The sequence below is a fragment of the Delphinapterus leucas genome, chromosome 19, assembly GCF_059928025.1.
Source record: "Delphinapterus leucas isolate spDelLeu-1000000601 "Yukka" chromosome 19, BTC_Dleu_Yukka2, whole genome shotgun sequence".
In the NCBI taxonomy this organism is placed as follows: Eukaryota; Metazoa; Chordata; class Mammalia; order Artiodactyla; family Monodontidae; genus Delphinapterus; species Delphinapterus leucas.
In genome coordinates, this window is record NC_143147.1 from 44,566,309 (window position 1) to 44,703,085 (window position 136,777).

General features: G+C 43.1%; 3 protein-coding genes across 11 annotated transcripts; all 3 read right to left on the bottom strand.

Moving 5' to 3' along the window:
* Positions 1–18,087: 18,087 nt before the first annotated feature.
* Positions 18,088–75,442, bottom strand: HEATR6 (HEAT repeat containing 6). Of its 8 annotated transcripts, none has more exons than XR_016388978.1 (23): positions 75,209–75,442; positions 72,976–73,083; positions 70,647–70,787; positions 70,060–70,175; positions 69,087–69,201; positions 67,521–67,622; positions 66,098–66,235; positions 63,948–64,246; positions 62,981–63,158; positions 57,130–57,336; positions 56,640–56,739; positions 45,934–46,289; positions 44,942–45,064; positions 44,299–44,385; positions 40,894–41,028; positions 39,952–40,074; positions 39,088–39,212; positions 38,327–38,423; positions 34,807–35,011; positions 32,569–33,136; positions 30,907–30,961; positions 28,598–28,735; positions 18,088–20,535 (listed from the first exon to the last, which is right to left on the bottom strand). XR_016388978.1 is itself a non-coding variant. In XM_089901041.1 (22 exons), exons 1-21 carry the CDS (start codon positions 75,425–75,427, stop codon positions 30,946–30,948), a joined length of 3,558 nt encoding a protein of 1,185 aa, XP_089757167.1. In that variant the 5' UTR covers positions 75,428–75,442; the 3' UTR covers positions 18,088–28,735; positions 30,907–30,945. The 8 variants fall into 8 exon arrangements, 6 of the variants coding, with proteins under 6 accessions (XP_089757167.1, XP_089757168.1, XP_089757171.1 ...); XR_016388979.1 differs by having other exon boundaries at positions 18,088–19,184; positions 20,356–28,735; XM_089901041.1 differs by having other exon boundaries at positions 18,088–28,735.
* Positions 75,443–95,023: 19,581 nt separating this feature from the next.
* On the bottom strand, positions 95,024–115,081 carry LOC111163728 (uncharacterized). 2 transcript variants are annotated; one of them, XM_022552672.2, is made up of 7 exons: positions 114,953–115,081; positions 112,893–112,994; positions 104,767–104,868; positions 98,912–99,016; positions 97,582–97,683; positions 95,399–95,547; positions 95,024–95,219 (listed from the first exon to the last, which is right to left on the bottom strand). In XM_022552672.2, the coding sequence occupies exons 1-6, from the start codon at positions 115,035–115,037 to the stop codon at positions 95,402–95,404; spliced, it is 642 nt and encodes a 213-aa protein (XP_022408380.1). In that variant the 5' UTR covers positions 115,038–115,081; the 3' UTR covers positions 95,024–95,219; positions 95,399–95,401. The 2 variants fall into 2 exon arrangements, with proteins under 2 accessions (XP_022408380.1, XP_089757175.1); XM_089901049.1 differs by lacking the exon at positions 104,767–104,868.
* Positions 115,082–126,126: 11,045 nt separating this feature from the next.
* LOC111163732 (C-C motif chemokine 4) lies at positions 126,127–128,023 on the bottom strand. The gene is made up of 3 exons (XM_030763159.2): positions 127,715–128,023; positions 127,094–127,208; positions 126,127–126,518 (listed from the first exon to the last, which is right to left on the bottom strand). Exons 1-3 carry the CDS (start codon positions 127,788–127,790, stop codon positions 126,431–126,433), a joined length of 279 nt encoding a protein of 92 aa, XP_030619019.1. The 5' UTR covers positions 127,791–128,023; the 3' UTR covers positions 126,127–126,430.
* Between the last annotated feature and the right edge of the window lie 8,754 nt (positions 128,024–136,777).

Here is a 136,777-nt window from a genome sequence, read left to right on the forward strand (position 1 = left end):
AACATACTAAGTAAACCAGAGAAAGACAAATATCATATGATATCACTTATATGTAGTAGAAATACTTCAGTCTACTTGGAAGGAATGGTTCAATGTGAAGGCTCTTAAGTCAGACATGGAAAAGTGCAGCATTCGGTTTAAATTCCGGCCATGTGATCTTGGGCAAGTTACTTAAGCTCTCCAAACCTCAGTTTTCTCATCTCTATAATGGGGATAATAATAGTTCCTAATTCAAAGGGTTGCTATTCTCTCATTGATTAATACATTCAATGCAATTCCAATCAGAATTCCAGCCAGCATTTTAAAATGGAAATTGATAAGCAGAGTGAGTCTGAAATATATATGGAATACAAAGAGCCAAGAATAGCTAAGACAATCTTGAAGAAGAACAGAGCAGGAAGGATCACACTACCCTGTAACATGCCCGATTGTAAATCTACAGTAACTCAGACAGTGTGGTATTTTGGCCCAAGGATAGACAAATAGACTAATATAATAGAATAGTCTAAAACCAGACCAACACATATAGGTCATTTAATTTATTAATTTATGACAAAGATAATATTACAGAGCAGTGGGGAGAGGATTTTATTTTTTAGTAACAATATTTGCTCTTTTGTTATCTTCATTCCTTCTTAAGGCTGAATAATAATATTCCATTGTGTGTATTACCACATTTTGTTTATCCATTCATCTGTTGATGGATACTGGGTTGTTTCCACCTTTTGGGTATTATGAATAATGCTGCTTTGAACTTCAGTGTACAAATATCTGTTCAAGTTCCAGCTTTCAATTCTTTTGAGTGTATACTCTGAAGTGGCCTTGCTGGATCATATGCTAATTTTATGTTTGATTTTTTGAGGAACTGCCATCCATTTTCCACAGTAGCTACACCATTTCACATTCCCATCAGCACTGCACAAGGTTTACAATTTCTCCATATCCTTGCCAACACTTATCTTCTAGCTTTGTTTGTATTTGCTTTTGATTATGGCTATCTTAATGGGTATGGCCCATTTTTTTTTAATTTACTTTTTGTACTGCTAAATGAGTGTCTCACTTTGATTCATCATGGTCACTGGTCGCTATTTATACTATGAAATTTAACAATTAACATTTAATGGGTGGGGACTTCCCTGGTGGCGCAGTGGTTAGAATCCGTCTGCCAATGCAGGGGACACGGGTTCGATTCCTGGTCCAGGAAGATCCTACGTGCCGTGGAGCAACTAAGCCCATGCGCCACAACTACTGAGCCTGAGCTCTAGAGCCCATGAGCCACTACTACTGAGCCCATGCACCACAACTACTGAAGCCCGTGTGCCTATAGCCCATGCTCTGCAACAAGAGAAGCCACCGCAATGAGAAGCCCGCGCACCGCAGCCAAGAGTAGCCCCTGCTCACTGCAACTAGAGAAAGCGAGCGCACAGCAACGAAGACCCAACACAGCCAAAATAAATAAATAAATAGATTACTGCTAATTAAAAAAAAAAATTAACGGGTGCATGTCATAGGCACTGAACTGAGTTCTTTAATTTATTATCTTATCTAATCCCTACAACAATTCTTTAGCAAAGTTTTAATTGAAATATAACATATACAGAGGAAACTGAACAAATCATAAATGTACAGATTGGTGAATTTTTACAAAGTGAATACAGCTATGTCACCAGCACCTAGATCAAAAGCTAAAACATTACCAGCATCCCAGGAATCCCCTCGGTGCCCTCTCCCAGTTTTATCCAGTCCCTTACTATCCACCCACCCCAATAGAAAGCAATGATAACTAATATATTGACTTTTAAAAACCTATAGATTAGTTTTGCCTGTTTTTGAATTTTTTATAAAGGGAATCATAGAATATAAAATCTTTGGTGTATTGCTTCTTTTACTAAGTATATGTTTAAGAGGTTCATTCATGTTTCAGACATAACAATAGTTCATTTATTCTCTGTTAACGTAAAACAATAAAACAGCTAGTTATTTTACCAGCAAAACAGGTTTATTCAAGAGCAGCAAAGAATTGCAATTTGGGACATGTAACTATGGCAAACCACATGCAAGTCCAATAAAGCAGAGGAAACTCTTTTATAGAGGAAAAGGGGGAAGCTGGGAGGTGTCTGTTATAAACAAAAAGTCCATTGGAGGAAACTGGGAGTTCAAAGTATAATGGCTTTTCATTGGCTGGGCTGTGACAATCTCTCACTGGCAGAGCTATTGCCAGTCAAGGAGAAAATCTTTCCTTCTCCTGCTGGTGGTAGTAAATTAGTGTCAACTTCCTGCTGAAGATGCAAAATACACCCCTTCCTGTTGGGATCTGTATTGACGTGGAGAGGTATGTAGGTGAAGCCTCCCCTTCTGGCTTCCTGACTCCACTTTTGTGAGGTTTCCCTTTATTAATTTTCACGTTTTATTGCTAAATAGTATTCCATTTTATGACTATGTTACAGTTTATTTATCCATTCTACTGTTGAGGGATATTTTGGTAGTTTCCCATTTTAGGCTATTACTAATAGTTCTGCTGTGAGCATTCTTTTGGTAAATGTCTTTTGATGAACATCGTCAAAAGAACATATATACACAATTCCCCTGGGTATTTACCCAGGAGTGAAATTGCTAAGTCAAAGGATATGCATATGCTTAGCTTTAGTGGCTATTTACAAAGGGGTTGATAAGTATACATAACCACCACAGACTATGAGAGCCTGAGAAACTCCAAACACTTGCCCACATTTGGTATCATTTCTCTTTTCCATTTTAGCCATTTTGGTAAGTGCTATGGTCTGAATGTTTGTGTCTCCCCAAAATTCATATGTTGAAACCTAATCCCCCAGTGTGATGGTGTTTAGAGGTGGGGCCGTTAGGAGGTGATTAGGTCATGGGGGCAGAGTGCTCATGAATGGGATTAGTGCCCTTATAAAAGAGGCCCCAGAGATATTCTTCTTCTCTTCCATCGTGTGAGGTTATAGCTGGAAAGCACAGTCCATGGACCAAATCTGTGCCTACATTGTGGGACTTCCCAGCCTCCAGAACTGTGAGAAAAACACTTCTGTGGTTTATTAGCCACTCAGTCTACGGTATTTTGTTACAGCAGCCCAAACAGACTAAGACTGAATGCATAGTCGTACTGCATTATGTTTTAGTTTGCATTTCTTTGATGAATAGTGAAATTGAGCATTATTTTCATGTTTATTGGCCACGTGGGTAACTTCTTTAGTGCAGTGCCTGTTCAAGCCTTTTGCCCATTTTTCTATTGAGTTGTCTTCCTTTTTTCTTATTAAATGTGAAAGTTCTTTGTACATCCTAAAGATGAGTCCTTTGTGTATTGTATATCGCAAATATCTTTTCTCACTTGCCTTTTCACTCTCTTAATGGTGTCTTTTAATGAACAGAAGTTTTAAATTTTAATCTAGTCCAGTTTATTGTTTTATTTTAATGGATAGTACTTTTTGTGTCCTGTTTAAGAATCCTCCAAGGGACTTCCCTGGTGGTGTAGTGGTTAAGAATCCACCTACCAAAGCAGGGGACATGGGTTAGAGCCCTGGTCCGGGAAGATCCCACATGCCGCAGAGCAACTAAGCCCGTGCACCACAACTACTGAGCCTGTGCTCTAGAGCCTGTGAGCCACAACTACTGAGCACTCGTGCCACAGCTACTGAAGCCCGTGCGCCTAGAACCCGTGCTCCACAACAAGAGAAGCCACCACAGTGAGAAGACCACGCACCGCAACAAAGAGTAGCATAGCCCCTGCTCACCGCAACTAGAGAAAGCCCACACTCAGCAACGAAGACCCAACACAGACAAAAATAAAAATATAATTAAAAAAAAAAAAAGAATCCTCCAAGGCCATGAAGACAGTTTGTTTTATTCTAGAATATTTATCAGTTTTTCTTTTATATTTAGATTTATAAGCCACCTGAATAAGTTTTTCTGTATTGTATGAGGTAGGACTTAGAGATTCATTTTTTTCCCATATACATAGCCAACTGAAAATGAATTAGATTGCAAATGTGGCCTAGTCCAAACACTTAGCTCCTTTCTAAAATATTCCCACAGAATCCTAGTTAGAATCAACTAATTAATTAATCATTTTAAATTAATTTGATAAATCTGTTTTGCACATCTAGTATTTGCTAGTTTAGCTAGGTTTGTAAGGGAAGGCCTCTCAGAGCTGACATTTGAGATCAGACCTGATTAATGAAGTGATGCCAGCCATGAGCAGAGTTAGGGAGAAAATTCCAGGAAGAGGGAACAAGTCATAGGTGGCTTGATATGTGCAAGGAACGACAAGAAGGCCGGTAGAGCTGAAGTATAATGCTCAAGAGGATGAGAAGCACAAGCTCACTCTTTCGAATGTGAGATCAAAGGAAAGAAACAGACTGCAATCATCACGAGACAGTGGAGCAATGCCTGAAAGTTCTGAGGGAAATTCTCTCTATCAAGAGTGAGGGCGCGGGCTTCCCTGGCGGCGCAGTGGTTGAGAATCCGCCTGCCAGTGCAGGGGACACAGGTTCGAGCCCTGGTCTGGGAGGATCCCACATGCCGCGGAGCAACTGGGCCCTTGAGCCACAACTACTGAGCCTGCGTGTCTGGAGCCCGTGCTCTGCAACAAGAGAGGCCACGACAGTGAGAGGCCGCACACCGCGATGAAGAGTGGCCCCCGCTTGCTGCAACTAGAGAAAGCCCTCGCACAGAAACGAAGACCCAACACAGCCAAAAATAAACAAATAAATAAATAAAATTTTTAAAAAAACAAAAAAAGAGTGAGGGCACAATAAAGACATTTCGAACTCACAAGAACTCAGAAATTTTACCTATAAAGCAAGTTTTCTTAGGATTTTTACACAGCAGTCTACTCCAACAAGGTGAGGACAAGAAGAGGACGACAGGAGCCGACCCAGGAAGACCATGGAGGGACACCCCACCGTGAGAGCAGTGCGACTTCCCTGGAGAACACTCTGCAGACCCCAGCAGCTTTGAAAAAGGTTTGTGAGTATTTGTAGCTTCTGCCTGTGCCCCTTCCAATCTGTGATCCACAATGTTGCCCAAGTAAACTTGGTACAGTTCTAGATTCCCTCCCCACCTCAGTTTAAAACCCTCCAATGGTTTCCCATAAGTTTCAGAATAAAATCCAACTTTCGGTGTGATAGGAAAGTCCCTTTGTTATTGACCCCTGCCCATCACTCACCAAGCTGGATGGCTGCTCATACCCTCTGCTCCAATCATTGACTGTTTACAGACTTCTTACAGCTGCCAATATTTGCCACTTTGGAGCCCTTGCATCTGCTGCTCTCTCTCTGCAAGGAAACCCTTCTTCCCCTCCTTTCCCTGGTAGATTCGTCCTTGTTTCTCAAACCTCATTATCTTGGGGGGAACTTCCTTGACCACCTTGTGTTCCCCTCCTCCCACCACTGGTTTAAGTCCCCTCGGTTTTACCCCAGGGTTTCTCTGTGTTACTCACCTGTGGTACAAATCTGTGTCTATTTAATTTTTTGTTTATTTACTGTTCTCCTCACTATAGTCTCCTTGAGAGTAGGAGATTATTTTAATCATTGCACTTTAATCGTTGTTGAAGTTTCTGTAATGGCTTCCCTGTAGTCAGCTTGCTTCTGTTAAAATTTCTGCTGCATCACTTGCTATGTTGTCTTGGGAACTCGAGTCTCAGTTTCCTCACTTGCCAAGCGATATGGTATTTTTATTTGTAGCACCTGGCACACAGAAGGTGCTCAGTAAGGTGTGTGGAATGAATCCAGGAAGATGGGCAGAGTTCCGGGGTCGGAGGAGCCTCTCAGCAGGGGAGTAAGGGTGACTCACTCCAGTCAATCTTGACTCCTCCTTTCCCCTCCCCCGGAGGAGTGCTCAGCTTCCTCTCCAGGACCCTTATGCCCTGAGGGTTGTGAAGAAAATCTGAAAAATGCAGGCTCTTTTCCTGTTCACCCTTATCCATGTGTTGACCTAAGGAATTCAGGATATCTCCCATACGTGTCACTGTCTGACCATTCCCATGAGGCTGTTTAAATATGGTGTTACTTTAGGACCCAAATTTCACTAGATGTGGATGTCTTAATGAGGGGCTGCTGGGAGGAAGCAAAGGGATCATGTACCCGTTCTGCAGATGGAAAACCTCATGGTCTTCTCCAAACTTCTCAGAGCCCATGAGCTCACATAAGTTGTCAGGAATCTACCAAGAAGAGGTTCCTGGCCCCCGGGGGTCCCCTCTCCTCCAGCTAAATGAATAATCTCTTTTTGTTCTTATGGTGGAGGCAACATCTCCATGGGACTGCTCTACTTTGAATGAGTTTCTAGAAACAAGAGAGAGTTGACCCTTCTCAATGTTTCACAAGATCTGGAGCAGAGTCAAGAATGGATTGTGAACTGGTACATGAAGGGTCACAGCAGCATTATTCACAATAGCCCCAAAGTGGAAACAACCTGAATGCCCATCAATGGATGAATGGATAAATAAAATAAAAGCAGAAAAAGGAATGAAGTACTAACACATGCTACAACATGGAGGAACCTTGAGGACACTATGCTAAGTGAAAGAAACCAACACAAAAAACCACACATTATATGACTCCCCTTATATGAAATTTGTAGAGACAGAAAGTAGATTAATGGTTGCTTAGGGCTGGGGGTGGGAAGTGGGAGCAGTGGTGAGAGACTGCTAATGGGTAGGGGGTTTCTTTCTGGGGTGATGAGAATATTCTAATAGTGATTGTGATGATGGTTATACAACTTTGTGAATATATTAAATACCATTGAATTGTACACTTTAAATATGTGAATTGTATCTCAATAAAGCTGTTCAAAGGAAATAGATCTAGGGAAGTGTTGGGGGGGGTGATGGGAAAAAAAGGATGGCTTGTGTCACCTATATGCTCTCCCATGTATCTACTCCTGCAAGCAATCCTCTTGCAAGGGAAGAAACTAGATCCTAAGAGTGGGTGTGAGACAGATTTCTGACCATCAGCTCTTCTTCTCCCCCTCAGCAGAGAGCAGTCAGATATCGGAGTGGGCTGGAGCTGGGGAGCCTTTAAGGTTCACTTTTGCAAACTCGAACTTCTCCATTTCCTTCCTTCTTTCTTCTTTGCAGGCACCCAATTGCTGTGCAGGGAGACCGGGTGGACCACAGCTTGGATTACACAACTGGGACAACCAGTCTGTCTGGAAAGTGCATTGAGTGCAACAGTGATTCAGGGGACTTCAAGTGCATGTGTATTCAAGGTTGCCCTTCAGCTTTTCTCTATGCAGGATGCTATAAAGATGGTCCCTGCCTGTAGAAAGCTTGTGGTCAAGCAGGGAGATTGGCCAATTTGTGTCAAGAAAGAACTCAGAATGCAGGTAAAGTGCCTGCTTTCTTCGCGATGAGGCATCAAACTTGAGGCTGGCCAAGGGAGGTCTGCTATGGGCACTAAACTTTTCATGTTTGCCACCAAATTGTTCAACTTGTAAAACTTGCTTTTCTTACAAATGACAAACACCATTCTCTGTCAAATTGAACACTGAGATTGTGTGCCTCAAAGTAATGTAGGTCCAACTTAATTTAAAAGCTAGGAGGCATAGGGTAAGGCTGCATTCAAGCCAAAGAAAGCAACGGACTTTGCTGGAGTATTCCAGAAGTTTGCCTTGATTACATGAGAGGTGTGACAGGGCAGGAACAGCTGGATGCATACAATGACATGGGGCAAGTCAGGGAGCTGAGGGTTAACCATTAGGGCTTTGGACCCTGAAGACAGTGTCACACTATAGGTGTTGAGATTGTGTTGTAATAATTGCTGGCTTGTTTCATGTTGCTTTGAGTCTCTTGATCCCTTCAGGTATGCCACCAAAAATTCTAGTATCTGACGAAGCTGAGAGCCACAGATTATCTACTTACTCCCTGAAGTCCCTTCTGATTAAGATGGCCAGGTAAAATACAGGCAATCCAGTTAAATTTCAATTTCAGAGAAACAACGAATAATTTTTTAGTGTAAGTGTGTCCCATGCAATATTTGTTTACTTGAAATTCAAGTTTAACTGGGAGTCTTCTATTTTTATTTGCTAAATCTGGCAACCTTGCCTCTGATTCCCTTCTGGTCACTGCAAAAATGATAAATGCAGCCCTGCTTCCAGGCTAATATTTTGTAATGTGCACCATCTAGTGGTTACATGAACAAAGAGGAAACCCAGAACCGTCCCCAAGAAACAACTTGAAAACAGCAATCCAGAAAGCTGAAAAGAAACAACTAGGCTTTAATTTTAAAAATTCTTAAAAAAAATTTTTTGACTTACTTCTTTGGATGTGGTGTCTGTGATCAGGTCAACAGCTTAGAGTGTCCAGTGAATATCTGAAATCCCTGGTAGATCAGCCAGTGTTTAAATGGCAGCCCTCACTGGGCTGAGGCCTTGGGCTCCTCCATTAACACCTAAAGGCGAATACACAGCCTTGTCCTTGATCTGTTGTGGCTCCCAGCGTTCCTAGTGATGCTTCACAATAAGCATGTGGCATCCAGCCATATCTATCAAGTACAATAAATGTCAGGCTGGTGCAATTTTATTAAACCCAACCAGGCCTGTACGGAGACTTGAGGAAGCAAGTATTTCCTGTTTACTATTTTACCAAGAGGGTATAGGGTAAGTGCCAAAGGGAATTGGCCCCATCCAATGGGCCTCTGGCTGCACATTGCAATCACCTGGGGTGTTTTTAAAAGCACCAATGCCTGTCCTTTCCCCCTTCCTCCTCTTTCTCTCCCTCCCCCTCCCCCTCCCCCTTCTCTTTTTCTCCTGTTTAAATCATGTGAGTTTATACAACCACATGGTATTACTTTAAAGGAGTGCAATAGGCAATGCTGAAGACAATAAGAGATGGTCACTGAAATCAGATTTCACCTTAAAACTTGAGATATTTTATGGACAAAACCTCTCATCCTCAGCATATCCACTGAGGCTGTGTTTGTGTTTTTGTTTTACAGGCAAGGCTAAAAGGCAGAGGAGCTTCCCTGTCTCCAATTCAGTGTCTGTGGTTCTGTAATTTCATCATAAATACTCACTATGAAACGGTATAGAAACTCCATTGGCAGTTTAGCCCAGGAGAAAATTCCAGAGCTCAGTCTGTTCTTTGAATAGGTTTTAGAATAAACTGGAAGGTGAGAGGGAGTTTGGGGATGGAAATTTTTCAAATACCCTCCAAATTGACAAGGTGTCTCTATATAACATAATTGTATAAACAATGAAAAATAATACCTGCAATTTGTTGAGGGACTTTTATTGACCAGGGTGCTTTGCAAACACTATCCTTTTTAACTCTCAGAGCAACCCAAGGTGGCTGGGGACTATATCGCCGTATTACACACGAGCAAACTGAGCTCAGGATTTGTACTAGGTTGGCCAAAAAGTTCACTCGGGTTTTTCCTAAGAGGACACAGCTGGTGAGCGGCACGGCTGTTTTTCACACCCAGCTTTGTCTGACTGCAAATCCTGTGCTCCTCCGGCTCTGATATTCTGCCAAGGCTACAGTGCATAGTTCTGCAGATTTCCTTCCCCGCTGGTCAGGCCTGTGACGGAGAGCTGTCTGCCAAGTCACTCACATGTCAATGACACTCCACTGCCAGCCTCAGCCGCCCAGTATTAAGGCACTTGAAACCAGACTTTCAAAAATATTCACTTCCTTCTGGCTGGCTCAAGAAAGTCAAAAGGCAGTTTTCATTTTTTATGGCACTTACCTTTGGGTAGCTGAGTCACGTTGGGGGTCTTATGGGGGCTTTGGTGATGATATTAAAGGCTATCTCTAAGGATCTATGAAGCCCTCCTTGGAAGGAGGAACAGGAAAACAAACAACCATTTGTGAAAGGTAGAGTGGAGATATACCGACCCAGAAACCACGTTTCAGAATCAATCCATTCCTCGTGTTTCAAGGCTCCTCATGCTGAAATGTCACCTCCTCTGGGAAGCCTTTGGGGACCTGCCTCTGCCCCAGGCTCATGAACTGCTCCCCCTACTGCCATTGGCACTGGCCTCTGTTCTCCTTCTCAGCACACAGCAATCAGAAGCGGAGTGTGTGCATATACACCTCTTTCTCTAAACTGTGAGCTCCTTGAGCAGAGCAGAGCTGGTCTAGACCGGTTCAGGCTTCTGCAAGTCTGTGGTATCCAGAGGAAGGGGTCCCAGGGAGAAGGAGTAGGCAGTGGGCTGGAAGGAGGCACCTTTGTCAGACTTTGCTTGGTGAGTCAGGGTCACATGGATTAGTCACAGGGGAGGGCTTTGAAAATCTTTATGGTGTCCTGGGACGGTCAACCTTGTCCACGTCACAGCCTGTGGATTTTCTGAGCACCCTGGATTTTTCTGAGCACCTTTAGCGTCTCCTCTGTGACCTTGTAACCGTCGTAGGACTTCACACACTCAATCTTTCATTCAGTAAGTACTTCTTGAGAGCCTGTTAGGGGCCAGGCACTGTGCTGGGTGCTGGGATCAGTAGTAAACAAAACTATCACAGCTCCTGTCCCGTGCAGCTTATAGACAAGGGGAAAGGCTTACATTTGCCTGGACCGAAACAGTGTCCCCCAGCACACCGGGAGCTCCTTGAAGGAAGAGACTAAGTTGTATTGACTTTTTAACATTTTCATTTTATGTTTTAGTTTATTATGTAATTCACACCATAAAATTCACCCTTTTAAAGGGGACAGTTCAGTGGTTTTAGTATATTTGCAAGGTTGTGCAGCCATCACCACCATCTAATCGCAGATCATTTTCATCAGCCCCGCAATAAACTCCTTGCCTATTAGCAGTCATTTGCCACCTCCCCTGCCCCCAATCCCTGGAAACCACTAGTCTACTTTCTGTCCTGCGGTTTTGCCTTTTCTAGACATTTCACACAAATGGGATCACGCAGTAACGTGGCCTCTTCTGTGTCTGGCTTTTTTCACTTAGCGTGATATTTCCAAGGTGCATCCACAGTGTAGCAATGATCAGGGCTCCATTCGTTTTTATGGCCAATAATACTCCACTCTGAATGTACCACCTTCTGTGTGTGCAGTCATTGGTGGCTGGATGGTTACAGTTACTTTTGTAGTTTGTACCTTGATGTCTTCCTCCTCCGTGTCACCTTGTCTTCTTGCTCTGTCTCTCCTCTGTCCATCCCTCCCTCCCTGTTCCTGCTTTCCTCTCTCAGATGCTTGTTATTCCACACCTACCACGTTATGGGCACTGTGATTAAACATCTCATAAATGTTCCAGTCTGAGGTAAATCAAAAGGCACTATTTAAAAATTTTTAAATAAATGCCTTATTTTAAAAGTTTTAGATGTATAGAAAAGTTGCTGAGATAGTAGAGAATTCCCATACGTCCATCCCCCAGTTTCCCCCATTGTTAACATCTTACCTACTGTAGTACATTTGTTCCAACTAAGGAGCCAGCACTGTTACCTTCCTATTAACTAAACTCTACACTTTATTCAGATTTCACTACTTTTTCCCTAACGTCCTTTTCCTGTCCCAGGATCCCATCCAGGACACTTCATTGCATTCAATTATCATTGTCTCCTTAGGCCCCTCCGACCTGTGATGGTGTCTCAGGCTTCCCCTGTTTCTGATGACCTTGACAGTTTGGAGGACTGGTCAGGTTCTTGATAGAATGGCCCTAAGTTGGGGTTTGTCTGATGTTTTTCTCATGGTTAGACGGGGATTATGGGTTTTCTGGGGATGACCACTGAGGTGAATAAAGCCATCATTTTTAAATTGCTGAAAAGCCCTGGAACTAAGAAGTGAGACCAGATTTTTCAGGATTATTCAGAAAAACCAGGGAAACTTTACTTTGGAGACCTTCAAATGGTACAAGTGGTGTATGGAAGGATTCCCTGGTCTTTTCTCCAAAGAGAGTGGTATGCTGCCTATCCTCACGGTGGCGAAGAAATGAGCCTTTATCTGACAAACAAGCACAGCTTGACATGTGTTCTTTCTCTCCTGTTGGCTCTAAAGTGGGACCTTTGGTGAGTCAAGCCCTCTCTCTTGGTGTCTGTAGGATTAGGAAGTTGCGACTGATGACCTCCAGGGCCTCTTCCCACTGTGACGGTTTATACTCTAAGAGGTGACCCGTAAGTTCCCTGAACATCCATCAAATCCCTACGTTTGGCTCCCCATTCTTCCATATCAGTCCCAGCCTGTTGTATTCAGGTGGCATTTGTCTCCAGAGGATATACCCACCCCAACGCCATTTTAAAAACCTTCCTTGCAGACAAACATACTGGACAAACAAACCCCAGCCCTTTGCTGTGCGGATCTCCACTTTGAGGGGCTGGGGGAGCGTTCCAGAGCAGCAGTGCCCAGAGTGGGACGCTGGCCTCCCTGTTCCCCTGCTGACACAGCACAAGGCCCAGAGTGAGGAGGGTCACAGGCAGAGCTACACACCGCACGACGCTGGACACTCTTCACCCCAAGAGGCTGTTTTGGTTCAGCAGCTCCTGTGGCTCGAGTAAGTTAATCACTGATGCCGAGAGATTAATTTGTAACTGGACAGCAGACAAGATAGTTCAGGCTCCGGTGGGGCGGCACTGAACTGTGGCGTGGGCATTTCTCAGAAGACGCCTGCTCCACAGCTTGGCGCGGACGCTGAGAACTTCAGATCCACACCGGTTCCTACGGGCCACCTCCCTTTCCCTCCAAAGTGGGGGGAAATGTGCCCAGGACTCTCCCTTCCTCTCTGCAGCATATTCGCTGGTCTTAGAAAACCTGTCCAGGCAACAGCCAGCCTCAGTAGAAAAGTCCAGTCTAAAAAGTCCACTTAAGGGGGAGCACGTGCCTGCCAGCCCAGCCGAGGCCTGTGGACCAAACCGTGCAGGAGGGGAGAAGAGGACGGAACGAGCGAGAAGAGAGGAGGCAGTGGAAAGATGTGGAAGGATGGATGGGAGCCCAGGGTGGGGGTGAGAGATGCTTCCTACAGCCTGAGGCCCCCCGCTCATGGATTGCGGCCACTCCAGGAAGGGCAGGTCATTGAGGGTCTGCCCTCCCATCCCATGTGCATCCCCTCCGTCATTTCCAGTCTTAGCCCACCGCCCCCATTCTGGGTCCAGGAAAGACAGGTGAATCATGATGTGCAGGTCCTCCTGCGGCCTGACCCTCATGCTCCAGTCATCACTTCTTTATCAAGTAAAATGACCCTTTGTTGCCATACTGGACACCCATGGCCATAGCTGTTGGCTGCGGATGCCGCCATTTTGTCAGCTTCAGCAATCTCATATTTCTAGCCAGGACAACTTGGAGTTCTTAAGTCAAGCCTATTTATCAAGGAAGGCCCTGGCAATACTGCCCTCATGGCACTGGGCTCAGAAGGCTATTCTATAAGGCCACAGTCTCCATAGAGAAAGAAGATAAGAAAACAAGGTAAATGGAACCAAAAATAGGAATGGGGCCTGCATTAAAAGAGGGTGCAGGGCTTCCCTGGTGGTGCAGTGGTTGAGAGTCTGCCTGCTGATGCAGGGAACACGGGTTCGTGCCCCGGTCCGGGAAGATTCCACATGCCGCGGAGCGGCTGGGCCTGTGAGCCATGGCCGCTGAGCCTGCGCGTCCGGGGCCTGTGCTGCGCAACGGGAGAGGCCACAACAGTGAGAGGCCCGCGTACCACAAAAAAAAAAAAAAAAGGGGGTGCAGAAGAACTTCTCTGTGGGTTGCTGAAATGTGGGCTCCCCACCCAGAAGTTTCTGGGAGCCCAGTTAAGTAGTGGGTGATTTGTGCTTGGTTTTCTACCAGGAGCCCGAATTCTTGTCATTTTGGTTCAATCCCACTGCCCTTACCCATGAGCGTGCCTCACGCAGTCTCCGGTCTCTGTTTTTGTTCATGCTGTTCCTTTGACCCAGAAGCCTTTCTCTCCTTTCTCCATGTCACTCACTTTGATCAAGACCTGGCTGAGGTGTCATTTCCACCAGAAAACCTTCCGTGAGCCTTCAGGTGGGCCCTCGGCTCCTGCGCTTTGGTATCTTCGGTTCCTTACACCTATTGGCAACAACACCTGTGGATTCTCAACCCTAATAGGCAGCTTGGCATCACCTGGGGCACCTTGTTAAACATACAAATCCTAGATGCCCAAGTCTCTTGGGGTGAACTTGTAAAGCTGTATTTTTATTGGTCTTCATGTGTGTTTTGGATGCCAGGCCAGGGTTGGGTGTATCTTCTCTAGTCTCTGGCCCCTAGGCCTGGGCACAGGGCTTAGGTCACGGAGATTGCATGTCTCTGAGCCCAAACAGGAAGGGCTGCAAAAGTGCAAGACCCCTGCCCTTTCATTCACACAATTTCCATCCTTTTTCTGTTCCTGCTTTGTGCCCCGGACGCTGTGCTGGCGATCCAAGAGCAAAGCCCAACACAATCTGCCTCGTACAGCTGACGGCCTGGCCGGGGAGACAGAGGTGAATCAAATCACTTACACACATCTTATTGCAAAGTGCCACATGAACCTTATAGAGGAAAAACAAAGCTGTTCTGAGAACTTACAACAGGGGCTCTGGCATCAGCTGGGAGGCCAGGGAAGCCTGGGCTGAGCCCTAAATGAGGGTTAGTGGAGGACAGGGGTAGTGGGGAGCAGTCTCACTGGGTTCTTTCAAGTGCTCTTTTGGAAGCCGACTGTGAGGCATTGGGGGTCCATGCCCCTCCGGACACTAAGGTGGTCTCCAGAAGGAGCTTCTCCTCACACCCACCCCAGGATCCCACCTTCACTTCCGCTTTTCTGCTGTCTCCTCTTGCCATGAGCCTCTGGAAGATGATGTATTCTAAGCAGAGGAAAGGCCTATTTCTCCAGGCTGGGGGCTGTCTGCTAGCATCAACGCTGCCATTGCTGAATTCCCAAGAGGTGCGCCTCCCTTTGACCTGACATAATCTCATACTGGGCACGTGGCTTGGCTAGTGGAGGGCAGGCTCCCCTCCAACGTCCCTCCCCTCTCAACAGTGGAGCACCTTGTGCAGTGAACAATGTGGACAACCTTCTGTGGTGGCCTTGCTGCCGTCTCGAGCAGGACGTTCTGGCTTCTTGGTTCTCCCTCGTAGCTGGAAGATTCCTTTATCCCACAAGGAGATAATTACATCTTCTGTGGCCATAACTCTGTTTGGACATTTAGACAAAAATTTATATGTATTTTCTGGAGGACCGGGTGTTTCTCTTACCTAAATTGAAAAGAGGCTTCTTTTAAATAGGATCCAAGAGAGTTCTTTCATATGGTAATTCACATACACTTTGGCTGATAAGCCCTAGACTTGGCAGAAGGTTCAAAGTAGAAATTGTGTTCAGATGAGGCACATGGATGCTTTTTGATCTGATTTGCTTTTAGCCGCTGACGTTGGGATAATTTTGGCCTCAAAAACCTGGTAAAATGAGATCTTTTTTAAACAAAGTCTGAACCACCTAGAGTGAGTGGAGGCGTCCTTTATACATTGGGAGCTGGGAAAAGAAGCATCTTCTGGTGGAAGATAACCCTCATCACATGAAGGCCACGCTGAAGTGGCCCTGGAGGGGCACCTCATCCAGATCCTTCCTTTTACCAGTGGGGAAACTGAGGCTCAGAGAGAGAATGTGGACTGGCTTAGGTCACACAGTGAGTGGCAGAGCCAGGCTGACCCCTGACAGGCACTTCTTTCTGCACCTGAACCTTGTTGATGGCCAGCAGTGACCAGTGTGAGGATGGAAGGAGCTATGTGGGTGACCGTGTGTATGGGAAAGTGAGAAGGGGACATGTGGGCTGGAAGACAGGGTGTCTCACCAAGTCCAGTGCGGTCCCTCCTCTTTCAGATATGGGAAGCTGCTTTTCCTACGTAAGAAGGGTTAGGGCTAAGCATCACCTACAGGAGAGAGCGCTAGGAATACAGTGGGAACTGGGAAGGAAAAGAGAAAGAGGGAAGTTCATCTTACAGACACCAGAGAATATACAAGTGAACCACGTGCCATGCCACTGTTTCACAAATGACCGTAATACTGGTTTGGGTTGGGGGAGGGTTGGGTGTCAAAGTGACATCCTACCTCGGGTACCATATCTCTCCATGTCTGACATGTGTGAAAACACTTTCAGTTGTAAAGATAAGTTGAACTTACTGAGCACCCACTAGCTGAGCAACCTAGTGGGTGCTCAGTAAATGGTAGCATCTCTCAGTAGAGATCCTGCTAAGGAAAGGGACAGAGGAAGGGAACATGTTTTCTCCTTCAATTCCCTTAACGATGCCTTCAGGAGGTATGATTCTCCCCACCTAACAGATGAGGAAACAGAAAGGATAAGTTTCCTGCCCAAGTCACACAGCTCAAGAGCAGTGAAACTCGGCTCCCCTGGTTGTGAGCTATTTCCACCAGCGTAACTCCCATCAGCTTCAGCTGACAATTCCTCCCCTTGCCTCCAGGCCCTGCCACCTCTCCCTGGTGGACATGTAGCAGATATGGTCCCTAAGTTCGAGTGCATTCGAGTAGAGGTGTGGTGCCTTGTGCATAAGCTTTGATTTGGGGGGGACGTGTGTTGGTGGCTCAAGCATTTGAGAATGCTGGAAATGGGAGTCTTTCCCAAAAATGCAAGATCAGTGGACATTGTGGGACATACCTGGGTTTGTTTTTTATTCCAAGACCAGCTTGTTTTCCATAGGCCCGAGCTCCATCAGCAGGCCAGGACCGTGTTCTGATTCAGACTTAGAAAGTCAGCACACACGTCTGCGGTCGAGGCTGCTCCTGCTTTTGCGCCTGAGAAATCCTGGGATCCCCTTTCCTCCTCTTGTCTCCCGGTTCCTCTGCTTCTGGTGATGAGGCAGGGACAGCTTGGAACAAAGACCTTCATCATTTCTGTTGTGAAACTGTCCTAAGATTAGGCAACTGTGAATTTTTCATCAATATTCATTTCTCTAGTGGATTTCAACAAGATTAACTCTAAAAAATAAAAATTAACATTTCCATTCCCCGTGAAGGGTACTGGTGAATATGGAAAGAAAAATTCTTTTTTTAAAAATTACTTTATTTATTTGGCTGTGTCGGATCTTAGTTGTAGCACATGGGATCTTCATTGCGGCATGTGGGATCTTTCGCTGTGGGTGCGCAGGCTTAGTTGCCCTGTGGCATGTGGGATCTTAGTTCCCCAACCAGGGATCGAACCCATGTCCCCTGCATTGGAAGGCAGATTCTTAACCACTGGACCACCAGGGAAGTCCTGGAAAGAAAAATTCTAAAGGTGAAATTGTCTAACTCTGAAGGGCACATGCAGGAGTCCTGACCAGGCTGGGAATGAGGAGACCTACATTTTGGTCCTGACTCCCTCCTGCTGCCTGTGTGTCTTGGGCAAGTTGCTTAACCTCTCTGGGCCTCCATGCTTGTTAAGGACTCTTTCAGTGCAAATATTTTATGGTTATAAACAGGGAGAGAATCATCTCAATAACGTAGTTCCTTTGTAGTACTGACTTTTACACATTCACCATGGAGGATGATACTTGATGAGTTTAGAATTTTCTCTTGGTTGGAACAGGGACTTGAGTTCTTTCCAACTGTGGCCCTAAGTCTGTGGGCTTGGTAGGCCCATCAGGCTGTAGAGTCACATGCATTTTACATTGTAAAAATATTTCTCGTTTGCTTAAAATAAAATCCTGGAGGTGAAATGGTGTTTCCAAATTCCACTGAATTGTAGCCTCAGAACTAGAGCTGGACCATGTGGTCCAAACTCCTCAGTTTATAAGTGTGAAGGCCCAGAGTCAAGGAGGAAGTACCCCAGGATTCCTGGAGAATTTAAACAGAACTGGAGCTAGAACCTGGGTACCATCACACCCAATCCAGTGCTTTGCTTGTGTCCTCTCTGTATGCATAAAATTGAATAAAAACCAGTTGGAAGAGTAAAGGATTATAAATATCAGACCATAATCTTTTTTTTTTTTTTTTTTTTGCGGTACGTGGGCCTCTCACTGTTGTGGCCTCTCCCGTTGCGGAGCACAGGCTCCAGACGCGCAGGCTCAGCGGCCATGGCTCACGGGCCCAGCCGCTCCAAGGCATGTGGGATCTTCCCGGACCGGGGCACGATTCCGTGTCCCCTGCATCGGCAGGCGGACTCTCAACCACTGGGCCACCAGAGAAGCCCCAGACCATAATCTTAAGAACAACTTTAATCCATGTAAATACAGGCACAGAGATTTTTATTTATATTTTCATTTTAACATGCATCAAAACCCTGCAGTCTTCGAACATCACTATGGACATTCTATTTGCATTTCCTGAAGCCACCCCAGTGAGCAACTCTGAAATAAATTAAAAAGAGTGGTCAAGCCTGAATGCACACCGAGGTTTCCATGTGCTCAGCTCAGCAGATTCAGGTATGACCCCTACAGAGCTTGGACTCTGAACTGGCACTAACATTCTCTACGCTCAATGACCATTTCACACAATGAATTCATCTGTGTAATTGTGCTTAGCTGTCCCAAGATTAACTCCATGTTTGCATGAAGATCAAAATGCTTACTTTAAAAAGTTTGGTTTTCTTCCATTTCTGTCTTATCTGGGGAGGTATGCATGCTTGGAATTTCTTGGGCTTTTCTTTTTCAGATCTATTCTAGGGATTGAGAATGTGAGGGCAAGTGTGTGTGTGTGTGTGTGGTGGTGGGGTGACTTACCTTTTATTGTTCTGTTTTTGAAACAACAATCGGCAATCATTCTTCACTGTTTTGATGTCCTCTTGTCAAAGGCAACCCAGAACATTGGGATCTTAAAGTGGGTAACAGCATTCTTGATTGCCCCCATGCCTAGATCCTACATTAGTTAGGATTCTAGAATTCTGCTTTATTAAAATTTTTATCCTGGGTTACAATTTACGTAAAGAGAACACATCAGAAGTATGCATCTTGGTACACTCTTATATATGCATATACTTCTGCTTTGCTTATACCTTCAGTTATTGTTTGGTACCCATTGGTAGTGAAATATCCATTGAGTTTTTCCAAAGACTGCTGCATCCACCTGGGGAGGAGGCTGACATTTGGAGCTGCTGGAAGGTGGTGGTGTGACTGGAATCAAGAGGATTTGCTTTCCACTGTTTCACCTCACTTGCACTCCAGCCACAAGTTCTGGGAGGAATATTGGAAGGCACACTGCACTTTCTCTCGCAATGGGGATCAGCAGGGAAGAGGGAGACGTTTGAATGGGGTCGGGTGTTTCCACTTAATCATTACCACCGCTGACATCAATGAAAACTAAGTAATGCAGATCATCCGCATGGGCACCTACAATGAGTGGAAAGGAGGCCAGATTCTTAGTGTTACAGTGAGGTAGGGGATGGACAGAATACAAAACTGAGTGGGGGAAGCAGGGTGGCTTGCATTTCAGCTTCAGTATACAATTGATTTTTGTGGTGGAAGGGTCCAAATTGCCCTGGCTATTTCAAAACAACGTCAGGAGAGGAGCAGTTGTGTTTTCCAGCACCCCAGTGGTTGCCCAGGACAGAGGCAGCCTTGAGGACAAATACGTCCCTCCCTGAAATAGGAAGCCAACTATTTACTTATACAAATAACACTATAAAAGGGCTTTAGAAGTTGAGCTGCAGCTCCTGAGCTTTGACCAGCCCCTAGATTTGTCTCAAAAGGCTCCTTCCGGAGGAAGGAAAGTCCTGAGGCTCTCAGGTCGAGCACTGGCTCAAACAACAATTTAAATCAAGCAGAGCCTCCACTGTCTCCAAGTTGAACCTGCCCAAGCAAACACCCTCGAGACAGCTTCCAAACAAAGGTGACAATATTACCATCTCAACCTGAACGTGCATCACAACTCGGTTTCAAAATTCATTGTGTGAAATTTTAAAAAAAAAGTTTTTATAATAAAATTCACGTTTAAATCCTATGATTTTTCATCGTATTCACTTCTTTACATCCCCTCAATTCTCATCCCCTTCCTTCATCACACTCCTTTGGCAATATCACAACCCTGGTTAGATCTGACTCTCCGCCCACTTAGCACCTGACCCCATGTACCTGAATAAGTTCGAGAAAAATGCTCAGCTAGGCTGGCAGCTCACACTTTAGATTCATGACCTCAAACCTTGATGGCTCCTTAGTGCTGCCAGGCAATCATATATTGGCATATCCCACTCATCAGTATTTGTTGAATGAATGCATTAAACAAATGAATTTTATTTAGGGTCCCATGGATGCTACAGTTCTCCTTGTCCAAGTTTAAAAGAGAATTTTATTTTAAAAACATTTTTTTTAAAGTGAGCACTGACCTTGGACGCAGAAGACTTGTATTCCAGGCCTAGCCCTGCTGCTTACTAGCTGGGCGACCCTAAGCAAGTTACCCTTCCGCTCGGGGACTCAGTCTCCTCTATGAGTGAGGCAGCTGGACCAGGACACTAGCAGATGGAGAGTCTCTCTAGATGTCGGTTGAGTGAGATGAGGTCCCTACCTTCTGCCAAAGTTCACAGATCCATGATTCTTCCTTGAGCCAAGCAAGCCCACAGCTGGGTGTCAATCAGGAGAGGGAGAAGTGAGGTCACTGACATTTAATTAGGAAGCAAGGAGAAACACTTGCAGGAGGACCCTTCTCTTCTTTATTGGTCTCTGATTTTAGTTTCTGGTCCTGCAGCTGGAAAGAGATTCCAAAGTAAGCAAACCTCTCATGATAAAAGCAAACAGTGACTTTGGTTCTGAGCAAACTTCAGATGGAGTGCAGCAGAGATGTGACACTGGACTGGGATTCGGGGACCCGGATGTAACCCAACTCTGTCACTGGTCATGGGTCCCACCCTCCTCTTGGGCCTCAGTTTCCTCTCTGTATAATGAGTGAATTTAAGTGTCCTAAGCTTTTATCTGGCCTCCACCATTTCCGAGCACTGGTGGCATCTTTTCGCCCTTTTAAACTTGCCTGGCCTGTTTCAGATCAGAACTGGCACAGTATCAGCAAGTTTATGGTTTTATAAGCCGCGAAACATGCTTTGCAAATAAATGATGAAGGCATTGGAGTATTGCATGGAAACACCAAAGTCTTGAACAAGGTAGGACTTTGGAATTGTAAGAGGAATGGAAAGGCGTTCATGGTAGAAACACCTGTCCTTGACCTTAAAACCAGATGGACAAGTGGCCACAGACTGAGGGAGATCCACTGGTGCTAGGAATACTGTCTGGCACTTTCCCCCAGGATGTGGTATAGTGGGCAGTTTGGGTGCTAGCTGGGCAAATCATTAAAAACAAATCAAAGTCTCCAGTGAGAAGATCACTTCAATTATCTTTCAATCTTTCTGATTCATGGGGTCTGTTGATGAGCTAGGACATTTTAATAACTCTCAAAACTTTGCTAATCTGTCCCTTTCTCCCTGACAACACTTTCCCCTCTGCCCCCACTTTTTATTAAACAGAGAGAAAAAAGGGCTCAAGCTCAGAATCTTTACCAGTCTAGAATTTGGTAATTTGTTTTGCTTTATTGTATTTATTTTTATGGTTAGGTCTCATGAATAGAAAGTGGTATTATTTTTTAATTTTAGAGTAGTTAAAATTTTATCTTAAAATACATGTAGTTAAGTTTAAAAAACTGAGTTAGTTTCTATAAAATTGTTAAGGAATAATGTGTGTTCTGCACAGATACTACAACATAGGGCAGGTGGTCCCTGGGGTTTGGTGGGTGGCATTCCCCAGTCCAAACTGGCATCATTCAGATAGGGGAAGTTCTTCTGGACACCACAATAGTGCTTATAATGCCATTTATATTTACTGGGTAACTCAGTTTTTGGTCTTTTTGTTTTCTTTTTAAATAAATGTGTACTTTTTCTTGATCACTTTGTGTAAAACTTGGAACTACACAAAAACATGTAGAATAAAAGGACAAAATATTTTTTTAAATATATGGAATAGAATGAAAAATCACTCGTCTCTCTACTCAGAAATAACCACTCCTAATACACTGGAAAATTTTTCTTCCTTAGTGTACCAACAGAGCTGTTATTAAAACATATGCATTAAATTTTTGTAGCCTATTTTATTTCCTTAACATTATAACATAAATGTGTCCCCACACCATTCAAAACTCTTCATAAACATTTTAAATGGTTGTAAGGTCTTTAACATAGAGAGGTCCCATAGTGGATTTAACCATTGCCCAGCTGTTTTACATCTGGGTTATTTCCAGTTCTGTCCATTAAAATGTTGTGATGGATAGCTTTATGCATCTCTATTTGCCTGCATTTTGTTTTTTTTTATTTCTTTGTTTAATTTTTATTAGAGTATAGTTGATTTACAATGTTGTGTTAGTTTCAGGTGTACAGCAAAGTGAATCAGTTATACATATACATATATCCACTCTTTTTTCTTTTCTTTTTTTGCGGTATGTGGGCCTCTCACTGTTGTGGCCTCTCCCGTTGCGGAGCACAGGCTCCGGACGCGCAGGCTCAATGGCCATGGCTCATGGGCCCAGCGGCTCCGCAGCACATGGCATCTTCCCGGACCAGGGGCACAAATCCGTGTCCCCTGCATCGGCAGGCGGACTCTCAACCACTGCGCCACCAGGGAAGCCCTCCACTCTTTTTTAGATTCTTTTCCCATACAGCTTATTACAGAGCATCGAGTAGAGTCCTCTGTGCTATACAGTAGGTGTTGCCTGCATTTTGGATGGTTTCCTTACAATAATTCCAGAAGTGGCATTCCTAGGTGGGAAGATTTTTAAGGCTTTTGGGATACATATTGCTAAACTTTTTCCAAAAGTGTGGGGACCTGAAGGTACTCCGATCTGAACCCATGTGATGGGACACACTTGGGTTTGTGTATGTAAGGTGGGCTTGTTACTGGAAAGAGCTCAGACTCCGCCACTTTGGGCCAGTTACCTAACTTCACCACCTCCTGCTGGTGCGGGTCTGACCAGTCCCTCCCTGACCAAGAGCAGGTGTTCTTTACATCTAGGCTCATGAGTGTTCATATTTCAGCTCAAAAGGTACACATGTCATGAACTTCACCATATGTGATTCTCCCTTCATGTAAAGGATCAACAACCATTGATTTTTTGAGAAATCTCCATACTGTTTTCCATAGCGGTGGCGCCAATTTACACTCCCACCAACAGTGAATGAAGGTTCCCTGTTCTCTACATCCTTGCCGACTCCTGGTATTTGTTGCCTTTTTGATGATAGCCACTCTGAGAGGTGTGAGGTGGTTTATCACTGTGGTTTTGATTTGCATTTCCCTGATGATTAGTAGTGTTGAACATCTTTTCATGTGTTTATTGGCCTTGTATATCTTTTTTTGGAAAAACGTCTATTCAGGTCCTCTGCCCATTTTTAAATTGGGTTGTTTGTTTCTATGATGTTGAGTTGTATGAGTTCTTTGTATATTTTGGATATTAACCCTTTGTCAGATATATTGTTTGCAAATATCTTCTCCCTTTCAGGAGGTGGACTTTTCATTTTGTTGATAGCTTCCTTTGCTGTGTAAAAGCTTTTTAGTTTGATGTAGTCCCACTTGTTTATTTTTGCTCTTGTTTCCCTTGCCTGAGGAGACATATCCAAAAAATACTGCCTTTATTTTCTTCTAGAAGTTTTATGGTTTCAGGTCTTACATTTAAGTCATTAATCTATTTTGAGTTTGTTTTTCTGCATGGTGTGAGAAAGTAGTCCAGTTTGATTACTTTGCAGGTAGCTGTCCAGTTTTCCCAACACCATTTATTGAAGAGGCTGTCTTTTCCCCATTGTATATTCTGGTCTCCTTTGTCATAGATTAATTACCCATATAAATGTGGGTTCATTTCTGGGCTGTCTATTTGGTTCCATTGATCTACGTACCTGGTTTTGTGCCAGTACCACACTGTTTTGATTACTGTAGCTTTGTAGCATAGTTTGAAATCAGGGAGCATGATACCTCCTGTTTTGTTTTTCTTTCTTAAGAATATTTTGGCTATTCAGGGTCTTTTTGTGGTTCCATACAAATTTTAGAATTATTTGTTCCAGTTCTGTGAAAAATGTCATTGGTATTTTGATAGGAATTGCACTGAATCTGTAGATTGCCTTGAGGAGCATTGTCATTTTAACAATATTAATCCTTCCAATCCATGAACACGGTATATCTTTCCATCTGCTTGCATCATCTTCAATTTCTTTCATCAATGTCTTATAGTTTTCCAAGTATGTTTTGTTTATTGCGTGATTACTACCTCAGTGGTGTAGACACCTGGCTGACTGCTTGGGAAGGCACACAGTTACACCTCTGCCTCACATCACACATCCCGATAAAATTCTAACATCTATGAAAGAGTGCATATAAATCAACAAACAATTGGAAAACCATGTCCCATAGAGAACTGGATAAATTACAGAATACTGATACTATGGACTATTATCAAATCATTAAAGTCATGTTTTAGAAGAGTATTTAGTGCTCATGATACATTGTTAAGTAAAATAGCAGGCTACAAGAAAGTATACAGGTTATGATCGCAGTTTTGTAGACTAATTTCCCACAGTATATCTGGAAGAGTGTTCGTGTGCACACACACATAACTGAAGTGTGTGTGAGTCCACATAGTGTATACACATACATAGACATGTATCATGAAACATATCAAAATGATAATAGTGATTATCTCAAGTCATTCTTACTTACATATATTTATTGTTTTGTTTTTTCCTAAAGTTCCACAATGAAGATTCATTACTTGTACAATATGGAAAATCAATAAATGTTATTTAGAAAATGAATCTATAATGGTTCTAATATTAAAATAATTTAAACACTTTGGTGAAAGAAAGTGGAAAAAAATTGGGGGAGCCTGCACCATGAAGGCTGGGAATCCGGTTGCCTGAGCAGCTCTACTTTTTCCTGATGCCCTTCCATGGAATGACCAAACACGACTATAAACTTCTGGAACCCGACACCATGTGTAGGCTATGTTTCTCTCACGAGGGAACCTGCTGGCCAGTCTTGGGAACCTTGCTCTTGTGTTACACAAGACAGGCTAGGGGTGGCCCAGGGCATCTCTCCATTTCCAGGGGAAAAATTAAGTTCATGGTTAGTGTTTTCTCAATTAAAATTTTTCTCCTATAAAATTTTCTTAAACATTTGATGCCTGAAGTTACTCTGATATATCAGAATCTAGTCTGAGACTATATCAGATTTAGTCCTGATTATATATGTAACTGTCTTAAGATGATACATCAACATTTCAATATGCACTGGTTCTCCAAAGAATGAAGACTACAACAGTCTGGGTACTTGTTTTCACAAGTTCTCCAGGTGATTCTGAAACATGCCAGCTTGAGACCGCCTGTTGGTGTGTGTTCTAAAGTAGTGGGTCTGAAACTTTGCTGTAATTAGAATCATTTGTGCAGATTTTAAACCTCCCAATGGCAAAAGTACCCCCGACCACTAAACTCAGAATCGGCATTTTTTTTTTAAGTTCCCCAAGTAATGCCAACGTGCAGCCAGGTTTAAGAAACACTGCTCTAACGAGAGCAACCTGAAATTCAGGTGCTGCAGCTCCCGAGCTTGAGAATCACAGCTTTGGTAAGAGCCCTGTCTGAATCATTTTGTGTTCTCTGTCTCCATCTGCTGGCCATCCTGCTACATAGCTATAGTTTACAACTTGAGTTTCCAAGACATGCTGCAGCTTGTATGTACTTTTAAGAATGTTCGCCAACTTGTGAATATAACAAAGAAACAGATTCACAGATATACAGAACAAACTAGCAGTTACCAGTTGGGAGAAGAAGGGAGGAGGGGCAAAATAGGAACAGGAGATTAAGAGGCACAAACGACTATGTATAAAATAAGTAAGCCACAAGGATATATTGTACAGCACAAGGAATATAGCCAATATTTTATAATAACTATAAATGCAGTATAACCTTTAAAAATTGTGAATCACGATGCTGTACACCTAAAACTTATATAATATTGTACATCAACAATATCTCAATTTAAAAAAATGTTTGGGACTTCCCTGGTGGCCCAGTGGTTGGGAATCTGCCTGCCAATGCAGGGGACATGGGCTTGAGCCCTGGTCTGGGAAGGTCCCACATGCCACGGAGCAACTAAGCCTGTGCACCACAACTACTGAACCTGCGCTCTAGAGCCCGGGAGCTACAACTAATGAGCCCACATGCCACAACTACTGAAGCCCACGCACCTAGAGCCCGTGCTCCGCAACAAGAGAAGCCACTGCAATAAGAAGCCCGCGCATCGCAACACAGAGTAGCCCCTGCTTGCCACAAACAGAGAAAGCCCACGCGCAGCAACGAAGACCCAAGGCAGCCAAAAATAAATAAAAAAAAAAATTAAAAAAATGTTTGCCAAAAGAATCAGAGAACCAAAAAGATTTTAAATGTTTAAGTAATAGAAATAGCTACAAAATATATTCTTGTTTATAATAGGATGGTTTAAGTGTTAGAAATGCATTAACATAATGCATCTAGGATCATTTTTGTGCTTGGCAAATAAAAAGCAGCCAATAAATGTTGATTATTACCGTTATAATTAGGCATAAGATAAACCCCCATCTCTTAAAATATATTTTAAAAATATATTTAGTGCTACTATACCTGGCACACAGTTGGCTATGTGTACCCAATGGTACAAAGATACAGTCTATACAGTGAGAAAGAGAGATCAAGAGAGTGTGTGTGTGTGTATGTGTGTGTGTGTGAGAGAGAGAGAGATTTTTTAAATTATAGATGTTTGGGGGAGTATTCTGTACTATGCGTTCTGTCACGTGCATAGATTTATGTAACTACCACCACAGTCAGGACTCCAAACAGTTCCATCATCACTCCAAAACTCCCTCATGCTTCCCTGTAGTCGAATCCTGCCCCCATCCCAATCCCTGCAAACCACTGATTTGTCTTCCATTCCTAAAGTTTTGCCTTTTCCATAATGTCATGTAAATGGAATCACAGTTTGTAACATTCTGAGAGTGGCTTCTTTCACTCAGCATAATTTTCTTCCTTCTGCTTGCTCTAGGTTTTTCTCTTATTTTCCTAGTTAAGTTTGAAATTTAGGTGATTGTTTGAAACCTTTCTTCTTCTCTAAAATAAGTACCAAATATTATAAATTTCCATCAAAGCTTTGCTTTAGCTGCATCTATACATTTTGATATGTTATATATCAAATACTATTATATTTTCATTTTGTTCAGTTTCAAGTATTTTCTAAGTTCTCATTTTCCAATATCCTTTGAGACTTCCCCCTTTGACCTCCTATGGATTACTTAGAAGTATGTTATTTAATTTCAAGTAATTAGAGATGTTCTGGTGATTGATTTCTGGCTTAATTTCATTATGGTCAGAGATCATACTTGGTATGATTTCAATTCTTAAAAATCTGTTCAGTTTCATGATCCAGAATATGGTCTATTTGTCCTACTGGTTACTGAGAAAGGAGTGAGTGCTAAAAGTCTCCAACTGTTAATTGCTGACTTGCCATTTCTCCTTTCAGTTCTATCAGTCTTTGCTTCATGTGTTTTGAAGATGTGTTGTTAGGTTCATATCCATTTAGCATTGTTAGGTCTTCTCTGTGACTTGACACTGTTATCATTATGCAATTTCCATGTTTATGCCTGGTAAATTTTCTTGCTCTGAAGTCTATTTTGTCTGACAGTATACAGCTACTCCAAATTTCTTTTGATTAGTATTTGCATGGTATATTTTTCTTTCTCCTTTTATTTTTAACCTATACTACTTATTTTAAATGGGTTTCTTATAAAACGCATATAGCTGGGTCTTGGATATTTTTACATTCGGACAATCTCTGTCTTTTAATTAGTATACTTAGACCTTTTAAACTTAATGTAACTGTTGATATGTTTGGATTTAGGTCTACTGTTTTTTGTTTTCTATTTGTTCCCTATGTTTTTCATTCCTGTCTTTCGTTTCCTGTTTTCTTTTGGATTATTTGAATATTTTTTAGTATTCCACTTTACCTATTGAGTTTTTAAATATATCTTCTGTGTAATTTGTGTGTGTGTGCATGTGGTTTCTCTAGCGACTAAAAAATACTTAACTTTTCATAGGTTGTTTGGGATTAGTATTTTATCATTCAAGTGAAATACAGAAATCTTACTACCGTCTAAATCTCTTCACACTTCCTCTTTATGTGGTAACTTTCATGTGTATTACACCTATATTCAATGAAGACCCAGACAATGTTATAAGTCTTGTTTTAACTGATTATACATGTTATAAAAAGCTTAAGATGAGAAAAATAGTCTATTTATCCAAATATTTCCCATTTCTGTTGCTCTTCCTTCATTCTCACGGTTTTAAATTTCCCTCTGGTGTCAGGTTCTATTAACAAAATATTATCACACCAAGAGGTCAAATGAGAAAACCCAGAGAGCAAGAGAAAGCAATGGGCATCACTCTCTTGCTGTTGGGACCGCACTCCCTCTGGTCAGAGAGAAGGGTTCCCCTCCCTGAAGTTTTAGGCACCTGCCTGGCTGTGACAGCCTCTGCTGCAGTGGGATTGCCGAGGGGCTGGAGTGGGAGATGAGAAGCAGCAATAAACAGGGATCTCCCTGACTCTCTCTGACTTACATAGGCCCTCTTGCCCCATCCTAGGACCAGAAATAGACAGCTTCTCTGGGAGCTCCTTCTGCCTTCATGGTATGCAGGTCCAGGATTCTGTCTGCTTGGAGTCCAGGCCAGGAGACACCAGAGTGGGAAAAACAGTAAACTTACTGCCAGTTTGGTGGTACTCGGAGTTCCCCTTTCCTTCCCTGATCTTCCTGTTATTCTGTCCTTTCCAAGATAGCTGCTCCATGCATTGAGTCCAGGCACTACAGCTGCATGCAGTGGGAGAGACAGGGTGGGCTAGGACTGGAATGAGAATAAGAGATGGATTTTTATGTAACAAACAGGGCCGTGGATTTACAAAGGCTGAAAAATGCTCCCTTAGGGCACCCTAACTGAGGAAGAGATTCTCTTTTCCCCTGCAGTGTGGTGGCTAGAAGCCTAATCCTTGGTTTGAATTTTTACATTCGTTTTCCCAGATGAACTTTAGAATCATTTTGCCATTAAAAATATTGTTTTTGATAGGACTTAAGCTAAATTTATAGATTCAGAAAGACATGGTCTTTTTATAATAAAGGGTTCTTCTATCTAGGAACATGGTATATCTTCTCTTTTTTTTTTTTTTTTTTCCCCTTTTTGCGGTACGCGGGCCTCTCACCGCTGTGGCCTCTCCCGCCGCGGAGCAACAGGTTCCGGACGCGCAGGCCCAGCGGCCACAGCCCACGGGCGCAGCCGCTCCGCGGCACGTGGGATCCTCCCAGACCGGGGCATGAACCTGTGTCCCCTGCATCGGCAGGCGGACCCCCAACCACTGCACCACCAGGGAAGCCCTAATTTTTTTTTTTTAATGTCGTCTTCAATGACCTCCAAAAATTTTTTTAAATTTTTTCACAAAATCCTTGCATAGGCTTTGGTTAGATTTATTCCTGGGTATGTTATTCTTTTTATTACTATTGTGATAGGATTTTTTTTTTTTTTTTTTCCAGTACGCGGGCCTCTCACTGCCGCGGCCTCTCCCGTCGCGGAGCACAGGCTCTGGTCGCGCAGGCCCAGCGGCCACGGCCCACGGGCCCAGCCGCTCCACGACACGTGGGATCCTCCCGGACCGGGGCACGAACCCGCGTCCCCCGCATCGGCAGGCAGACCCCCAACCACTGCGCCACCAGGGAAGCCCGATAGGATCTTTTTTAACATTAAAAAAATCTTATTGGTTATTGTTGATATATAGAGGAGCTATTGATTTTGGCATATTTACTTTGTAACCAGCTACCTTACAGAACTTTTATTCTATTATTTTCTGAGTTGATTTTCTACAAATAATTATTTGTGAATTCCATCCCTCAGACTGGTGTTCTACAAATAAAGATAATTTGGAACCTCTCTTTGAAAAAACTTGGAAAATTCTACTTTTGGTTTATTTAATCACACTATCAAATTACACAATGTTAGGTAACAGTGGTGCTGACAGGCTTGCTTGTCTTGGTTGTGACTTTTTTAGCAAAGTCACCATCAAGATAGAAATATTTTATGATGTTAACGAAGCATCTTTTTTTATTCTTTAAAATCTTTAGAAGGATTTTTGATCAGTAAAGAACAGAGTTTTATCAAGTACTCTTTCAGTATCCATAAAAATGACCACTTTTATGAGTTTTCTTATTTGACCTATCAATGTGATAACATTTTGTTAACAGAACTTCTAAATTTAAAAAATACCTGTGTTCCTAGAGTCAATCCTACTAGGTCATAGAATAGATTGCAGAGCAATAATTCTCAAGGAAGGGCTTTTTCCATTGCCACAGCTGCTCCTGTTTAGAATTATGTCTCCAGAGAGGCTGCACTATATTAATGAGGTGAAGGCCTGAATGAACCGGAGTAACTAGAACTCACTTAGCTCTTACGTTGGTGAGATTCTGCTCCTCGTCTGGATTCACATACAAATATCAAAGTCAGGGAAGCTGCTGCCCTGCTATTCTATAGGTGGTTTCTGTCTACCCTCTAATCACCTTAGGGCACTGGCTCTACCATTAACTAATTCTACAAAAGAGGTTACAGTGTGCGTCTTCCTCGGGTTCTAGAAGTGGGCAGGAATTAGTGGGTTTCACAGGAAAGGTTTGAATATAAGTGATGTTTCCTAATGCTGTCAGTTCAATGAATAAAGGATCTAGACATCTGTGCCAAGCTGATTCCTCCAAATTTTTCTTTCAAATATCAAAAGAAAGTTCAGAATTTGGCATTCTGAATTAGAATTCTGTATCAGAGCCAGACTTCCTACTGTTTCTGCGTCAAATAAGTTCCGGCCCTTTATTCTCTGAGTGGCTTCCTTTCATAATGGCAGCTTTACTGAGGCCCCAGCCCAGGTGTCTGAGAGGAGCCCCTGGCCCAGGTGTACACCCACAAAGCCACAGGGAGAAGAGAATCAGCACCCCATTGGGACGGAAGCCCACACCCTGCATTATGGAATTTCTAGAAGTGCTTACCCTTGCTTTTTCCCTGCATACGAATATTAACATCTGTTTTCAGAAACCTGGACACCTTAATGGAAGCAAAAGGTTTAGAAAGAAAAAAATTAGATTTTATTCAAGATAAGCAAAGGATAAGAGTGAATCATCAAGTAAAACCATTCCAAGTCACTTCACAGATATTTTATCAAGGAACCCACCAGTGAAAGCCCAAAGAACCAGGAATAAGTTATATATGCCACATTTTTACTTTCATGAAAACAACAAGCAAATAAACTGCTACTAAGAATATATTCCTTCAAGAGAAGGAAGTCCTAAGATTCATTGCAGGGTCAGTACAGGTTCAACTCAGTTCCATGGCCTCTATAAAAAATCGTGTCCAGAATCATCTCCAAAGAAAAGCAAGTCTAAAGAATGCTCTATATGGTAGTTTTTACTGCGCTGGTAGTCTCATTCTTTGGAAACTTGTACTCTATCAACAGAAAAGTGAGCCTTCAGCTATCTGAGCACTCTGTTCCCTAGTCTTTGCCTAAACAGTATTTTCTGAACATACAACAACACAGAGGGAGAAGAGTAACTTAAGGGCAAAGAAGAAAAACTGAGGACGTATGTATGCTGTGAAATATGTATTTTAAGCTAAATAACCATAGGTAAATAATATATTGCCCAAACCCACTCTACGTATCTTGATTCTTATTTATCCCATATCAAGTATATGTGTGGAATCTTTTATTAAATATCTCTAAATTCCTGACTGAAATAATTTCCAATAAATTGTTGGTGGTCAAGAGATGTACACAAAATTTAAATGTCAATAATTTTTCAGTGAGAAATTACTTTTTATAACTGCTTGGGCATTATCAAAATATAACTTAAAAACCTTTCTTTGTAATCATCTAAATAAACAAATAATCCTTTTTTAAGGCACAAACCCAAAAGTGGCAAAACCATAAACTTAGCATATGGGACCACACATTCTCCTAAAGGGCATTAAGAAATTCAGATAGAAGCTGATGTTACGGCCAGGGTGAAATGGACATGGACCTAGGCCAGAGGCCCTTGCGTGCCAGTTCACTCTTTATAGGCTTGAGGGAAGGCGTGGAGGGGGCTTCCAGGGTTGCCACTTGGGGAGCTCACTGCAACCGCTATTTATTAACCTGTAAGGAACCGTCGCAGTATTTTAGCAACTGATGCAGCTGTACCAGAACGAACTGGCTGAACAGCAGCTCTGCTCACAGCTTTCTATAAATGCAACTTGATAAAAATGGTAGATTATGGGCACACTGCTTTACATTAGTTTATTATAAAAGAAAAACAATTCCCAGAGACACAATATACAACATTCTAACTCCGAAATCCTTTTGCTATTCTAAAAATACTCTTCTGAGACTAAACACTCTTTACAACCCCCAGTCTGCTCGGCCCACAAGACAACCCAACTCCTTGGCTCCTGCGTGCACAGGTCAGGGGTTCCAACAACCATGGCCATGGCCAACACAGTGAAACCACTCTCTAAAGTGGCTGAGCCCTTTGAGAAAAATTTAAATAGCTGCTAACTCAATCTAAATAAATAGTGAAAGGACTGTTTCTGCCCCTAAGATTAAATCCCACACATCTGATGCTCAAACTCAGGTCTTCCTGTCATCACTTGACACATGGAAGGTCCGGTAAAATATTCACCGGTTTGTTAATCCTAAGAGTGCTACTTGTGATCCAGATGAGTCAAAATGAACGGTCAGGATATCTTCTAAAAAGCCCATGATGGCCCTTTTGGCTGTGTCGCCAGCCAGTGCCTGGACACTGCTTATGTGCTCCAGGGCTGTTTTGACCATCTGGTCTCTTTCCTGCGGGCTGTGGGGTGCTCCAGTGTCATCTCTCTCTGTTCCTGATTTTAAAAACTGTAGGATATAGGACTGGACCATGTCCCCATTCAATTCAAGGGTTTCTTTGATGCAGGACAGGTCTGAGGCACTGGCCAAGCTCAAGAGGTGAATCAGTGCCTGGCAGATTTGGGTCCGTAGGCTAGCACAGTACTTGAATTCCAAAAAGTCTGTGGTGTCTTCACTCTTCTGTAAGGCAGTGACCAATGCATTCCAGATCTGAGCGTACTGGTCAACAGATCCATAGTGCTCTCTCTTGCCCGGGACAGAAAGGGCAGCGGCAGATCTGATGCGCACTTTGAAGTTCTTGCATGATGTCACAACTGATGTCAGGGCGTTGTAGGCCTGGGAGGTCCACAGGGCTGTTCCTAGAAAGAATCCATAGTCATTAAAGCAAATAAAGGTTTAAAAATAAGTGGGGTGAGAGGGGTAGAAGGAAGCACATACACTAGTGCTCAAGTTAGTCATCTTATGTTTTCATTTAATTCTCACAATAATCCTACAAGATCGGGGTGGTGAGTGACTATGGGATCCTAGGTAAGTGGCCAAGTACCGGCTCCCAAAGCTCTCCCTTTCCCTAGATGAGCATGACATGTGCTCAGGACTTCTGCTACCCTGAATAGGAACTTTGGTGACTTAGAAAGAGGCTCCTTCTCTGGGAAGATGCTCGTCTGAGGGGGTAAGGCTTGGTGGGAGAAGCAGGGACTGAACTGCAGCCCCACCTGTCCTCTCGGCTGGGTGCTTCTGAGCAGTGCACAAAGTGCACAACTGCCTGTCCAGCCCTGCTCATGCTGGCAAAAGCCATTTCATCACACAGATTAGCATCTAGACCCTGCTCTGGACAAAGCAAGTCATGCATTTAATTGCAAAGAAAAAGAAAATACTGTCTAGGCAGTGACTGGGGGACAGAGGACTCAGATTAAGTGAAGGCTCAATTTTCTAATATTGAGAAGATGATGCCTAGATTCTTGGCTCCTCTCGCTTCCTGTTGGCCCCAGGAAATCGGCAGCTTTATTCCTTGTCAGAGTTACCACTTACTCCATTTCGGGAGTTCTCAGTCCTCAAGGTGGGCAGCAGAGTAGAAGGCAGCTTCCCTAATGCTCCCAGCCCTTCCCAACATCTCTGATGTCTCTGAAGACAGGCAGCAGATACCCAGCTTCCATGAGCTCCAACCCCAAAGGTTACTTCAGGCTGTTTCCTCAGTGGAAAAAGCCACGAGGCTACATCTCCACTGGTTCCCGGCTGACTGGTCTGCCTGGACGCTCTTGGCAGTAAAAGGGAGAAGAGCCAGATTTCCCTAACGTGATGCAGGCTCTGCTGGTCCAGAATGGCTTCACCTCTCCAGGAACACACACTTATGTTTCAAATCTTGTCACAGAGACAAATATGTAAGGTAAATGCTGGCAATTCAAGCGACTGGGATTAGGAGGCTGCGATCCAGACACCCAAGCAGCCGTCAGCCACTGATGATATATCAAGGTGCACAGAATGTCATTACTCAGAGGCAGATCCCTACGCAGCATTCCACTTCAGTACCAAGGGCGCATATGGAATCTCCAATTTATACCCTCTTCCTCCCAGGTCTGTTTTCCCCTTTATTTGTTTCCTGATTGTTAAAATGACAGATGCTCACTGTAAAAAACTTAGAAAATGAAAGCAGATAAAATCCTACTCATCATCCCATTCAGAGGCGACCACTGTTAATAATTAGACTAATTTCTTTGCAGTCTTTTTTCTATCCATTAACTGAGATCGTACTGTAGAAACAATTTTCATATCCTGTTTTAATTTGCTTAACATCAGAAGTATTTTCCCAGATTACCAAAAACTTTCTGTAAACATAACTTTAAGTGGCAACAAAGTCTCTCTCTGAATATATATACCATGATTTATCTCACCTTTCCCCTAAACTGGGGTGTTCAGTATGTTTCCATTTTTTAAAACATTATGAATAATACTGTGGCTTTACTAACAAAGCACACTAGTGTGTGCTGTCCAAAGAGGCCCTCCACCAGAGAGAAGAGGGAGACATTCTTACCTAAGGGAAGAGCAGAATTTTTAAATACATTTCCCATTGCGTAACAAGCATTCCATCGGACTTTCATGGCAGCCTCAATTAGAACAGTAGAAATTAGGGCCTGGATAGCCTCCTCAATGATTTCAGCAAATCTGGGTTTTTCTATATGAGATGGTTGCAGAAAATGAAGCAGATTTCCAAGGGCCCGGACTGCATTGCTTTTTACCTAGAATCAAACGTAAAACATGCTAAAGACATGTGTCAGAAAGTATAATTTCCACTTAAAAAAATCCCGGATGCCCAAGACATCTTAAAGCAAGAGAGATAATGAAAAATTCAGCCTGTAAAGGTGCAAGTTCTTAGAACTCGGCAAGGTCTTGTGTGGTTAACATCCTGAGCCATCAGAGAGGTCAGGTTCTGCAGAGCTCCTCGCCCTGATTTTTTTAATGTTAGACTGGGCTTCAGAGAGGTCCATTTTCCTTGTTGTACAGAGATGGTGTGTAAGGCCCAGGGGCAACAGGACACTGGTGGTTTGCAGCAAGGCTTGGAGGAAAAGCTAGGTTTCATAATTCCAGTCAGTACTTTTCTGCTAGACTACTTTGCTAGTATACTTTGCAGCATACTAGAATCATCTGGGAAGCCTTCTTTTTAAAAAACCAATTCTGACTAAATTAGCCTGACGTAGGGCTTCCCGGAACCACTGTACTAAATTAAGCACTTGCTATCAGTCGGGTACTATGCTAGGTGCTATTAAAGAAAGGCATCTTGTCAACGGAGCAGGAGAGAAAGCCCAGCGGTAAACCCACGCACATATGGTCACCTTATCTTTGATAAAGGAGGCAAGAATATACAATGGAGAAAAGACAGCCTCTTCAATAAGTGGTGCTGGGAAAACTGGACAGCTACATGTAAAAGAATGAAATTAGAACACTCCCTAACACCATACACAAAAATAAACTCAAAATGGATTAAAGACCTAAATGTAAGGCCAGACACTATCGAACTCTTAGAGGAAAACACAGGCAGAACATTCTATAACATAAATCACAGCAAGATCCTTTTTGACCCACCTCCTAGAGAAATGGAAATAAAAACAAAAATAAACAAACGGGACCTTATGAAACTTAAAAGCTTTTGCACAGCAAAAGAAACCATAAACAAGACGAAAAGACAACCCTCAGAATGGAAGAGGGGCTTCCCTGGTGGCACAGTGGTTGGGAGTCCGCCTGCCGATGCAGGGGACATGGGTTCGTGCCCCGGTCCGGGAAGATCCCACATGCCGCAGAGCAGCTGGGCCCGTGAGCCATGGCCGCTGAGCCTGCGCGTCCGGAGCCTGTGCTCCGCAACAGGGGAGGCCACAACGGTGAGAGGCCCGTGTACCGCAAATGGGAGAAGATATTTGCAAACAAATCAACGGACGAAGGATTAATCTCCAAAATATACAAGCAGCTCATGCAGCTCAATATTAAAAAAACAAACAACCCAATCCAAAAATGGGCAGAAGACCTAAACAGACACTTCTCCAAAGGAGATATACAGATAGCCAACAAACGCATGAAAGGATGCTCAGCATCACTAATCATTAGAGAAATGCAAATCAAAACTACAATGAGGTATCACCTCACACGGGTCAGAATGGCCATCATCAAAAAATCTACAAACAGGGCTTCCCTGGTGGCGCAGTGGTTGAGAATCTGCCTGCTAATGCAGGGGACACAGGTTCGAGCCCTGGTCTGGGAGGATCCCACATGCCGCTGGAGCAACTAAGCCCGTGCGCCACAACTACTGAGCCTGCGCGTCTGGAGCCTGTGCTCCGCAACAGGAGAGGCCACGATAGTGAGAGGCCCACACACCGCGATGAAGAGTGGCCCCCGCTTGCCACAACTAGAGAAGGCCCCCCAAAAAAATCTACAAACAATAAATGTTGGAGAGGGTGTGGAGAAAAGGGAACCTTCTTGCACTGTTGGTGTGAATGTAAATTGATACAGCCACTATGGAGAACAGTATGGAGGTTCCTTAAAAAACTAAAAACAGAACTACCATATGACCCAGTAATCCCACTACTGGGCATATACCCTGAGAAAACCATAATTCAAGAAGAGTCATGTACCAAAATGTTCATTGAAGCACTGTTTACAATAGCCAGGACGATGGACACCTAAGTGTCCATCGACAGACAAATGGATAAAGAAGATGTGGCAAATACATACAATGGAATATTACTCAGCCATAAAAAGAAATGAAATGGAGTTATTTGCAGTGAGGTGGATGGACCTAGAGTCTGTCATACAGAGTGAAGTAAGTCAGAAAGAGAAAAACAGATACCGTATGCTAACACATACATATGGAATCTAAAAAAAAAAATGGTTCTGAAGAACCTAGGGGCAGGACAGGAATAAAGATGCAGATGTAGAGAATGGACTTGAGGACACGGGGAGGGGGAAGGATAAGCTGGGACGAAGTGAGACAGTGGCACGGACATATATATACTACCAAATGTAAAATAGATAGCTAGTGGGAAGCAGCCGCATGGCACAGGGAGATCAGCTCAGTGCTTTGTGTCCACCTAGAGGGGTGGGATAGGGAGGGTGGGAGGGAGACGCAGGAGGGAGGAGAAATGGGGATAAGTGTATATGTACAGCTGATTCACTTTGTTATACAGCATAAATTAGCACACCACTGTAAAGCAATTATACTGCAATAAAGATTTTAAGAAAAAAAAAAAGGCATCTTGGAATCCAATGAGGTATACGTAACAACTTCCATGTTACGGAAGAAATTCACCTTCGTAGAAGTTAAATAATGCACCAAGGGTCACTTAGCTAGTAACCGGCAAGCCAGGATTTGAACCATGTCTGCCTGACCCTAAAGCTTAGGTCTACATTTTTAAAACTTAATAGTGTAACAGGGAATGTTCAAAGCCAAGCTGCTCATCTTTCTGACTTGTCTATTCTACTTAAAGATTTTTGGAAAAAAACAGCTACATGGACATATCATGGAGCAGTCTTACAAATGGCACTGACGGGCTTCCCTGCTGGTGCAGTGGTTAAGAATCCGCCTGCCAATGCAGGGGACACAGGTTTGAGCCCTGGTCCGGGAAGATCCCACATGCCACGGAGCAACTAAGCCCGTGTGCCACAACTATTGAGCCTGCGCTCTAGAGCCCGCGAGCCACAACTACTGAAGCCCGTGCGCCTAGAGCCCGTGCTCTGCAACAAGAAAAGCCACCACAATGGGAAGCCCGCGCACCACAACATAGAGTAGCCCCCGCTCACTGCAACTAGAGAAAGCCCGCGTGCAGCGACAAGCACCCAATGCAGCCAAAAACAAATAAGTAAAATAAATAAATTAATTAAAAAAATAAAATAAATGGCACTGATATTTTTCATGAGACAGGAAAGAAACTGTACAAGTGTGGAGTGTACACTACATACCCTGAGTACACCCTCAATCTCCTTTGAACAGGGATAAATTTGGTGGGATAAAACTATAATACACTAAGTATCTAACTGAAAAATATTAGGTTTTGCTGTCAGTCTACCTTGTCTTTATCCTTGGATGCCTCTATAGCTGATCGCAGCATCTTCAAGAGCAGGAGGCCAGAGAACTCTTCCTGGAAACTTGGGTCTGGTGTTTCCCTGTCCCATCCAAAGCAGGCAAAACATGTTAAAAGGTAAAGCCCAGTTAAATATAGACATGTACAAATTATATTCACTCAGTATAACTATAAAAACAGCTCCACAAATCTGTTCAGATTATACCAAGAACTTACAGTTTATACCTTTTGACCTAGTAGGTCCACATTCTTTTGGATGTAACCAAAAAGAATATCTCAAAATGGAGAGATTTCATGCACAAAAATGTTCAATGCATATAAAAGCCTAAAATAACATGAATGTTCACTTACAGGGTAATGGTGAAATAATCATCACATAGTGATGACTGTGTAATAATAAATACCAATTTATAAAACGTCAGCAGAAGTCAGGAGAATGCTTATACATGTTATATGTTAGAGTTAAATGACAAAAAGCAAGATACTTGTGCATGAATAAAGCAGTCGCCTCTGGGGAGGGAAACTAGGGGATTAAGGTAGGAGAAAGGCTTTATACTGCATACCCCTTTGTACTGTTTGAATTCTTTTTTTAACCTGTGAATATATTACTTAAAAAAATACAAACACAATATTTAAAAAGTAGGGCAACCATTACTAAGGTTTTGGTTTTATAATAGGGCTCAAAGATATCCTCTTGGGACCTTAGGCTTGGAAGTCACCCAGGAGAAATGAGCTGAGTCACCTACATGTTGACAATCAGAGTGTCTGTCAGGTTGCCTAGGGACCAGGCTGCTTTGGCCCGGACATTAAGAGACTTGTCTTGAAGTGACATCAATATTGCATTTGCTGTGTCTGCAACAAATATGACATCCTGTAAGATAAACAAAACAAAACACTGTAGTCACTTTAGGAGTTCACACTGCTACCTTGAAAATTCTCAAATTTATTTGCCGATAAAGCTGTAAGCCTTTACCACAAATCTCTATTTGGAAATCAAAATTCATTTACTCAATCTATTTACTCTTCTTCTTATATATTACAATTTGGGCACTCATTGAAATCCCAGGAGAAGGTCTCCCACGATTCTGGTATGTGCCATGCACACGCAAGGAGCCTACAGATTTTGCTCTTGTGAACATCTTATAGCCCAGCCTGCGACAACTGTCTATGAATTCTGAGCTTGGCTTGATTTCCACCTCAGGAAGAGATGTGGACAATGAAACACATTTCCAAAACACATCCTGTTCACTTACACACTTCTCAGAGAGATAAAGGTCACAAGTAAGAGTGAAGGAGAAATTTACTCCCTTCTTAATAAAAACTCTATTAGTTTTCTAAATTATTAGTATCGTATGGTAATGTCCCATTTCATTTTTTCCAATTATCCACTGACTTAAACATTTACTGTTTTAGGGTCCTGGCCAGTGTGCAAAATCGTTAAAAACACATGAACTACAGGCAGTAGCATATTTTAGTAGCAATTAAGGAAACCAGATTACAAAGCAATTTAATTTCCTTTACTGTCCAACTCAGGAGCTCTATATCCACCAAAGACAGTAAGAAAATGGACTGTAAAGAGGCACAGTGGAGCTACACAGGCTCACTCTGACCTGTCTGAGACACGGAAAAAGCACGTAGACCCCAAGGGCCCGAGAGGTCGCAGCTTTCACTAATCGGTTCTTGCTGTCATTCAGCCCCAGCAGCATGGTGATGCACAGGATCTGCCTGTCACTCTGCAATGAGAAAGGTTGGCCAAGGAAAAGTGCGAATGAAACAGCCATGAGCCGATACCTTCGACAAGTGACTGTGACACGCCTGTGTTGAATCCACATTCAGGAGTTGACCACAACTGAGCCCTTGAGGTTAACTTGGCAGAGAACAAAGGTTCAACTCAGATCCAGTTATCATCTGAGTACCCACTCGGGGCAGGGGGACACACAGCATCGTGATTACATTTAACCTCTACCATCGTGAGTCAGGTCACTTTATTCTCCTACTTTAGTCAAGCTGCCTTCCTGATAAAAACGAATTTACATAAATAAGAATGGATGCAAATGCCATTAAGGATTAAAGGAAGTAGCAGTCTGAACACTATGTGTGTTGGGCACCAAGCAAGGCGTTTTCACATGCTTCATGTTATTACTCGCATCATTTACACTTTATAGGGGATGAAAGTAATTTTTAGAGAAGTTAAGATAACCAAAGAGCTGAAGGTAGAAGAGCTGAGATTTAAACCGGCTAGGATTTAAATCCAAAGAGCTAGGATTTTCTAACTTTTGGATTTGAAATCTTTCTGAAATCTGACTTCAAAGCCTCTGCTACTTTCACTTCTCTCTCCCTGCCTTCTACGCACAGGGAGTAAAAGCTCCTCTGAGACATTAAGATTTCAGTGCTGCTCCCCACTGCCCTCACCCTACGCTCAAATAGAACATGCACCTTCTCCTCAGAGATAATGCTGAATACTGGTTCAAAATGAAAAACAGTCAAAATCAAACTCAAGCTCTCATGCTCAGAGTCACAAATTAAAGATCATAAAACACCCCTAAGGTTACCAGCAGATTGCTGAAGGCTTCTGGCAAGATGGAAGACAGGGCATCACAGGCGCTCGCCTGCAGAGTCGGATGCTCTGAATTCTGCAGGGCTCTGGGTAAAGGACCGTTCAGCATCACAGTCCAGAACATCACCACCTGGAACAGAGGCACAGTAACAACTGCAGCCCAAGAGACAACAGTGGAACCAGCTAGACACTAAGACTACCACTAGTAACCACAGTGATGAAAAGTTTTTCCTTAACGTAGTAGCTTACTATAAATACTTTTACTAGTACTTCTTCCACAGCAATGAAAGGAACTTTAGAAAACAACTAATTCCATGCTTCCATTTCATTCGTTAGGAAACTACAGTGTGGTACAGTAAGGCAGCAGTAGTGATGATGATACTGGGGAGGAAGATGAAGATGAGGATAGCAGTAACAGCAGCAGCAGCTGTTTTTCAGAGAGCTTCCCATACGCCAGGCATTGTTCTAAGTGTTTTACACATATCTACTCATTTTAATCTTCAGCCCAACTAAATGAAGAATATATCCTTATCTCCATTTTCACACCAGGAAACTGAGGCAGAGAGAGATAACGTAACTTGCTAGTGGGCAGCAGAGCTGGTCGAGAATCAGATCAAATGACACCCAGCCAGGGCTCTTTCAAACCTCGAGGGCACAAGGGTCGGGGTCCCAGAGCAGCCCAGAGGCCATGTGCCCGAGTGCAAGGAGCACGGGATCCAGAGCAGGAGCTGGGGTGGAGTTAGCACTTCAGCTTCTGCTTCCTGTCTCTGCAGCCTCAGGCAAGTCACCGAATCGGTCTAAGCTTTGGTTCCTCTTCAGTAAAACAGGACAAAGAGATCTACTTGGCAGAGTTTGTGTGATAATAAAATGTAAGACTGTGTAAAGTCCCTAGCACAGTGCCGGATGTACAGTGGAGATTCTTAAATTGAACAACAGGCTCTGTTTTCAGCACTTTGAAGAATTTTCTCACTTCAATGCCCCTCAAGGTAGGCATCTGCAGAGTACCTTTAACAGTCTCCTTCCCATGCTTTATAAAAACCCTGGGATTTCATGCCCCATGTGCAAATCTGTCTGGGGATTTGGTGTCTCCATTTCCTGCCCCATGGACTTAGTCCTCAGTTTTGCCATGCACTCACACACCAATTCTTTCGCCCCACAATCCTAGCTCCTGGAAACCCAATCTGGGTCCTCCTGCCCCTCCTCCACCAGAAGAATGTGGACAGGTGTGGTTGCCAGCCTCCAAGATGGCCCACAGTGATTCTCACCTCCTAATGTTCAGGAGGCCATCCGCTCCCACACTGACTAAGGCTGACCTGTTTAACTAATGGGGTATTGTGGGAATGACAGTGCAGAGCTTCTGAAACTAGGTTATAAAAATCCTACAGCTCTGTTTTGCTCACTTTCGATTCATTTGCTATAAGGGAGGCCAGCTGCCTTGTCAGGAGAACACTCGAGCAGCCCTCTGGAGAGGTCCTCATGGGAAGGAACTGAGTGAGATCTGCCATCAGCCAGCACTAACGTGCAAGGTATGCGAGTGATCGCGCCACCTTGGAAGGAGCTCCTCCAACCCCTGTCAAATTCGGCTGACTGCAGTCCCTGCCAGCATCCTGGCTGCAGCCTCATGAGACCTGAGCCAGAACCATCAGGTAAGCTGCCCTCAATTCCTGGTCCACAGAAACTATGTGAGAGAATAAATGTAGGATATGGTTTTAAGTTGCAAAGTGTTTAGGATAATTTATCACTCAACAGATTAGTAATACAGAAAGTATACCCCTTTTTTACATATGAAACAACACTTAAGTGCGAACAGTTAAGAGCCTTGCTCAGGGCTTCCCTGGTGGCGCAGTGGTTAAGAATCCGCCTGCCAACGCAGGAGACACGGGTTCGAGCCCTGGTCTGGGAGGATCCCACATGCCGCGAAGCAACTAAGCCCGTGCGCCACAACTACCGAACCTGCGCTCTAGAGGCCGCGAGCCACAACTACTGAGCCCGCATGCCACAACTACTGAAGCCCACGCACCTAGAGCCCGTGCTCTGCAACAAGAAGCCACTGCTATGAGAAGCCCACGCACCACAACAAAGAGTAGCCCCCGCTCAGCGCAACTAGAGAAAGCCTGCGTGCAGCAACAAAGACCCAACGCAGCCAAAAATAAAAATAAATAAATTTATTTTTAAAAAAAGGAAAAAAAAGAGTCTTGCTCAAAGTCACTTGGAACAAGGGGAGAAGTCTGGATTAAACCCAGGTCTGTCTGATAGCAAAGCACAACGCAACTCCCTGCAAACAGTGACATTTCAGTTTTAGTGGCAGTCTAGGGAAGGGACTAGAGCTAGACATTCTTTTTGTGAAATTTATTTATTTTTGGCTGCATTGGGTCTTCGTTGCTGCGCACGGGCTTTCTCTAGTTGTGGCGAGCGGGGGCGTCTCGTGGTGGCTTCTCTTGTTGCAGAGCACGGGCTCTAGGCACGCGGGCTTCAGTAGTTGTGGCGCACGGGCTCAGTAGTAGTGGCTCACGGGCTCTAGAGTGCAGGCTCGGTAGTTGTGGCGCATGGGCTTAGTTGTTCCACAGCATGTGGGATCTTCCCAGACCAGGGCTGGAACCTGTGTCCCCTGCATTGGCAGGCGGATTCTTAACCACTGTGCCACCAGGGAAGCCCAAGCTAGACATTCTTAATTCTATCATTCCACCTAGGGTGATGGAAATTGTGAAGAGAAAAAGAATAGGCAGGATGAGGAGGGCAGAGGGAGAAAACATCCCTAATGTTGAGTTGATTTGGTTTTTGGCACTAAGTAGAAGGTTTTTTTTATGGGCTCACATGTTCCTCCTCCAAAGAATAACTGGCACAGTGTGGGGCAACACACACAAGCTCAGACCACAGAAATGAACGGGAATAAGGGGGAGGGCCTTGGCAGGGAGGGGCTAAGGGAATTAAGACTCACTGAGCATCTACTATTTGCCAGAGTCTTCACATCTCATTCAATCTTCCAAAAGTCCAATGAGTTAAGAATTTTTACTCCTCTTTACAACAAGGAAACTATGCTCATAGTCACATATTCATTAAGTGGTTTAATCCCATGCCTTCTGATTCCAAATCTTGGGCTCTTCCCACCATTCTAGTCTGTCTCTTGGGCACACTGTGTAACCAAACTAGGTTTTGTGGGGGAAAAAAACCCCAAAAAACTGGTTCTTCCATTACTGGCTGTATGTTACAAACAATCTTACCACACACTAAACTGCAAATAAACTAAAATGCAAATAAAACCTATTCATCCTAGATTATAAACCATAATTTCTGATATTGGAAGAAACCATACTCTCTACGCCACTTTATCACTGAGCCTCAAAATAAAACTGACTGAAGCACTAAGAAAAGAGAAAACCATGAATATACATTTACTTACCAAGCTGACTGGCACTCTCTGATCAGGTGCTATGGAAGAATCTGGTTTATACTGTTGTATTAAACCTGTACCCAGTTCTTCCAGAAGCTGCCAAGATAAAAGAAACAGATTATCAGAGAAGAATATTAGAACCATGGAGGTAAAAAGCCACTTCAGTTTGGAGATTACCTCAAATCAAGGGGAAAAGTAATTTCCAACTGATTTTCTTTCTTTTCTCAGAAACTGCTATCTCAGAGGCATTCTTTCCAGAAGCAAAACCACCAAGTATATATTTTTAATTTATTATCAAATCAATTCTTTGGGTTTACATGTAAAGCTGAAAATAGAGGAATGTATTGATATCACTTGCCTACCTGAAACCTCCTAAAGAAACTCAGAATTGATGGACATGCAGCTGAGGGAAGAACATAAAAGGAAGAGAAGAAAAAAGCACACAGCTTTTTTTTTCTTCTTTAAAATTGGGGTATAGCTGCTGTACAATGTTGTGTCAGTTTCCACTGTACAATGAAGCAAATCATCTATATGTATCCATATAGCTCTTCCCTCCTGGATACCCCTCCCACCCACCCCCATCCACCCATCTAGGTCACCACAGAGCACCAAGCTGTGCTCCCTGAAGCACAGGGCTTTTAATGAAAATTACCTTTGCTCCATGAAGCTGGACAGATGGATCTGCCTCCCCCAGGCACTTGCAAATCACCTCTCCAAGCTCCATCAAGTAGACCTGAGTCACTGAAAAGTAGCCCCTTGCCAGATGAGCCAACACCTGCAAAGAAAACAGGGGATTAACCCCAAGACCTGAACGCAGGACTGCAATATCCAGAAGTGTTTCAATATTTCAGAAATCACTCACACTCAACGAGGGGCTGAAATCTGATGTTAATGAAATGAAGAACAACCATAATCTTCAATTAAGTATATCATAAAATTTCATGGTGCTTTATAATTTACAAAATGTGTTTCATTTAGATTATCAATATTATCACACTGAAGCCTGGGAACAATTCATCTACTGGTAGGTATTTATTGAGTATTTCAGCTGAAGAAACTAAGACTGAAAAAGTTAAAGGTTAAAGAGGTTAAAGGACATGTTCAATATTAACCAGATAATTAGCAGACCCTAGGACCAGAAAACAAATACTTTAATCTAGGGTGTACAGAAAAAACAAATATTTTAGTATTTTTAAAATATTACAGAAAAACAAATACTTTAATCTAGGGCGGTTTTCTTCCTTTGAAGGAGCAAATACTTTGTTGTCTCTAAACAGATATAATACCAAAGAGAAGTTTATAGAAAATTAAATATTTATTTAACTTTCAGATGCAGAAATCAAAGATTAACTCTACAACTTCCTTCAGAATTATTATATAATCTATTAAACTGACCTGCCATATAATACCTGAGGTGACTAAAATGGCTTGCAACAAAAGGGGACGAATGTGATGTTTTACAACCAATCCCCCCCCCACCTACTCCCCCCCAAACAAAACAACAAACAAAGCATTCACACCTAAAGTGTGAATTCACACACAACTCCCACTAACACCAATGACACACTGCTTGGTTTGACCTTATTTTCACAGAAGAAAGAATGATTACTTCCATTTCAGAGATGAGGAAATGAAACCTCCTACCTGTAAGGCCTCCAGTCGCAAGGGGAATGGCTCATAGGCGCTTCCTCCTGTGGAACCAGCATCACTACCTGAACAGGCATCTTCCTTGGGCAGAACAACAATGGAAATGCAAAGTCGAATGAGCCAGCAGGGCTCTGAAGACACCTTTGGTGAGCTAACTGCGGCTTCTTCCAGAAAGGGTCCTGAAGGGGCTTTCTTCCACCAATCAGGAGGACTGATGTGAGGAGTGGCTGAATTGCTATTGCTGAGTCCAGAAGAACAGGGCTGTTGTAAAAGTAGCTGGACTTCAGGTAAAGGTGCGTGAGTGGACACTATGGCCCCCAATAGTGTGAGACTGGACACACGAACATTAACATCTGTCAAAGGAATCAAAAAGAAACTATCACCACAGGAACAGTTACCATAAGGATCATAACTATCTCTGCAGGCAATTAAGAATTATGGCTTCTTTGTTTAACCTGAATCTAATTAAACCTCTAGACCTAACTTCCAGTTTATGGGACAGAAGTGTAAGTTAACACTGTAAAGAAAATACCCAACAAACTGAGAGTAGGGCTTCCCTGGTGGCGCAGTGGTTGAGAGTCCGCCTGCCGATGCAGGGGACGCGGGTTCATGCCCCGGTCCAGAAAGATCCCACATGCCGCGGAGCAGCTGGGCCCGTGAGCCATGGCCGCTGAGCCTGCGCGTCCGGAGCCTGTGCTCCGCAACGGGAGAGGCCACAACAGTGAGAGGCCCGTGTACTGCGAAAAAAAAACCCAGAAAACTGAGAGTATACGACATACTATAAGACAACTGGCTTGGACCCTTCCAAAATCAGTATCATAAAAGAAAGAAAAAGGGCCACAGACTACTAGAGTCAAAAAGACTAAAGTGAGGAGGCAGGAGAAGATGGCACTGTAGTAAGATGTTGGGCTCTCTCCTCCCATGGACAGGAAAATTACACCTGCATAGAGAGCAACTACCTCTGAGAATGACCGAAAGACTAGCAGAGAAGATTTTCCATAACTAGGGATAAAAGGGAAAAAAAAGCCACATTGAGACAAGCAGGAGGGGCAGAGACATGGTCTGGCAGGGACCACACCCCCACTGCTGTGGACCACAGGCAGGAGGGATTTCACAGCCTCAGAGGTCGGCTCTGAACCCCACATTGGGCTCCCCAGCCCAGGGGACATGCGTCAGGTAGATGAACCCCCATAATGTCTGGCTTTGGAAACCAGCAGGGCTTACATCCAAGAGAGAGCCAGAGGACTGCAGAGAATTAAGAATCCACTCTAAAAGGCTGTGCACAAAAACTCAGTCACTCCAGGTCCTGGCACACAGACAGCAGTTTGAAAAGTGCCTGATCATATGGGAAGGAGATTCACTGACTAATAGATTCATTGACTAATATTAAGGCGTGTCACCAAGAGGTACTGAGGAGCTGGCGAGTGCCACTTTAAAATTCTTTTTCTTTGTCTCCCTTTCTACCTAGGTGGCCAGGCACTGGCAGGCACCAGTTTTTTTTTTTGCTGCACCACACAGCTTGCAGGATTACCTGACCAGGGATCCAACCCAGGCCACAGCAGTGAAAGCACTGAGTCCTAACCACTGGACTGACAGGGAATTCCCAGGCGGTCACCAGTTCTGAATCTCCCCATCTAATTTACTAGCATCACTCAACCCGCCCTGAGTTCACCTGTGGATTCCACCCACCTAGTGCTAATCTAATGCAGTCCCCAATTACAGCCAGCTGTACTGGGAACCAACCCCACCCCCTAGCACACCTGCAGAGAGCATGGCCCAGCCACAACAAAAGGGCACATGCAACCCACACAGGAGACACTCCTGGAGCACCTAGCTCTGGTGACCAGGGGGGACCATACTACTGGGCCTCACAGGACACCTTCTATACTTAGCCACTCTATCAAGAACAGGAAATGTAGCTGATCTACCTAATACATAGAAACAAACAGAGGGTTAGGCAAAATGAGGAGACAAAGAAATATGTCCCAAATGAAAGAACAGGACTAAACCTCAGAAAAAGAACTAAATGAAATGGAGATAAGCAATCTTCCAGATAAAGCATTCAAACTAATGGTCATAAAAATGCTCTCTGAACTCAGGAGAAGAATGGAAGGACACAGTGAGAACTTCTACAGAGGCAGAAAACATAAAAAAGAACCAATCAGAGCTGAATAAAATAACAAAAGTGAGAAACAGACTAGAGGAAACCAAATGCAGAGTAGATGATACAGAAGAACAGATCAGCAATCTGGAAGACAGGCTAATGAAAATCATCCAAATGGAAAAGCAAAAAGAAATAAGAAAAATGAGGATAGTTTAAGCGACCTCTATGACAACATCAAGTGCACTAACATTCACATTATAGGGGTCCCAGAAGGAGAAGAGAGAGGGACAGGGACAGAAAATCTCTTTGAAGAAATAATGGCTGAAAACTTTCCAAACCTGCCAAAGGAAACATACATCCAAGTCCAGGAATCACAAAAAGTCCCAAACAAGATGAACCCCAAAAGACCCACACCAAGACACATTATAATTAAAGTCAAAAGTTAGAGGGCTTCCCTGGTGGCACAGTGGTTAAGAATCTGCCTGCCAATGCAAGGGACATGAGTTCAAGCCCTGGCCCAGGTAGATCCCACATGCCGCAGAGCAACAAAGCTCATGTGCCACAACTACTGAGCCTGTGCTCTAGAGCCCACAAGCCACAACTACTGAGCCCATGTGCCACAACCACTGAAGGCTGCATGCCTAGAGCCCGTGCTCCACAACAAGAGAAGCCACCGCAATGAGAAACCTGCGCACTGCAACGAAGAGTAGCCCCCACTCACTGCAACTAGAGAAAGCCTGCGCACAGCAACAAAGACCCAACACAGCCAAAACTAACTAACTAAATAAATTTATTTTTAAAAAAAAGTTAACTAGAGAATCTTAAAAGCAGCAAGAGAAAAACAACTAGTTACATATGGAGGAGCCCCAGAAGATGATCAGCTGACTTTTCAGCAGAAACTTTACATACCAGAAGGGAGTGGCACAAGATATTCAAAGTACTGAAAGGAAGAAAAACCCTTACAACCAAGAATATTCCCTCTGGCAAGGCTCTCATTCAGAAATGAAGGAGAGATAAAGAGTTTCCCAGACAAGCAAAAACTAAAGTAGTTCATCACCACTAAACTGACCTAACAAGAAATGTTAAAGGGACCTCTTTAAACAGAAAACACAAAACTATAAGTAGAAATATAAAAATTATGAAAGAAAAAAAATCTCACTATAAAGGCAAACATATAGTAAAAGTAGTGGATCAACCAACCATATAGGTACTATGAAGGTTAAAACACAAAAGTAGTAAAATCCTATATATCTACAATAATTAGTTAAGAGATACACAAAACAGAAAGATGTTAAAGACGACATCAAAAACATAAAACATAGGGGTAGGGAGTAAATATGTAGTGCTTTTAAAATGTGCTCAAACATAAGTGACCATTAACTTAAAATAGACTGCTGTATACCAGGTTGTTATATAGTAACCTCATGGTAACCACAAATCATAAAACAATACTAGATTAACTCAAAAAACAAAGAGAAAGGAATACAGTAAGTCCCCTACATATGAACCTTCAAGTTGTGAACTTTCAAAGATGCAAACATGCATTCCATCAATGTCAGGCATGAGTGAAATAGCAGCTTGCCCTCCACCTCCTATAGCTGACGATCCTTCAGCTCTACCATCTGCCACCTCCACTCCCTCCTCCAGTCAGTAACTCTTCTTGCCTGTTCACTCGATGCCAGCCCCTGTAGGCCAGCCATTATACAGTACTACTGTACTTTTCAAAGTACTGTAAGATTAAAAATGTTTCATTTTTTGTGTTTGTTTTTTATGTATTAATATTATAAACCTATTACAGTACAGTACTATATAGCCAATTGTGTTAGTTGTGTACCTAGGCTAACTGTTTGACTTATGATCAAATTGGACTTACGAACGTGTTCTCAGAATGGAACTCGTTCGTATGTAGGGGACTTACTGTACAAACATAACACTCAAGAAAGTCGTTAAATCACAAGAGAGCAAGAGAAGAGGAAAGGAACAGAGAAAAACAACAAAAATAACCAGAAAACATATAACAAAAAGGCAGTAAGTACATAACCATCAAAAGTTACTTTAAATGAAAATGGACTAAATGCTCCAATCAAAAGACATAAGGTGGCTGAATGGATAAAAAAGCAAGACCCATATATATGCTACCTACAAGAGACTCACTTCAGATTTAAAGACACACAGAAATTGAAAGTGAGAGGATGGAAAAAGATATTCCATGCAAATGAAAAGAAAGCTGGGGTAGTAATATTTATATCAGACAAAATAGACTTTACATGTACCACAATGTTCACTGCAGCACTATTTACAATAGCCAGGACATGGAAGCAACCTAAGTGTCCATCGACAGATGAATGGATAAAGAAGATGTGGCACACATATACAATGGAATATTACTCAGCCATAAAAAGAAATGATATTGAGTTATTTCTAGTGAGGTGGATGGACCCAGAGTCTGTCATACAGAGTGAAGTAAGTCAGAAAGAGAAGAACAAATACTGTATGCTAACGCATATATATGGAATCTAAAAAAAAAGAAAAGGTTCTGATGAACCTAGGGGCAAGACAGGAATAAAGACGCAGACGTAGAGAGGACACGGGGAGGGGGAAGGGTAAGCTGGGACGAAGTGAGAGAGGAGCACTGACATATATACACTACCAAATGTAAAATAGATAGCTAATGAGAAGCAGCTGCATAGCACAGGGAGATCAGCTCGGTGCTTTGTGACCACCTAGAGGGGTGGGATAGGGAGGGTAGGAGAGAGACGCAAGAGGTAGGGGATATGGGAATATATGTATACCTATAGCTGATTCACTTTGTTATACAGCAGAAACTAACACAACATTGTAAAGCAATTATACTCCAATAAAGACGTTAAAAAAATAGACTTTAAATCAAAGACTGTAACGAAAGACAAAAAAGTGCATTACATAATGATAAAGAGATCAATCCAACAAGAAGATTAAACACTTGTAAATGTATGTGCACCCCACACAGGAACAGCTAAATACATAAAGCAAATATTAACAGACATGAGGAGATACTGACAGTAATATAATAGTAAGGACTTTAACACCCCACTTATATCAATGGATAGGTCATCCATACAGAAGGAAACATTGTGTTTAAGGAAACACTGGCCTTAAAGGACACATTATACTACCCTGACTTAACAGATATATATAGAGAGAACATTCCACCCAAAACCAGCAGGATACACATTCTTTTCAAGTGCATGTGGAACATTCTCCAGGATAGATCACATGTTAGGCCACAAAACAAGTCTCGATAAATTTAAGAAGACTAAAATCATATCAAGCATCTTTTCAGACCAAAATCCTATGAGACTAGAAATCAACTATAAAACACTGGAAAAAACACAAACAAGTGGAGTCTAAACAACATGCTACTAAACAACCAATATGTCACTGAAAAACATCAAAGAGGAAATAAAAAAATACATTGAGACAAATGAAAATGGAAACACAGTGTTCCAAAATCTGTAGGGCACAACAAAGGCAGTTCTTAGAGGGAAGTTTGTAGCAATAGGGCCTACTTCAGGAAACAAGAAAAACCTCAAATAAACAATCTAACCTCATACCTAAAGGAACCTAAGAAAAGAAAAACAAAACTCAAAGGGGAAAATAAGGATCAGAGTGGAAAGAGATACTAAAAAAAAAAAAAAAAAAAGAAAGAAAAGATCAATGAAACTAAAAGTTGGTTCTCTGAAAAGATAAAGAGAATTGATAAATCTTCAGCCAGACTCATCAAGAAAAATAGAGAGAGGGCCCATGTCAATAAAATCAGAAATGAAAGAGGAGATACAACCAACACCACAGAAGTATAAAAAGATCATAAGAGATTACTATAAACAGTTATATGCCAACAAATTGGACAACCTAGAAGAAATGGATAAATTTCTAAAAACATACCATCTTTCCAAGACTGAATCAGAAAGAAAGAGAAAATCTGAACAGACCAATTACTGAAACAGACCAAGTAATGAAATTAAATCAGTAATCAAAAAAACTCCCCCAAAACAAAAGTCCAGGAGCAGATGGCTTCACAGATGAATTCTACCAAACATTTAAAGAAGACTTAATATCAACTGTTCTCACACTATTCCAAAAAACTGAAGAGAATTCAATTTCCAAATTCATTCTACGAGGCCAGCATTACCCTGACAGCAAAACCAGACAAAGACACTACAAGGGCAGAAAATTACAGGCCGATATCCCTGATGAACACAGATGCAAAAATCCTCAACAAAATATTAGCAAACCAAAGTCAGCAATACATCAAAAGGATCATACATCATGATCAAATGGGATTTACCTCAAGGATACAAGGATGATTCAGTATCTGCAGATCAATCAACCTGATACACTGCATTAACAATATGAACAGTGAGAATCATACATCATCTCAACAGATGCAGAAAAGGCTTCTGACAAAATTCAACATCCCTTTATGCTAAAACCCCTCAACAAAGTGGACACAGAGGGCACATACCTCAACATAATAAAGGCCATATATGACAAACCCACAGCTAACATACTCAGCAGTGAAAAGCTGAAAGCATTTCCTCTAAGGTCAGGAACAAGACAAGGATGCCCACTCTTGACACTTCTATTCAATGTAGTATTGGAAGTCCTAGACACAGCAATCAGACTAGAAAAAGAAATAAAAGGCATCCAAATTGGAAAGGAAGAAGTAAAACTGTCACTGATGACATGATACTATATATAGAAAACCCTAAAGACTCCACCAAAAAACTATTAGAACTAATAAATGAATTCAGTAAAGTTGCATAAAATTAATATACAGAAATCTGTTGCATTTCTATTCACTAATAACAATCCATCAGAGAAAGAAATTAAGAAAACAATGTCATTTACAATTGCATCAAAAAAATAAAATACCTAAGAATAAATTTAGCCAAGAAGGTGAAAGACCTGTATTCTGAAAACTGTAAGACATTGATGAAAGAAGTTGAAGACAACACAAATTAATGGAAAGATACATATACCATGCTTATGGACTGGAAGAATCAATACTGTTAAAATGTCCTTACTACCCAAAGCAATCTACAGGTTCAATGCACTCACCATCAAAATACCCATGGCATTTTTCACAGAACTAGAACCAATAATCCTAAAACTTGTAGGGAACCACCAAAGACCCCAAATAGCCAAAGCAATCTTGAGAAAAAAGAACAAAGCTGGAGATTTCACATGCCCTGATTTCAAACTATACTACAACACTGTAGTAATCAAAACAGAATAGAGAGCTCAGAGATAAACCCACACTTATATGGTCAATTTATCTATGACAATGGCAGCAAAAATATGTAATGGAGAAAAGGCAGCGTCTTCAATAAATGGTGTTGGGAAACCTGGATAGCTACATGCAAAGGAGTGAAACTGGACCATTTTCTTGTATCCTATACAAAAACAAATAAAAAATGGGTTTAAGACTTAAACATAAGACCTGAAACCATAAAACACCTAGAAGAAAACACAGGTAGTACACTCTTTGATACCAGTCTTAGAAGTATTTTTTTGGATTTGTCTCCTCAGGCAAGGGAAACAAAAGCAAAAATAAGTAAGTGGGATTACATCAAACTAATAAGCTTTTACGCAGTGGAAGAAATCTTTAATAAAATGAAAAGGCAATCTACTTAATGGGAAAAGATATTTGCCAATGATATATCCACGTGTGTGTGTGTGTGTATATATATATATATATATACACACACACACATATATATATATTTCTTAAAAAGGAAATCATACAACTCTGTAACAAAAAAAAAACAATCCCATTTGAAAATGGTCAGAGAGCCTGAACAGCCCTTTCTCCAAAGAAGACATACAAATGGCCAAGAAAAACATGAGAAGATGCTCAACATTACTAATCGCCACTAATCATCAGGGAAATCAAAAGCACAATGAGATATCACCTCACATCTGTCATAATGGCTATCATCAAAAAGACAAGAAACAAGTGTTGGCAAGGATGTGAAGAAAAGGGAACCCTCATGTACTGTTGGCAGGAATGTAAATTGGTGCAGCCACCATGGAAAACAGTATGGAGGTGCCTCAAAAATTAAAAACAGAACTACCATATGATCTAGCAATTCCACTTCTGGGTATTCACTCAAAGAAAACAAAAACACTGATTTGATATATGCACCCCAATGTTCACTGCAGCATTATTTACAATAGCCAAGATATGGAAACAACCTAAATGCCCAACCTAAGTGGATAAAAAAGATGTGGCATATGTATACAATGGAATACTACTCAGCCATAAAAAAAAGGACTTCCCTGGTGGCGCCGTAGTTAAGAATCCGCCTGCCGATGTAGGGGTCATGGGTTCAAGCCCTGGTCCGGGAAGATCCCACATGTCGCAGAGCAACTAAGCCTGTGCACCACAACTACTGAACCTGTGTTCTAGAGCCCACGAGCCACAACTACTGAGCCCATGTGCCACAATTACTGAAGCCATGGGCCTAGAGCCTGTGCTCCACAACAAGAGAAGCCACTGCAATGAGAAGCCAGGGCGCCGCAACTAGAGAAAGCCTGCATGCAGCAATGAAGACCCAATGCAGCCAAAAATAAATAAATTTATTTTAAAAAAAAATGAAATCTTGCCATTTCCAACAACATGGATGGAACTAGAGGGTATTATGCTAAGTTAAATAAGTCAGACAGAGACAAATACTGCATAATCTCACTTATACATGGAATCTAAAAAACAAAACAAATGAACAAACAAAACAGAAACAGACTTACAGATACAGAGAGCAAATTGGTGGTTGCCAGAGGAGGTTAGGGCATGCATGAAATAGGTGAAAGGGATTAAGAGGTTACAAACTTCCAGTCATAAAATAATTAAGTCACAGGGATATAATATACAACATAAGGAATATAGTCAATAATACTGTAGTAATTTTGTATTGTGAGAGATGGCTAGCTACTAGACTTATCGTGGTGATCACCTGTGATGTATTTAAATGTTGAATCATTATGTTCACCTGAACATAATGCTAACTATACTTCAATTTAAAAAAAAAGTTTAAAAGGCTAAAGTGACATAAAAACTAAATATCACGCATGAACCTTGAATGAACCCAGGTTTTTTTAAAAAAGCTATAAAAGACTTCTGGGGACACATGAGGAAATCTGAATGTGGACTAGACATTAGATAATACTATGGAATCAATGTAATTTTCTTAGGTGTGAGAATGGTATTGTGTTTTTTGGAGATTGTCTTTATTTTGGGGAGATACATACTGTGGTACTTAGGGTGAAATATGTCTATAATTTACCTTCAAATGATTCAAGGGAAGAAAGTCTATATAAATACGTACACATAGACCAAAATATGCATATAAACACACACACGTACACATATACACACTGATACATATATGTAGAGAGAGAGAGAAAACAATATGACAGTGTTAACAACTGTTAAGTCTAGGTAGAGGTAACAGGTGCTCACTGTACAACAGTACAAATTTTCTGTGGGTTTGAACAGTTTAATAATAAAAGGTTGCTGGAGGACAAAGTCAGATACTTGAAAGGGACCTTTGAGACATGGTTCACTCCCCTCAGTTTGCAGATGGAAGAAAAGCTAGTGCAGTGGAATGAGCAGGGGACTGAGCCAGAAGACTTGGGCTGTCTTAATCTTATTTCTGCAACTAAAGTGATAAGCAATCTTAAGGCAAGATTTACCTTCCTGGGTCCCCTTTTACACGTTGGTGAAAGGGATGAACTGGACTTTGTTTACATATTTACATATCATTATCTCATTTAAGCCTCATAAAAATCTTATGAGGTAGGCATAGACCTTCCTGTGAGGAGGAAATTAGGGTTCAGAGAAGGTCATGACTATGCGATGGCAAAAATGGGAGTGAGCTGCAGACTGACACTGGGTCCAGAACATCTCCCACGATGGCACAAAAACATCCGTGCCTTCTTCAAGTTCTACAATTCTGACTAAGAACTCAACAGAATGTGGTCTGATCCTGAAGCTTGCAACCAAAAGAAAAACAAGTCTTCTAAAGGCAACACATATATATTATATGTGGAAGTAAGTCAGGAAATAAGAAATAAGACTGTAGTTAGTGAAGATTTGAGGTTCTGAAATTTTATCTGAACTCCAGAGAAGTTAATGTTAAAGAAGTTAGGTTTTATATTCCACTTCTTCCTTCCAAAATGAGGATAATGTCTGTCTATCTGAGTCCATCCATCCTCTACTTATATCTAAAGGATATGAACTATTACACTATTACATACTAGAGTGGGACCCCCTGGGATTTTGCTCAATCTCAATTCTAAAGGGATACTCTGGTCACTGCACTGATGCACTGAAGAGGCATTAAGCTTTACAGTTAATTCTCCAGGTCACTTCTTTCCAGTGGTGTCCACTGGGGCTTTAGGGGTCAAAAGTGGGGTTCTAGCAATAGTTGATTCCCCCCAAAATTTGAGGAGAATAAGCAGAGATATCTTAGAGCTATAAAAATGCTCTATTTTTTAAAAACTAATAATCTAGATCTGGTTGATATAAAGAAGCAATCAGTTTCAAACTACCACCAACCTTTGTGGCGGATATAAGGCTTTATCTGGTTCCAGACTTTGGTCAGCAGGCTGAGTTTCAGACGGTTATAAGGTGAATTTGATACTAAGTTTGCAAGGCACTGCAAAACACAAAGAAGAGCTCATCAGTGGGCCTGATATAGTCACAGCATAGAGACAAAATTTTAGAGCCTTTAATTTAAAAAGTCTTTATACTTATTTAAAAACCAGTCCTTTGCTTTTTTGTTTTTTTTTCAGGGGGAATAGCACTTGTATTCTCATTGGTCCAACTTAATACTAAAGATAAAGCAGTATTTATAGTAAAGCATTTATGTGGACATACAGAGACTGTAGGTATGATCAGACAAGTAGAAACAGACTTCCAAACAGGGTATCTTTAATAAAATTACTACTTAGTTATATTCTTGTCAATTCACTTTTGGGCAATATAAACATTATGCAAAAAGAAAGAAACTGCCTCTGTTAACTCACCGATAACTTGGCACATTTACCTTAATTATCTGAGTAAGGGTCTGTGAGGATGATTCAGCCACCAAAGCTAACAAAAGACATCTGTGCAACTCTTTAATGCTAGAAGCGATCATTACAGAAAAGGGAGTGAAAGCCCTTCTGTGGTCACTGGTATCTTCAGCGACAGAAAGAAACTGCTTTGAGCCTTCCAAGATGGCAGATAAAACTTGCAGAGCACAGGCACGCGTCTGAAATTTCAGGATGATGCACATCAGTTAGAAATCAGGAGTCGAATCCCCTTCTTCCTATATATATGTTTTTCATTTTCAAAGTATTTAGGATCCCTTTAATTAGAGGGCAATGTGATTATCCATCAGGCCCTAAGAGCGGCCGTGAAGTAAGCCACCTGCGCGCCGCCCCACCCCCACACTGCAAAAAACCAACAAAGCCTCAAATCACATGGCTGTTAGGGTTTCCTACTGTAAGGAATAAGCCTAAGCTGCACCACAGTATAAAAACCTGATGTCACAAGCATGAAAATAACTTAAAGATGAGAAGCCTAGTTTATTAAAGCATAAAGCCAAATGAAAAGAGAAAAGCAAACCGCCTGTGGGCAGGAAAAACTACACGCATCTAGGGTCTGTTTCATATCAAAGTTCCCGAGGACCTTCTGCTTTACGTTCCAACCTAAAGCATCCATGAGTGCTCAATATTAATTACATAGGATACTAGAAAGTTTGTGCAATACTCAGCTTGGCAGGCACCATTAGTGACCCAACTTTCAGAAACATTCTTAGGTACAGAAAATAAAATCTGCAATAAAATCTTTGATACTCAAAGGAATACTACTAAATATAACTTTATGGATAGAAAGGAAAACATGTGCACCTTATCAATGGACTGCTGTATCGATCAGGAATAGTGCCACTGCATTAAGATTTTCTTTATAAGGTTAAAAGATTACTTGTAATTAGTATTCTGATGATTTTGCAGTATTAAAACTCAGAAAAGAAAAAAAGAAAGGAGAAGAAAGCCAATTTAACCAAAATGGAACGTAGGTGATAAATGCAGGACTACTAATATGAAATAATACTGTACCCTCTTTGGCCAGCTCACCCCAAAATGTCAATTAAACCTTTCAGTCAGATATTCAAAAAGCAAGGAATCAACATTATAATTCTAGGATCTAATCTAAGTATTTACTCAAAATGAAGCATATCTGAGTTTGGTGTGAAAAAGGTTTTCCAGAAAATCTTCAACTGTTATCTCCAAATTACCAAGAAATAAATCATTTCTGCATGCTTTTCATAGAATGGAATCATAAACAAAAAACTAAAGATTTATTGCTTTGAGAACAAATTTGTAGTATAGTAGTATGAGTCTTTGGAATTAAGCATAATCACTTAAGGCAGGCAGGAAGTTGACAATGTATTAGGAAAGTGTGTGTCAGAGAGACAAAGAGACAGAGAGAGAGCTCGTGCACAAGTCAGCTGGTCCAAGAACTCAGATGAGGTGCTAGCAACCCTTTTCCATAAAGCGCCAGTAGCACAAATTTTATAGTCTAGACTTCGCAGGCCACAGTCTTTGTTGCGACCACTCAACTCTGCTATGGGAGCGCAGACACTGTACAAAGAAATAAATGTGACTGTGTTCAAATAAAATTTTACTTATGGACAGTGAAATCTGAATTTCATATAAATTTTACATGTCACAAAATATTATTCTTTTGATTAAAAAAATGTTTTGAAAGCGTAAAAACCATTCTTAGATCATAGGTCATACAAAAACTGGTAGTCGGCCAGACGGCCCACAGGCCATAGTCTGCCAACCTCTGATTAGACTGCTGGCTGGTCTTAACCAAAAAAGGCGGATGTTATGCTAAACCTCCATTTCTTTAGAACATAATTAAAAATTACAATTTCAACAGCTCACAAACCAAATAAAATTAAAAGCCAAGTTGTAGAAAGAAATGAACTAATACTCAAAAGTAAAAATTTTTCAGCTCAATTAACTTTGGTACCTAAAGTGGGAAAAAGCATTCATGACTATCACAGATGAAAACAAAAGAATGTCACTGAAATTAGTCATTTTTTACCATCGAGGTATAAAATCTATATGGAAATATGATACTATATCAAATTTTACTTCTCATAGTGCTGATTTATTTCCTTTAAACACTGTTTAATATATCTCTGTTGTTATAAAAATGCTATTCATGACACTGAATCAGGTTCAAGTTCTGCTTCATTTATTTTTGTATCAATATTTAATACTGTTTACCATTCTAATCAGCACTTCCAGCAGACAGTACTGATGTACAAGCAAACCATAAGAGGTGCAGCTCTCCAGAGAGCTCATTTGGTTCAGTTTTTATTGTCTGAATATTTACATTGGTAGATGAAAGCCTTTTTAATCTTATAAACATCAGTGCACTCAGTTTCACTAGAGGGTAGTTTTACCTCCTTGGGCACGAAGGCTTGTTCAAAGGTAATGAAACAAGAAAGCACTTTTCCTTTTTTGCTATTTAAGGATATAGTAGAAATTTTTGCTGAGGTAGCTCAGTCAATCCTTATTTTTTCCTTTTTTATGTATGTTCAGTCTCAGCATATTTCTGGGAGAGTGATGAAGTCGTCACTGCTGGGAATGGCTACCACTGAGGTTTCAATGCAGGGCACCTGGCTGTGCTTGTCTTTGGCTTTGTCCAAGTCCTGATTATCCTTCACATATGTTCAGGGTTAATTTCATTTGAGCACACCCCCAAAGTTGGATGCCTTTTAGGTGGAGGCATGTGCATACTGTGTCAAGGTCTCTAGATTTAGAGACCTCCAAGCAAAGGTCACCTGTTCTTAATTGACCATAAAAGAGGAAACCTGATTACCTACCATTCCGTGACAGTTAAAAGTTTCAACTCTTTATTCTCTTTCCTAGTTATGATAGCTATTATCTAGATTTTGATTTGTTTCCACATTTCATAGCTCTTTAAAAGAGAAACAAATAATCATCATGGAATTTGAAAATCAGGATAATTCTAAAGGTACCAAGAAGAAGGTATGGCCTACAGTTTGTCCCTTAGGTCACGTCTTGTTGATATATATACATAATCTACTTTTGTAACACCTGAGGAAATCATATAGAAGAAATTCTTAAATTAGTCATATTGTTACTAGTAGCATTAGTATTATTTTAATTAGTCGTATTATTATACTGATTGCTCTATCTTGCCTGAAAACATAGGATGTGCTTTCTGAAGCACATTTCCAGCATGTAAACATGTGATAATTTCCCAAGTACCATCACACTGCCAAATCCTAGAGGAAGTTTTCTCCTTCTCAATGAACCATTCTAGCATCTTACATTCCAGTTTCCTGAAAGTAATCCCTGTCATTATTGGTGTTCTGAATGGAGTAGTCCAATCATGTTTCCTTCTGTCCATTTCTCTCTGGAAAATTTCTCAGTATATCAGTGACAATTGTGCTTCCAATTGAAAGGTCATATCAGAGCTGCCATGAACTCAAAACCATCATCACTGTGTACTTCAAGGAGAAGAGACATTATTTTTGTCTTGTCATGTTTCATCCTGGCTAAGACAAACTTCAGTCTATACTATCCAACTCTATACTCAATAAGCACCTGAGATGACCACTCAGCTTTTACACACGGCTGCGCCTTTTAACCTAGCTCTGATCAATCCAGAATGCTGTTCTATTCCAATGACATGAACTAGTATTTTTTTTTTGGCCATTTCTTGCGGCATGCGGGATCTTAGTTCCCCGACCAGGGATTGAACCCGTGCCCCCCGCAGCTGAAGCACAGGGTCTTAACCACTGGACTGCCAGGGAAGTCCATGAACTAGTACTTTTAATTTTTGCACGTAACTTTCTAGAAGTCTTTCTAAAAAGACTCTCTCACTGACATCATCTACCAAAACACTTTTTTCTAACATGGGTCTTGGTTCACAATTAATTACACTATGGACAGTTTGCAGTGGTGTGCTCCAAGACCTGTTGTGGACAATTATCATGACCCTTATTTACACCCTTCTAAACCTAGTATCTGCTAAAAAATCTGAGTATATTCATTTCGCTTGCCATTACACTGAACTCATGAATTTTAATCATTACTTTGATCTTTTAAAAAAACTGTGTAAGAATGATGACTGGTCTTCCCTTTCTCCAGGACCTTTGTGTGGCTTTCGTGCTAGACCTAGGACTTCTCCAGAAGGGAGTTCTATATTTTTTTTCACTCATCACATCTCTTGCATTACTGAAATTAAACAGCAATAACATATGTAGGAAGTACCCAAATCAAGGAGGACCATTTTGCAGTAAGTAAAATTTCTCATGGCAATTCAAATGTAAATGTTTGAAAAATACAAAGATATAAACATCATGAAAATTATTTCAATCTACTTTCATCTCCATCTCCTTGGCTACTTACGGCAGCTCCCCTCAGCTGGAGGGTCTTCAAAAACATAAATACATATATTTTTTCAACCTTCATAGCAGTTTTCCTTCCAATTACTAGAATGGCCTCATTATTTATTTATTTGCCACCACCATTTTTCAGGTTCTCATTTGCTGATGATTCAGTCAATCTGAAAAATTTCTACTGGTTTAACTATTTAGTATATTGGGTATTTGAAATACCATACAAGGCATTTTTGTGTATGCATAATTAAGGCTAGTTTATTTTTCTTCACCCTGTAAAAGTGCTGAAGGGTCATTCAGAAGTTTTCTTATACAGTAATTAGCTAGTCAAGGAGATGATCAAAGGGAGTTTCAATGTATGATGGATTGCTAGTCCTCCTTATTTTTAAGGGAAAAATCTTAAAAACAGAAAATAATACTACTGGCCTAACTAAAACTATTCATTTTGAGAGGGTAGATTAATTACCTGAGGATACCAGATGCCATGTAGCATGACTTTTTTGTTTGTTTTGTTTTTTTTTTGTTTTTTTGCGTTACGCGGGCCTCTCACTGTTGTGGCCTCTCCCGTTGAGGAGCACAGTCTCCGGACGCGCAGGCTCAGCGGCCATGGCTCACGGACCCAGCCGCTCCGCGGCACGTGGGATCTTCCCAGACCGGGGCACGAACCCGTGTCCCCTGCATCAGCAGGCGGACTCTCAACCACTGCGCCACCAGGGAAGCCCTGTAGCATGACTTTTTAATGTTCATTATTGTAAGAGGAATCTAAACAGCACACTGTTTTCCTTATTTGGGTAAAAAGCTAACTTCTGGAAAAGAGCTAACATATCCAAGAAGAGGTAAATATTTGATCAGCCATAGTTACCTTGCTGTAGCTATCCATGACTGCCAAGTTACTTTTCCTTCTTTTCTAAAAATAAGTTTTTCTCATTAAAATATGTATTACTATTTATTACATGTGATTTGAAAAATATGGAAAAGTTGAAGAAAAAAAAACCACTGTTGGGATCATATAATTCTACATCCTATACTTTCATAAAGCATCATCAGCATTTCATAACCATTATATACCATGATACTCCAGTGAGTATTAAAGCCATTTTTAACTTCTTTCTATTATAAACACCATGGCAATCAACATTTTCATAAAAGAGAGAGAAGCACAGCTGCTTCAGCGCAGCTCAAAGAGGACACTGAAACAATAACTCAGTGTGCTCGTGCTTCAAGCAAGCCCTGGGGCAGGAGGTGAGCTCAGTGTGATCTCCCTCTACCTGATATTCACATAAGCCCATTTCCTATCCTCCCACCTATTTAGTGGTTCTCAAGTCAGGACTTGGGTTGGTATTAGTAAGAGCCTTGTTCAGATAAGATCAGATGGGGCAGTAAGATCAGATGGGGCAGAGAAAACAACAAAGACTTGTAAAGATTTTCTTCCTAGTTATAACCCTTAGAATTTAAATGCTCTTACCTTTGAAGAAGGATCTTTTAATGTAAGAGTCATCAAGGACACAGACTGTGGGCTTCCAAGCTCAGGTGTATCAGGAACAAAGGCTGACCAGTAGCCATAAAGAACTTTTTTTTCTATTGATTTTATAGTAGAAAGAAAACAGGCTAATGCTCCTTGGCGAACTTTGGCTTGGTAAGACCTTTAAAAACCAAAAGAAGGAAGAAAAAAGCCTTTTAATTGTTTTTAAAAACATAAGCATGAAATGCTATTTATTCCAGCCAACTCAAATGATACAGTGGGAAATTCAACATTCTAAATAAATCTGAAAGATGCCAACATTTTAAAAATTATTTCAAAATGTGATCAAAACATGTTAAAGCAATTTGTTTATCTAACAAGTTAATAAAGTCAACAATTAAAAAAACACAACTAGATAGAGAATAAGAGGGCAACATTTTGATATTAGGAAATCAGTATTAAATATGAGATACTGCAGAGTATCCATTCATCCAACAGATATGTACTGAGAATCCTTACGTATGTGCCAGGCACTGTGCTGAGGCTGGCAGACATAAACTAAGCCCCTGCCCTTGACAAGCTTATTAAAGGCAGAGACACACAGTTAAAGAGACTACAACACAGTAATCAGAGATAAGTCAAACAGTCACATAGGAGGGGTACCTAAGCCGGAATAAGGGGTCAGAAAAGGCTTCTCAGAGTATATGATTGCTGAGCTCATACTGAAGATGGGTAGTGGTTAACAAGGCAAAAGGCAAAAAACATGAAAGAAAGAATAACCCAGGCAGAGGAACCACACGTACAAAGGCAGATAAGAGAACAATGCAAAATGCATAGTAATGCCAAGTCCCACGTAAATGAGACTCTCCCAAGTTAAATCACATGCGGCAGTCAGACTTTTAAGCAAGGTTAGAAACTTATACACACAACTTAGAATATAAAGCATAAAAATATAACAAAATACTACTACCTCACTTTACTCTGCATGCCTCCTTCAGCATCAGAATAGTCTGACTCACTACTGCTGACTCTCTTCCAACTGGAAGAACTGAAGGATGAGGAGACTTGGTCTTTTCCTGCAGCTCCACTTCCAGCTAATGGCAAACTCGGAACACCCAGGGAGGAGGGGCACTGAGTGTCCCCTTTATGCGGGTTCAGTCTGCCTGAGCCAGTGACTGGGGCTACTTCTCTTTCACCACTGGATTCTTCCTCCTCCTCCTCTCCTTGCTGGATTTTCTTCGCTTTTACTTTTGATTTTTTCCTTTTATTCTGATTTTAGGAGCAAATGAAAACATATATATGATAGCTATTGGTAACTTCTCATTTGATAATTACTAAGTATGTCTCCAACACGTAGTACGGATAAAGAAGAGGAGAAGAGAAAAAAGCGGCACTTAATACTCCATACGTCAGGCACTATGCTAAGTGTTTATGTACAACTTACTGGACCAAAAGAAACAAGGTAGGAAATACATGGGACAGAGCAAACCTTGTGACCTGGGTTTAAATTCTGTATCTGTGATCCCAGGCAAATCATTTAGCCTCGCTGAGCTTGCCTTTCCTCATCTGTTTAAGTACAGACTAATGCCACCTTCCTTGAACGGTTGTGAAAGCATTCAGCCTTCTCAACAAAGGTTCTGCAAGAGATCAAGGTCTACAGAAAATGACTTGAGTGACTATTTTCTCAGTTCTCCCAAACAGGATATGCAGCTAGCACCACTCTAGATGCATAGGAGGGATGTTACTCCTTTACATACAATCCAGGTTTTAGAGCACTGGGGCTTTGTAGATATAAAGTAAAAGCCTGGGACTTCCCTGGTGGTTCAGTGGTTAAGACACCACACTTCCAATACAGGGGGCACAGGTTCGATCCCTGATCGGGGAACTAAGATCTTGCATGCCGTGCAGCGCAGCCAAAAAAACAAAAAACTTAAAGTAAAAGCCAGGTTCTTTCTCTTCTGCTACTTCCTTCTTTCGGACATCCAAAGATCTTTGGAATCTGTGCTCTCCTCTGCATTCTCAAGGTCCCTAACCTTTAGGAGAGAAGGTCCTCATGACTTCTACCTTGAGTTATTAATGTGGCTCCAGACGCACACCCTTTTACTTGCTATCACAGTGATTTCTCTGAAATGCCAATCTGATCATATCACTCCCCTATATCAGATGCTTCATTTCCACCACCTATAAGATAAAAACCCAAACTCCTTAGCACACTGTATATGACCCTTATGATTTGGCCTCTGCTACATACTTGTCCCACCTTCCCCTCCACACAACTGACACTCTAGCCCATTGTTCAACTCGCATTCCCTAAGACTGTGTACCTGTTGTTCCCTCTGAATAAAACATTCTCCTTCCTTCTCTATACTATTACTCATTCTTGAGGCTCAGGTTAGCCACTATATCTTTTAAAAAGCACCCCCTTACTCCTCTTTTGGTTGCCCTGGATGTGCTCCTAGAATACCCCGTGAATATTCTGTTGAAAGAAATCATAATACTGCAATGTAGTTGTTTATTTATCCACCTTTGCTTTCTCCCCCAAATTCCTAAAACCACAATCTATGTTCCTAATGCTTACTTAGCACAATGTCTGGGATATAACAGATGCTCAGTAAATGTTGATTAAGTGAACGAGTGAAAGAATTTCTAATTATAAGCATTTTAATCAGGTATTACATTTCTAGGTGTAATACCTCAGCCGTATATCTGTATGCTTTAGGTTCTCCAACAGAAACAGGAGGGAGATGGCAGCTATCTGGAAAGACTGGGAAATTTGGCAGTGGCAACAGAGACCTATAATATTTACCAGCTAGCCTGTTGGAGAAAAAGTCTGTTGACCTGTGGTGTTAAGCATTTGAGGGATGCGGATGCTTGGCTATGGGTATAAAGCGAATGCCCATTTCTATAGCTGTTACATTGCCTAGACTGCTTAGAAGTATAAGATGTTCTAAATGGTAGTTTTAGCAGTCTGATAATTTAAATTTACTATGCTAAAAGCCCTAAGTTGAAATCAAATTCAAGGTGAGCCTTTGGCACAGCAGTGATGCAAATCATAGAAAACACACATAGCAAGCAATTAAAAACAATCCACAACTTAAATCTAAATATACGTAAATGTACCACAGCTGGTCGAGAAGTGCTGGATTCTGTCTGCTGCGGTTTGATGGGTGGTCGTCCATCATACTGAGGAAGTGGAGTGGGGTACAACACCGTGGGCATCTCTATGTTTAGTCCAGGGAGTCCATGGAACATGGTTTTCTAATAATGATGATTAAGGAACACACAAACACACATACAACGAATCATAAAACAGAATTATTCACCATGTTCTGAATCACAGATGAATAGATTAATGTTTAAAAGCTTTATTAAGGAAACTGAAATGAGAAAGAAAATAGATACCCTGAAGGTTTAGAGCTTAAAGGAGAGTTTAATTTCATCTAGACCAGAGGGATCTGGTTTGGCCAGATCAGGTTAAACTTTAGATTCTAGTTTATTTACTTACTACTTTTATTTACTAATTTAAAAAATTTACCCAAACAGTTTTGTCCAATATTTTATCTATAATTTTTTTAACCAATCTATCATTTTATTTAGCATATCCATGTCCAAATCTAGCTCTCTATTATCTATTAGGGAGTAGGGGAGATGGTACAGGAAAAGAATTAAAGTTTTAGTCATGATAAAGCTAAGTTATCATACATGGCTTTGATCTAAGGCCACCACAAAGTTTCTTTCTATTTCTTGGCTGAACTGAAGACAGCTGGATCCCCAGAGAGGTTGATCTGACTCTCCCACTGACTGGCAGGCTCAGAAGCCAAAGGATGGCAGCCTAATGATACACGTCTTGATTGGCCTGCCTACTACATGGGAGCTAAAGCCAAGGAGAAGCACTGGTTCCTCTTTCAAGTCCAAACAGATTCAACATAATCTAAAATTAAATAATCTACAGATCATACCTCATAACCTATTCCCAATAAAATTTTAGAATTTTCATAAATTTACTAAAGCAAGATTTAGTCTTTTCAGTTCTTAATTTTATTTATTTTTAATTAATTAATTTATTTTTGGCTGCACTGGGTCTTCGTTGCTGCACACGGGCTTTTCTCTAGTTGTGGCAAGCGGGGGCTACTCTTTGTTGCAGTGCACGGGCTTCTTACTGCGGTGGCTTCTCTTGTTGCGGAGCACAGGCTCCAGGCGCGTGGGCTTCAGTAGTTGTGGCTTGCGGGCTCCAGAGCGCAGGCTCAGTAGTCATGGTGCACGGGCTTAGTTGCTCCATGGCATCTGGAATCTTCCCGGACCAGGGCTTGAACCCGTGTCCCCTGTGTTGGCAGGCGGATTCTTAACCACTGTGCCACCAGGGAAGTCCCAGTTCTTAATTTTAAATATGTTTAAATATGAACATTTTATTCTTCTCTCTTAAAATATAATACCCTAAAGCTAGCCTTGGAGTAATGATGTAAACTGGTCCTTATGTCTGGGGTGTAAACAGGAAAGGCACTAACCACATGAGGACCTGGGGTTTAAACGGGCAATGCCTTACCTTTAGCACAGCCAGAAGAGCTCCAAGTTCATCAGTCTGTGTCAGTTTCATCTTCCCACCATTTAGAAGAGACTGTATACCTTTTAATGCATTTTGTAACAACTAGAGGGAAAAAGGAGACCAAGTTAAAAGGTAAATGAAATTTGGTTGTCCAGGGACCAACTTTCTAGCACCACGTAGGATGGAGAAAGAAAAGTCTTTAGATGATGAAAAAAACTTTAGACAGGGGAGGGTTAAAAAAAGAGCAGAGATGAGGATCCAGAGAATAAAGCTGATGAGCTACTACTAATTATTTTCTAGAAGAATGGAGTGCTTCTCTTGAATAAGAGTGGTCTTTTCATACATGTTTATAAACCCGCACGTACTAATCGTGAGCAAGAAAAAAAAAAAGAAGAGATGTTCAGTGGGAAGAGTATGATAGGAATAAAAATGTGGCAGCAGAGACTGGAAACAGGAAATCCCTATCATGCAGTAACCAAAGCAGCTCTTTTCACAGCAGCTCTTAAAAGCAAAGAAATGTATGTGGGGACAGGTTTCTAGAGGGCAATTCTGATCAAGATTAATTTTTTGGCCAGTAATGTCATTTCTAGGATTCTGTCCTTAAGAAATACTCCCTACATGGAAAGGATGTGAACTGCAGCCTTGTTTGAAATAGTGCAATCACTGAAAAAAACTTTAATTTTCCATCAATTATGATATTTAAGAAGCTAACCCTCTGCTACATATGAAACTTAACAATAATAGCAAGCACTTTTCCAAGCATATTTAAGTGCTTTTATGAACAGTTCATATACACCTCATAAGACCTCTACAAGGTGGTTATAACATTTCTCCCATTTCAGAGATGAGGAACATGTAGGCTCAAGAAGTTAAGTAAATTGCCAAGGTCTCCCAGCTACAGCAGTTAGAAAGCATGAAGTACATCAACAGGTATTGAAAAGATGTCCAAGATATATTAAGTTTAAAAAGGAGAGAGAGCTGCAAAACAGCATATTAAATATGATCCCACTTAAAAATTATAAATATGCTCATTTATATACAAAAAAAATCTGGGGGCATGTAGAACAAATTGTTCCCAGTGGCTCTAAGCTGGGGACTATAAGAAACTTTCGCCATCTTTGATTTGTAATTTTTGAAATGTGTCACTTTGAATTTAAATCATGTTAATAAACTGTCATATTTGCATCAGGTTTTTAAAAAAAGAAATAAAATATTGCAGATATTGTTGAAATCCACTCCTTTCCCTTCCATCTAAAAGACAGTCCCTAGTCAGAAATTTTTTGTTTCCACTTTTATAGTCAGGAGGGTAAAAAGAGTTTAAGAACCTAGAATTGCAAAACAAACAAAAAAACAAGGCAAAACAAAACAAACAAAAATAATTTCTTGTAATTTAAACCTGAAAGATATGGGTTCAGCCTTTTTAGGTTATAAACATCCCCTTATGCCTATATCTCTAGACAAAACTAATACAGCAACAAAATTAAACTCTTTAATAGCAGCTTTTGTTCTACTGCTGCTTGTAAACACATCTGTAACAGTCACAGGATCAGTAGTAGTCTCACCTACCATGCAAAACGTGATATCATCCATATCAGATGATTTTGGAGACTGTAAAGTGGTCAAGAAAGCTTGGAAGCAGATATTCTGGTAGGGCTCCTCCAAGTACGGCTGTCCTGGCACACTAAAACACACACAGAAAAAGCAACTCCAACTCAGTCGCCTTTGAAATGGGGCTTGCAAAAGAATAAGAATTAAAAGTAACAGCAATACTGACTAATGGAGTTGGAATATACCCTTGAATGAAACTGTATCATAGAAGATTGTGCACTCCGGTTAATTAACTACTGCTGTGGACCAGCACAAGGCTGGAACGAATAGGAAGAAGAACGGTTTCCACAGGGAAAAGTTACAGAAGTCTGTAGTGAAACAAGTACACAGAAAGCGAAATCTTTTTCATTATGCTTTTCAGTTCTGAGAGGAAAATAATGCAGACAGGTTGTCAAGCTAGAATCACACAGCTGAAGCTGCCTTCCTAGCCACTGGACAACACTGCAATGTAGAGATAAGATATTACACATCAGTTCAAGCTTGTGCCACTCATTTTCTATTGCATGAATTTAGAATTGGGCAGTTGGGATTGGTTCTGTTTTCTTAAAGGAAATTGGCCTTGACAGATATATCTCACCAAAGCTTAAATTAATATGAATATATCCTTCTCGAAGACTTAATATGGTTAGAATTTATACCAACAGAAAACAAAACCTCAACATATTGCACATATATCACTTTTACCATATTTTAGAAATAAAGTCCTGGTCTAAGGTCCTAGTCCTTCACTTCTTCATAAGCTTTCTTCATAAGCAACATTAAAATTAAAAATAAACAACATAAGATGATGTCACTAGCAAAGCGCATAGGAAATGCAAAGTAGGTTATTTTTCTAAGTTGGCTCTGGCTTCAGACAGATTGAACCACCTATAAAGGGCCCATGAGAGGCCCTATCTTATTACACCTGGGAAATCTGACTGAATCCACATACCTGAGACATAAGTTTGCCATACAATGCACTGCAGCTCTCCTAACTTCGGGGTCCGACTGAGCCAAGTCACTCAGCTTCATCAAGAGTCCGCTCTTGCCAAGCAAGTCTGGGAGGTACTGAAACAACATCACAGCCAATGTTGGCCGAAGAAAAGCTTCTAGGAAAACATTACTTTTTAAATAGATTTCTTTTTTTTAACTAAAGGGAATTTAGGTACCAAAAGACTAGCTGCTAGGTAAATCCTTCAGACAGGGATGCAAAAATATGCCTAAAAAGCATCAGTAAGGATCAGCACTCCCAGCCTAGGTTGTTGCTGAAGCTCTTTCGTCTTGGCTGCATAGCTGAAGGATAATGATAATCATAATAATGATTAATATTTACCAAGTGCCAAGCACTTTACAAGTGAGACTTCACCCTCAGAGGAACTATTTTACACGTGAGAAAATGAGGCTCAGAGTGACTGAGGAAGGGTTACTCAGCGTTACACATCTAATTAATGGCAGGACAGAAACCTGAACACAGGCTTGCTGGTTCAGAGCCTGTGCTCCCAACCTTTCAAAGGAAAGACAGAATGCAGTTTAAACTACCTTTTGACACTTTGAGCCATTGCAGTAAACCAGGGCTGCCAAGGCTTGGAGAATCTGCATGTGTGTCCAGGAACTGCACTGCTGAATAGCAGAAATAGTATATGCCAACAGGAAATCCAGGTTCTGTTCATCAACAATCACCTATCAAGAGGGGAAAAAATTATGATCTAACTTCTAGAAAGATATTTAATCCTTTTCAGACATGAATGCTCACCTGAATCAAGCTGTTTAAGAAACAGAGAGGGCACGTGTATCCATCTTTTTCATGTCAAAAAGATCAGCTTTAAAGACCTTGAAAGTCTTATCAAGAGGACTCCCTCCCTGCCCCAGGGCCTTGCTCACTTCTTCCCCTTTACTCCCTCCACTCAAAGTATAACCTGGCAAAGTCCTTGTAACTTTTCCTTGAACTAACCAGACACTGGCAGCTGTAAATACACAGATATGTAAGACTCAATCTGCTGAAAACTTTTAATTCAACTATGTTGCCTAGGAAATGCTCAACAAATACTCTGTGACTAAATATGTCTGCTGAATAGCTACTATGTCTCTGCCATGATGTGGGGAATATAACAGAAAGAGATGGCATATTCCTGTCCTTAAGGAGTTTATAATTTTATTGGGATAAAGTAGGCTAATCCAAGTACCAATTCACGGACAACTGAAATAAACTGCCACCAAATGTTAGAAGCTTGGTTAAGGGCTGTGGGTGCCATGGGTGATTAGGAACTTTTCCAACTGCCAGTGTTAAAAAGATGTTACCGCTGAGAACAGCAAACATTCAGAAGCCACCACATCAGTCTGAAAAATCCTAAACTTGAAAAGAGCCGTATTTCATTTAGCAAGTCACATGCAGCATACACTGTTACCTGGTTACCCACTGTTACCCTGGTTACCTCCAGCATATTCAGCCCCTCTTTTCTTGCTGGCAGGATACTGATCTTATTTGGGTGTCTACCTTCCCCACACGAGACCTGAAGGTAAACCCCAATTCTGCTAAGACAGTGGTTTTCCACCAGTGGCAATTTTGTCCCCCAGGGAACACTTGGCAATGTCTGTAGACATTTTTGATTGTTCGAATTGGAGAGATGCTACTGGCATCTAGTGGGTAGAGGCCAGGATGCTGTTAAACATCTTCCAATGCACAGGACAACCCCTCATAGCACAGATTTATCCAATCCAAAATATCAACAGTGCCAAGGATAAGAAACCCTGACATAAGGGCTGAGCTGCATATTGTAACCATCTAGGGAGCACAGGTCCTCCAGGTGATTCTAATGGGCAGTCAAGGTTGAAATCCCTTGTTTAAGCCATTCATGGTAATACCATTCCCCTGATCAGACTGCTGTAGAGGGGTTCTCATATGACCTAAGTCTCTCCAGCCTGATATCAGGGAAGAGACTGCTGGAGAGTCTGTGAGGCAAGCTTCCTCATTCTTAAATAAAAGAGACAAAAAATAAATAGTTCTTTTGCTTCTGCTGGGTGTTATTTATTTTCCATGGGATGCCTGGATTTTAAGTGTGAGAGTTGCTAGCTGAGGATAACCCATCCACTGAGGACGGCAGAATGGAAAGATGCCAGAAAGCCTCTTAATTATTAAGTGCCCCTAAAGCTGCATCCCTTGGGGCCTGTGATGTAAGATAATTTTTTAAAAATTATTTAGCTATTCTGGCTTGGCTCTTCTGTTTCTTGCAGCCAGAAGCATCTTAGATTACATAATGCTAATTGATAAGTTTTGTGCTAACTACATTCACATACTCATGTGGTAGCTTATAGTAACAGCCTCAAATTTTGAACTGTTCCTAAAAAAAGATACCAGATTTATTTAGCAAGTTGGAAAACATTCTGAAGAGAGGGGAGCTACAGTACAGACCTTGACATAAATAACAGGGATCTTTTTATCTAGGTCACCTTGCCCCTGAGCTCCTTCTTATGTTCTATGAAGACCAAAAGTAGATGACAAAAATGGTAGCTTTGGGAGAGGGGAAAAAATACTGGTAGGAAAGGGGTAGGGGATATTTCAATTTATTCATAGATATGTCTTAGTCAAATATATCTTTCCTGAAAAATTCTAAGACCTGGGGGCTTGAATGATATTGGTTTCCTGAACCAAATGGATAGGAATACCTCTGATGGACAAATCTGTAGAATCTTTTTTTTGGTCAGAGTTATATTTGTTTTAATATAATTCTTAGTAAGGCATTTGCTTCTCACATTTGCACAGCTTCTGAAAAGACCAGCCTATCATACCTATCACAGATGTAGTATCTCAAAGGTACTTGCTTATTCTCAAAATTCATGATCTGAATTCTAATGTTACCTATATGATTACCTGTAGTGTGTTAAGTAAATGGTGGATAAGCTGAGACAATTTGCTGACAAGATGATTCTGATTAAGAGGCACCAGTTGGCAAGCTTGGACAAGAAGAGTACTGACGTCCTACCAAAAAAAAAAAAAGAAAAACAGACAATGAAAAGGTGCTATACCCGTTAGCCAAGAGAAGACCCGCCCCCAACACAGCGAAATGAGAAAATAAAAGTGAACGTTCACACTCAAAATGGGGAAAGATGAAATATGAGGCGGAGAGTAGGATGACAGCATAAAAATAGCATGTGCTAAAAAAGGAAAAGAATCAATATGATTTTTCTCAGGCTAAAAACTCCAGAGTCTCTACATACGTAGAGACAGTACAATTAAATAACCAAAGAAAGGATTCCAGAATATAAAAGCACACACTGAAATTAAAAATACCAAAGGGTAAGCAAACCAAATTTGCAATGTCACTGGGAAAATCAGAAATGACACTTGTACAAATTTCATGTAAAATTAGGAATTCTTTTTACCTATTTGCAAATCACACTATTCATTCACCTATTGATGTTTATTGAATTAAAAGGCTCTGAGCACCTTCTCTGTGTCACGTACTGTGCCAGGTCTTTGGGCTCCAAACATGAACAGACACATTCCTGAATCTCAAAGAGCTCACAATCTAGTGAAAGAGACAGAAATACTATTCACAAATAATTAAAGTGAATTAGGTCCTGAAAGAATTCAGTACAAATTCTGCAGGAATACAGTAATTAGGGAGGTCTTGTGGAGGTGATTTTTAAGCAGAATCTGGAATGATCTGAAGGATGAGTAAAACTCTGCCAGACAGACAAGGCACCGAAAGACACAGCAAGCAAAGGGAATGGAGTGGGCAGGCTTGGAACAGGAGTGGGTGTGGAACACCAGTATGTGCTTGAGGAACAGCAAGTTTTAAAATGACTGCACACAGGGCACAGAAGCAGGAGTGATGGGACATAAGACTGGAAAGTCACAAATTATATAAATAAAGCAAAAGTCCCCGACTCCTCCCTTAATTCCACTCTGCTCCTTAGTGACGCAAACTACTATTTTGTTGTAAACTCTCCCACACATTGTTTTGAACTCTTTGCATCTATAAATGTACATTTATGTTCAAGCCCTCCCCACCCTATATTGGTCTCATACTGTAACTTGCTTTGCCCAGTTACCAATATGTATTGGAGATCCTCCCAAATCAGAGTTTTACTTTTCTAATGAGATTCTTTTCCGCTAAAGAAAAGGTCACTCTGGCAGGAGAGCAAAGAATGGTTTGGAGAAGGGCTGAAAATAATAAGTTAGAGGAGACCAGTGGAACAATCCAGGAGAATCATCTTGCCTGCGGGCCTAAGGCTTTGGCAATGGGAATGGGCGGGGGGGGGGGGGGGCGGTGGACTGAGAAACATTTCTGACATAGATTCTGAAGAATCCAGATTGGATAGGATCTGGGAGGAAGGAAAGGTGAAGAACCAGTGTCTGCACCTTTGCTCTGTGTGACTGGGCCGACTCCATGTTTGTGTGTGTTGGGGGATGGGACGGATTGGGGATGTGGTGGGTGTATGGAGACAATGAACTAATTTTTAAGAACTGTCAAGTTTGAGGTGCCTGTGAGCACCAGAAAACAGTGGTAAGACTGGGTCAAGAGTTCAGGGAATTCAGTAGCATCCAAGGCCTGATGTGTGTGAATACTATTGCTCAGAGCCAAAGTACTTCAGAGAGTGCGGAGCTAGCATGGAGTAACAGAAAATGGCTGGGACTTTGAGACACTTTAGTTCCAATTCTAGCTCTGCCTTCTGCCAGCAATATGACACTGGACCTTTTTTGTGAGCCTCAGTATGTTTATCAGTAAAATAGACCTAATAATACCCACGTTCTAAGATCCTTAGAACCGTGTACGGTACAGTACAGTACGTGGTAGTAAGGAATTTTATACACAAAGTGCTCTGAATGCGGGGAGCGGAGGGACGGGAAGGTGGCACCAGAGATGACACCTGCAATGTTATCAGAGCAGAAGTCATCAAGCTGGGTTTTGAAAGAAGCTAGTTTGCCAGGCACGGCACGGTTCTTCCAGAAAGGGAGGGCGGAAAATATGCCACGGACGGAGGGAGCAAACGAGCCTGCAACTAAGCACTGCGAAGTGGGGGTGCGAAAAGGCTAGAGAGGCGGGCGGGAGCCACCAGCTAAGGTCCCCGAAGGGTGGGGCCGGGGCCAGCGGGCCTACCTCCGGGGCCACGCCGCTGCCCTCGTTGTAGTTCTCGGAGATGAGCTGGTCGAAGAGCAGGTGGATCTCGGTGCGGCTGGAGCTGCTGTCATCCCGTCGCAGGGCGCAGAGCCTGGCTGACAAGCAGCGGAACCCACGGCCCTGCTCGAGGGGTGGCTCCCCCTGCGCCTCTTTCGCCGGCCCGCTCGTTAAGGAACCCGCTACTTGCGCCGCCGCCATCTTTCCTACGTAGGACCACGGGAAAATACTTCCGGGGTATTCCCCGCTTCCGCGCGCCAATTCCGGATATGCCTGTTTCAAACCAGAACCCGAGGTAGGAGGGGTTCCGAGACTACGGGACGGATCCTCGGACTAGTACCCTGTGAATGTATATGAGAAATTATGTGGGAGACTTTTTCGCCGCCCACCTCTCCTTGAGCCCTGACGAAAAGCGGGGACTCTGTTTGTCCTGCCAGAGAGTTTGTTACTGGGCAGGGCTGACATTCCTGTTCAGTACTAAGCGTTTCAGATTCAGTCTGGGGTTGCAGGAAGGCCGCTGTGGAGGGGAGTGGCAGAAACTGCTAGTTCGACATCCTTCTCTTCTTACATCGTATTGGAGCCCCTAATTTTTTCCCTAGACACAAAACCACCCTGAATAAAAACTGTGTTCCCCAGTATTCTTTGCAGCTGGTCGTGAATCCTGTAGATCTTAAAGCACCTAACCACACAAGTAATTTGGGAGTTCAAACTGAACCATGTAAAATATAACCTGCCTAAGGGTGACATGGCTGAGACTGGACACCCCAAGATCTCCTGAAACCTTAAAAGCAAGAAGCTGGAAAGGAAAATAGCCATTTAAAAAGCTGTGAACAGTTTTCAGTCACACCGGAAGTGAAGGCTTGAAATTTACATTTGGGCAGACTGGGAAAACCATCTCTAGGATGTTTGAGTTATGCAAATATAAAACAAATTCTCACCCATAACTCTTAGGGAAACCCTTGAAGTCACCCAAATGTACATATTTCATCCTGTGAATAAAATACTTATGTTTAGCAATGAAAATTGGTGATACGCTTTAGAAGAGCTAGTTCTCTGAAAACTTTGGGATTCTTTGGGGAGAAATACTTATTTTATTTTGAATTTAAATTTCATTATGTTTGTATATTATTTCTTCTTGGATGGGTGTATACATATGTATGTGTATTTGTGATACTCAAACATTTGCTCAGAGAAGATCAGTAGCTGAGAACTAGTCACTGATTTTTTTTTTTTTTTTTTTTGTGCCACACTGTGCAGCATGTGGACTCTTAGTTCCCCGACCAGGGATCAAACTGCGCCCCCTGCATTGGAAGGGCAGAGTCTTAACCACCAGACAGCCAGGGAAGTCTCTAGTCACTGATGTTTTAGTTTGAATTCGCCTAAAGCAGAGCCTCAGGTGAGGTTGATATGTGAGTGATTTACTCAGGAATGAACAGGAAAGAAAGGGGAATCAACAAAAATATGTGCTATCCAGTTGCCCATTGCAAGGGGTGAATGATTGCTCAGTCCTCGGGACTTTATGAGAAGCCTTATGGAATGCTCTCAGAACCCCTGTCCTGAGAAATGGAAGGGGGGAGCATATATCTGCCAGCCTTTGACCTCTGTTGTCAGGTGTTGCTCCAACAAGCATTAATTCTCCAGTGCTTCTGAGTTGAGCATGCATCAGTGTGTGGTGGTTCCTGCAGGAGTCTCTTGTTGCATGGACAAAGAAGTCCTGAGGCAAAAGTGAGAGGTGTGGGCTACTAGGGTAGGAGTCTGACATGTTAGCTTGTGCTGACATGTAGTAGATGCAGGAGATAAACTGGTTCCTATAGCAATGATTAGGATAAGACTATAAGGCCAAGAGTATTTGAAGCAGTGCGTAAGAGTTGTCCAACACACTGGGCTAGAAGGACTTGAGACCTGGTCATCACCACAGTGAAGGTGGCATGAAAGAAACTGTGGAAAGGACCTAGGTTTGGTGTGGCTAATCTTAGGTTGAAATGTGGATGACCCACACTTAGTGTTATTCAAGACTGAATGACTCAGAGATTGTGAACTATACCAGTCTGTTGAGTTCTGATGGAGTATACCCTTGTGGATGGCAGTGTGGTTTCTCCAAGGAAATGAACATGTCTACTCTCTGGTGATCACCAGCTGAAGGAAACGTATATCAAGCTCTCATAGAGGCCTTTGAAGGCCCCCGGCATTGGCTTGTATTTGGACATTAACCTCCAAACTGTGAAAAATCACCATTTGGCAAATGCCCTCCCAAGAAAATCTCCTCACACATCCTTACCTTTCCTGACTCTCAGTATTTTTATAATCTTACAGTGACTGAGGGGCTTTAAAGGGTGCTAAGTAAGTTCACAGATATTTCCTTTTATAAATTCTGCATAAGGTGATCTGGAGCCTCACTCTGGAATTTCATTTCTTTCATGTTTCGGAACCCTGTTAAGACTTCGCTTTTATTGCCTCATTAGGGTCTAGATCATCCTAACTAAGGTAGGCTTTACTTTACATCCCCCCCCATTTCTAATTCACATCCTTATTTCCTTCAGAACATTGACCATAATGTGTAGTTATCTTCTTTATTTGTTTACTTGTTTATTACCTATTTCTTCTTATAGAATGTGAGCTTTGTGAAGGCACAGATACCATCTGTCTGGTTCACTACTGTATCCCCAGTGCTAGCACGGCACCTAGGATGTGACAGGCAACCCACAATACCTGTTGACAGAATAAATGAAGTTACTATTATTATCAGAGCCCTGTATTTGCCATCTGTTGGTTGATATGAAAATCAAATGTTCTGTAAACTGTAAAGTTCTATTAACCTTAGGATCCAAATGAGGTAGATATTATTATTTCTCCCTTTTTATAGCCAAAGAAAGTTTAAATGGTTGAAAGAGAAAAAATTTAAACAGTTTAAATGGTTTGTCAGCAGCAATGAAGGCAGTAAATTAGTCAACATCAGTCTACAACCTGGGCCAGTTGAATCTTAGGTCTGTGACTGTGAAACACATAGACAAGAAATTTCAAGTCTATTTTAACCTCCCACATTTCATAACGGGGAAAACAGGAGAGAGGGGCTGGCTTTCAGTATCCGGATGAACAGTGAGAGGCCAGGAAGGAGGATTAGCCTTGTGTTCTGTTCTAGAGTCTTAGAAATTTAGGACTAAGAGTCATTAGCCTATCAATTTGATAATAATAATAATCATTTAGTCAACATTTCCTTTATGTTTCCCACGTGTCAGGCACTATTCCAAGCACTTTACACGAACTAACTGTTTCTACCTTTGCAGCTCTATGAAGTATTGGGTTGGCCAAAAAGTTCATTTTTGGCCAGCCTAATAGATCCTATTATATAGATCAGGAAACTGAAACACAGGTTAGGACACTTGCTGAAGGCCACACAGTTGTGTGGTGGGCCTGAGTTTGAAATTCAAAGTTGGATCTCCTAACCACTATGCTATTGATATAACTTATAGGCCTTAGAATGTGACATGGAAGTATAGTTAAGGCCCTGACACTTATCTGCTATGTGACTTTGAACAAATTACTTAATTTCTTCGAACTTCAGTGTCCTTATATGTAAAATGGTAGTGAGAAGAAGCATTGTCACAAGGTCGTTGTAAGGATAAATTAGATGATATTTGGGCGTATAACAGTCCTTGTTGCATAGCAAGTGTCCAACAAATGTCATCTCTCCCCCACCGCCACCTCCTCCTCCTATCACCCCTCACCAAATAAATTAAGTAGTATGGGTACTTTTAATGATGATGATTTTTTTGGGGGGTGTGGTTCGAAGGCCTCTCACTGTTGTGGCCTCTCCCGTTGCGGAGCACAGGTTCCGGACACGCAGGCTCAGCGGCCATGGCTCACGGGCCCAGCCGCTCCGCGGCATATGGGATCTTCCGGACCGGGGCACGAACCCGTGTCCCCTGCATCGGCAGGCGGACTCTCAACCACTGCGCCACCAGGGAAGCCCAATGATGATGATTTATTAAAAGAAACAATTATTTTCCCTTCCCCACCACATCCCTTGTCATCTCCATCCACGGGCCCCCATTTTCATCTGTCTTCCTGGGCAAGGAGTTTCAAAGAGTCACATCTTTGAAGACAGGAACTCCAGGAAGGGATGAACAACTATTAGAGAAGGATGGCCCTTAGGATGTCTTCATCTGCGAAATGGACAAAAAAATTAGGCATGAGACCTGCTGTTTTGGGGGACCTGGATCCACAGAATACAATTGAGAGGCAAGAGTTCCCAGTTCTGGGAATCAGTAAGAACCTGCCAGGAACCAGCAAGGCCATAAGCACCCCAAGGATTGTGGGTGGATAGGAAAAATAATACATTCTGAACACAAGCAAGTTATTTTTAATGTATTGATTCTGTTGTGTTCAGTACAACTTAATTTATAATCAAAACTGAATCCTTGTAGCTTTCTATTATGCATTTTTTCAATCAATGGCTATTGACAATAAAGGAAATACCATGTGAGGCCCCTGAAATATTTTTATAGTAAAGGGGTTCTTATAGTATAATATGGCAATGTGCACCTAAGGCTTAAAATAAGCATACTCCTTGGTCATCAATTATACGCCTTAGAATTTATTCCAAGCAAGTTAATAAGGGCATATATACCAATTCAGTATTCACTACAGCCATATTAATGATGTAAAAAATAAGAAATATATTAAATGTGTATTAATGGGGTTGTTAAGTATATGAACATACATGTGCATGAACATATGTACATGAACATACATGCACATATGGAGCACACGTGAATGGTATTAAAGATGATGGGATAGAAACATCAGTGTTGATATTAAAAGTTGTTCACTAACTATTTCTTTTTTTTTTCTTTCTGGGCCGCACTGTGCGGCTTGTGAGATCTTAGGGATCGAACCCGTGAACCTGGGCCCTTGTCAGTGAAAGCTCAGAGTCCTAACCACTGGACCACCAGGAAATTTCCTCACTAGCTATTTCTAAGTGAAATAATCAAGAAATCAAAATAGGTACAAGATTATCTCTTTTTTTTTTTTTTTTTTTGGCGATACCCGGGCCTCTCACTGTTGTGGCCTCTCCCATTGTGGAGCACAGGCTCCGGACGCACAGGCTCAGTGGCCATGGCTCACGGGCCCAGCCGCTCCATGGCATGTGGGATCTTCCCGGACCGGGACACGAACCCGTGTCCCCTGCATCGGCAGGCGGACTCTCAACCACTGTGCCACCAGAGAAGCCCAGATTATCTCATTTTTAAAATAAATATTATATATGTGTGTATGTGTTATAATATGTACCAAAGTGTTAAGCAAACATCATTTTGGGGTGGAGGGTTATGGGTGATTTTTATCTTTTTTTTTTCCCTCAAATAAATAGTCTGATCTTTCTCTAGGATATACCGGATAATGAAATTATTTTAAAGATTTGGAAACGACCATCCTGTGATAGGTGCTTCTTTTTCTTGGGAAGGGTGGGTGATGAGGAAGAGGCCACAGAGAGACTGGCTTCCATCCCACTCATTTCTGGAAGGTCCTATTGGGGCCAAGCGTACCGCCTGCCTGGTTTGGACATGGTTTGAGGAAGCAGGGAAGGGCCTGATGTTTTTACCTGTCCTTAGTCCGAGACACATTCGTGGCCACAACCATTCCTGACGCAGTGCTCCTCTGGACCACAGTCCCAGTCACCACTGCAGAGCTCAACGCAGGTGCCTACGTTAGAACAGACCAGCTGAACACCGCCATGCTATAGCCACAGGTGCTAAAAAGGCCAGCCCTTGATTAAGGAGCCAATTCCACTTTCTTCTTTTGGTTCAATCCATAGTATAATTTATAAATGATTACTTGCAGAATAACACTCATTAACATTTTATATGTTTCAGTGAAAAACAATGCATTCACACAATCTCAACAAAGCAAGGCCTACTTTAAAGAAGCGGATAATTGTGTCTGTGGAAGGGAAGTGCAAAGAAGTCCACTTCAATGTCCTCACTTCTCCTCTCTGCAGGGAAAGGGGCAGAGAAGGCGAGACTCACATTTACCAAATAGCAGCAAGGGTGCCCTGCAGTCACCTTGTGCAGTGAGTCTGACTGGCCCCATTTTATAAGAGTGGCAGCTGGGGTGCACAGAGGTGACTCTCCTACTAGTCAGTACAGAAGTGGGAACCAACCCAGACCCGCCTGGCCCCTAGGCCATGCTCCCTCTGCCATCCCACAGGGTGAAACTGACCCTGACATGAAGAGCACATCTCCAGATTTCAAGGAGTCACTCCTGACCTGAGTGGAGGCTCCCCATGTTCCCAGAGCCTCAAGGTTAGTCTTCGAGGGCCAATGAAATAGGTCCAAGAAGCTAGTTAAGACCCCCCCCCCAAGGGTTTCTAACAAAATGTGTGCAGAGCTCTGGATGAACGTGTGCTGTGCTTGCGTTGGTTACTCAGCTGTGATCAGGAGATTCTCTACCTGATTCTGTCTCTGCACCTCTCTGGGCCTTTGTTTTCTCACATGTAAAAAGAAGCCCTTGGATCCAACAGAGGTGGATGAAGTTCACTCTCCAGTGTCAACTCCAATCAATAGAGGTGGCTATTCTGATGCTGGGTTGAGAAGCGCTGGGACACCTTGTCCAGGCTCAAAGAGAAAGAGTGCTATGATTGATTAGCAATGTCTGAGGATGTAAGACGGGGGCCTGGTGGGATGTCTACAATGTACCTGCAGACCTCACAGAAGATCAACACCATCCCTCCATACTTTTATTAGCCGTTGTTGGTTTATGGTAAGAGAATTGGGAGACTTCTTGTCTCCACTCACAGTAGTTTGGTCACTCATTAACATCTGTTGATTTCTTACTATGTACAAAGCACAGTGGTAAGTTATTCAGGAAGTACGAAGATGTAAGATCGGGTTATTACCTTCAAGCAGCGTAGAGTCTAACAATGGAGATAGGATTTATGTTTAAAGTACTAAAAGCAAAGCAGTATGTGACATGTGCCCTGAGAGAGGTTTATCCAAAGGACTAAAGGAGCTCAGAAAAGAGAGGACATTACTTCTAATTAATCAGGAAAGGTGAGTCTTGAAGTATGGAAATCTTTTAAGGGCAGAATTGAGATGGATGGTAGAGAAGAGAAAAGAATTACTAGCCAAAGTTCACAAAGGGAAAATGCAACAGGGTGGGACTAGGGAGAGGTGCGTGAGGCACCCAGGGCACAAAATTTAAGGAGGCACTTGTGCAATCCTAGGGGTGAGCACCTCCCTAAATTTTGTACCTATATGACTCATCTCCTCACTCTTAACCCTGAAATAAGAGAAATACAGGAAGACTAGCAAATGGAAGGCTGGATAAGTATTAGGGAACATTTGGAAGTTAAGGTAGAAAGGTAAGCAGGGGACAAAGTTACAGAGGGCAGATCTTGCGGACCTGAGAAGTTGAGATTTCATTTGGTAGGTCAAGAGAGAGATGTGATGGCTGTTTACTTATGAAGATTATCTGGTGTGAGAGCATAGAATAGACCAGGATTCCACAAGCAAGCAAACTTAAGAGGGAAGAGAGGGGCAGGGAGAGCTGTCAGGAAACGATTGCACTGGCCCAAGCATGGAGGAATCAGGACTGGAAATACAGTGTGGCAATGGGGGTTGGAAAGGAAGGAACATGTGTAAGAAACAATTTCAAAGAATGAATGGTATTTGGGAACCAATTTAATGTAGTGCAAGGAGAACAAAGAAGAGACGAGTTAGAGTTGAATCCAATGACATTTAGGGAGAAGAAGATAGTGACGATAATGTAAGAGAGAAGAAAGTTGGAGGATGGATGGAGTGACAAACAATGTCAGATGCTGCAGAGGTTGAAGACTCTGGCTACTGAAGAGAGTCAAGTGATTTGTCAAGAAGATCTGGGAGAGCGATGGGGGCAGCAATGGAGACTACAGTCAGTCTTCAAGGGATTAAGGAATGAGTTATGGGGAAGAAAGGGGAGAATGAAGGTTACCCCTTTGAGAATGTTGGTGGTAAAAGGAAAAAAAGGGATTGGGATGATTCATGGTTCACATATTTAAGAAAATGTTTTCTCTAGGCGATCCAATTTATTTGCAGCAAGAGACAAAGAAACTGGTGGAGAGAGAGACGCCGGGGAGATGGAGCGTGGCTGATGAGGGCGCAGAAGGCTCCCCTTTTGGAGAGTCTAGATGGAGGGGTGACCCGGGGAAAGGAGGGGAGAAAGTAAAAGCAGAAGCAGAGAGATTCTACACTCAAGGTGGGTCCCTGCAATGGCTCCTTGACAGGAATATCTTCCCGTCTCTCCTTTCTTCCCCTCCTGCCCCTGCACCCACTGGTCCCCGATGGCTTACCTTCTGGCTCCCTCATACAAAAAAGGACAGGGCTACCTTCTGCATGGACTTACCCAAAAGTTTCAAGGGTCTCACGGCAGCCTGAAGCTCCTGTACCTCTGAGCTGAGGGCAACTAGGGTCACGAGGAGGAGGAAGCCTCCCAAATTCATGCTGCTGTCGGAGGTCTTTGGTAAAGATGCAGCAGGGCTGAGAACAGCTGAAATTTATCCTCTTCTGCCCCCTGAGCTGGGATGAAATGCCAAGGGTGGGGCTAGAGTCTGTGGGAGCCTAAGCCCTGCCCAGAAGCTGACATGTCCGGAGAACACACACCATGTATACTTTGGGTTATGCCACATTGTTACCTAAGCAAGTCTCTGAGCCAAGGGAACACCCTCCTCTGACTGACAAATATGACTCCTAAACCAGGAAAGCAGTGAGTGACTGAGAAAGTAGGTGAATTGGGATACTTTCATTCACTCATTCCTTTTTCAACACAAGTATCAGATGTCTTCTCTGGGCCAGGCACATGCTGGGCATGAGGAATATGTCCTTACGGTGCTTACAATGTAGGAACTGGGCGCTAGCTGGTGGAGGTACAGCCTGCTCTTTCACTTCACCCCTCCTTGTTCTGGGCCCTGGCACCCCTGGTCTAGAGGGCAGGGAGAGGCAGTAGGAGAGCCAGCAAGGGTGCTCTTAGGTCACCTGCTGGTGGTAAGGAGGCGACTCTAGTCTCCTTCTGGCTTGGTCTGATTCTTTCTACTCCTGGGCACCAGGCAGACGTGGTGGCCTTCGCCTGTATGATACGTGTAATTGTCTTGGGATGGAGCTCCACCTCTTCTTGTCCACCTTCATTTCTGAGGACCCAATTTCCTGATATACGTGTTAAACTCTTCCAGAATGTCTCTCATCATGAAGCACTGGGGTGGGGGTGGGGTGCGACTGCAGTAACCAACCAGCTAGGCAGTGAATTTCATTTCTCCCCTTCTTGTACACACTCCTACACTAGAGGAGTGATTCTCTGAAACAAGCGGTCCCCTTGGTTTTCTGGAGGGATAGGCCCTCTTCCCTCCCCAGTAGCAGCAGGGATGGGGGAGAGGCATGTATGAATTCTGGCCATCAAAACTGTGTTTCATACGATGTCTATCTTCATGTGAGATGAGGACGACTGGGCTGGTTGGTAATGGCAGGACCAGTTTGTAACCTCTTAATAAGGCCCTGGGGAGCTGGTTGACTTCTCTTTACAAAGCGCAGTACTTGACGTTTCCCCAGGGCCCCTGGTTCCTAATTCTGGGGCTACAGGAAGAGAACTGCCCTGTTATGCTCCATTTGTCACAGTTCCTGAAATGCAGCAGTTAGAGGTCCTTCGGGCAAACAACTGACCTCACAAATTGCTAATACCCCTAGGTGGGTTAAGGAGTACATTTATGGGTTATTCATTATGTAATTTTGCAAACTACCTTAACTCAATCCTGCCTATCCCAACGCTGAGATTGGTTGGTGTCTAATTTCTGTAACAGGGTAAGAGCCAGAAAGAAACTTTTAGAGATGCTGAACACTGACAAGAATATCAATCCATATGTAATTCCAAATATTTTAAAATGCTACAAAAAAGTTTAAATTGCACAAAACTCAAAGGTATGTCAAAATTAAATTCATTTCCTTTTAGATGTCCTCTTTTCTGATTTTATTTTGGGTACTCTGTCTTGCTGGTTCCCTTAGTTTGTCCTTTTGGTTACTCAAAGCTGAGTGGGGCCTTCAGAGCCTTGGTAATGAGGCCCCCGTCTTCCCTGGATTTACCTTGGCATGCAGTTATTTGGTGCTGCCAGCTAAGTAGACATTTAAGCCTTATAGTTTTATAAAGCCTAAAGAAAATTTTGTCTTGTGACAAAAAAATCTCACCAAGACCAGTAATCTGAATTGAAGCCCACCCCAGATGTGAGTGAAGGGCATAACAGCTCCCAAATGCCATTTAGTGAGCACTGGCTTTATTCCAGGCTAGGATCTTTACCGACCTCCTCACATTTAATCCTAACAAGGCTGTGAGGTGGTCTGTTGGTTAGGGGTCTGATTGCTAAAAGAGGGAATTTAGTATGAGAATGCAAGGGTGTCATTTCTGCTTCACTTTCTTTTTTTTAAAAATTATTTATTTAAATTAATTAATTTATTTTTGGCTGCGTTGGGTCTTCGTTGCTGTGCGCGGGCTTCCTCTGGTTACGCCGAGCGGGGGCTACTCTTTGCTGCGGTACGCGGGCTTCTCATTGTGGTGACTTCTCTTGTTGCAGAGCACGGGCTCTAGGCATGCGGGCTTCAGTAGTTGTGGCTCGCGAGCTCTAGAGCGCAGGCTCAACAGTTGTGGCACACGGGCTTAGTTGTCTGCAGCATGTGGGATGTACCCGGACCAGGGCTCGAACCCGTGTCCCCTGCATTGGCAGGTGGATTCTTAATCACTGAGCCACCAGGGAAGTCCTCTGCTTCACTTTCACATCTACTTCATCTTTCTTTCTCTGCTGACCATCTTCCTCTGTTTTTCAAACCATATGGTAGGGGGAATGTTACCTCCCCTGAGCCCTCAAGTTCAAGATGAGTCCAGAAAGTACTAGATTTTCCCAATCACAAATTTAAAATGCCAGAGGAGAGAATTTTCTTGGCCTGGTTTGAGTCAGATGTCACCTGCGCCCCCCAAACTGACAATACAAACAAAGCTGTTGAGGGCTCTGTGTGTGTGTTTGTGTAAGGGTGTATGTGTGTGCGCGTGTGTGTGTGTTGCAGTGGTATTCAGGGAGCAATTGTAATTAGGAAGACACACAACATTGTTTCCAATATAGACAGGATTATTGCCATTTTACAGATGAGAAAACTAAGTCACAGAGAGATTTAGTAACGTACCCCAGATGACAGTTAAAAGGCAGAGCCAAGCTCCAACTCCAAAAGTAGTGCTCTTCTCTAGAACACGTCACTATCAGGTTAGGTCCAAATTCTTAGAAAATAATTTTGATTCCTCTCGGTGGCACAGATGAATGAGCTTTTTTAAGAAAATTAATTTATTTATTTTATTTATTTTTGGCTGCATTAGGTCTTTGTTGCTGTGCTCGGGCTTTCTCTACTTGCGGAGAGTGGGGGCTACTCTTCGCTGTGGCGCGCGGGCTTCTCATTGCAGTGGCTTCTCTTGTTGCAGAGCACGGGCTCTAGGCATGCAGGCTTCAGTAGTTGTGCCATGTGGGCTCAGTAGTTGTGGCACACGGGCTCTGCAGTTGTGATATTTAAAGGATGCTTCTCCTTTAAATGAAAGGAACTCTGTATTATTGGGCATTCATTATGTGCCCAGCAAGACACCGTGGTGAGTACGGGTGTGTGCAGGAGCATAGGAGACTGGTGAGAAGGGTGGGGAGTGCAGCTGGAGGCTGAGCGTGTGAGCAGATGCAGAGGTGGCACTTGAGATGTCTGCTTGCGTTTTTTCTTCGTATACGATGTCTCGTGCCCCCGACTTTCCCACTCCCTTCCCCTTCTTGTCTTTGTACCGGGTCCTGACTTCCTCCTCCTGACAGTAACAGGTAGTTGCTGCCAGGACTCTCCAATCGCCTTGCGAGTTTTTTTTTTTTTTTTTTTTTGGCTGCTTTGGGTCTTTGTTGCTGCGCGCGGGCATTCTCTAGTTGCGGAGAGCAGGGGCTACTCTTCGTTGCGATGTGTAGGCTTTTCATCGCGGTGCCCTCTCTTGTTGCAGAGCACAGGCTCTAGGCGCGTGGGCTTCAGTAGTTGTGGCACGCGGGCTCAGCAGTTGTGGTGCACGGGCTTAGTTGCTCCACGGCATGTGGGATCTTCCCAGGCCAGGGCTCGAACCCGTGTCCCCTGCATTGGCAGGCGAATTCTTAACCACTGCGCCACAAAGGAAGCCCACCTTGCGAGTTCTGAGGGCAGCCCCTGCAGCTCTGTGTTGACCATGTGGAGGAGGACGCGCCGCCCTCCCCACACGCCCCACCCCCGCACGCACATCACGCTGCTGAGTGGCGTCTCCTTTGATGACAATGCAGATGGGCAGAGATGCGCTCTTCCCCTGTGCGGCCACCCTCCGCCTGGCCTTCCAGAGACTTCCACTGTAGCTGGGGCACCAGGCCTCTGTCTCCACCCACCACCCCTCCTCTCCCTGACTCCTGGGTTCCTCTCATTAGGAGAGGGTCTTCTTGAAGTTGTCTCCCACTCATGGGCCAGATAAAATGATTAGAAAACAAGCCAGAGCTGCAGCCCCTTGTCTATCCTGACTCTCAGGAGCCCACACCTGTTCCTAGGACCTGGACGGTTCAGCAAGGTCCATTTTCTGCAACTGTGAGCCCCTGAGGGGTGAGGATTGGCTGACCTGCGCAGCCTGACCATGCGGGCCAGCCCTCCCCAGGTGTGCCTGGGTTGAGATCAATATAAACACCGCTCCAGGCAGCAAGAGCCCCTGCAGCTGTGCCTGACGCCATATTCTCTGCCCCGTCAGCCGTGTCGGGGCTGGGCTGATGGGTGGGAGTGAGGGGCTACGTCTTTGTGGGTGGCCCGGTGTGAGTGGGGCTCTGCTGGACTTTCTGCAGGAGTTGCCAGGCTGCCACCTGCTAAAGAAGAGGATGTGTCACCCATAACTGCCGCTGGAATTTCTCCCTGGTCAGAGGTGAGGAAAGAAAAAAGCAGTGGGGGCCTGGACAAAAGGGGTATCTCAGACAGGGAAATGGAAAGATTCCAGAAGAGCGCCCGGGGCCAGGACAATCCTGGCTGGCCTGCGGGGCCAGGACAATCCTGGCTGGCCTGCAGGCACCAAGTCGGCCGGCGTGCTGTTGCTGGTGTGGCTCCACGGCCCTTCCTGTAGGCTTTCAAGTCCTTGTACATATTCAGGTGTTCTACCTGGGAAGGGTGGGAACAGTTCAGCAGCAGCTGGCCTGGGGCTCAGCTCACGTTTACTCACAGACACCTCGGCACGGTCCCCTAGCTTTGCAATGAGGACGCTCCTTGCGGTGTGGGGGGGGGTGGTGGTGCTGCTGGCTGCATGGGAGACGATTCCCCACCTCTGACCAACTTCAGAATTGTTTACCACTGGAGCAAGTACCCTGATAGGGTTTTCCTCTGTATAACTGGTGGGTTCTTTTTTTTTCTTTTTTGGTTCAAGGTAGATTTTATTCCTCTTTTTTGTATTTATAGATATAAGCATGGAAATAATTCATTCATATAAATACATTTATGTGAAGGGAATAACTTTTTTCTGTTGTTTAAAATTTTTATTTATTTTTTAAATTTTTAAATTTATTTATTTTTCTATACAGCAGGTTCTTATTGGTTATCTATTTTATACATATAAATGTATACATGTCAATCCCAATCTCCCAACTCCTCCCACCACCACCCCCCCACGGCTTTACCCTCTCGGTGTCCATACGTTTGTTCTCTACATCTGTGTCTTTATTTCTGCCCTGCAAACCGGTTCATTTGTACCATTTTTCTAGGTTCCACATATATGCATTAATATACAATATTTGTTTTCCTCTTTCTGACTTACTTCACTCTGTAGGACAGTCTCTAGATCCATCAACGTCTCTACAAATGACCCAATTTCATTGCATTTTATGGCTGAGTAATATTCCATTTTATATATGTACCACATCTTTATCCATTCGTCTGTCTCTGGGCATTTAGGTTGCTTCCATGACCTGGCTATTGTAAATAGTGCTGCAAAGAATATTGTGGTGAATGTGTCCTTTCGATTTATGGTTTTCTCTGGGTATATGTCCAGTAGTGGGATTGCTGGATCATATGGTAATTCTATTTTTAGTTTTTTAAGGAGCCTCCATAATGTTCTCCATAGTGACTGTATCAATTTACATTCCCACCAATAGTGGAAGAGGGTTCCTTTTATCCACACCCTCTCCAGCATTTGTTGTTTGTAGATTTCCTGATGATGCCAATTCTAACAGGTGCGAGGTGATACCTCATTGTAGTTTTGATTTGCAATTCTCTAATAATTAGTGATGTTGGCTTAGGGTAAGGATTAGGGTTAGGGATAGGGTAAGGGTTAGGGAACGGGTACGGTTTAGGGAAAGTGTTAGGGTTCGACAATGGGTTACGGTTAGGGTATGGGTTAGGGTATGGGTTAGTGTACGGGTTAGGATTAGGGTACGGGTTAGGGTAAGGCTTTGGGTAAAGGTTAGGGTTAGGGTAAGGGAATGGGTACGGTTTAGGGTAAAGTTTAGGGTATGACAGCGGGTTAGGGTTAGGGTACCTGTTAGGATATGGGTTAGTGTTAGTGTACGGGTTAGGATTAGGGTACGGGTAAGGGTAAGGCTTCGGGTAAGGGTTAGGGTTAGGTTTAGGGTTACCGCTAGGGAACAGGTACAGTTTTGGGTACAGGTTAGGGTACAACAACGGTTTAGGGTTAGCATACGTGTTAGGATTAGGGTACGGGTTACAGTAAGGCTTCGGGTAAGGGTTAGGGTTAGGGTTAGGGAACGGGTATGGTTTAGGGTTAGGGTTAGGGAATGGGTACGGATTAGGGTACAGGTTAGGGTACGACAGCGGTTTAGGTTTATCGTACGTGTTAGGGTACGGGTTAGTGTTAGGGTATGGGTTAGGATTAGGGTACGGGTTAGGGTAAGGCTTCGGGTAAGGGTTAGGGTTAGGCTTAGGCTTAGGTTTAGGGAACGGGTACGGTGTAGGGTACATGTTAGGTACGCCAATGGTTTAGGTTTAGCGTACGTGTTAGGGTACGTGTTAGTGTTAGTGTACGGGTTAGGATTAGGGTACGAGTTAGGGTAAGACTTCAGGTAAGGGTTAGGGCTAGGGAACGGGTACGGTTTAGGGTACAGTTTAGGGTACGACAATGGTTTAGGGTTAGCGTACGAGCTAGGTTACGGGTTAGTGTTAGTGTACCGTTTAGGATTAGTGTACGGGTTAGGGTAATGCTTCGGGTAAAGGTTAGGGTTAGGCTTAGGGTTAGGGTTAGGAAACGGGTATGGTTTAGGGTACAGGTTAGGGTATGACGACGGTTTAGGGTTAGCGTACGTTTTAGGGCACGGGTTAGTGTTAGTGTACGGGTTAGGATTAAGGAACGGGTTAGTGTAAGGCTTTGGGTAAGTGTTAGGGTTAGGGTTAGGGTTAGGGAATGGATACGGTTTAGGGTTCAGGTTAGTGTATGACAACAGTTTAGGGTTAGCGTACGTGTTAGGGTACAGGTTAGTGTTAGTATATGGGTTAGGATTAGGGTACGGGTTAGGGTAAGGCTTCGGGTAAGGGTTAGGGTTAGGATTAGGGTTAGGGTTAGGGAACGGGTACGGTGTAGGGTACATGTTAGTGTACGAGAACGGTTTTGGGTTAGCGTGCGTGTTAGGGTATGGGTTAGTGTTAGTTTACGGGTTAGGATTAGGGTACGGGTTAGGGTAAGGCTTCGGGTAAGGGTTAGGGTTAGCGTTAGGGTTAGGGAACGGGTACGGTTTAGGTACAGGTTAGGGTATGACAACGGTTTAGGGTTAGCGTACGTGTTAGGGTACGGGTTAGTGTTAGTGTACGGGTTAGGATTAGGGTGTGGGTTAGGTTAAGGCTTCGGGTAAGGGTTAGGGTTAGGGAACAGGTACGGCTTAGGGTACAGGTTAGGGTACGACAACGGTTTAGGGTTAGCATACGTGTTAGGGTACGGGTTACACTCTTCCCCTGTGAGCTCTGCAGTGTGTGGAACCTGGATCAAGACACAGGTAATTGCAAGCGTAATCCCTGATAGGCAGCTGACCTTTCTGGATGATATTGACCTGAGGTTAGCATTGAGTAATGTTGTATTTTCATATAAGCTCTCTGAGCCAAAAGAAATAGCTTGTTCCACCTAATATTCAAAACTACTATAGAACGGAGGCCACTTTGAGTGACAGAGAGAAAGGAGGTAGAAACCAAGGGACATGGTATTTATTGGGCATTTCTATGTGCCAGGTTTTATAAACACACACATACACGTATTTTGAATAATATATATATAATTATATTGTACATTGAATAATATATATAATTATACCTATAATATATACATATAATTATTTCTATACACACACACACACACACACACACACGCACGCATACACATTATCTCCACTCCTTTTAAAGATAAAAAATACTCTCAGGGTTTATCTCCATTTCATACATGGGGAGATAATAACTTCCCCAGGTTCACACATCTTCTTAATTACCCAAGTCTTTCTGACTCCAAATCCCAAGCTCTCTCGTCCATCCAACACTGTTTATGCCTTTTCGTTACACATTCCCACTCACTATATTCTAGACCCAAATATTAATATTACAGGACTCAAGGCTTGATCTAAGAATGGGCAGTGGTACCCTCTCATCTTCTCCCCCCAGCCTCCATGGAACTCTCTAGAATTCCTCACTGGGTCACACTACTTGAACTGCTAACAAGTAGAAATTCCCTTGGGTAAATAAGCCTCCTGCCATGTTCAGATGGAAGGAAAACTCCATTTCTGAGTATCATAGCTTTTTTCCCTCCTTCTACATTGTACAGAATCCTCAGGCCTCCCTTTATTACAGGTTCTCAGAAATGTGGATCCAGCTTTTTGTATAAGTTTTCATTTTTCCTTTTGTAAAACTGTTTGGAAAAACTTTTATTTTACAAGGATGGCTCTATCTGACCACTAGGATAGGCCTACTCAACCCATGAGCGTCAGACTTCCTGGGTAAATGACCTTACCAAACTCATTTCTTCTTCCTAAGAACACAGTAGATTACAGCTCCCAGCTTTCCTTGCAGCTGGCCACGGCCATGTGACTGAATTCCAGGCAATGTGAGCGGAGGTGATGTGCCCCACTTATGGGGCAAAGCCCTTAACTCCCCTCCCCACCCCAAACCCATGCCATCCATCCTCTCCTTCCTATCGTCAGCCTGAAGCACTTAGGCAAGTGATCCTGGAAGCCAAATGTTGAAGTTGATGAAACCACAATACGGAAGGAGCCCGCTTACCAAACTACCACTTGGAGGAAATCTGCCTGCAGTTCAAGAATGCCCATTTTGGATTTCACACCAGGGGGGAATACACCATAACTGAGTTAAGCCAGTAGGATCTGGGGATTTATTGGTTGCAGCAGCTAACTAATACAATGTGAGCTCTAGTCACATCGCTCTCTCTCTCTCTCTCTCTCTTTTTTTTTTCGTATTTTGGCCACGTGGCACGTGGGATGGTTCCCTGACCAGGGATCAAACCCGGGCCTCTGCAGTGAAAGCACCAAATCCTAACCACTAGGCCACCAGGGAACTTCCCTAGTCACAAAACTCTTGACAAATCCATTTAATCTCTTGCCCCAACCACCCCCTGCACCTCCCCCCAACCATCCGACACACACACACACATGCACGCACACACACGCACACACACTCCACTGCTAAAGAGAAGGGCTATTTTGGGGGGGGGGAAATTCTAGTTTCTTAAAGTCACTATTATTTTTCCTGAATAGTGGCGATAGTGCAGCCGTTATGGAATACTACGTTCTTCTTGCATTTAAGAAGTGCCAGCCTATGCTATAATTCAGATGTGATTTCATTCCTTCCTTATAGGCTGTGAGGCTCAACGACTTTGGGGTGACCCTACTGTGCATTTTATTGGCATAGGAGAGGGAATATTTGTGAGCCCTGGGATTTCAGCATGATATTGAGAAAGTGAAGTTCAGTGAAGAGGAGAAAAAGGGTAATGTAGACAAATATTCTGGAGTTGGACCAGCTGGAAATAAGTACAGATTTTTGGGCCACCAGTGACTTTCCATTGCACAGATCCAAATGTACCAGCCAGAAAGCACTGCTTCCCCCGGCATCTGATGTAGACTTTAGACTCCAGGAACATTGCAATCCACGGTCAGGTGAGATGGTGCTATTCTCACAACCCAACTTTAGAGGTTCCCTCTTTATCTCTCAAAGTTTCAGGAGGACCCAGCACCCATAGCCTCTCTGTTAGGGACTAATTAGCTTGGCACAGAGACTGTGTAATTGATCCAGGTCTTTCAAGTGCTTGGTCGCCCAAATGTTAACACAGATCCTGTAACAAGTCACTAACCAAGTGTTAGGAAACCCTGCAGTGTCAACTCCTAAGGCCCCAACACTATGAGTGCTTCCCACTGTGGGAGGGTGGTTGGCTGGAATTAAATTTGCAGATAAATATGCATCCTGCATTTTCATTTTTGGAGGTAGTATAGTATAAGAAAAAGAGAGAGTTTTGGAGCCACTAAAATCTGGATTTAAATGCAAGTTCTACTACATCCTGGCCATATGGCCTTGACAATTAATCTATGTTTCTTCATCAAGAGTTAGAGGCTCAGCATTCTCAACTCATAGAGCTGTTGTAAGGATAAGGAAATAATGTAGGGGAAATATCTAAAACTGAAAAATATATCAAATAAAATATTTTCCTTCTCCTTTAAATGTTTCCTTACTCTCGGTTGGGTTTGAAACTCCTAAAAGTAAGAGGCTATTCTTTACAACCTCTATGGAGCATTTGGTACCAAGAAAAGAACCATGATCTAGTTGTCACTCCTTTGGGCATCATCCTCCAGACTGGGGGCCCAATAGGCTCTCTGCTACTTTACTAAGTCCTGAGATGATTCGTTTTGGGGGCATGCTAGCTCTCCATTCCTTGTGCCCTGCTCAGAGGGTCCCAGTAGTAGGTGATGTTCAGACTACGTGAGTGGCATTATCCAAGTTTCAGTGTGTGTGGTAGACCACAGGAAGCTTGGTTGGAGTCCTGGAGTGAGGTGAGATGGGGATTGGAGCCAATCAATCAGAGGGAAGAGGGAGACGTGCCCTTTGAGGAGAGAATAGGGGATGGAAACAGTGATGAGGAAGTAGAGAAGCAAATATAGACAGACAATGATAGCTGGAGTTTCAGCTGTGGAGTGGATGGTAGCTGGATTGAAATATGGAGTCAAGGCATAGGTGTGCGACAAGGGGGGGGGGATCTAGTAGTAAGGGAGACGTCTACGGTACTGGAGATAATAATTAGAGAAGTCTTTCATTCGAAAAGAAGAATGTTAGTGGAGGGGTTGGACTTAAATAGGAGTAGCGAGCATTTTTTTTTCCATTATTACTGGGGATAAAGCAGAGTAAATAGATACACATATATGGGGATAGAAGAGGAGGACATTTTTGCAAACGTGCAGTTCTTTTCCTAATGAAGGATAGATGAGATAGACGGTGAGACCTGAATGGTGGAAGTTGGAGTGAGAGGTAGATGAGACGGGGAGCTGAAGAAAGATAAGTGGAAATCTTGGTTGTTGGGAGAGTGAATTTTCTGGGGGAAGTGTGGCTGGATTTCCAGGCAGTGCTGAGTGCCTGGGCTGGTCTCAGGGAAAAGGCTGAGGAAGAAACAGAGGACATGAATGGTGATGGATGATGAAAAAGAGAGAGGGTCCATAGATTGGGGTTAAATACTTGTTGCAGGTAGACGTACTAATGTAAGTGAACTAGAAATCTTACATAGAAATAATGACTCAGGTTTGATAATGTTACAGAAATCATTTTATTAAGAAGAAAGATAATTTTGAAAACAGTCACCCCATGATTCCTCAAACAATTGCCACAATTCAACACTTAAACCAAGTTAGCTCTTAGAATAAAGATGACGTTTGGGAACAGTTACTGAAGGAGGCCAAGGTTCAATTATCATCCGAACGGATAATGAAGTCCTCCTCCTGAAATACAAAGGTAATTATGTCACCTTCCAGAAATTCCTGCTCTTTGCTACCAACCAGCTTTCTCCACAAGTCACCCAGACTTCAGTGAGCAGAGGGGCAGCTGGGGTCCCTTCTGGGCTAGCAAAGGCCAGCAGGGACTCATCCTCCCCTTAAGCAGCTCTCTATCTTATACTCACGGTTCAAACAGCGGTTTGACAAACGTGTCCACAACCATTGCTGCAGCATTTTTGTCCCAGGGGACAGGATTCATCCCCTGTGCACATTTCAACACAAATTCCAGACGATTCTGGTGTCCGCTGTGGACAAGTTCCAGCTCTCCGTTCATCTGAAAAACAAAACAGTCTTGCCAGAACCCAGGCTGGCTCTGTAGAAGGGAGTGGGACCCAGTGCTGAGAGCGAGCGAGCTGAAGTGTCTCACTCCCTGATGGACCTTTAGCCTCTTCCCTTCCGGATGCCCCCAATCTTTCCCCCTTCTAAACCTTGGAGGCACACAGTACTGTTTTGTGTGTGGGAAAACACACTGATGACCAGCAGCTGCAGCATCCTGGGAGAAGAGGAGAGAGCTTTGCCATTAACCCCCTTCTTTTTGTTCCAGCTGAAACTAGATAATTAAATCCCAGATCACAAACAGAAACAACTTCTCACCAATTCTATGTGCCTTCAGGCGCCAATGAACACTGAGTCCCACAGTGTGAAAATCAGACTGGGTACTAATACCACCACCAGCCTTACTTCTAGTATAGGGCTCTGATGACTGCATTTGGAAAGAAATATTAGATAAAAGACAAAAGACCAGGTTTCAAGTTTTTTGTTTTTGTTTTTGTTTTGTTTAAAGGGAGTTCCCTGCTGGTCCAGTGGTTAGGATGTGGCGCTTTCACTGCTGTGACCCGGGTTCCATCCCTGGTCAGGGAACTAAGATCCCCAATCCAGTATCTAGTGCTACTCAAAATGGGTCCCCTGACCCAGCAGAATCAGCATCCCCTGGGAGCTTGTTAGAAATTCAGATTCTTGGGCCCCACCCCAGACCTACTGAAACAGAAACTCTAGGGTTGGGGCACAGCAATCTGGATTTAACAAGCCTTCCCCCCGGTCATTCATTTAAAAATACATATTTATTATTTATTTTTGGCTGCATTGGGTCTTAGTTGCGGCACACGGGATTGTTCGTTGCGGTGCGTGGGCTTCTCTCTAGCTGTGGTGTGTGGGCTCAGTAGTTGTGGCACGCAGGCTTAGTTGCCCCGTGACATGTGGGATCTTAGTTCCCTGATCAGGGATCGAACCGGTGTCCCCTGCATTGCAAGATGGATTCTCAACCACTGGACCACCAAGGAAGTACCCCTCACAAGGTCATTCTTATGTGTGTTGATATGGGAGAACCCCTGCTGTATATCACCCCCCAAAACAGTCTACCCTATTGAGTTAGGGTAGACTAACTAACATGGAAAATGCAGGCTGGCTATCACTCTTGTGAATCAAGTGAAATGGTGGTTGACAATTCTCTATTCCATGTTGGGCAGAGATCTCCTTCATCTGTGGGGTTTCCTTACATACACCTCTGTCTCCCCCCCACCCCAAAACATCTAAGTGTGGTCCTTGATCCTGAGACAATGTAGAGGTGTGTTAGCAAGCTGTTCCTTGGATGATACACCCAGTCTTAACTCTACAGCCTCCCGAGTTCCCAGACCACTTTGGTTTTTGTTTGTTTTTTGGCTGTGCCATGCAGCAAGTGGGATCTTAGTTCTCCAACCAGGGATCGAACCTGGGCCCCCTGCATTGGAAGCTTGCAGTCTTAACCACTGGACCACCAGGGAAGTCACTCCCAGGCCACTTTGATGCACCCACCAAACTTACAGCAGCGAAGATCAATCCTAGGCTTGAAGGATCAATCCTAGGGAGTTGAAGGTTCTGTAGGGAAAGAGTACCAGCCAGCCATGGCTGGCAAGAATCCGCCTGGGCAGGCGTACATGCTGGTGGACTGAATGAATGGACTTGTGTGTTTCACACCGGTGTGGACGTGTGTTTGGGTGTGAGATATCAGCTAACTTGTTCATAACCGTGTTCTTTCCAGACCTTGTTGAAGAATAATTTGGTACCTTAACGTTATTTCATTTTTGTTTTAAGAGTATTTCCAGCTTTTTCAAGTTTACAAATACTTCTAAAGCAAGATATTATTAATCTGTCTTCATGGTCTTCTAGACTTGGAAGAATTCTATTCTTTTCTAATTCTCCCAGAGGTTAGTAGTGGCCCCAGTATAGCCGCCTCCTCTCTCTCTGTGCAGCTGGCCTAAGAGCCATTGTCCTGGCAGGGTTAAGCATTCAGTTAGTCAGGGACATGGACAGCTGGGCTTGCAGCGCTTACCTGGGTTTCCTAAGGGTATGCAGACATGGCCACATCCGTTGTTGACACACCAGCTCCCTATAGCGCAGTCCCAGGGTCCTTGGCATTCCTCCACACAGAAACCTACTCGTAGAAAAAATTCAGCTGAAAACTGTTAAGCCTGACAGGATAACAGGGGAGGGCTGTGAGAAGGTTCGTTTGTTTAACCTTTTATCCAATTCAAAAAATATAGACAAGGTATCTACCTATTTTGCACTATATTAAAAGTAGTATGTTTTTATTTTTAAAACAAAAAATACTCAACTATATTAAGTAAAAAGGAAGTTTCTCTTTCCCTCAACCCAACCAGCCCATTTCCCAGGAGATATCTACTATTTCCTGTAGCTCCTTCTGGAATCTTCTCTTGGCTTTTACAAATATAAGTACAAACACATCAATAACACAGATATATACATACACAATGCGAGTAGATGTTTGTCTGTTAAATTACAAATACGTGGAGTGAGGCTATAGCTTTTTTGGTGTTGAAAGGTGTCTTCATGAGGCAATATAGCAATCTATATCAAAAGCTTTCAAATGTAATTTGGCCATTCTGCTTTTAGGAATTTATGCTAAGAAATATGATTTAGCTCAAGGACATTTATCTTGTCCTTGTTATTAAAAAGTAACTCAAAATGATAATTATCTAATTCTATAATAGTAGAAGAAGGCATGGAAAGAAGGCATATCATACTGGAAAACAATGAAGCTTTTTAAAATGTGTGATAGAATTGTGTTTATTGATCAGGGATGGGCTGCAACACCATATTTGTAAAAATCATATATCCTGGATTTTTGTTTGTTTATATCTGTTACTATGAGATCTTTAAGGACGAAGACTTCTCCTTAACTATCTCCCAGCACTCAGCACAGTTCCAGACATGCAGTAACCACAAAACAAACATTTATTCCTTGTTAAATCTGAAAAAACATATCTGTGTGTGTATGAAACATGGAAGCTTTTATTTTAAAGGTTAACGTGGTTATCTGGGTAATGGGATAATTTATGGAAAATAAATTATCCAGTGGATAATTATTATCCATTGGATAATTTATCTTTTTAATTAGTAGTATTTCTGAGGTTTTTTTTATAATGAACATTATTAGTTGTGTAACAAAATAAAAGAAGTTTCTGTGCTCAAAAAGTCAGGACACACAGGTCTGTGACATGCTTTTCCCTCTGGAAGGACAAGCCTGAAAGCAGACACCCTGGAAATTAACCATCTAAGGAAGGGAAGTCTGGGCAGAGCTAAGCACGCAGTCTCTGTGTTGTGCAGGGTTTGGGGACCTGGGCAAGGCTGTGTGCTCTTACCTCCTGGGTCCCGGACTGAAGAGCAGACTCGACTACATCCCTTCTGGATACATTGTTCTCCAGCTCCACAGTCCCCGTCTCTTTGGCAGTGCTCCATACAGATTTCTAACATCAGAAAAGGCTCAGTGAGTTGGTGGAAATGTAAATTGGTACAGCTGCCGTGGAGAACAGTGTGGAGGTTCCTCAAAAAACTAAAAATAGAACTACCACACGACCCAGCAATCCCACTACTGGGCATATATCGGGAGAAAAACATGGTCCGAAATGATACATGTACCCCAATGTTCATTGCAGCACTGTTTATAATACCCAAGACATGGAAGCAACCTAAACGTCCATCGACAGAGCAATGGATAAAGAAGATGTGGCACATATATACAATGGAATATTACTCAGCCATTAAAAACAGTGAAATGCCATTTGCAGCAACATGGATGGACATAGAGGTTGTCATACTGAGTGAAGTAAGTCAGACAGAGAAAGACAAATATCATATGATATTGCTTTTATGTGGAATCTAAAAAGAAATGATACAAATAAACGTATTTACAAAACAGAAATGGACTCACAGACTTAGAGAATGAATTTATGGTTACCAGTGGGGGAAGGGTGGAGGGAAGGGATAGTTAGGGAATTTGGGACTGACATGTACACACTGCTATATTTAAAAAGGATAACCAACAAGGACCTCCTGTATAGCACAGGGAACTCTGCTCAATATTATGTAAAAACCTAAATGGGAAAAGAATATGAAAAAGAATAGATACATGTATATGTATAACTGAATCACTTTGCTGTACATCTGAAACTAACACAACATTGTTAATCATCTATACTCCAATATAAAATAAAAAAGTAAAGAAAAAAAGAAAAAGAATAAAAGCCTCAGTGAACACAAAGAAGCCTTAGGTGTGGGTATCTGGAAGCTACCATACACATGGCGGAGATTAGGCAATGGACCCACTTATACATGGCATATATCACACAGTGTAATGGAGAATGAAACAGGACATATAAAAATAAGTATATATTAGCATATTCATAGAGGACATTGAAATAATGTTTACCCAACAATCAATGGTGATTATTCAAAGGGGATAGAACTGTAGGCAGATTTAGCCCTTTTTGTTTAGTCTATGACATTTTAATTTTGGCAAGAAATGTGTAACTTTAACAAACAAAGGAACATATATTAAGAAAATAAAGAAAATTCAGAGAAATGACCTTCAGCTTTTTTATTTTTAATATATTTATTTATTTATTTTTGGCTGCATTGGGTCTTCGTTGCTGCACACGGGCTTTCTCTAGTTGTGGTGAGCGGGAGCTACTCTCCATTGCAGTGCACGGGCTTATTGCAGTGGCTTCTCTTGTTGCGGAGCACGGGCTCTAGGCGTGCAGGCTTCAGTAGTTGTGGTCTGCGGGCTCCAGAGCGCAGGCTCAGTAGTTTTAGCGCACGGGCTTAGTTGCTCCGTGGCATGTGGGATCTTCCCGGACCAGGGTTCGAACCCGTGTCCCCTGCATTGGCAGGCAGATTCTTAACCACTGAGCCACCAGGGAAGTCCCCTGACCTTCAGCTTTTTGGCCAAAGCTGTTGATGAGCAGGAAAACAGAAGAAGGATTTTCATACTCACGGAGCAATTCCTATGTGTGACAGTTGCACACACAAGAAAGAGTTGTTGAGCTATGTATCATTCCCAGTTAAGAAATGAGGAAATAGGAGCTCAGAGAACATAAATGACTCGCCCACGGTCCGGGCTTGTGAGTGGTGGTTCTGGGGTTGGAACCCGGGAGGACCTGGCCCCAAAGTCCATATTGAATCAATACCTTCTCTGTGATTCCCCAACAGACACATATGCCCTCGTGGCTTCTTGGATTGGTTCTGCTGGGGCCTCATATGCCTGAGGGTCCAATGTGTCTTTTGGGAGGCACAGTGACTTTTTTGGGGGGCGGGGGAGGTTAATGGTCAGCCTTCAGGGTAGGAACCCATAAACACTTGAGGAACAGGGCTTCCCTGGTGGTCCAGTGGTTAAGACTCTGCACTTCCAATGCAGGGGCCTGGGTTCGATCTCTGCTCAGGGAACTAGATCCCTCATGCCACAACTAAGAGTTTGCATGCCGCAACTAAAGATCCGCATGCCACAACTAAAGATTCCGTGTGCCACAACGAAGATACAACGCAACCAAATTAATTAAGTAATTTAAAACAAACAAACACTTGAGGAACTATGCTCATCCCCGACCTCCCAGGCATCTGTTGCAGACCAGTGTAACCTTTTCCATGCTGACCACCACTGCACCTACAAAGATGGCTTTCCTCTCCTAGGTGTATAGGGTGGCATTCTACCTACATGGTTCCCAGTTCATGCCTCTCTCACCAAGGAAATGGTGCTGGTTCTCAGCCTCCCAAACCCTGGTGCCTCCTGAGGTCTCTTGCTGTTTGTGACACCATCACAGATGCACTGCCAGCAGCCAACACCAGGGGTTTCCAGTGGCTCAAGTCCACCACGTGGCTAACTCTATTGCCTCCTCTTCCCTTCCTTGGGATTAGAGGGATGAAGGTATCACATACTTAGAAAGGTAGAGGAGTAATTGATCAAAGGCTCATTGAGCAAAAGCCACCTTGTGTCACTGAAGCTGTGAAACCGAGTGACGTGAAGAAACCATTAAAGTCTCCGGATCCAGGATGAAGTCCCTCTGTCATCCTGACTGCAGCAGAAGCACAGCCTGGTCCTTTCCTTGGCAGTGAAGCTGAGGGTGTGCTTGCAAGGTGCTCATTGTAAGCAGTGGCCTTTTGGTTCAAAAGAATGTCTCCTCTTTAAGGGACCTGACTGATTTTGCTACTTGTGCTTTTAGAGTCACATATCAGTATCAAGACCTTAATTATCACCAACTTACATCTAAAGAAACCATATTGGGCAGGAAGAAATTCAGCCTGAGGGAGCAAAGGTTTGGTCTGGGGCACTGCTTGAGGGCAAATCTGGGGAACAATTGGGGGTGTAACTTGTTAGGGGACTTCTCAAATTTTCTTCTTATCCAGCTGTGCAGAGACTTGAGCAGAAACGTTGCTAGGAAGATTGCGGGGTGGGGGGGTGGTGCCCTGAAAGAGTGAGCCTAATTAAAAAGAATGTGCAACCAAAGCCTTTTCAGGGGATGGGGACTGGGGCCACCCTGCTGTGTGCCCCAGAAGCAGAGAGCAAGAGAAGGAAGTGTCAAATCCCAGCAGCCTGCAGGGAAACTGACACCATTGATCAACAGTGAGACTGACATCCCTGTGGCTTTGGGAAACCAAGCTAATGTAGGCACCAGCTCACCCCCAGTGAGTCTGGCTGGGAGTCCTTGGGTTGGGGCTCTGGTCAGAGGTCCCCAGACCTGATGGGAGGAGAGTTCAGGCCCTAGGTTTCCAGCTCCTGGCTCCTGTCTTGAGGATGGTATAACCCCTGCATACACTTATTCTCTGGTCTGGTGGGACTGTTTCGTGAATGAGTTCATCTCCTGTAAGATTTCCAGAGCTTTGACGTTAAAGGAAGAAAAGAACAAATAATCTCTGCAACAACTCTGCCAGTTGAGCCAGTGCACAAACACTGGCTTCCTGTAGCATCTATTTCTTCTCCAGGATAGATTCCTCATTTGAAATGTGGAGTTTCTTACACAAATAATTTGAGAGTAGAGGCTGATCATATCCAACAAACTATGTGCCCAAGCTAAGAGTCTCATCTGCTCTTTTCCGATTTTTTTTTTTTTTTTTTTTTTTTCTTGCGGTACGAGGGCCTCTCACTGTTGCGGCCTCTCCCGTTGCGGAGCACAGGCTCCGGACGCGCAGGCTCAGCGGCCACGGGTCACGGGCCCAGCCGCTCCGCGGCATGTGGGATCCTCCCAGACCGGGGCACGAACCCGTGTCCCCTACATTGGCAGGCGGACTCTCAACCACTGCGCCACCAGGGAAGCCTCATCTTTTCCGATTTTTATTTCATTTTTTTCTTCTGGGTGACCTGAATTAAATTAGCCAGGTTTAGGAGGAAAAGAGGGCAAAGGAGGAGTGGATGCTAAGATTCTTTTTGCTTGTCCCAGCTCCCATGAGTTGTGCCACAGGGCGGCCCCATGCAATGAGTCACTGGTTTTCTCAGCACATCTGCTTCTCCAGATGTTTATACTGTGAAAAACGTGTTAAGGAAACCTAACTCAAAATAGGAGCGAGGAAACCACGGAGGAAGGGCTCTCATGCAGGTACCACTCATGGCAGCTTGCGTCCTCCAGCAGGAAAGAGGAAGATTTCATGTTGGCCGCCGGCCAGGAGCCGCCCTCGCCTGCAGCCAATGAGAAGCTACCACCACTTCAGACTCTCACTTTCCTCCAATGAACCGCTGCACGAAACAACCCCTCCCAACTTCCTCCTGTCCTCTGTAAAAGCACGCTCTCCTGTGTTTTCCAGACTTGCCCGTGGTTTGCCACATTTTGCTTGTCTCCAATTGCAACTCCTCTGCTATTCTCGAATAAACTCAATTTTGCTGGCTGAACTGCTTACCTTTTTCTTTTAAAAGGCTGACAGTACTATATACATTCATATATTTCATTTAATCCTCACACGATGTAGTAACGGAGATAACATTTTCTGGGTTTCCCTGATGAGGAAACTGGGGGTTAAAAATATTACATACATTTCCCCAGTGTCCACAGAGCAACGTTTTGAAATAAAGTCCTAAGCCCATGTGGTGTTGCCTCCTACTTAACAGTATTTCCTGTTACTCCGTTCTTTTCCCTACCATTAATTTTTTTAAAAAATTATGTGCTAGGGTCAGGGCCAAATACATGATCTACTTTAGCACATTTAGTCCTCATCATACCCTCTGCAATAGGTGTTGACCCATGTTGCAGCAGAGGAACTCGAGGTTAAGTAACTTGCCCTAAACCCCACTTTGGTGAGCTGCAGAGGTGGGATTTGAAGGCTCCGGAGCCCTGCCTGCACCTCCCACTCTGCCAAGCACGGAGCCGGCATCAATCTTGACTTAGCCACTCACTGGTTTTATAACCACAAGCAATTCACAGTCACTTTAACCCAAGAAACCTCAGTTTCTTCGTTCAGGCATAATAAGGAGGCACAGAAAATCTAGTGAGAAAAGCCAGCATTGAGGTATCGCTTAGCATAGCAACAGTAAACAAAATAACAAAACAAAATCCCACCTGAGATGTCCACTAGAAGGTGATTTACTGAGGTGATGCAGTATATTCCATATGGTGGGACACAGTAAATTAAATTAATTAAATTTATTAAATTTAACAATTAAATATGTGAAATAAAGTAAAATGAAATATATTGTGTTGACAGTGAAAGATGCTCCCAACAAAACTTAAGTGACAAAAAAGTATTTATGGAATGGTTTTTGGGGTTAAAAATAGAATAATAGTAAATATCATTAATATTTATATAAATACAGATAATAAGTATAATGCTGTGGAAGTGTTCATTATTTTCTAGACAGTCAAAATATTATTATATAAGCATACCATATATATATATATATATATATATATAATGATCATACCATAATCATAGTATATACATATATACACATATATAGGCTCATCAGTAGTTTCTGACTTTTATATAATGAGCTTCACTTGGAGAAAAAAAAGGGAAATGATTAAAGGTCTTTTTAAGGGGTATTTATTAATGACATGCTGGGCACATGGCTCTCTCACCTGTTTTCCCCCTGTAAGGGCAAGAGTGGAGGAAGAGCCCCCAGGAACACTGATGGGTTTCTGTCCCATTTCTGATCAGCAGCACAGTTTTGGAAAGGCCAGGCAGGGCTAACCCTGGCACAGCTGGCTGGGGAATCAGGCGGGGCTCCTGGTCTTACCTCCTTTGGCGAAGCTGGAACAGACTTTCCTACAGCCCTTCTGCACGCACCATTTCCTGGCTCCGCAGTTCCAGTTTTTCCAGCACCGGATCTCACAGTAGCCTGCCAGAGAAGATACATCAAAAACTTAAGTCTCAGGAGCAGGTACTAGGAAGGGGCTGGAGCAAAGAACGAACGGAGCCCTTCCTACGAGGTAGCATCTACATTTTATCCCTTTAACAAATTATGTAATTTATAAAATGTCTACTATTGCAAAAAAGTTCACAATCTGAATAGAACTTTACAGTTTAAAGAATGCTTTCACAATGTACATGATGTAATGAGATGATATTACTCCGAGATGTTGATTCAATGTATCTTTTGTTCCCAATTCTTCCTAGTTTCTGGCTGCCCATTGCCCTCCCCCGCCCACAACTCATAGAGTTAATGGCAGCCCCTGCTTCGTGGGGAGGGCACATCAGCCTGGAATAAAGGGGCCAGGGCTCGGCAGTGAGTTTCAAATTAGGCTTTGTTGAATTAGACAACAACAGGCTCTGCTGAAAGAGAAAAATTTTTCGAAATTTCAGAAGCGCCTTTTAACACACACAAGGCTTAGAGCTCTGAGCAGAGAGAAGATGCTGGGCATGATGTGAGTTCTCATCCCATAGAAAAGGGGAAAGTCCTTCTGGTCAATGAGGAAGATGGGGGAGGGAGGGGGTATAAGAAGGAAGGAAGGAGAGGGCGGGGAGGGAGAGAGAGAGGGAGGGAGAAAGAGGAGAGGAAAGGGAGAGAATATGAAAACAAATGTTCATAACCTTGACCTTTTCATTTCACTCCTAAGAAATATATTCTACAGGAAACATTTCCACCTATGGACAAAAATATAAAATCACGTTCATTACAGCAACCTGGGCAACAGCAAAAAATGTCACGCAAATAGAATGACGACCAAAAGGGAATTGGTTAAATGAATTATAGTAAACTGATTCATTAGTCATCACATAATCCAAAAAGAATGAGATGTATTTGTGTGGACATGGAAAGATGTCCACAATTTATGTTAAATTTTAAAAGACGTATGTCATGCATGATAGGATACTTTATACAAGAGAATAGGATATATTCTAATTTATGCAAATGACCACAATAGAGGGCTTTCAATATGCCCTTTCAATATGCTTCACAGGCAGACCTGGGCTCTCCCTCATTATCTATGTGGCCACAAGAAAGTCATTTCACTGCTGTATGCCTCGGTTTCCTCATCTGTATAACAGTGACATTTGTTACTACTGTACCTCTGAGATTTAAAAGCAATAATCTCAGGGCCTGCCTGGCAAATAGCAGGAGCTCAGAATGTGATGTTTCTTCCCAGAGTGACTGTGTATCTGTCAGGGAATTAGTTAATGCATAAGGCTGGTAAATCCTTCTAGACACCACATATTGTCAAATAGTACACACTGCTGGTTTTTCAAACACACATGGAACCTACTGTACCCAATAAATTACAAAACAGTTTAATAGAATCACTGAGTTAACTGGATAATCAATCATCATGTGGGTTGCCTGACATTTTTTACATAATTACATTGTCCTCATGGGGTGATTTTAAAAATATGAAGCAAAACGCTTAAAGGTATTCAGGGCTGTGGGTTTGACTGAAGGCTTGTTAATTGTCCTCCAAACAGAGACATAGGTGATAATAGCGGAGGGCCTGTGGTGAGGCTGGGATTCAATGGGAGATTTTTGGACTCTGGACATCCTGTTTTTTCACAGTCACATGAGGGTGATGCTCCCTTTCGATGAAGGGCACCTTCAGAAATGGGGCATTTCTGGCTCCCATGCTCCCAGGGACTTTTTCTACCATTTAGTGAGCCCTTGTTATTGTGCCAGCTCTAGGCAAGTGAGTCACATCTGTGATCTCATTTATTTGTCACAAGGTCTCTAGGAGGTAGGTCTTCGTAATCCCCATGTACAGAAACTGAGGCTCTGGGAGCTCGAGCAAATTGCACAAGACCACAGAGACAGAAAAAAGCTGACACAGAATCTGATACGTCTGATTCCAAAGAAAGATTTGAAAAGAAGCTTCCTCGTTACTGCTCCCAGGTCTCTGTGGCGCTAGCATTTGTGTTCACCCACGAACCAGGACAGTGATGACAGCCCCAGGAATAGCTGCTCCCATCAGAAGCCCTTCTCAGGATGGGGCTATGGGTCCTGACTAAGGGAAGGGAGGGGAGATGTGGAGGAAGGCCAGGTAGCCGGCCAGACACGGGGAAGTCCCTCTGGGACAGGGCCCACTTGCTCCGGTTGGGACTTACAGGAAAAAAAACAGAACACACCATATGCAAAGATGCTGGGTCATTTGTCCTTAGCGTTTCTGTGCCCTGAGGAAATGAATGAAGAAAGAGGCAGAAGTGGGCAAATGGTGACTCTTGAAGGGTACTTCCTGCAGGGAGGGTGTATGAAAATGTTCTAGGCTTTTTCAAGTTAAAGAGACTGGCTTTGCCATGTATTGACAGGTCATGTCACCTTTCTGAGCCCCAGTTCCCATGTCTGTGAAATGAGCATGACACTACAACTTAAAAAGATGTTATGAGAAACCAAGGCATGCATACTTCCCCCTCATCCACTCTAGCCAGGGCTGCCACGTATGGTTTTACAGGTTGTGAGCCACACAGTTATGTCTGCTGACAGGATGAGTGGGACTGTAATACATCTCGACCTCATCTCTGAAGCCCTCCGCCCAGAGGGAGAGGCAACTTTTCCATAATGGATAAAGGTGTTTGTTTACCAAACTGGGCACCCACTGGACTCTGTCTGGTGTAAGGGGCCTTTTTCTAGTTCTCCCAAAAGTGTCATTTGTGCTAGTGGTGGTCTCCATCCAGCCTGTCATGACTGCCTGTTTTTCGACACAGGCTGCTGCCGTAAAGATTTCTCACCCTCTGTAGGTTTGAGACTATGGTTTTCCTGTCTGGAACCAAGCCACCCCTTAGTACAAATTGGGAGACAATTGTAGGCAGGAAAATCTAATGGGACTCTCTTTGCTCTGGGAATAGGGGAGATATAAACCCTGGCAGAGATGAGAGAAAGGAAAAAATCTTTCATTCATCCCTTTAAGAGAAGGGGCCTTGGCAACCAGGGGTCTTGGTCTTTCCTGAGTCCCTGGCTGCCTCTGAGATTTTAAAGGTTAACAGAATTTGGAAGGTCCAACTCCCAGTCTGACCCTCAACCTCCAGTCCATGTCACAAGCACCTAAGGAAACCAGAGTTGGGACCTAGAGCCAGGGAGTGATGTAGCAGCCCAAGCTCCTGGGGCCAGGTTCCTAAGCCTTGTACATGTCAGGCAGGACCAGACCGCAGGGTTAATGCATACTGTTAGCAAGTCCCCATGAAACCCATACATTGTCTATAAAATCATTAAGTGTTGTGCTACTCTTTTCAAATATAGGCACAGGCAGCTGTAAATAATAGCATAAACTTCCAGTTAGTGGCATAACTGAATCCATTAGGCATGGTGTCCTTATGCATGTTACATACTAAAAGCTCCGTTATGTTACGTTTTAACGTTTTTAATGTTTTCAAAGGGTCCTTAGGAGGCCATTTGGAAATACGTATTTAAGCCTTAGAAATAGGTGGCGCTCTGAGCTTTTCTAATGACTTGTCTATGGGTCCACAGAGAGGAGACCCAAGCTCACAAAACGATCTCACAGCCAGTAAGCGGCCGAGCCTAAAGCCAAGAGAATGTCTGTCTGACTCCAGGCCCTGAAAGCTTCACCTCCACATGGTGCTAATGCTCCCTCTTGACCAAGGGAGCCTCGGGGAAGGTGTATATCTGGCACCAACCCTTCACTTGTTTCTTGGCCACCGTTTATTGAGCACTTGCTAAGTGCCAGGCACCGGGCTAAGTATTTAGCACAACCTCATTCACTCCTTAGAATGACCCTGTGAGGTACGAACTATTATCCCCGTTTTAGGATGAGTAACGTGCACCCAGCTCAGAGCTAGGAAAAGGAGGGGCCAGGGTTCAAATGGGGTCTGTGTGGCTTCAGATCTCCTCGTTACACTGTACGGCTGCCAAGGCTCTGTGGAGCTAGCAGCCGTGCTCTCCCACGAACCAGGACAATGACGTCAGCCCCAGGAATAGCCTTCCCCATCAGAAAGCCCCACTGCCTCCTCCCGTGGCTCCCCAGGGAGGGGCTGTGAGAGTCAGGAGGGGAGTGGCAGGGGAAGTCCAGTCAGCCAGCCAGAGGTGGGGAAACCCCACTGGGACAGAGGTGGCTTGCTCCAGTTGGCTTTGCAGGGAACAGGACAAGGTGGTCTGAGCAGGATGGAGATCTAAGTGGGGAGCATGGCCACGAGAATGAGTCAGAGTGTGGCCAGTTAGCTGACACACACTTGTGGTCACTCCATGCAAAGAGGTGGGGTGGGTTTTTTCTTATAGTTTGAATGTGGATGAGAGTACAGAACCATGTGGATAATGTCCCCTCATTATTATTTCTTCGGGAGGCAGCGTGGTGCGCTGGGAAGTACTCTAGCTTTGGATGCGAAGAGATCACCTCTGCCATTTATTAACTGCCTGATATGGGATGAGCACATAATCTCTCTGAGACTCAGTTTCCAAGCACTTGAAATACGGGTAATAATATTTACTTCAAAAATGTGTAATGAACATTAAATGCAAAAGTGAGATTTACAGACATTTCCACCTCATCAGTTCTAGCCAGTACTGCTGTGTTGATTGGGTAGGTCATGCACTAGACAGTGATAGCCAGCAGATGGCGACAGGTTAGCTAACACCATAGACTTAGCTCCTGAGCCAGGCGCTCAGGCTCTGCCTTCCCTGGAGCTGGAGAAGGACAGGGATCTTTAGTGAAAGTTGGGGGCACTGTTAAGGCACTTTTTGGTGTCACTGTTTGCAGTGTGATCCAAGTGACTTAAGGAAGAGGGTGCAAAGGAAAACATAAACAAGATGAAAAGACAACCCTCAGAATGGGAGAAACTATTTGCAAATGAAGCAACTGACAAAGAATTAATCTCCAAAATTTACAAGCAGCTCATGCAGCTCAGTATCAAAAAACAAACAACCCAATCCAAAAATGGGCAGAAGACCTAAATAGACATTTCTCCAAAAAAGATATACAGATTGCCAACAAACACATGAAAGGATGCTCAGCATCACTAATCATTAGAGAAATGCAAATCAAAACTACAATCAAAACTACCTCCCCCGCAGTCCAGTGGTTAGGACTCTGCCTTCCAATGCAGGAGGCATGGGTTCAATCCCTGGCTGGGGAACTAAGATCCCACATGCCGTGGGGTGTGGCCAAACACTTAAAAAAAAAACAAAAAAAACTACCTCACATGGGGTGGGTGGGAGGGAGATACAAGAGGGAAGAGATATGGAGACATATGTATATGTATAACTGATTCACTTTGTTATAAGGCAGAAACTGACACACCATTGTAAAGCAATTATACTCTAATAAATATGTTAAAAAAAAAAAAACTACCTCACACCAGTCAGAATGGCCATCATCAAAAAATCTACAAACAATAAATGCTGGAGAAGGTGTGGAGAAAATGGAACCCTCTTGCACTGTTGGTGAGAATGTAAATTGATACAGCCACTATGGAGAACAGTATGGAGGTTCCTTAAAATACTAAAAATAGAACTACCATATGACCCAGCAATCCCACTACTGGGCATATACCCTGAGAAAACCATAATTCAAAAAGAGTCATGCACCACAATGTTCATTGCAGCACTATTTACAATAGCCAGGACATGGAAGCAACCTAAGTGTCCATTGACAGACGAATGGATAAAGAAGATGTGGCACATATATACAACGGAATATTACTCAGCCATAAAAAGAAATGAAATTGAGTTATTTGTAGTGAGGTGGATGGACCCAGAGTCTGTCGTACAGAGTGAAGTAAGTCAGAAAGAGAAAAACAAATACCGTATGCTAACACATATATATGGAATCTAAAAAAAAAAAGGTTCTGAAGAACCTAGGGGCAGGACAGGAATAAAGACGCAGACGCAGAGAATGGACTTGAGGACACAGGGAGGGGGAAGGGTAAGCTGGGACAAAGTGAGAGAGTGGCATGGACATATATACACTACCAAATATAAAATAGATAGCTAGTGGGAAGCACCCACATAGCACAGGGAGATCAGCTCAGTGCTTTGTGACCACCTAGATGGGTGGGATAGGGAGCGTGGGAGGGAGACGCAAGAGGGAGGAGATATGGAGATATATGTATATGTATAACTGATTCACTTTGTTATACAGCAGAAACTAACACACCATTGTAAAGCAATTATACTCCAATAAAGATGTTAAAAAAATAAAAATTGAAAATTAAAATAAAAATAGAGGGCTTCCCTGGTGGCGCAGTGGTTGAGAGTCTGCCTGCTGATGCAGAGGACACGGGTTCGTGCCTCGGTCGGGGAAGATCCCACATGCCGCGGAGCAGCTGGGCCCGTGAGCCATGGCCGCTAAGCCTGCGTACCTGGAGCCTGTGCTCCGCAAAGGGAGAGGCCACAACAGTGAGAGGCCCACGTACCGCAAAATAATAACAATAAAAATAAAAAAATAAAAATAGAAAAAAAAAAGGAAGAGGGTGGACAGGAATCACGGTAAGGTGAGAAAAAGAAAAATATATATTTGGTTCATTCTTTAGTTTCCTCATCTGTAAAATGTACGTGAGATGAATACCTATATCTTTCATACCAAAAGTTCTCAAGATTAAACAAAATAATGTATTTTGAAAAAGATCTGGCACAGAGAAGTTGCCAAATATGTGTTTTTCACTTTTTTCCCATCATGTGGGATGCCAACTTATGGCAAAGGATCTTTGAAACATTCCCTAAAAACATTTCATAAACATCTTTGAAGTTGTTTTTAAGTTGCATGTAATTTAAAATTAAAATATACCTGTAAGGCCAACTGGCCCGAGGCAGGGGAACACAATCAGATTCACAGGTTGCATCAGACCGCAATTCTCCGGACCACCCAGTTCCAGAAACTGCCCTGGAGACATTCCGGACCACCCAGTTCCAGGAACTGACCTGGGGACTTTGAACCCAGCCCAGCCTTCCCGCCTTTCGAGGGGCGGGACTAACGGTCCCCCAGGATACCCGAAAAGACCACCAAATAAGGAATACCCTGCACCCTCCCAGATTCACCACACCCCTTTCCCTTCTTCCCCTATAATATCTTGCCCGACCCTCACCCGGGTGCGACTTCTCTGGCCCCTTTCTCTCGGACCAGTGAACCTTTCCCGGGAGCGCTCCCTAATAAAGCTCACTTGAAGCTTTCCTCCGTTTCTCGCGGTGCCATTTGTTAAGATCCGACCTTACAATACCCAGCATTTTGAAGTTTATGAAACTTTTTGCCATAAACAATACATCCTCACAAATGCAAATTGGCCAAGTATCTTTGGATTTAAAAAAACATGCATGCCCTTGGAGTCAGCAATATCATTTCTAGCAATGTTTCCTAAGGAAATAATCAAGTTATAAACGGAACGATTTAGTTTCAAGGGAACCCTTTGATAGTAAAATATTAGAGAAGTTTAAAAGCCCATTGGTCAAGAAGTAGTAAACAAAATGTGGTACATTCACAGTAAAAATGCTTTGATGTCTTTGAAAAAAATAGAGTTGTAGAAATATGTCCATGCTTGTAGCAAGCTATTCACTACATATTATCGAGAGTAAAAAGAAAAAAGAAAAGTTTAAAGATGTTTGTTCGTGGAGTGTGATGCCATGATTATTTGGCACCATACCCCCTGAATATATTTGTGGAAGGATATGAACATACATGTAACTATGTTCACCTCCTGGTAATAAGATTACAGGCACATCTTGTCATCATTTTTGTTCCGTAGTTCCTGACTTTTCTGTAATAAATACGCATTCCTTGTGAAAAATTAAATGAGATTCTTTTTTTTTTAGGATTCTCAACTTGAAAATGTTGGGATAAATGTTCTGAGACCAACCTTTCCCTCAAAGGGCAAGAACAGAGGGACACCTCAGGCATTCGGGTGTGTTTCTCTGGGTGATCACACAATTGTGCAAGTTCAGATAACACCAAGCTCTTAATTCTCCCAGGATAGGCTGGGGTGGAGAAAGTCAGGGCTCACCTCTTTTAGCCTGTGGGGCGCAGATACGTGCACAGCCAATCTCCACGCATTCTTTTCCTCTTTCACAGTCCCTGTCTTCTGAACACTCCTTCACACAGATTGCTGGCGAGAGGAAAGACACAGTTAGAAGCTTTGAAGTCTTACGATTAGAAAATAAATACTCTCAATGCCTTTACAATATCTTTCAAAAACCATCAGTTCCCTAGAAATAAATCTAACCAATTATGTGCAGAAAACTACACTATATTACTAAGAAAAAAATTTAACTGTCTTATAAATGGAGACAGACGTCATGTTCATGGACGAAAAGATTCAGTGTTATAAAGATACCAGTTACCCCCCAAATTGAAATTTAATACAATCCCAGTAGAAATCGTAGAAGGATTTTTCACAAAAATGGATAAGCTGATTCTAAAAGTTTATATGTAAGTTTCCCAAACCAACAATAATCAAAATAAGAATCAAGACCATTTTAAACAAAGTTACAGGACTTCAGTGTGGTTGGATTAACTGGACTGTCCATGTGAAAAAAAGGAACTTGTCCCCTACCTCACACCACACTACAAACTCCGTTCCAAATGGGTTATAGACCGAAGTGAAAGGTAAAGCAATAAAGCTTCTAGAAGATACTATAATAGATAGCTTCATGATCTCGGGATAGGCAAATATTTCTTAAATATTACAGAAATATCGCTGACCATTAAACTAGATAGGTAGATGGAACCTCATTAAAATTAGGAACTCTTCTTCATTGAATGACACCATTAAGAGAGTGAAAAGAAAAGCTACATTGGGAGGAAATGTTTATAATACATATATACAACAAACAACTTGTATCCAGAATCCCTTACAAATCAATAGTAACAATTGATAACCTAATAGAAAAATGGGCAAGAGGATTGAACAGACACTTCACAAAGGAGAAAGTTAGAAGTTGTTACAAAAAAATAACGTCAGATTTTGGGAAGGTGGTTTTAATTGTGTAAGTTGGCATAATATTTGAATCTTCTATAATTTCCCCTTAAAAACACACAGAGCAATCAAAATAGCAAAATTCAAAACACATAGACAACAAAACTGCGGAACAAGGTATCCCCTCAAACTCCACAATATGAGTGGATGGAAGGAGACAAACCACTGTCACCTACCACACCAGTGAGGCATCTGCCTCTGTGCAGAAATCCGCAGGAAGCAATGAGGTGACTGATGGAGAAGACTGGGGCCATTGTTCCCATGGGAACTTCCTGAGGAATGTACTAGAGACTGATCGCCAGCCAACCAAAGTACTGGAGAGGCATCAAAACGGGGACTAGTAAGGCCATTAGATATATACTTACAGTAGAATTCAGACTTAATAATGGTCTATGGAGAGAGTCTATGAAGTAGCTATATGTTTTGACAATATATCTATTAAAAATCGGGGAGGGGGAAGGAAAGAACATAGGAAAAGCAGAGTAAGCTTGATAAGTACCTTAATATGATTAAGTGGGAATGAAAGGATATTGCTTAAAATCAGCTGTTGGGGGTAGGGGAGTGTGGAGGAAGGAAAGAAGGAAATCAGCTAATTTCATTATGACTATTACTCATAGCAGGAAACCTATAGGTAATAATAAAAAAAAGGGGGACCAAGGGTGGTACTCAAAGGTCTTAGTTTAAGGTAACTAATAGAACAAAAAACGAAACCCTTTCTAAATGCAAAACATATAGTAAGTGAGAGGGGAGAGGAGAGAGAGAGATTACACAAATAAAATAGATTATATAACAAAAGACTATGTATCTAACAAAGATATCTGCAACAGTAAATAAAATAACAACCAAAATGGTAAGATAAACCACACGTACCTGTTTTAGAAATACATATCAGATCCAACCCAATCTGATAAGGGGAATGGGAAACGCGGGGTGACCGCTCATTTAGATCAAAGGAAATGCATCTGATCAATGCCGAATCTCCACTCTGCAGTGGGGACACGGCAGCTTCCGTGCCAAACCATCTCCAGGTCTAACCCTGGGCTCTGTGCCTTCTCTGCTCTCAGGGAGGATCCCCTCAGCAACCTCACCTCCGAAAGTAGGTCTCTGAGTATAGGCCACCTCCAGGCCCCTGACGATGAAAGCCACCAGAACAAAGATGGTGCCTGTCTTCATGTTGAACTTTATGTGATGCACGGGCAGAACCCAGGCCCATTTTATACTCTCAGTGTCACCAGAAAGGAGGGTGGGGCAGGAGGAAGAAGATCTGGAAGAGTATCAAAATATAAGCCCTCAAGGGAGTGCCCTCAGATGTTCTAGTTTCCTTGATTTCTGATTTCTCAGATTAGGGAATGGTTTCTTGGAGACGCAAATACCTAATGGGAGAGCTCGGGAACATTTTTAGTGCTTCATTCATTGCTTCATCACAGCTTGCCCCCGGTTTCCCTGGTGCCTTTGGGAACTGTGGTCAAAGAAAAGAATTTTCTTTGTGTAAATTAGAATTTCAGAGTGCGAGCTTACATTATGAAGCCAGGTGCTGTTTGTCAGGGCCCATCTGGGGCGTCCTGCAGGACCGGTTACACAAGGATGGTGAATGTGTGCTTTGAGTGGTTCCCAGGGCTGAGGGTGGAACCACAGTGGTAGTGATGTATAAAGATCACAAGCTGGGAGTTCCCTGGTGGTTAAGAATCTGCCGGCCAAGACAGGGGACATGGGTTCGAACCCTGGTCCGGGAAGATCCCACATGCCACAGGGCAACTAAGCCCGTGCGCCACAGCTACTGAGCCTGCGCTTTAAAGCCTGTGAGCCACAACTACTGAAGCCCGTGAGCCTACATCCCGTGCTCCACAACAAGAGAAGCCACCGCCATGAGAAGCCCACGCACCGCAACAAAGAGTAGCCCCTGCTCGCCGCAACTAGAGAAAGCCCGCGCACAGCAACAAAGACCCGACGCAGCAAAAAATAAATGAATAAATAAATTAATTTAAAAAAATAAATAAATAAAATAAAAATCACAAGCTGGGCAGGGCCCTTGGGGGTTGAGAGACATGGTCCCTCTTGGTGACTGGTGTTCTCTGAGCCTATTCTGCTCCATACCAAGAGGTTCCTGGACAGAAGGCTGGTGGGTGAGCTACATGAGCAGAACTACAGCAGAAGGACAACTAAACATTCCACAGGGGCCTGTGGAAGGAGCCCACCCTCTTTCCTATCCAAAGATTCTCAAAATCTTTGAGAAAGGCGTATGCAGGTAAAACCCCAATGACTGTGGGAATGAGGAGAAAGTCTGCGTTGTCCTTGGTGGTCAGAGCCTGGACAAACGCCTTAGGACTCCCTGTGGGGAGGCCTGGACAAGCTACCCTAAGAACAGAGAAAGACTCAGCAAGCCACAAGAGGAGGGCTCAGACTGGCCATCTCAGGCAGTGAGCTCACACCCAGGATCTCAGAATCTCTGCAGATGCAAAGGGTAGTAAGCACCCAGGAATGACTCCTCAATCTGAAGGAGGGACCAGGATACCCAGAGAGGGAGCTCAGTCCAGGGTGGAGATTAATGGCTGCAGGCAGCACAGAGAACAGCAGTTGGTCAGCCTTGATCCAAACCCACCCAAGGTGGCTGGCTGGATCCCAGGCTGCTATGTATCGTGGCTTTGTTCGTGGGGCCGGGGCTGGACAGCCCCAAAGAGCTTGCAGGAGAATCCTTTGGAGCAGCACGGTTGGCAAGGAGAGGACTCCTGAATCCCTCTCAAAAAGTGATGAGACGGGACGATTATCACTTAGTTAATATAACCTGTCAAAGTTCATTTTCACACAACAAACACATGAATGTGCTAAATAATTCAAACAATACAGATATATCCAGAATAACCTTGCAGGAGGTAATCAATATTACCAGTTTGCCGCGTATTTTTCTAAACGCTTTTCCTATGCTTTTACATACACACATATGTGTATATACAAATATATACTTTGTTTGCAGAAACGAAATTATATGTATTAATTTGCTTTATTCATTTAACATGATGTCTTGGAGAGCTTTCCAGGTTAGTATCTTCTTTTCCTTTTAAAAAATAACTACTATCTAAAATTCCATTATATGAATGGTTTATAATTTATTTAACCAAACTTCCATTGTTGGACATTTAGCAGGTTTGTGGGTTTTTTGGTTATCAAACAATTTGCTGTGGATATGTATCATACACTTTGTAGTGCTTCCTTTTATCTATATCTATCTCAGTATTTCTCCCAGAATAGATGCCCTAACATGGAAATACAAAGGAGACATCTATGGTAAAGTTGGAAGATATTGCCAAATTGTCCTGCAAAAAGACTACACTATTTATGGCTCAATAATATTCATATATATAAATCATAAATATATAGCATATATATAATATTCATCTATACATATCACACTTTCTTTATTCCTCTATTGATGGGCACCTAGGTTTCTTTGCAGATACGAAATGTGCAGTGTGGGGAATATAGTCAATAATTGTGTAATATCTTTGTATGCTGACAGATGACAACTAGACTTATCCTGGGGATCGTTTTGAAATGTATAGAAATGTTGAATCACTGTCTTGTGTACCAGAAGTTAACATAGTGTTGCAGGTCAATTATACTTCAAAAACAAACAAATTCATAGAAAAAGAGATCAGATTTGTGGCTCCCAGAGGCAGAGGAGGGGGAAGGGGGAATTAGATGAAGGCAATCAGAAGGTACAATCTTCCAGTTACAAGATACGTAAGTAATAGCGATATAATATACAACATGTTAAAGATAATCAGTATTGCTACGTGTTATAAATGAAAGCTGCTAAGAGAATAAATCTTAAGAGTTCACACCACAAGGAAAAAGCATTTTTTAAAATTTCTTACTGCTGTATCTCTATGAGATGATGCATGTTCACTCAACTCATGGTGATAATCATTTCACGACGTATATAAGTCAAATCATTATGTTTCACACCTTAAACATATACAGTGCTGTATGCCAATTATATCTCAATAAAACTGAAAGGAAGTAAAAGACTATACAATTTACACTTCCAACCACAGTGAAGGAGACATGGATTTCTCACACACTGATCCAGTACATTTGTAGTCTTGCGTCCCCAAGTTAAATTTTTTTTTAAACAACATAAATTTATTCTCTTGCAGTTCTGGAGCTCAGAAGATTGAAATCAAGGTATACGTTCTAAAGTATGGGCAGGGCAACTCCTTCCAGAGCTCTAGGGGATAAGACCTTCCTTGCTTGTTCTAGCTGCTAGAGCTGCATTCCTCGGCTCTTGATCCCTTCTTCCATCTTTAAGGCCAGCAGCATAACATCTTCAAAACTCTGCTCTGTCTTCACTTTGCCTTCTCCCAATCTGTGACAAGTCTCCCTCTGCCTCCCTCCTACATAGACATTTGTGATTATATTTAGGACCTACCCAGGAAGTCCAGGATAATCTCCTCATCTCAAAATCCTTACTTTAGGGGCTTCCCTGGTGGCGCAGTGGCTGAGAGTCTGCCTACTGATGCAGGGGACACGGGATCGTGCCCCGGTCCGGGAGGATCCCACATGCCGCAGAGCGGCTCGGCCCGTGAGCCATGGCCACTGAGCCTGCGCGTCCGTAGCCTGTGCTACACAACGGGAGAGGCCACAGCAGTGAGAGGCCAGCGTACCGCAAAAAAAAAAAAAAAAAAAAAAAAAAAATCCTTAGTTTAGTCATGTCTGCAAAGTCACTATTGCCATATAAGGTAACAATCACAAGTTAAATTTTTTTAAATTCTATTTATTTATGTCTTTCTTGAAGTAGAGTTGATTTACAATGCTGTGTTAGTTTCAGGTGTACAGCACAGTGATTCAGTTATACATATACACACGTAGCTATTCTTTTTCAGATTTTTTTTCATTATGTTATTACAAGATACTGAATATAGTTCCCTGTGCTATACAGTAGGTCCTTGTTGTTTACCTATTTTCTAATAGTAGTGTGTAACTGTTAATTCCGTACTCCTAATTTATCCCTCTCCCCTGAAGTTTTTAATGGACTATTTCCAGCTGTATATAGTCCCATAGGCCCCTTGGGATGTATCCCAGTTGGGGATATAAGGCAAAAAATTCTCACCACAGTAAAGACATTTAATTAGCAGAAGTTGTGTAACCCAGTACAACCTGCTGGTTACTCTAGCACTTCAGTTCCAAGTATGAAGCAAAGCATAATCATGGCCTGGAAGAGTCTTGCTGAAGTAGGCATTGCAAAAACAGGTGCTGCGAGGTTATTAAGGAGGGACTCTCTCCAATACTAATGACAATGCTTGAACTTTATGAAGCACGCAATTGCCCGGCAGGTCCTGTACTTGTACTTTACACCCACCATCTCACTGAAGGCTCACAAGCCTGAGGGGCTGCTTCCATTGGCACCCCCATGTCCCAGATGAAGAAAGTGAGACTCAAAGAAAGTCATGCCTTGCAAATACTCCCAAACCCACCAGAGACCCACCGATGTGGACTCTCCAGTCCTGGGGTCCAGAAAACCTCTGCAGAGGCTTTTCATGCACCTGGAAATAATGAGGAGTGCTTTACCTACCAAATAAATAAAACCTTTATTTCTTTGTGAAAAACAAAACAAAATGATGTCCCTAGAAAAACTGGATTTCTGGTACTCGAGTAACAATCACAAATTTGGGGATTTGCTAAATTCTCATGACATACTATCATTTGAAAGGGTCAGGTGTCTGCAGTAGCCATGAGATGCAAAAATGAACAATGAAGGGAGAAGACTGAGTCAAGACCTTGGGAATTCCTAGATGTCCTCCTGTAACTGAGCAGGACTCTATGGGGCCTTCCTGGGACAGACCCCTCTCCCATATCCTCTGCTTTAGCTCCGTTCTGAAGTACCCAGATAATAGTCTCTGAGGCACAACTCCTGAGTTGTTTTACAGATGCTAAAATAACCCCCAAATGGAAGAAATTAACTACTTAATGACCATGAGCACATAGTCCCCAGGCCTACTGGAGACTAAGGATTGATCATTTTAACCCCTGTGACACCCTTACCATCAAACAATCGGAGAATCGTGCACTAGCTGATCACAGACCCTGGGACTCCCCTTCCCACCTTGCCTTTAAATAGGCTTTGCTGAGACCCATCCGGGAGCTCAGGCTTTCTGAGCACTAGCTGTCCCCGACTCCTTGTATGGCACCTTACAATAAACACTGCACTTTCCTTCACCACAGTCCGGTGTCAGTAGCCTGGCTTTACTGCCTGCGAGGGAGCAGACCCAAGTTTTGGGCCAGTAACACTCAGTCTGTAAAACCCACCCATCGTACTTGCAGCCATCAAAGTTGTATTTCTTTTATTTTTTTAAATGGCACGAGACCTCGAGGCTGTCACAGCTTCCATGTTCAGACTCCTGAATTTGCTGGAATTCCATTTTTCCTGGAATTTCATATTTCAGAGAGTCATTTCCCAACCCTGTCAAATCCTTTGAACACCCAACTGCACGCTCAGCTCCCCAGTCCCAGATCTTGTTTATGTTGTATCTTTGTCGTCTTTGTCCTGTTCCATAAAGAGTCGGGGATGAACACCAAGACATTGTGTTACAGAGCATGAGACCTTGTTAGGTCAGAGATGATGAAATTAAAAAGTCAGCACATATCCGACTAACGACATCTCCTTAACACCTGGGGGCCTGCTGCCTTTCTGCATGACTTTAAGTGTGTAACAGATAATATTTGGAGGAATTACAAGGTGTCTTCCCTCCTTCCCCTACTTCCCTATACTCACTGGCATTCCTCTGTGTTGCAACAGTCAATTATAAAATACACTCACTGTCCTTGGGGGAGGGTGGACACAGCTTAGAGAAGCAAGTCAACTGAGTTCCTCAGTCGGTTTTCTTTCAGACTCTACATACTAGTTCTGAAAGCACAGGCTTTCCATTTCAAGATCTCAGCTTTTGGGGAGAAAAGGATTTGGGTGGACATGGTAGGATGGGGATAAGGCCAAACCCCACACGAAACTGGAGATAGGGTTGATACCATAAAGTGTAGATGTGTTTTTAAAATCCATGATTTAAGAGCTAGCTTTCCACATAACGGGAGAGAAAAATAAGATATACGCTAGAGGGAAGATAAAGGAAAGATGTGAGCCAAAAAGTTAGGCATCTGGGAATGATTAATAGGGTCCCATCCCTGCCCTGGAAGAGGGTGTCGTGGGGCTAGAAGGAGGCACAGTCCAGGAAGGCTGCCAGCCTTTCCAAGAGACTTGGTGAGCTCAGAGGAGCTTAGGGTTGGACAAATGGGCCAGAGTCATGGACCCAACCCAGGAAGCCATGACAGGACCCCTGGGTCTTTGAAGGGTGAGTATGCAAAGCAGCTCAAGACAGCCTTGGGGCCGCTGGGCCCGGTCATCAGGAAGAGCTGTGGCTTCTTTCACCCTCTGCAGCTCAGCTCATATCCTTGGCTTCCGCTTGCTCAGCTTCTGGCCTCCTACGAGGAAAATGCCTGTATCGTGGGAACATTACAGAAGACTCTGGGTTGGGGTGAGGTAGTGAGAGCACAGAAAGTCTGCATAAACCAGAACATGAGGAGACAGACTTCCTCCTGTCTAGAGAGGGAGACGGGAAGAGGCAGGCACTGCACAAAAGCAGAAAACACAGGGCTGGCATCCAATGGCGCTCACCCCCCATCCTGCCTCATCTCTTCTGGTCCCCACCCAGAAACCCAGAGAAACCTCAACCAGACAGTCTTGAAAGCAGATACAAGCTCCCTGGCCTCTGGGTGAGAAAAGGAAGTTTTATGAGAAGAGGAGAAAGGAAAAAACAAAGTCTGATGTTGCACAACAGGTGAAGTCCTACTTTGCCGCACCACGAGGAGTCCATGCTGTCATCTGTAATTCCCTGGTAAAGCATTTCTTCATGAGGGTGTTCAGGCCTACCGCTGTCTTCCTTGGTGATCCGGCCTCTGTGAAGCTGAGTTTCTCTCTTCTCCACACCTCAGGGGCAGGGAGGTGTGGGGAAAGGGCTCCACTGTGAGGGAGGAGGTCCAGATTCTGGCCCTAACCCTGCCTTCTCTCTAATAATGAAACCAGACATGAGCCATGGCTTTGCTCTGGGGTTCATTAGACAAATGAGAGGGTAGATTCCTCCAGATAGGAGACCAAGATGCCCAGAGGGCCCCAGGAGTCTCAATAAGAGTCAGGCTTCCTCCCTCTTTCTTTTTTTTTTTTTTTTTTTTGATATTTATTTTGTTTGCCTGCATCGGGTCTCAGTTGTGGCACGTGGGACCTTTGTTGCGGCATACGGGATCTTTAGTTGCGGCATGCGAACGCTTAGTTGCAGCATGTGGGATCTAGTTCCCTGACCAGGGATTGAACCCGGGCCCCCTGAATTGGGAGCGTGGAGTCTTAGCCACTGGAGCACCAGAGAAGTCTCCAGGCTTCCTCATAATGTGGCTGGTGGGTGTTGAATCTTTGGTGAAGCTTCAGCCCTCACACTCAGCTGCTGAAGCAGCCCCTCCTCTTGAGATGCCTCACCTCACCATAATCTGTCACCTTGGAATGTGTCCACTTTGCCCTGAGTTTCTCCTGTGGGTAAGTTTGTCTCACCTTCTAGAATGTTCCATTCCCTTCCACACTAAGCTGGAGGGGGTCATCGTCAATGACCCTTCCATTGGTGATTGTATTAGTTTCCTATTGCTGCTGTAACGAATTACACAAACTTGGTGTCCTAAAAAAATACACAGTTATGCTCTTAAAGTTCTAGAGGTCAGAAGTCCACAATCTGATTCACTGAGCTGAAATCAAGGTGGCTGTGCTCCTTCTGGAAGCTTTAGGAGAGAAACCATTTTCTTGCCTTTTCCAGCTTCTAGAGCTGCATTCTTGCATTTCTTGGCTCGTGGCCTCTTCCTCCATCTTCAAAGCCAGCAGCATGGCATCTTGCTTTTGTTTTCACATTGCCTTCTCTTCTGTGGTCACATCTCCTTCTGTACCCTCTTATAAGGACACTTATGATCAGATTTAGGATCCAGACAAATAATCCAGGATAATCTCTTCATCTCAAGATTCTTAACTTGATCACATCTGCAAAGGCTTTTTTACCTTATAAAGGAATATTCACAGATTCTGGGGATTAGGATGTGGACATCTTGGGGGCCATTATTCAGCCTACCACAGAGATCTATACCTTGTCTCAGGCCTGGGGATCATGAATTCTCTCTCCCAACCCCTTCCCTCAGAACGGTGTGTATCTTTCACCGAAGACCATACCCTAACCTTCCCGGCCACCCCAATTACCCGTCCTTTCCCTCCCTTTAGGCCCTGAGGATATTGGTCCAATGGAACTTCCTATGATGATAGGAATGTTCTACATTTGCACCATGCAACATGGCAGCCACGAACCACATGTAGCCAGTGAGCACCTGAAATGTGACTAGTGCAACTGAGGAATTGAACTTCAAATTTTATTTAACTGAAATTAAATTTAATTGAAATTTAAATAGCTACTTGTGGCTAGTGGCTACGTATTGGACAGCTCAGATCTAGGCAGATGAGAAGTAGAAGCCAAGAACCAAGTCAGGTTCTTTGCTGCTAGCCTCTTCTCACACATTTTGGGATCAGTTCTGCCCCTCCCCAACCTCCTTCTCTCAGTCCCTGCAGAATCTGAAGGAGGTTTCTACAGGAGCTCTGGGATGATGGGAGTGGCTGAGGGCAGGGCAAGGAAGGAAATTGTGTCTATTGGCCCCAGAGAGGTACATAGTCTCAGTTCTGCTTTTGCATCAGACTAAGAACATTCAAACAAGAAATGTAAATCATAACCACAATGAGGTATCACCTCACACTGGTCAGAATGGACATCACCAAAAAGTCTACAAATAATAAATGCTGGGGTTTCCCTGGTGGCGCAGTGGTTGAGAATCTGCCTGCTAATGCAGGGGACACAGGTTCGAGCCCTGGTCTGGGAAGATCCCACATGCCGCAGAGCAACTAGGCCCATGAGCCACAACTACTGAGCCTGTGCATCTGGAGCCTGTGCTCCGCAACAAGAGAGGCCACGACAGTGAGAGGCCCACGCACCACGATGAAGAGTGGCCCCCGCTTGCCACAACTAGAGAAAGCCCTCGCACAGAAACGAAGACCCAACACAGCCAAAAATAAAAATAAATAAATTAAAAGAAGGCTCAACATTTTTTTTAAAAAAATAAATAAATAAATGCTGGAGAGGGTGTGGAGAAAAGGGAACCCTCCTACACTGTTGGTGGGAATACAAACTGGTAAAGCCACTATGGAGAACAGTATGGAGGTTCGTTAAAAAACTAAAAATAGAGCTACCATATGATCCAGCAATCCCACTCCTGGGCATATACCCTGAGAAAACCATAATTTGAAAAGATACATGCACCCCAATGTTCATTGCAGCACTATTTACAATACAGTAGCCAGGACGTGGAAGCAACCTAAATGTCCATCGACAGATGAGTGGATAAAGAAGATGTGGTACATATATACAATGGAATATTACTCAGCCATAAAAAGAATGAAATATTGCCATTTGCAGCACATGGATGGACCTGAAAATTATCGTACTAAGTCAGACAAAGAAAGACAAATACTGTACATTATCACTTATATGTGGAATCTAAAAACAAAACAAAACAAAACAAATGAATTTATTTACAAAACAGAAACAGGCTCACAGACACAGAAAACAAACTTATGGTTACCAAATGGGAAAGGGAGAGAGGGGAGGGATAAATTAGGAGTATGGAATTAACAGATACACACTACTATATATAAAATAGCTAAACAACAAGGATTTACTGTAGAGCACAGGGAACTATATTCAATATCTTGTAATAACCTATAACGGAAAAGAATCTGAAGAATATATATATATATATTATATATATATGAATATATAACTGAATCACTTTGCTGTACACCTGAAACAACACATTATAGATCAACTATAGTTCAATAAAAAAAAAAACGAACACAAACAATTTTGACGTAGCTCCCTCTTTACCCTACTTACACGATGAGCTGTCCTTTTGGGGACCATGGAGGCATGTCACAACGAGCACAGAAAAGGGGACTAACCTGGGGCTTGACACTGGCCTTGATGCTCTCTGGGTGGCCTTTAGAAAGTCACTTCTCAGTTCTTATTCCTCAGTTTCTGTACTATGATAGGGCTGGACCAGATGGTCTGAGAGGTTCCTCCCAGCTTGTGAATCAAGATTTAACTGTGCATGTAATTCTACTTGAGAGTCATGTTCTGCCCGACCCATGTCATAGGAAGTCATGACCGAAGGGTTGTTAAGTGGCCTTGGGTTACTCCCATCACACTCTAGAACCAAATCTGACATCTGTTCTTTTGTCCTCATGACCACACTTTGCATTTGCTTTGGCTCTAGAGGGCCGATCCACTAATCTAATCTGCCTGATGACCCTGGGAGGATAGACATTACAGCCCATTTTAAGTGAAAAGGCTGAGGCTCAGAGAGGGAAAGAGAGAAACTTCCAGGCACCAGGCCCCATGATGAGAGCTTTACACATCATAACACCCCTTCAAAGTGAATAATATCACTCCCACTTTACAGGGGTGAAAATTGAGGTCCAATGAGACAAGATGACTTTCTTTTTTTTTTTTTTTTTTGCGGTACGCGGGCCTCTCACTGTTGTGGCCTCTCCCATTGCGGAGCACAGGCTCTGGATGCGCAGGCTCAGCAGCCATGGCTCACAGGCCCAGCCGCTCCACGGCATGTGGGATCTTCCCGGACCGGGGCACGAACCCGTGTCCCCTGCAACGGCAGGCGGACTCTCAACCACTGCGCCACCAGGGAAGCCCCCAAAGTGACTTTCTTAATGATAGTGAGTGATGGAGGCCCACTTTTCTGATTCTGAGCTACTTTATCTTCCCTCTCTGTTGTGCTGCTCTTCCTATTTACAGCTTCCCTACAAGATGTTGAAATGATAGCCCTCAGCAGCACAGGTATCTTTTTGGATCAGCCTTTCATGGTGCACCCCAAGCAGACCTACATGCCTTAGCAAGTCACATCACCTCTGTGCCTCTGTTTCTACATCCGTAAAATTGAGGATAACAGTCCCTACTTCATAAGGGTGTTAAAATCCTTGCTAAAAGTATTAAGTGAAGTTTGTATCTCTAGACATTTTAGCCCATATTAAGGACTCAGTAATTGCTCATTCTTATTGTGTTTGGAAACTATTCATAATAGCAGGCAATTCCCTTTACCGCAAATCAAATTAAAACACAAAGAAACTGTCCACATTTTTAAAAAGTTTTATTAACACTTGGACTCAATTGCATTATCCACGTATCCGCAAGAGCAGAGAAACAGTGATGGTGGACCATCCCCATGGGGGACACATGTCCTTTGGCAAAACAAACATAAATAGTGGGAAATAACACCAAATACAATAATAACATAGTACGTAATAAAGATTAAATTAAGAGAAGGAACAGGGACTACTGGGAGGGGTCGTGAGTGTGGAGAGGGTGCGTCTTGCTGAGAAGCGTCGGGCTCAGGTGATCTTTCCTGCAGAACACTTGCCCCGGCCTCAGAGCAGCTCAGTTCAGTTCAAGGTCATCCATGTACTCCTGGACCCAGGGATCACTGGGGTTGGCGCACACCTGCCTGCCCTTTTTGGTCTGGAATCTGTGGAGCAAAGAGTGGACAGGTTAGAATCCCACGGGACCTTGCCTGTGGCAGGTATCCCCCTGTCCTTCACCATGGCTCATGCTGGACAGCCTAGTGGGTGAGAAGACCCTTCCTGGGGTGCTGCTGAGACCTGATTCCTTGTAACTTCCTCCTTGGGTTTAGCTGTGGCCTCCTGAGTTGCCCAGATTAGGAACCAATGAGTTTTGCAATCAATGTGGACATATCTCCCCATTCATTCCCTGCTGCCCCTAGCAATGACTTTGGCACGTGTTTTCTAAGTATGGTTTAAGAATTCAGCCCACATCTTCTATCATCTTTTTGACCTTCCCTGTTTTCCTGGCCTCTAGCTAACTTCCTCCCCAGAAAGCACCTTCCCCTCCTTTAGCTCCCACCCAGCCCTCTCCAGGTCTCAGCAGGTGACATCATGACCTGTTCCTCACTGCTTTCAGGGAGGCCTTCAGCCCTGACACCTGCCTCCCTACTGCTTCACCTCCCCTCACCTCAAACAGGCCCCCTTTTCTAATCCTGCCCTCACCCTCGCCTCCAAGAAAGGCCCCAGGGTTGATACTCACACCACAGCTGGCTGGGAGCAGAGACTGCTGGTCTCGTAATAATCGATCACAAAGTTGCGAGGAAGCTTCCGCAGGGTGTAAGAGAAGCAGCAGGCAGTGGGAGGGTCTGAGCCCACTGGGAAGAAAGGCCGAGGTGAGACAGAAGCTCTACCCAGAGCTATTCATTTTGGCTTCTAGTTATAGACATTCAAAGGGCATCCCTGTGGATCTGCCAGATCCCCAAATATGGTCCCTTGTATCTAATCCCACCCACTCTGAGTAGGAGTCTTATTCTGAATAGAGAATCCTAGGAGAAGACCATGAAAGGATTCTAGAAGGTTCAGGCTGTATTGGGTCTTAGAGCACAGGTCTAACTCCCTTCATTTTACAGATGGGGAAACCAAGGCACAGAGAGAGACAGGGACTTGCTTAAACCAGTCTATGGGTTGCTATTTCTTAAGAAAACAGGAACTTGAATATTACTGAGTGTCTACCAGACTCTACGTTTACCTGCAGGCTACCTAGGAATCTTCCCTGCTCCCTTTTGTCTCATCCCCAGATGTTAGTGTTGGACCAGCCCCAACTAGAAAAGTCAGCGCTGCCTACATCCTGACTCAGTGGCAGCTGGAAGAATGGACTTACTTGGTGCTGAGAGTGCCAGAGAGCAGAAAGCAGCTGCGAGCACGAGGAAGGAGAGGACAGTCATGCAGAGCTTCATGGTCTTGGTTGAGGAGAGACTTGCCTGGAGCTTGGACTGCAGAACCCAGAAGCTTCAGAACCCTTCTGTGCTCTGTGTTGATACTGAGTTGGGAGCCCTTCTTTATAGGAACTCTGAGGCCTGGGACAGAGATGGGGGAGAGTGGAATTTCCAGGGTACAGATGATGTCATGGTGCCAATAAGGAAACTGAAGCTAGCTGGCTGAGGACCTCTGCACAGCTTTCTTTTCCCCAGCAGTGTCATCACGGAGGAAAGCGGAGGGAGGTGTAGGAGAGAAGAAGTGGGCTGAACCCTAGAGGGAAGTGGTATACCAAAGGCAGTGACTGAGGCATGGGGGAGAATTGCAAGCCCAACAAGAAAGATAGAACCTTCACACCTACTAGAAGGGGCTTGTAGATGAGAACCATCATGCTCTTAGTGGTTAGCACCTCCAGAAGCTAGAGACTTCACGTCAGTCTTTCTAGGGTAGCCACAGGCCTGGCCCCGAGAAGGGGAGGAAGCCAGGATTCCATGTCCCACTGCAGGCCTCCTTCTGCTAGGCAGAGCGACTTTAGTGGCCTGTATATTTCCTTGGGCATAACGGAAGTGTCCAGCTTCTGTCCAGCGTGCAGAAGGCCCCAGCAGAAGTGTAGCTTCTACACTATGTGTCAGGCACTAGGCAAGCTGCGTTCTACACATACATCTAACCCTACCATAACCCTGAGCAGGGTGTGATTATTCCCCTGAGGCAATGAGATTCAGAGGGCAGAACAGAGTTCAGTGATAATCTCAAGGCCACACAGCTGTTAAGTGGCAGTGCCAAGATTTGGACTGAGGTTCATCTGACTCTAAAATCCATTTTCTTTCTACCCTGTCATCTCCAGAACAAATATAGAACGTGACCACAGAGAGAGAAACTGCTGGCCACCTAGGGGCCACGCCACACACAAAGACCCATCTTATCAGGGCTGAATACAGGAAAGGGGTGTGGTCCATCTGTCCCAAAGAATGCAAAAGAAATCAAGATTTCAGTGCGCTCCCTTGGGCCAATAACAGAAAAGGAGAAAGAAATCAGGAAGAATCAAGTTTAGAAGACCCAGATAAAGAATGTTCTTCCAGTATAAAAATGGAATTGGATAAAGCTGGCAATGAATTCATCTATGTTACAGATAAAGTATATAATCTAAGCCTGTGGGTGTTTCCCAGACATCCACAGGGAATTAATTCCCTGTGTTCTTCTAAAGCCCTGCCTGGTTCGGCAGCTGCCTGTGGGCCTGAAGGTGACTACATGAAGCTTCCAAAGGCCAGGAATACAATAGTGCATGAATCAGGGCAAATGAGGGCCATTAGGATGATGGGATCAAGACCTCTATCCACCTTCAGCTCAACCACTCTGATCCACCTGCTCACCCGCAGTCCCACATCGCTACCTGCCTCTGCTTTGAAAAGGAAGAATGAGGAGTGAAAAGAGGGAGCCAGGCCTCCTGGGTGCTGTAGAGATGTGGGATAGAAGGAGTCAGAGCAGCATCTCGGAGCATTTCAGTGTCACTAAATAAAGTACAGTGTCTTCCTACTTCATCACTCTCCTCTCTCCCTGCTCCCACCACCTACACACGCACACAGACTGTGCTTCTTTTCTTTGCCCTTTCTGTCCTCACTCCTTTCTTCCTGTGAGTCTCGCTCCAAGTGTTCTGATCTTCACCAAGACCCCCATCCCCAACTCTAACACTCTACAATCTCTGACATCACTTATGCGAGTATCTCTCGTGGTCTCTCCTGGTTGATGGACTCTCGTGTTCATGCGTCAAGAACCTTGCTTCAAGGGAAGAAGGGTGTGTCTTGTGGTACCCGGAATCTACACAGACTTTGTTATCCTGGCATTTCCATTCAACCCAATTGAGTAGTCACCTGTTCTTTGTCAGGACAGACAGAGCTGAATGACAACCCATCGCTGCCCTCAGAGTCCTTAGTCTAGTGATGGTGCTGACAGTGACAGAAATCACTATCTCGTGAGATGGAATAAGGTATGTGTCATGTCAGAGGTAGAAACAAAACGTCAGAGCGCCCAAAGGATGGAGAAAACCATCTCTTGGCTGTAAATGAATAGTTCCAGGTCAAGACTAAATCCACCGTGCACTAAGGAAGAGCCCTTGACGTGGAGACCTCCGACTACATGAGTGGGGAGCGCTGATCTTCAAGCCATGGAAGGACATAACTCTTATGAAAATACATAAGAAGAATGATGATAGGTAAGAGTGGGTGATTAGCCACGCAGTGCGTTTGTTGATTTTTGCCTCCTAGCCTTAGATTTGATCTTTGGCTCATGCAGGCAAAATTTTTTTATTCATGAAGGTCTTAACAATAATGCTGTGTTCACACCAGTGAACGTTCACACAGAGAGTACAAAGGCTTGTGTCAAAATGTTTAGCTAAATCAATGGCCTCCAAGGTTTATACATTGAGGCCATTTCTAAGTAATAGTCGATAGAGAATGATAACAAATGCCTCTCAAATACACAACCAAAAAAGTGCTCATCTCCTCTAGAGAACCTTCCCTGACCTCTCTTCCAACTGAATTCTGTACCTCCCTTTGTGCTACCTCCATCACATCACCTATAAAATATCTGTCTACTTGGTTGTCTCCGCTCCTAGAAAGGGAGTTCCTTAATGCAGAAACTGGGTTATGCTTATCTCTGGGTACACAGTAGGTATTTTTTTTAATTAATTTATTTATTTTTATTTTTGGCTGCCTTGGGTCTTTGTTGCTGTGCATGAGCTTTTCTCTAGTTGTGGTGAGCGGGGGCTACGCTTCGTTGCAGTGCTTGGGCTTCTCACTGGGTGGCTTCTCTTGTTGCAGAGCACAGGCTCTAGGCACGCGGGCTTCAGTAGTTGTGGCACTTGGGCTCAGTAGTTGTGGTTCGCGGGCTGTAGAGTGCAGGCTCAGTAGTTGTGGCGGACAGGCTTAGCTGCTCCGTGGCATGTGGGATCTTCCCGGACCAGGGCTTGAACCCGTGTCCCCTGCATTGGCAGGCGGATTCTTAACCACTGTGCCACCAGGGAAGCCCTACACAGTAGGTATTAATAAGTGTCCAGAGGCAGCTCAAACTACCAGTTTTAATGGGAGGGGGTGTGATAGGTAACATGGACTCTGGACATGAAGTCCATTTAGCCAAATGAAGTATGAATTAACTAGGCATCTGACACTCTATCCAGAATAGGAGTCCCCAGCCTTGATGGGAATGGCTCCTCCTCCTTCTTCCTCAACCCACATGCCCAGTGGTTTCATGGTAAAGGATACTATTCTAGGACTTAGCTCTTTCCAGCTCAGGGATGTGAGAAGCGGCAGCGAGAGTTAACCATGGTTCCAGAGAGCCCCACGGGCATACTGTGGGCCAGCCCCTCACTCCTGAGCAGGGAAGCCCTCCACTTCCCCTCACTCGTGCTGATAAGAGGTTTCCCCTCCCACGTCCTTGACGGCCACTGTGCTCGAAACTCCATCCTGGGAATTTTCACATCTGTTTTGTCATTTTGTCCTCCCAGCCTCCCCAGTGGTCCTGAAAGCAGGACCAGTGGCCACAGCAGTAACAAGACCTTCCAAAGGTCTTTGGATTTCCCTCAGCATATCCATGTCTATGGTTTTACCTGATCCCAATCTGTTTTGCCATGGCTCAGATTAGGAAGCAAGACCTAGAAAAGTTAAAATACTTGATTAAGGTTACATAGGATATGTGTCAAGACCCAATTTCTTCCAACTCCTGGTCCAGAGATGACCAAACTTCTCTGACAGGTGTGACCCTTTGAGATCACAGGTGGGAAGTCTCTGAAGGTACCAGACTCTCAGAAGAGATTACAATCCTGCTGAGGGGCGGGAAGCAGAGGTGGGCAATCCCGACATGCTGTGCTTTTGTGGAAGGAGAGTGCTGAGATGCAAGTGTAGGAGAGACCACTGGGCGTCGGGACCAAGAGACTTAGCCACTAGGAAGTGGGGTGCCCGGAACTAGAGAATTCCTTGTGAGTGAATGTTGCAACTGCAAAGCCAAGGGGATCTGGAATATATGGTCGTTCTGCCAAGACAATAAGCTAAGAAAAGGTAAATCCTTTAGTCTTGCCAATATGGTAGCCAAATCCCTTGGAGAGAATGGGAGCAGAAACTGGATTGCAGATTGAAGAAATAAGTACATAATTATTCGAAGTGCAGGGTTCAGGATGGAGTGCATAGGACAGTGAGCTGGTTGAAGCCATTCATCAGGGATGGTCCCAATCTTCTTAAAGTGGAAATGTGCCTTTGTCACCGGCCACAGCCTGCTCTTTAGCTGTCAAAGGTGAAGGGCAGGGCTCCCCTGGTGGCGCAGTGGTTAAGAATCCGCCTGCCAGTGCAGGGGACACGGGTTTGAGCCCTGGTCCGGGAAGATCCCACATGCCGCGGAGCAACTAAGCCCGTGTACCACAACTACTGAGCCTGTGGGCCACAACTACTGAGCCCGCGTGCCACAATTACTGAAGCTTGTGCGCCTAGAGCCCGTGCTCTGCAACAAGAGAAGCCATGACAATGAGAAGCCCACGCACCACAATGAAGAGCAGCCCCCGCTCACCGCAACTAGAGAAAGCCTGCGCACAGCAGCGAAGACCCAACGCAGCCAAAAATAAATAAATTTAATAAAAAAGAAAACTTTATAAGAAACAAAATTAGCATGCATGATGTTTCAGTGTGGGGATATTCCAAACTTTTATACCAAAATTTATATTTAACCAATCTGTTACTTAGCCCATTCAGGTTGTTCTAACCTTCCTCTATTCTAAATTGAGCTGAGACTTGAAGGATGATTAACCAGGCAGAGTGTGAGGGTGGGGTCATTCAGGCAAAGAACAAGAGACCCGTGCTTTTTAAAATATATAAAAGAGATTACTTGAAATATTTCAGTTATAACGATAATAGTAACTAACACATAACACTTACTATGAGCCAATCATGTTCTAAGCCTTTATAGATATTAATGCATTTCATCCTCACAGCAGTGCTCTGAGGTAGGTACTGTTATTATCCCCTTCCACACATGAGGACACTGAAGCACAGAGAGGTAAGTAACCTACTGAAGGTAAGTAACACACAGCTCGTACATGACAGATTTTGAAATGATACCAAGAAGGTATGGCTCCAGAGCGTAAATAAATCAGAAAAGGGAAATGTGTTTCTTATAAATTTATGTTAAAGTTTAATGGCCAAAGTTGTGTTATTATGATGTAAAATATCTTTCGGTTTTGCATTTTGCATGTCTTTGAATAGTGCAATCCATGGATTTCTCTCTTTTCCTTAGAAAATTAAGGTAATTAAACAGTGGTTTCCTTTATTTGTTCTAAATACTAATCCCTGCAGCTTTCACGGGATATACCCATGCTTATAGAATTTCACTCTGCCCTGTGATCTACACGAAAGGGAAATTGTGCTTTGCCAAGTGACACCTGGCTCATAAAAAGCAGAGCAGAGACCTGCATTTTTAAGGAATCACATGTAGTTTAGAGAGCTGAGTCTTTGTTTCCAGGAAGTCTGAAGGTGGCAAGAAACAAGGCCAAAGGGGGAGACAGAGGTCAGATCACAGAGGGGAAGCTTCCATTTCATGCTGGAAACAAGGTAGACTGTTTGAAGGGTTTTCAGCAGAGAGAGACAGAGACTGATTTGATCAAAATCACTTCAAATGCCTTGTGCTGGACAAATTGAAGAGAGGCAAATGGAGGAAAAAACAATTGACAGGACACTCTTGTCATGACAAGAAGTGACAAGGACCCACCTAAGACAGTGGGAATGGGAAAGATGAGAAGTAGATACACTTAATTTCAAGTATACAACAGAGTCAGTAGTTGAATAGATGGAGGAGATGAGGGGGAGGGAGGAGTCAAGGGTGACTCCCAGCTTTCTGGCTTGGAAACCTGGTAACAGGGAATGCTTTTTACTGAGTCACAGAAGGAGGAGCAGGGCGACAGGTGGAAGGATGTAATCCAGTACCAAGATGTACGCCCTGATCTGCGTGCACGTGCACATGCACGCTCACGCACACACACACACACACAAAATGGCCAGAGGAGAATGACAAGAAGAACTCAAGATAGGAAAGGGCCTGGTTGCAGAAAGAAGGGGCTGCGTCAGTGAGACACTGTCTCTCTAGGATGCTAGAACTGGGCCCCCAGGATATTTTCTCTGCCCACATGAAAGGCAGGGCCAAGCCTGCTGCAGCCTGACTCTGTGGACCACAGCTGGAAAAAAGGAGGCCAAGGCCGGGCCAAAAAAGGGTGTCATTATCAAGGAGCCCATCCATGGAACCACTGCTGCCAAAGGGAGAGAGCTGAGATTGACGCCTGGGGACGTAGAGCTCTGGGACCGGAAACTGGAACGAAACCAATCCATCAGGGCCAGGACACAGGAAACAATGAGGAGGTGAGCAGAGCCGGACTAGGCAGAGGTGTTGCAGAACCTGAATTATTCAGCCAGAATTCCCTGTTCTCGTGGCTGGGATGTTCTGCTGGACTGAGGTGGGGCCTCAAAGAGGCTGCAATGAACCAGAAAGCTAGGACACAAATCAAGGCCCTCCATGCTGAAGGATCCACCATGTTGACCATTGGCCAGTTTCTGTGATCACCACTTAAGAGATCTTGGTGGTCCCCAAAGATCAAGACCTTGACACCATGGCCTTTCTGATCCTTTATATAATATTAGTATTTCAACTCCCTAGTGAGACGTTGGGCATAATACATACTGTTCGTCAAATCAATGAACCATTCATTCACCAAATACTTATTAATGCATTGCGATTACTGTTGGAGATACATTGTTAAATAATGTAGACACTGAAATGTAAAACTGACTAATTCCATCTCTCTGATCCTGGGCAAGTCATTTTACCTGGGAACATTAATTTACCTCCTTGGATATTTCTGAGACCCTTCCAACTCATCCATCCTAAGGTTTCCTTACATTATTCATTAAATATGTGCATATGGAGCACATACTTTGCATACAAGTATGTTATTTTCCTGATTCAAATAAAAACATATATGACAAAGAGCTATTTCCTGGTTTTAGGACTGATATGAAAAATCTTACAAATATATAATCACTAAGATAGAATTTTATATTTATCAAAAAGAATAAAATGATAAGACATAGAGACTATGTCAGAAAATTAACCATGTTATAATCAACATGTGCTAGAATTTGGTTTAAGTCCACCAAGACATGGTATGAATTTGGTTTAAAATCAACAGGACATTCAATAGGCACATGAAAAGATGCTCAACATCACTAATTATTAGAGAAATGCAAATCAAAAGTACAATGAGGTATCACCTCACACCGGTCAAAATAGCCATCATTAAAATGTCTACAAATAATAAATGCTGGAGAGGGTGTGGAGAAAAGGGAACCCTCCTACACTGTTGGTGGGAATACAAATTTGTACAACCACTATGGAAAACAGTATGGAGGTTCCTTAAATAACAAAAAATAGAGTTACCATATGATCCAGAAATCCCACTCCTGGGCATGTATCCAGAAAAGATGAAAACTCTAATTCAAAAAGAAATAAGCACCCCAATGTTCACAGCAGAACTATTTTCAATAGCTAAGACGTGGAAGCAACCTAAATGTCTATTGACAGATGAATGAATAAAGAAGATGTGGTATACAGACACACAAACACACACACACACACACACACACACACACACACACACACACACACACACACGCACGATGGAATACTACTCAGCCATAAAGAATGAAAAAATGCCATTTGCTGCAACATGGATGGACCTAGAGATTACCATGCTAAGTAAGTCAGAGAAAGACAAATATCGTATGATATCACTTATATGTGGAATCTAAACTATGATACAAATGAACTTATTTATAAAACAGAAACAGACTCACAGACATAGAAAACAAACTTATGGTTACCAAAGGGGAAAGGCAGGGGCAGGGTTGTGGAAGGGATAAATTAAGGAGTTTGGGATTAGTAGATACAAACTACTATATATAAAATAACAAGGACCTACTTATAGCACAGGGAACTATATTCCAATATCTTGGAATAAACCTTAACAGAAAAGAATATGAAAGAATATATATAACTGAATCTCTTTGCTGTACACCAGAAACTAACACAACATTGTAAATCCACTATACTCCAATAATAATCTAAAAATAAATAAAATCAACAGGTCTAGATTTTTGAAGAGACAATTACAAAGATAACTATCACACAATGTGGAAAGTGCTGTAATGGCAGAGCTAAATAATAAAGTCCGTTATCAGAAATGTGATTGATTCAGCAGTTTCCATTTCCTTCTTCTCAACCTCCTCAACTCAGAGACGCCTGCTCTCAGAAACTAAATCACGAGTGTGAAGGGGGTTCCCCCAAGAAGTAAATGAGGGAATTCAATTCAGGGTATCGACTGAGGGCTGGGGCAGAGGGGGTGGACGTGAGGAGGAGGCATTGTCTGTGACCTGGAGTTTCCAGTGAAGCAAATGATAGACTCCATTTTCTGGAAGTGACAGTAACAAAGGAAGACAGCTGGATGCTACAGCCCCAGTGAAACCTGCCATTGCCCCAAATCTTGCCTTTGCTGCACCTCCCTCGGACCAGCATTAGCAATCATAGGGATGGGATGGAAACACAGCCCATGTGTTTTAAGAGAAGTAACTCTACGGACACAGGAAGGACAGAATTCCTCAGGTGTGGTCTCACTTTGCTCACGTCTTATCTCCTCCATTGTTCTAACTCCTTTTGGGGGAATTCAAAGCCCTCTTGGTTTGGTCCTAACGCAGCTTCTTCATCCATATTTGCCCCTCCACTGTGCAGCTACTCTGAAGGACTCACTCCTCCCTCTGACCCAGCAATTTCACACCTGTGACTCTGCATTAGCAGGCCAAGCCATCTACTGCCACACCATCTATATATGTTCAAATCCTGTGTCTTTCAAGACCCAATCAAAATTCCATCCCTTCCGTGACGCCTT

What these genes read in the sequence shown, in the direction of transcription:
- LOC111163728 (XM_022552672.2), bottom strand. Translation starts at nt 115,037, where the DNA reads ATGAAGACAGGCACCATCTTTGTTCTGGTGGCTTTCATCGTCAGGGGC. An exon ending in TCAGAGACCTACTTTCGGAG is followed by an intron (nt 112,995 to 114,952) that starts GTGAGGTTGCTG and finishes TCCTCTCGCCAG; the next exon opens with CAATCTGTGTGAAGGAGTGT. An exon ending in TTCAGTCCGGGACCCAGGAG is followed by an intron (nt 97,684 to 98,911) that starts GTAAGAGCACAC and finishes TTCTACGAGTAG; the next exon opens with GTTTCTGTGTGGAGGAATGC.
- LOC111163732 (XM_030763159.2), bottom strand. Translation starts at nt 127,790, where the DNA reads ATGAAGCTCTGCATGACTGTCCTCTCCTTCCTCGTGCTCGCAGCTGCT. An exon ending in TCTGGCACTCTCAGCACCAA is followed by an intron (nt 127,209 to 127,714) that starts GTAAGTCCATTC and finishes CTTTCTTCCCAG; the next exon opens with TGGGCTCAGACCCTCCCACT. An exon ending in TGCTCCCAGCCAGCTGTGGT is followed by an intron (nt 126,519 to 127,093) that starts GTGAGTATCAAC and finishes TTTGCTCCACAG; the next exon opens with ATTCCAGACCAAAAAGGGCA.
- HEATR6 (XM_089901041.1), bottom strand. Translation starts at nt 75,427, where the DNA reads ATGGCGGCGGCGCAAGTAGCGGGTTCCTTAACGAGCGGGCCGGCGAAA. An exon ending in AAGCCTTCAGCAATCTGCTG is followed by an intron (nt 40,075 to 40,893) that starts GTAACCTTAGGG and finishes TTCTCATTGCAG; the next exon opens with AGTGACAGGCAGATCCTGTG. An exon ending in TTTTTCCGTGTCTCAGACAG is followed by an intron (nt 39,213 to 39,951) that starts GTCAGAGTGAGC and finishes TTTATCTTACAG; the next exon opens with GATGTCATATTTGTTGCAGA.